Below are 144179 nucleotides of genomic sequence, written 5' to 3'. Positions count from 1 at the left end.
CATTATAATTATATTCATAGATCGACAAGAAACTTGTAATCGCTTACTTGAAACTCTTAACTAGTTCTTTGCAAGAATTTTCCTGATAAATGAAGATCAGGGCTCAAAGCATTAAAGCGATCTATCCAAAGTATAGAGAAGCGCGAAAGAGAAGAGAATTTATTCGGTGCAACACGCGATGCGCTGCAAAAATAGCGGAACGAGTTCTCGAAGTTCCTGGAACTGTCGAACTTGTATAACTTGGAAGCTCTTTTGTGTAACTTTGACGAATGCTGCTCGCGTGTAACACGCTTTTCGCGCCCGTCGCCTTTTTCCATCGAAAAATCACGCGCGCTCCCGCGCCCGCGTCACATCGGGCTGCGTTTGTTATCCGCGTTCGATGGCCGAACATCGACGAAAAAAATAAAAAGTACAGAATGGGTTTGACATCGTCGATTGGACGACGACGAAAATTCGTGAGTGATTTTCTTTTTTTTATGCGCAATCACCGAGAGAATAATCCTGCGAGTTTCGCGTTTCGCGACAGGTGAGTTTGGGCAAAAAAACTCATCGTCTCGCTTTCATTGTCTTTTCTGATTTATCGCGTCTTTAAAGTTTTCAGAAAAAAAATATAGGAAAGTTTCGTTACACTTTACGAAAATACTATAAATTTTTAAAATTTATTTTATGTGCAATTTATTTTATGAGAAATCGCGTTACACTACATTCGGGAATACGCTGTGAAACTAATTTTCTGTGCTGTGAATGTAATTTTAAAAGAATTTACGATCACCACTTGGTAGCATACAATCATATTGTACATTACCTTGTATTTATACGTATGACGACGATATCAATGTTTTATGATCATGATTAAACGAAAATTATTATGTTAGTAACGAAGAGGATCATCATTCTTCAGCCGATATTTTATCGCTGATTGACGATGATATCGTACTAATCTCTTTGCGCCGTCTTTAATGCCGACATTATTACATGCCTGATGGAGATTGGCAGAAACTGCAAAAGTCTTTTAAAGCTACCTCGGTAAAGTATTCCGTTCGTGTGCACTAACCCCGTTTTTAAGATCACCTCTTTGACAGTCCGTGACATTCTTCCTTCAACTTTAACGATTTCGCGACGACAGTTTCAGAATAAAATTGTACTTCCATGCATCGTGAATTATGTCGAACCGTGTGCTCATATCGATCGCAAAACTTTATTGTACATTTGCATTTTCACATTATATATAATAATATTTAATATTCGACAATTTAAAAATTTTTTAAGATTCAACTTTTATCTCATCGTTCATTGATTAAGGTACAAACTGAATATTCGCATTTAAACGAGAGTTCATGCTTTTTATTGTAGTGACCTTCGACAAATAAGAATTTTCTTTTTTCAGTAGCGCTAAAGCTAAGATAAAAAGAATTTTTAATGTATAAAATTAAAAAATTTCGAAGCGCTCAACTCGTAATGAGATTACGTGATACGCAGCCGTGCTACGATGGTGTATGACTCGTTATAACTAGCTCGCGGTTGGGCAAAAACGAATGAGAATCAGCTGCTAATTACGTGAAATGCGATTACCGCGAGATTAGCGCGACTGTGGCGAACCGCCGATACTTTCATCGCCGTTAATGAGCCTTTTTCTGTTTTTTTTTATCTCTTCTTCGACATCCGCTGCCATTCCGCTGATTTTCTCGATCGGTAAAACCAGGAAAATGTCACATCGCGAACCTTCCTCGTTCTCCCACCTTCATTAAAAGGTATTCAAAAGATGTTTTTACAATTCTGTGAGTTTATTTTACTTTTTTGATTTTTATTCTCGTTGCATTCTCTTCTCTTTTATTGGAAAAATTTATCTTATTTTATCCTATCGTTATCCAGTCGAGATCGATATTTCGTTGTAGTATATTTTACTTCTTATAAAATCTTACACATTATAATTTTCTTTTAAAGACAATGTTAATTGCTTAAATGTTCGTGCATTTTATTTCTGTAATAGCATTTTATTTTTAGAATTTCGATAATTGTTAAGTATTCGGAGTTCCTTCTCGATAAATTTTAAAGTTTCTAATAGTTTAAAAATTTTTGTATTAAATATAAAAATAGGAATTTAAAAATATGGTCAATTTTACATTAACGTTATAAAATTTGATATTGATTTTTGTACTTTAATTAGAATCGATTTGAGGTTTTTAATAATTTTCGGACGACTATTTGCTTTTCGAAGAATCAGTCGAGTTATTTTTCATCTATTTTTGTTCTACTAGATATATTCGGAATTTATACATTCTGAATATTTAATAGAATATAAATATATAATATATGAGTATAAATATGAAAATATAGAATATATATAAAAAAATATAATGAAATATAAAAGTACAATAATATATAAATACATAATATATAAAACAGTAGGAAAAAGAGTAGCAATTTTTAAGGTTAATTTTTTTATACCCTTGCATGTAAAGGAGATGTAACGAGTAATTTTTAAAAATTAACAAATATCTACCGATTCAACTATCGTCAATTGAGAATTAAAAATTTACAACAATTTTAAAATGTAAATTTATTAAATTTGTGGATTTTTTCTATTTTATACACTGTTTTGCAATAACGTTAAGAGAAACACGTTCTTAAGAAATAATGACCTTCAAACGTTCCTTTCGCGCTTTTATGTATTAGGGGTGACAATGATTAACGAGCATTGCGAGCAATATTAATTATTCGTCAGTTGCGTGATACGATGCTATTAAGTGATGAAGTACGAACGATGATGAAAATAAAGTAAATCTAATAATATCGCATATAACTAATTATCTGTTCAAGAACATTTGAAGCGTTATATATAATCTCATTATATCTTACAATTAGAAGTATATCTCTTTTAACATACCAAATTATTTTTTATAACTTGCAATAAATACCAATAAAATATAATAATGCATAAATAAAAATATAAATTGTTAATATATTTTAGAAAAAGTTTTTATTGTTGCAAATTTACTTTTTTATTTTTTATTTTATTTTATGTTCTGAAAATAATGTATATCATTAAAATTTAAAAAATTCTGTATATCAAGAATATCAATATATAATGCAATAATATAATACTTAATTACTTACTTTACATTAATTGCGTCATTAAAACGAACATTAGGGGAGGAGCGAGGGTAAATAATAATTGAAATTTTATTTGAAGATAAATATGAATAGTAAAAGTTATATGAATAGTAAATACTTCTTAATTAATTGTGATAGAAAGCAAAATATTGCTTTAATTATAGTATACTGAAAAGAAAAGTAATATAATATTATGTATTAAAAAAATATACATAATAATGTTTCGAAGCTAATTAAAGATAATGGAAAAGTAGAAGTCATTTGATTTTTGTCTCGTTTTATTTTCACTTACTTTCATTTAACAGTTTCAGCCTTTGATTAAATTGATTTGTATGGTTGTAAAATGTTCGATGCTCGTTTAAACTCATATACTCTTTTTTTACATATATAATCGTAATCAATATATTATGTTATATAATATTATAAATTTAGTTATTATATTCTGTTCCTTCAAAATTTGTGAAAGACATATTTGCAACAAAGATTTAAGGTAAACTGTTCTGTTATAATGCTAATTAGTGGTGTTGTAATTTACGTATAAAATAATACCGATTTATAACATTATTATTATTATTAAAGTCTGATAATTATAATAAACAGTCTAATTTTAATGCAACGATTGTATTCATTGACTTACGTGTTCCATGAATATTCTGATGGAACCTTACCTTCATAGCTATGAAGCAACTCAAAGGACTAGCTTATAGAGTTTGGACGGGAGGTAACTTTAACGGAACGTACTGACAAAACCACCGGGATATGTTGTAACACATTTAACGTATATATGTAATACACCCATCATCTCGCGCGATACATCGAAATGGTCTCTATAAAGTGCTTCTCACTGAGTATGTAACAAACTCCTTAAAGTCTTGTTATTATATTTAACTTGCGGTAAATATCGAGGATGTGAGCAAATCAAATGTGAAAGAGTCACGTAACATAAAATTAGCGAACTAAACTACTACAAAGTTTTCATACAAAGAAATTTGTAACCATATATTATATTATTTTTAAATCTTTGCAACAGAATTTTAGCAGATATAAAGAAATATTTTATTCTTAATATTTATTTAATATGTGAATAAAATTCAATGAGTTAAGTAATTATTCTTTAAAATGTTAACCATTTAGAGCACTGATGTAACTTTTTTTATATTTGTACGTTACAGATTAACATCGAAGGATCTGAGAGGAGGAGGAGGCCTGGCAGAGGCATCGGGCCTCAGCGGAACAACTTTGGGGTAAATATAATTTTTTATGTAAAATTATAGTCTTTCTCTCTCATTCAATTTTATTCCAATAAATTAAAAAATAAATAAATACAGAAGGAATTTGTATAAAATTTTATATGAATTCTTTTTGTAAAGGTACTTTTCGGATATGAACGTATTATTAAATATCAAATTGAAAGTGAAATTTTAAAAGTTTAATGTGCTCATCAAAATTAACTTTGAAACATTAATTATTTTGCACACAGTTTTGATTATCTCTTGTGTATTTGTGTGTTACAGTATCATCGCAGCTTCGTAGCAGAATAACTCCGCTCGTTGCGCATCAAGTCGGTGAGTCAAGAAACAATGTTTTTATTTTTGGTTTCAATGTTGTGCAAATGTTTTGTGGAAGGAAAAAGACACTGAAAAGAAAAGTTTAGTAATAGCTGCCAAATGTTGAATGGTGAAATAATGGCAATTAAATATTTCCTTAATATAATAAAAAATAATTTTACTCTTTTAAATATAATTTTGTAAATATTATTAAATTTGATAATACTTGCTAAATATTCATAAAAATAAAATTATTTTTGGTTATATTAGTCAAATATTTAATTGGCATTTCACTCAACATTTGGTAGCTATTACCAAACTTTTTTTTTTACTGTACATCTGTTATTTATAATATGTATTGTAGTAAAAATATTGCTGAAACTCTTTTCTTTTGATTTTATTCTAATTGTTGCAATTTATCAGAAGCTATTTGTAACTTCCATGAAATTGCTTGAAAAAAATTGTGATTTTTAAATCTCCATTCATGTCGACATGCCCACATTGATAAGTTTAAAAATTTTTTTAAATTTATTTTCATAAACAGATGAATTGTCATAGTGAATTCGAGTGTTTCCGTGGTTCTTTGGGATAAAGCTGATTGAATGTTTTAATCTTGGTCTCGACTAAGTTACAAGATGTAATGATAGCAGCACTCGAGCGCTAGTCTCCCAGACTCGAACGCGCAATCTACCGTAATCCTGTAACATTCGTGGAACCCGCGTATTCTGTATCGTATTACCTGCGGTCTTGAGATAAGGAGGGATTTCTTAAAGAAGAAATCAGCGCCGACTGCGAGGAGACCAATATTCGCATTGGCCTCACGTACTTTCTTCGAAAGAACAGCTTCCGTTCTTTTGCCACATACACCGCCATAACTCTTCGCCGCGAAAAAGCCTTAAGTACTGCGCCGCGCAATGTTTCTTTCGATATTTCGACCACCCTCGGTAACGAAATTATAGTACAGAGGATTTCCCGAGAAAGGGGTTTACGCGGTACTAGAGCGGAACTGATTTTGTGGCAAACCTGAGATAACTTTTCTCTCAACGAGCACCTTCTTCGAGATTATCAAAATTTGTAAAATTGTGAAATTAAAAAGTTCGGGAATCTTAAGACTTCAAATCAACTTTTATCAGTTTTGAGATTTATCTTATAATGCCAAATGATTTATGATATTAAATATATCAATTATTTAGGAATTCCTGTTGCAATCACTTTGTAACACTTTAATAACGTTTTGGAGATTATGTTTACAGCTGTGCATTATAGTGTAAATAACTTTACTCTTATAATTACACACACACACGCACATACACACACTCATATATGTATACACACATGAGATTGAATGAAAGTAACGAATGTCACAAGCATCATCTGGGATTTGTTGCATTTCCGTGTTTTCGCCCTGGGCTGTAGAGGAACAAGATTTTCTGGCTTTTTCGTTTTCCATTACGGCGTATTAACGACAAGAAATAACGTTAAAAGAAGATTACGTTTTTATATATATCTTTAATGCAATGAGCTCGCTTATAATTCTTTATAGTTGCAATTTAATAGTTCGTTATATAAATAGAAAAGTGATTAATGGTTATTAATCTCGGTTAAACCTTGAACAAAGTGAAAAAAGTTAGTATTATGATATTTCTGTTGAGATGAAAAATATCTTACACATTCTGTTTTATCTCTCTTTTTTCTTTTTTCTTCTGAAAAATTGATACTGTTGTGTACGCTGTACATGAATAAACAGTTTGTGCTACGTATATAACGTAGAAATATTATTGTATAATTATAATAAATGTTAATTTCAATAAATTTTTGTAAAATTGATAATTTATTTAATTTGAGATATTATTTTTAGCTTCAATTTATAATTGCATTGCAAATTCAATAACTCGTATTAGCGTATATGTAGTTTGTATAACTGAAAAATGCATTTAACAATTGATACAGAAATAATATTAAGCACCAAGATAATGGAATAAAAAACATGACAGAAAAAATATTAATTAAGAGAAGAAAAGAGAATATTGATTTAAATATAAATAAAAAAAACAATAATTTACATTTATAAATGACATATTTATTCCGTGTTTTTAAACAATTTTTACATACAATGTTTTAAGATTCTAATAAGGAGCAAAAATTTTGCACTTGTAGTTTAATTACTGCATAATTAATGCGAAAATACGGAGCTAGAAGTCTATGCTAAATTATTTAATTACGATGTATAATCAATCAACTCTTTCATTATCAATGACACCGCGTGTGGTTTGATGGTATGTTGGAAAGTAAAATGGATCGCGCCATATGTGACACGATCGCACTTTACATCGTAAATTTTCTTCATATGGTAATATGAGAAATTTCATTAAATTCTTAATGGACCCCACGTTTTTACCAGCCAATTGTCGACACGAGATACTTTTCTTTTTTATATATATTATTATTATTATTATCACTACAATGTCAATACAACAAAACTTTTCTGATTAAGAGAAAGTATTATTAAACCGATTTTGTAACCGAAAGTATTATTAAACCGGAATCTAGAGGTGCACTAGTGAGGACAAGCATTTGTAAATGTAAATAAATATTGACCAATAAATACAACAAAAATAGGATAAATATTTCTCTCTGTATATATATAGTTAAAAATTCAAACTTTTGTTTCTTACACTTTACACAAGAAAGTAATGTTCGGATTTCATAGAGTGAAAATTTTAATCTTGACCAAAAGCATTTCGGTACGGCAGTGTTTTGCTAGTTGCACATCGGGCAAAATCAGAGGAAGAGATATGATATGAGAGATACATTCATGTGAGTTGCCGCATTTTCTAATTTAAAATATATTCTCGTTTCTGCCTTCATTGGAAGCAGCTCCGTATCTCCGATATTATATAATCAACTCAATAGAAATAAAAAGAAAATAGTTATTTCTAAAGAAAACCAAATAAGATACAAGAGAAATTTTTAGCTTTTGAAACATGCTGTTTCTCAAAGTGGCAGCCAAGTAATATCTCTTTGATGTTTTTGATATGTATCTAGTAATATAGAACATATTAAATTAAAGTTTTGAAAATTGGAAATTTAATAAAAGCGTAAATATCTGTCTCCCTAAAGTTTAATTTAAATAATTTACGTGTCCTAGAAATCATTTGATATATCGCTAATTTGCCAGAAAAACATAACTAAAAAATTGTCATTTTTAAGTTTTTGCAAAAAAAAAAGAAATATAATGAGAATTTAAGAGACTAAATTAACACTTATATATTTAACGGATCATTTATTATATTTATTCCTTTATAGTTCTTACACAAAATTTTGATATAAAAATAATATTACAAAATTTTAATAATTAAAACATTCAAATTTTATTTTAAAACTTTATTTTTTTATTAATTATATCGTAGCAAATGAGCGATACATCGGGATATGTAAATTATGATTTTAATATAAAAAAATTAAACGATAAAAAGATAAAAATTAAATATAAGAAATAAATGAACTATTGAATTGTTTTTTTAAAATATTAAGAAATGGTAAAGGAATTTGTATCGGAACAAAGGTATCACAATATAAAACAATGTTACAATAACTGTTATAGTTACATCATATTATAGGCGCGTACGTAACATATGCATGTGACGCGCTAACTTTTTTTATAATAAAGCGTTTTATGAAACGTATGATCATCGATGCAATTTTTTTCGTTTACGTCAGCGTTCAAAACAGAAATCCCGCATCTACTTGCGCTACTAGCAAAGCCATATGATTTGGAAAAAATTTAAACGACGCCCTAACAATTTTTTTTAGAAATCACGTGCGATAATTTCCAGAAGCTTATTTTTATTATTGCGAAAGTGTTCTCAATTCTTTTTTTTATTTTCTGTTTATGAAAACCAAATCTCTTAATTAGTCTGTATAAAATTACTATAGTTAAAATGGTACGAATGTTATTAGATTCTAATTATTGTGTAGGTGTACATGTTGTTGTTAACATTGTTACATAATTTAATTAAATAAACTGATAATTGCATAATAATCATATGAACATAAACGTAATCGCAATGAAAGCGCTTATACTAGTAGTAATATATTATAAACAGTGGGTTTCAGTTATGTCTCATTTACACAAGGAAATTATCGGTTTCGCCCTTGTTTTAGACATGGTTATTCATACAGGGCTTAAAGGAATACGCGGCAGGAATGTTTAAAGGCAACGTGTACAAACATGTTATTCGGGCAAAAAGCAAGCTGAAAGCCCTCGCAGCTCGTAATTTCACGGGAATTACATTGCCGTGCGCGGAATTTTGCTTGCGATCCGTTATTGCAACGTGACGCGTTATGATATGCCGCGCGCTATAATAAACTTGACCGGCATAACGATCTTACTAACGTATTTTATCGCAACAATCCCCAGCCGGTTTGCCCGAGCGCGTGCATGATTTAGCGCGATCGGACTGCGCGCGGTCCCGATCCGCTTGTTTCCGCCCTGTGGAGAATGGCTTGCGAGTTTCCGTCACGATTAATCTCCTGCGGATGGTCGTCCGAATTAATCTGGGAAAATTAGTACCGCCGTAAGTAACTGCAGTTGCACGACGAAACCTGGCCATCGATTAGCCTAGATCGACTCACGCTTCACATTGCTAAGTGCACATTATCTATGTAATGTTAACGCCCTATGGTCCCAAAATCCGATTTTCCTCTAACCATGACGAAAAAAAATTTCCATTGGTCTAATGAAACACTTTGATACCTCTACCGCGTTTTTCTTTTTTTCTTTTTTTTTTGTATGCACATTATATCGACGTTTCTATAAAATAGCTCTGTAAAATACGGCTGTGACTCGTCATGTCGATAGATACACGAACGAATGGCCATTTATGTAAAAAAGGAACTAACGTAAGCGGAATTTCGGCGGCTTTGTGATCGCACGGATGATATATTCGTTTCACCCTCCTGCGTTCTACGCATATTACTCTTCTATCCACTTTTCGCACAGCTGCGTTCAAAGTAACACGGATGCTGGGCGAGGGAAATTCTTGCAAAAGGACTATCGCTCCTTTTGTAAGCAAGATATCCTCTTCTCTATATCTCTTTTCTGGGGAGGGGGTGCCTCCTTTACGTCGACCCTTCTCAATTTCACGACGACGGCCACTCCTATCCGTCCAATAGCATCGAAAGAAAAGAGGGAAACGTGCATTTTCGAGCGACTCGTCCGAGAACTCGGCATGATCGTCCAATCGTATTTCCGCGGCTATCTCTCTGGCCAGTAGCCAATTCTGCGACTTTCCCACGTTGTGGAACGGCCAGTTAAGAAGATCATCGCCATGGAATCGAGTTCCGTGGACCTTCCGGTCGAACGATTCCAGCCGCGATCACTTTTCAATAAGTTTCCATGCGAAAAAGTCCTCGAAGTGATTGCCATCGAGAATCATCGAGCGAACGTTTTGGCTAAACGTTTACGTAAAAAGTTTCCGATTTCATACGCAGACATTGTCAAGATCCTTAATAACTTCTAGATGCAAATATCTTCTGGACTATTTATGTGTCCTTTTAAATTCAAGCACCTTAATTAAGTTAATTAGGTTGCACGTGTGTCTCGGATTTGCACATGCTCCTTTCAGATCTGTTTAAATCCGATAATATGAATACTACAAATCAGATGTAAGAAGCGTAATACGCCGTTAATGGGGGATCTTGTAGCTTTTTAAATCTCGTAATTATGTCAATGGCCTTACCGTTCATTCTCGAACGTCTTAGAAAGAAAAAAAGGAGAAAAGAATGGAACGAAAGAAGCTGAAAGATCTTGCGCGTGTAATGGACGGTCGCATTTTTCTCGGATCTGTGCAAACTTTTTATCAAGTATTCTAATTATTAGAAGAATTAATTAGGGAATAAAGAAGGATTACGCGGCTAAAATCCGTTTCACAAAGCGATTTTAGAGAAAACAATTAACGTGATGTTCATTTTACTTGTTTATATTTTTAGTCGTATTGTGATTTTATATTGTTTTCCTTTGTGCTTCGTTCTTTATATACCTTTCCGGTTTACGCGCAACTGTCTATAAACTAGTCTAGTAGTCTAGGTCAGGCAAGCACACAAAAGTGCTTCCAACTTTGAAATTCAGCAGTTCGGTAACAAGTGTAGTTTAGTAGACAAATTTCAAGCTTATCTATACACACGTATGTCGCTAATTGCTAGGAAAACAATCGGTCGTTAGAGCGTCGCTCTCTAGATTGTTTGCGAAAAAGTTCTCAAAACGAGCGTTACGAAGTTTCCGAACTTCCCAACATATTGCAAAGCGGATCGAGCGGAGCTTTTCGCTTATCTACATTCCGACGCGCGGACATATCCATAGCGATGATCCTCGCTTAAGTGTCCATTCTATGGCGTGAAAAAGACGTAAAAATCTTGAGCTGTAATCCGCCTGGAAGTAGCAAAAGCCGCAAAACCCTCTTCAATTCCACATAACCCATTTTATTTCGGAATTTGTATAAGCAACTCACTGCTCAGTTCATGAATAGAAAATGAGAAAATAGTTTTCTCTTGAAAAGATTTTTTTTTCTATTTGTGATTGAATAAAATTTTCGAAAAGAGAAAATTTGTTGATTTATATATTAGATGTTTAGAAAGGTCGGAGTCAAACTCAAATAACGTGTTAATGAGGTCGAATAGGTGAAAAAAGTTTATATAAATTTATATTCAAAAATGCTTTATTGAAAAGTTATATAGTTTTAAAGGCTCGGGAAAAATTCGGTTTTTTTTTTATTTCAATTTTTCCGCGAATTTTTTCAGTTTTTTCCCCCAAGGATAAAAATTTATTGGAAAAATTCATGTGCGTTCGTAAAACGTTTACTTCTTTCCATAAAGAAAATAAATGCATACATTTAACTAAAGTTAAATAAAGTTAATGTTATGTTCTAGACGACATAAAAGTTTGAAAGATGTATAAAGACGTCCGAAAGACGTCTAAGGAATATTTTTATGACGTCTTTTGCATTTTTGTGCCGTCAGAGATGTTAAACAATAATATTGTCTTCGAAAATTACAATGAATATATTATAGATAAGTATATAATGTTATCGAAATATCTTAACTAAAAAGGGTGATTTTGATATAACACTTTTCAAAACTTAAAAATTATATTGCGGGCTAATATTTACTGCTGCCACGGAAAATTGTGACATTATTAATTTTACTTATTAACTTTTGATCATGCTTTTTCGTGACAGCAGTAAATATGAGTACGCTATAAAATTTAAAATTGAAAACTGTTGTATTATGGTCCTCACTAGTACCAAAGTCACTCTGTTTTACGGTATATGATTTTTTTTATCCTCACCACACTTATTTTTGAATCTGTAGCTCGCGACATGAGACGCTTCGAAAATGGAAAAGAAAAAATAAAAATTCTAACGAAAACAAGATTATATAACTTTCTGGATCAACTTAATATGAAGAACATTAAAAATTAGGTAATTTACAGATGAAAATATTTCAAGATTTTTATCAATTGTTATAATAATTATAATGAATGTTTGAAACTTCTTTTTTTTTAAAAAATGCAGGCTTTTATTAAATTATTGTTGAACTTTTTCGAACATTTTTTGAACATTTATTATAATTATTATAACAATCGGTAGAAATCTATAAGATTCTAGATCGATAAGATCTAATAGAAGTTTATAAGTTGTACTTTTATTACTCAACCTCATTATACGTTTAACTCCGACTTTCTCGAATAGCCTATACATCAGATTTTCAGATTTAATAACTTTTTAATTTATTGTGATCTAAAACAACTCTAATAATTCGATGTATATTTACAAAATTCTGCAATATTTTTATTCAAGTGTCTCGCATTTAATATAAATGTAACAAATTATTTTATATCAAAATAAAATAATATTATATAATGTTGTTAGCATATCTAGCAAGTAATTTAATCCGAGACATTTTTGTAAATACATACGATGTTTTCCAAGACTACCAGATGTGTCGTGTAATTGCAATCTCAAATTAGAAATCGTTAAATCTGAAAGAAAAAGATGATTCATGTTGAAATGAAATATTCGGAGGCTATTTGCCCGTCTTCTAGGAAAAGATCAGATCCGAGAAATGATCTTTCTTTAACCACCAATTTTATGGCGTGGTGTGATATGGAGAACGTCGCGCCGTAGTTGTAAAAAGGATAACCTACGTAAAGAATCAAGAGGGAAGTCTGTGGAAATATGGCATGGATCAGACTATCGTAAAATGTGCCTATGGATATGCGACATGCGAAGTTCTCTCCGTTTGCTGTTAAAGCAGCCGACGTGCGCTTAGTTCGCGAAATTGCAAAAGTCAGCAGTATCTACGAGTTTTTATTATTCCGAGAAAGCAAAGGAGAAAGAGTGAGAGGAAAGGAGAGAGAGAGAGAGAGAGAGAGAGAGAGAGAGAGAGAGAGAAAACGAGTGATAAAATCTTGTGATAATCTGGAATAAAATATCTTTTGAACTCCATAAAGAAAGGAAAGGCAAAATAATTTTATATTTTTTGATATTTACAAAGATACATAACAATTTGATATCTTTTCAAATATGTGAAGTTTTTTAAATAAAAATAAGGAAAATGTTAGGACGACGAATGTTATCACATGGCTTTTTATTTCCGCGAAACGGGTATGAGGCTGTCGACATTCTTGATATCAGCGATAGGACATTCGAAATATCAGCACGAGAGGCTGTTGATGACTGCGCGCATCCCATTATTGAAAAGAAGTTCAAAGGTTTAGATTATTCTAACGTTATGTAATGACTATTTTATCATTTCAGACTATTTCAGGACACTCGATAGTTCTTTTAAATTTTAAATATATTTTGAACAACAATATAATTACAATGTTATTAGCATTATATTTTGAAAAGGTTTTTGCACATAAGTCTCGTTAAAATGTTAAGAATACATTTGTATGTTTAAAGTATTTTTCTTTATAAATTATTAATTATCATTTAATAATATAAATATATTCTTTTATTAATGATTTATAATGAACTTATAATGAATTTATAAGGAACTTATTTATTAAAAAAAATACTTTGACATTAAAAATTTAATAATTCTTGTTATACATTAATTTTCATATAATGCAATTGCAGAATTCTAAATCTGATTTATCATTTAAAATGAACAATTATCATATTATAATACAATCTCTTCTCTTTAGTGTCGATGTATGGAACATGTGTTGGTGTACTTGAAACAATGACGCTTGTAACTATTCTCTCAAGGATTCCCTTTAACTGCGGAGAAACTAGTATACCGTGATGATCTTCTTAACTGGCCATTCACTGGCTCGAAGAGGGCAATATGAATTCGAACGAGGTGCCGTATAGCTCTCGAACTCGTAATTCACAAGAACGAAGATGAGACTGACACAAACGCGTTTCCATCTAATTAAACTCCGTAAGAACCACACGTCCCGTTCATTTTCCTACTTTTAAAATTTCAAAACTTTTTCTACTTTAAAAATTTATAAATTAATAGGACATAGTTTAAAATTTAATCTTTTGATTATTTCTGTTATCATAAATTTGGTTTATACTCGTAATTTAAATTTATAATTGAAAAGTGTAAGATTATATTTTTTTAATTACCAAATTTTTAGATTGTTAAATTTTTAAGATCATTGTAGAATTGCACTTAATATCTAACAATAAGTCCATGGAAACAAAAAGATTTGGTACAAGAACTTTACTGATTTAACAGATTTATAGCCGTAATATACGAACAACCAATTTTCTGTGATAAAGTAGCAAAGTTTCATAGCTGAATAAGATTAGCGATAATAATTAATTGTTTATTATAACACAATAAATTTGTTAATACAATAAAACAATTTGTTGCGAAAATCAATTGAATATAACATATAAAGTGCATTAGTTTGATAGCATATACTTTTGCTGCTGTAATGAAGAAAACTTGTTACATTAATACTTTTTATTAAAGGAAAAAAATTTGTTCAATAAAGCGTACTGATAATTGTTTCAAGACGTAATTTCTTTGCTATCAAATGTCTTTAGTTATACATAGGTATTGAACTCGCGCAGTAAGCTATAGCTTTACGGAATTAACTAATCTATATTTTTCCATGAATTAAAATGTTAGATATGATATTAAATTCTTAAACTTTGGATAATTATGTACTATTCGAAATGTCAGTCCAATTACTTCTTAATTATTATTATCTCTTTGAAAATCCGAGCGGATTATGACATTCAATTTTGGATCATTGGAATGTGCATCATATCATTAGTTCCTTGCATCTCCTCGGAATATTACATTCTTGGCTTATCGATTTTCGGGAGTCTATATATCTATAGTTCTATTTGCAATATAGTCGTACCTTTGTGACGCTATTAATATTATGAATATTTAAAAAATATATTTAACGAAAATTTTCCACCAATGGTTTGCTGAATATTTAAAAATATTTTGAGGTTGAAAATTATTGTCTCGGATTCTTAGATACTTTAGCTTGGATGGCCTCGGGCGCCGAAACGCAGGGAAATATAAGGGCGTATCGTACATGAGGATGTTTCACAGTGCTTGACCGAGGGTCAACGTTGTTTTCGGAAGATTGAGAAGGGTCAGCGATGTTTGTACAGCAGAGATGAGAAAACGGCGTTCTCCTTGGTGGAGAACGTGGACGGAATTTCAGATGTGGACTTATTAATAATGACCTCGAAAGATAACGAGTCTTTTTAAATTCTCCTTTATAATCAAAAATTTATGAAGTATATGTCTATCAATGAAAATAAGAAATTCGCCCTTTTTCATTGAATAAATATATGATTATTTGTATGTGACATACAATATTAATTTTTATAAATTAAAATATGGTTTATTTTTATGTTAGAAATTTAGAATATTTTTTAAATTGTTTATTTTAACCTCAAAAACTAATTCTAAACGTTTTAATAACTTCATAATTGCGAATATTGATATCCTATATTCTCAATCAACTTTTGTCGAAAAGAATCGCCTTTAAGCATATAGTTTATGCTACATATGCTATAGAAATAAATGTGAGTTGAAAATATAGGCTATTATATTTCGTAACATTTATGATATTTATTAGCAGATATTATTCATTATTAATATTATCAAATATCTTAAAATAAATTATTATTAAATGTCAATATATTGATATCATTATTTTTAATACTTTGTTGACAAAGGAGTTAGTGTTACATATGTTTTTGCGGCTCATGTGTATCGTGTGTATCATGAAAATATTCAACTGTATAAATCTTGGTAAAAATATTGGGAGGGTGAAACAAATGAGATTTAAAATTTTATTTTTGATCAGGTGTAAAAGCTCCTATTAGAACGGATGTAATTTGTACTGAAGAGTTAATAAGACAGTAGACACTTCCTGTGATTGAAATATCAGCCAATTCCCTTCTTTCGTTCCAACGCATCGATCCTTTGATAAAGCCAATCTTGGAGGATATTCTTGGAAGAGTAGGGAAGGATATCGAGAGACTGCTTAATGAAACAGTGTCGCTCGTCGCTTTGTTATTTTTTAATTTATCTATGTGCTTAACTGTTAATTGTGATTGTATCCTTGAATACTTGAATTAATTACACCTGCAATTTTTGTATTGTGTTTAGTTGTTACAGTATTCAATTATTTGTGACTTTGGTTTAAAATTGTGTCTCGATTAATTTTTAGTTCTGTGTAATTTTTTTTTTGTGTGTAAAGAATTCATCACTTTAGGTTGAATTTCAAATAGAATTATTAGGATGATTTTTTTTGGCATTGTGGATGAGTTAAAGAAAGTATGTTCGAATTTAACTTGTATTTTTAAAAAGATTTGAGTGCTGCCGAATGGACGTCGAGATACAACGATACGTTAAACGATTTATAAACCGGAAAATGGTGACGCCATGCAGAATGGGCGATAAGATCAGGAAACTATCGATACTCGTTGAATTACATTCAACTAGTACCTCGCGGGAAACCAAATGGGTAAAAATTCGAGAGCGCTGTAGCAAAACTTGAGTGCGGTATAATCCACTTTTTTGCCGCCATTGTAAACCGTGGTGCGCAACCCGCCGACCGCGAGAGCGAACTCTTTTTTTCTAAATTACGGCTCGTGAAGTACGTGCTCGCGTTGCTCGTAAATCTGCTGGGTAGGTACATAGGGGAGGGCAGGAAAAATCCCGTCGCGGAGGAAAGAGGGAAATGCCGGAATGGAGTCCACGGCGGCCCTCAAAAGTTTTCCATACTCCGCGGCCCTTCGGAGGGTGCAATGCAAGGAAAATTGCGACGAGGTGAAACTCTATGAAGACGAGTATCGCGCGGTAGAGAAGTTTGAAAATAAAATGCATATTTAGAAGTTAACATACTCTTTCAATTGTGGAAAATGAAATTATGCGTATAACAGCAGTTGTGTAACATGTAGAATAATGAATTTCATTTTTATTATACGGAATATAAAGATTTAGAATTTTGTAAGAACATTTTTACAGTAAGAATCACCTGTGAGAATTTAACTTTTTTTTCTATATAATAAATGAAACTTTATAAAAGTAAAAAAATAAAAAAAAAGATTCCAAGTTTTGATATTCTAAAAATTGTGCAGATAATTGAGATTAAAATTTGAGAATATAAATTTAAAATTGATAAAATACATATAAGAATTCAAGAATTCAAAAACGTAATAATTTAAAAATTTAATCTAGTTCCGTTGCAAAAGCTGAAATCTAATGGCCTAATATTTTAATAAAATAATCGTTATATTGTATTACTCGTCCATTTTCCGGTTCATAAATCATTTAACACATTATACTTGTATTGTACTCGACATATCCACTCAGCAGCACTCGAGTCTTTTCAGAGATACAATTTAAATGGTAATGCACAGTGATAATAATAAAATAGATATTTTTGTTAAAAAAGTCAAACTTATTACAATAGTGATGAGGTCGGACTGAAGGGGTTAAGCGACTCGAAGACGTTCTTTCTGGTGCGTACATAGCGAAAAGAACTAAGAGAGCTACTATTCTCTCTTGGAGCACCGCAAGATGGAAAAACTTAGATTACAGCATTTATCTTCACCTCGTGGCTCGTCCTCTAGCTTTATCCGCGCACTTTCCTCACTTCTCTTTCGTATTCGGCACGCGTTCCGTTTTCGGATTGCACTCGACGACATACATTCGACTACCTTGCAAGTTCTTCAGACTATCAACTCTTCGATTCACTGGACACGGATTTCGTTGCGAAGGATTTCGTGGATATGACACGTATATAGGACTCGGGAAGAATTACGCGGCAAGTAATCCTGCTTGCACACTGACTGACTTCTGTCGAAAAGTCGAGAATTTTTTTATATGAGATGCTGGAGTTATAAGTTATGTTTCACTCTAATTGAGCAAGATTTTCAAATAATTCTATATAGACAAAATTGATGTAGGATCTTGTTTTAATCTATTGCGGCTTTTATTTTTGCAGTATAAAGTCTAATCAAAACAATGTTGAGAGACAAAAGTTGAAGAATCTGAAGGAGAATAAATCATATATAATAAAATTGATTTTCGAAAAAGTCAATTTTTCAAAGTTATATAAAAGTCATCTTTATTTTTTCAAGTGGAATTATATTACATATGATGTAATATTTTTATTATTCATCCAATTGTTGTGCTCGCTGATGACTTTTAAGCGTTTATTTATTTTTTGTACAAATAAGATTGAGGTTAACACTTTTGGAATTATATAATTTTTTTTATATATAATATGGTTTCTCTAATTATTCTGTTAATTATTTTATTTCATAAAATTCAAGTAATTTGTGTCGAAATATATCAGGATAAAATATTTTTTAAACTATTTAATTTTTTAAAAATTGATTTTATTTATTCTCCTTCACAGATCACATACTTTTATCTGAACATATTTTTTATTTATTTTTAAATTAATAAAATAAAATAGAACTGCGTACATAAGAATTTTTTTGTTAAAAACGAGGTCAAGTAACAATTTAAAAAAAAATTGGTTATATTTTTATGACAATTGTTCTTTTATAGGTTATTTATAATACACATTAAAATTAATTATTTTTAATACAAATATTGTGTTAATAACAAAGAACACACTTTTTACTAAAATTTTTTTTAGAAATATTTATGAATAATTAACATATGCAATTAAAAAAGCTTCATTATTTTCTCTAAGTCCTAATCTAAAAAAATGCTTATGAGACCATTAATATAATTTTACACAACGATTTTTCATTGTCTAAAACATCTGGACTGATGATTCCTCTTTCGAGTGACGCTATTGCAGTAATTTATTTTTTTCATCAAAAATATGTGGTATATGTATTCCACAATCTTTTTTTTTTTTAATTTTTCCGCGAATCTTTCACAGTGAAAAATAGAGCGTATTCGTCAACATTCATTTCTGCGACCATGTAAATTTACCATAACGGGTGCAGGGCGTTCAGAGACGTATATGGTACAAAAAAAAAAATACTCATTGTAAACTTCAACGTGGAAAGTTCGCATAGAAAGTTCGTTCACGCAATGCTAACCGGCCGCGTGTACTCGAATGCAGCGCATTGAAATATTTTTAACGCACCTGGTGCCGTGACCGCTGCTAGAGAGAGATCTCCGTCATTTATTGTTAAAATGTAAATGACGCGAATCGTCAAAGCACTCGATATAATTTCGTTTTTCCGTAGCCAGGCGCATTGACGTATTTAAATCCGTGATCTTATTTACCGCTCGAAAGGGACTGTCGCATGCATCGATAAAACTCGAGTGCATCTGCGGCATTGCAACGAGCTCACCCGTACATATGTGCACGCGAGGGAAACTGTCGTTGAGCATTTGCCGTTATGTGCTATAAAATCATGGAAAAAATGGGCTCCGAGGCCGCCAGGGAAACAACTCCGAGCTTCACTTGTCGAGCTGTTCTTGCCATGTACTCCGTTAATCTTGTCAGCGCAATCCCATCCGTTTCATTCGCATACGATCTAATCTCTGTACCATCAATCTGACAATTTAATTTTTAACGACCGCACGTACGTGACATCTTTAGACGTGACATTTTCTTCAGCATATTTATTCCGACCTTTTCGATGTCTGATGTTAAGAAAATGGTGTTCCAATTTTTAAGAATTATATGCTAGCAATATTGTCTATATACTATCTAAATTTTATCTTTGCTGTACATTCAGTGTACTGCAAAAATTAGAAATTAATTTTGAAAATTTCAGATAATTATAACTTTAATTATTTGTTTTAATTTTATGAAATATACTAATTTACTTTTTCAACCGTTACATTAAGGAGGTACAGGACGTTTTTCAAAACATTAAGAAAATAATGAAAAAAAGGATAGATTATTTTATATTGCATTTGAAAGTAGTAAGAAAATTTTGACGGTGATTTTCTATTTGGATAAAAAATTATTTCGATAAGAAATAGACACGTGCTCTTTAAATTATTGATTTGAAATAATAATTTTTTGTAAATATATCTCATGAGAACAAAATAAAAAAAATGAATTTTTTTCTTGTAAAAATTTTTATCAAAAATTTAAAGATATTAATTTTTGCGGTACAAGTTTATTCATAAAAAACAGCTGGATGCACTTTATTCAAATGCAATCCATATCGAATGCAGTTTGCTTTCGAGTCCGGGCAATATTTCGAGGAGATTTGATACAAGTAATGGCAAGTTGGCTAACGCCATTTCGGATTTCGAAGACGCCGTGCGGAAACTTAGTGCTGGTAATGAAGCTTCGTAGATCCCGCGAGAGTTTCTAAAGCCTGACCAAGACGTATTAATGCGAGAGAACTTCAACTTCAACCTGAACACTGTACTCGCCACTTGCGTAGTAACAGGTCGAGGCAACTTATATCGACCCATAATTACTATAATACGTTGGTAAACACGCGAGCTAATGATTACTGACGAAAGATCGTAGAAATATTAACTTAATAATGGAAAAATGTATTGTACTTGCTTTCATTTCTTATTATTTCTTATTACACAGACGCTAGTTTTATATTGTGTTACTTCTAGGTTTACCTTTGTGCGGGCGAAAATTTTTACGATTTTATAAAGAAATACTGTTTTAAAGATAACATAAAATAGTAATAATGTAAAAGGAAATAAAAATGTAAAAACAGATGGAAATGTGGAAAAGTAGAATTTTTTCAAGAGAGATCGCGCATTGGAATCATATTCTAAAAATATCAAAATATAAGACCAAATGTCATGAATAACATTTATATTGACGTAATATTTTTAAAGTAAAATCGTAAATTACAAATAGTACAAATCGAAATTTACAGTTTCCATGTATTTCAATTTTTTTTAAACCAATGATATTTAAACTATTTATGAATTGAATGTGAAAATATGTAAACTATCATATAACATCATATATCTATTGCGGTGATTATGGTGTAAGAGTTACGCTTTCGCAAAAATATCCGTTCTAATCCAACGAGAATATTTTAGATCTTTAACTGATCGTCTCTCGGAAGACAATGGCAAATCACTGAAAATATTTTTGTCAAGATAGTTACTACATATCAAATAGAAATGATGATCTTTAGGATCGTGAAGGACCGAATTAAGAGGGTGATTTGTCTATTTATTTATTTATTTTTTTTAGATTTTATGTCGCAACATTATCTCATAAAATTATCTAACTTTAATATATTTATGTTACATATAAATAAATAAATAAGCTATTAATATTACATCGCAAATAATTTTCTGGCTTCTACGTATACGCGAAGCATAACTTTGACTTTCAATGCAATCGCACAGATCTACTGATTCTGTGCAATGTATATGTAATATATGCCGGTATCTTCCTTTATTCGCACGTTGCATCGTTACGGGCTGTCAGTGGTGGCATTTACGCTACTTGACTGTGCGCTGCATACAGTAGGAGATGGGAAGCCAAGAGTTACTTGCGAAAGCGACTCGAAGGAAGCCGTAGGGCGAAAGGACGCTGCACGCGGGGAATCGGAAGGTTGTGGGCGGGTCGACCGTAAAAGAGCGATTTTACGAGCACTTAGACTAAACGACGAAGCGCGATTTCGCGTATGATACGTAGTCGAGGAGATGCGTTACATATCGCACATATCGCACATATCGCAAACATTGTAACGCGATCGGCAAAATAACACGGTAAAATACGAATTCTCCGCTTTGCGGAGAGTGAAAAGTTAGCGAGCATTGACTGCGGAATCGTTTATAAAAAACAATTTCAGCATCTATAAAAATAAATAGAATAAATTGAAAAATGAAGAGAAAGAGAGAGAAAGAATAGTCTGATATAAAAAAGTCCAAAATCTAAATGCGACGATTTAAATATTTAAAAATACGAATGTGGCATTCTCCTATTTAAAAAAAATCGAAAGTTTAAAGTAGAAATAATTATTATATATTTGCAAACTATTGTCGGTATATGTACATTGCAAAATTTTAATCAAGCATTTACAAGAAAACAGAAATACTACAGAAAGAGAGCATTCGCGTATATAGCAACATAATATTGCATAGCAGCATAATGTACAATGCCACATTATATTACAATTTAAATAATTTGCATCGGCTCAAGTGAAAGCGGGAAAAACAAAAGACGGAGGAACACGAGAACATGGCCTTTCAATCTTGTGGCCGTTATTGCGGAACTTGTTTGAAGCTCTTACTTGAATTTACGAGGCAAAGCTCAGCTTCGAAAATGCGGCGTCTTAGTTCCTGCACTTTTCTCCTTGTATTTCCGCACTCGTGCTACATCCTTCGCGAGTATCTTCTAAAAAGGACGACCGTCTGTTCTCTACTATACGGCAAATCTTATCCAAGCTTTACTTCCACTGTGCGTTTCGCGATTTCAAATTTTTTTTTATCCGCTTATCATTTACCTGTGTTTTCTTTCCATTAGATTACCTGTCGACTTTTATTTGAGAAATCGACTTTACGAATAGGTTTCCGCTATACTTTTTATCTCCGCTGCACTTCCCCGTTTTAAACTAAATCTTTTCATATCTCGTTCCTGGTTTTATTTTGAGAGCAGTATTGCATATTGTTACGTGAATATTGCGGTCTTGTTACCGCTATTCAATTTCACACTTGTGAACAACACTAAATTAGGTTGGACATTTGCATTTTTGAATGGGATCTTTTAAAGCTTAGTTTTTAAATGTGTGTTGATTCTTTAAATATTAGAACTTAAAAACATTTATTGTATTTGAACATTTTTGAATACCTGATCCTTCCACTTTATTTTGAAGTATTTAGATTTTGCACTTTTTATATTTTTACAAATAGTCGTTTATTAAAGTTACGACAGCTTTTGAAATACTTTTTTTTTTTAGTTCTAATAAAATGTGTCAACAATTTGTCTTAAGAAACAGAAGTGTACATTGAGACGAGAGAAACGGCAAAAGTTACGTTGGTGTTTATGAATCAAGGTTTTCCCTCGCGGGAATCTCAAGCACAAGTTTACAAAGCGCAATCAACTGTTACTACATCCGATTACAAACCACGTTAAAGTACGAACATTAAAGATGTCGATGTTTACTCCACAAAAGTGGAGCGAAACAAAATTTATATTCTGCTAAAAAAAAAAAATATTGCAACGAGCGAAGGAAAACATACAAGTGTCATCCATTAAAGGCCATTTGTCGAGAAATGGTTGTGGTTTTTTAAAAAGAGATTTACATCTCGCAGTTACGTATAAAGTTTCTAAATTGCATAGAAATTAATTGCTGCAGATACGTACGTACTAATTTATTTCATATTTCACGTTTTTCGCGTAATAACATAAATCACTTGACGGCGTGCAAACAGTAGCAGGGACGTTATTTAAACGAGAGAAGAGAGAGAGAGAGAGAGAGAGAGACTTATTGTTAGTTATAAGTATATTTTCGCATTAAATAATTCCATATATTTTACATTCTGCATTAAGGGAGACGAGAAAAGATTTCATCAGCCGGATATCGTAGATGTTTTGTATACCGCCTTTCTGTAGTGGGTGTCACGTGTGTGTGTGTGTAGGTATGTGCAATAATATCAGTGGTACGGCAACATTATGCAACGGCGAAAGAGATTATTCCGCATACGCGCGTAAAATCATTTTGCAGATAGCTGTAATACAAGGAAGAAATAATTATGTTGAGCCTACCACACGCGCGCGCGCGGTTATTAACGTGTGTGCGTGTTTTTCCCCGTGAGGAAAGGGGCGGGAAAAAAAAAACGCCCTGAATCTAATTTCTCTCGCTACATTGTCCAACGCGAGGCAAAATTAAATTCTCCCGTTTTAAGAGCACGCGTTATGTACACCTCTGCTCTTCGCTCGTGTTTTCGCAATTACGACGGTATACGCGAGTAAATTAAATGTAACAATCATAAACGTGCCGTATCGTTTCCAATCTTTTATTGCAACATAATTTTTTATATAATCCGATTAATTCACTTTTTATCGAGCTCGCGATAGATTTAAAAATAAATAAGATAAATGAATTGCCCGTGCGAATATCTGTTGATTCGCGTAAAATAAATATTTTGTTCCGATTTTCATTCGAGAAATTAGAAATAATTAATAAGAAAAGTATTAAAAATGAAATATTTGTGATATTGTCGAAAATTTAGCGTCGACACTGTCGGTCCAATATTGAAATCGACAATTTGAAATTTATGAAATTTGAATTACATACTTTATCAATTTTTAATTAAAGAGATCATTAAGAATTACTGAAAGGAAGTAGAGGCAGCGGCGATTTCGGAGGTACTTCGATACTTTATATTTGCTTAAGCAATATAGGGGCAAGAGTGGACTTTGCTCCGTTTTACATAGTTTCTTCTCGCACGATTACATCTGACTTTCTCCTGCGCGAGTAGTGACTAGACATTCCGGCAAGAAGTGTTCCTAACGTCCCCTTCTGAAGACAACTGTGCTCTACCTCTAAGAACCTTTTTCCATTCTACGTTCCCCGTACTCGTGACTGCGCTTCAGTTATCTTCTCGAAAGAGGCGACTCCTGCTTCCCATTTTTGTTTCGAATTTGTACTCGTATTCGTACCCTTCGCTCGAGAATAGCGAGCATACGTTCCGCTTTGGATTGCTACGGAAGTGACTTCCGCATCTTGCGAAGACTCGAATTGATTCCGATTGAAAATTCATTGCTACACTGAGGGAAAATTTACTGAATTTTGATAAATATTTATTTAAATAATATTAATGAAATATTCACTAAATATAAATATATATTTAATACAAAAACCCACTAATTTTTTCTTATTTACTTTAATAAATGTTTATTAAAATTTAGGAATTTTTTCTCTCAAGTGTAGCTTCGCCAAAATTATAATTGTAATTGTATAGATCCATTTACGACAAATTTTATGTGAAACGACACGTTTTTTACTCGGTGCACAATTTGACAGAAATTAAAGTTAAAGCTAATTATTAAATTCTTTAGACAAGCGCGATGATTAGCATATCAGGGCAAGATTAAACACCGTTGTTTAATCTTCAGCTGTACAGTCCTCTGTTTTTCAAACCGTACACTCGTTATTATTCCTACAAATGGATTCCTGTGACGGTAATCCCCTTCGCTTGTTGACACGTGAGGCGGAAATGAGCCGAACAAATCGCACCGACGTGCCAAGGCTGAACAATTAATCTGATAACGGCGGCACTTTCACGGGAGAATGGCGCGGATCTTAATAAAATCGTGAGAGATAGCCGAGACGAGAACGAGGAAGGTGAGGTAAGGGTACTTGAAAGCGCGAAAGGAAAGGGAAAGAAATAGGAGAATGGATAGATAGATGGTAGTTGTCGAATCTGAGACAGTCTCCTTGAAACAGTTTCCTTGAGCAAATAACAATTGCTGAAATAACATCGTCGACATTAGACGAAGGAAACCTGACACTTCATTGGTAGTAGAATGATTAAAGAATCGTATCGTGTGATATAAATAATAAGCGAATGCAAGTATCGAATCCGGTGTTATACAGAATGCAAAGCTAAAGGAAAGTGCACTTTATTTTTATATCGGATGAAGGACGAAGCTTAAGTAAGACAAATTCGTACTCTATATCCTTTAGCTATTTCTTACGTAAGTTCGTCTTCCGGAGCGATATCAAATCGGTTAAAGCTTGTAAATGATTGATGGAGTTCTGATGAAGTGTAGAGACACTTTCTTACATATTATAGTAGAAGAAAATTCTGGGTTGCATTTTGTACAAGATACGAGGGAGGAAGGGACGGACAAGAGGGCGAGGAGACTTTTGAAATTGCAGAACGTAAAGCAAGATCTCGGTGGTACGAGATTTTCATTTTAAATTCAGTCTGTCGTCGAGCGCAGGTTATTCCTGGTTTACGAGTACTTCGTCAGCTGGCCGCTTGGCACCGGTCATGTTTTAACGAATTAAGGGGAAGAGCGCTGAAATCCGCGGCGAAGCGCTATTCCGCGGCCCGAAGTAAGTCCATCAAGCCGGATATTACTGGAGCTCGCGATTAATCCCGGTTTATCGTGCGACAATGCACAGCGCGCGCTGTTGTTCATTAACAGGCGTTGCCTGTCAGCCTTGAAAAAGATTTTTAGAGATATAACGTGAAATACCGCAAAATACTCGGTCACATTTATACGGGACTGTTTATGGCGCGACAACGAATCCGTTATTGAATTCACGGGCCGTTTTATTTACAGGTCTCTCTGTATTTTTAGTATCTTTTTCAAAGATACGCAAGAATAAAAAGGAAATAAACAATTTGAGTGTGTATTTTAATTATATTCTGAGTTGGGCTTTCTGAAAATAACACTTTATCGTTATTTAGAAAATAATGATCCCTTTTTTTCGTTATTTTTTCACAAAATTTTGATAACCTTTTTTGGAGAGTGACATCAAATTGTTTACGTCGCTATTTGACGAGTTCAATACGAAATCTGTAGTAGGTTTGCTTAATCGCAATATGGTCCATTGTACATGTAGAAAATAATAATAATAATGTAATGACATTACCGTTACAGGCGAAAGAGCTAATCATCCAAAGAAGTAACGGTAATGGTAGCAAAGCGCTACTTTCCAATCCTGATTAATTAAAAAGGTTTTTAGTATTGAGAATGCTGTTCTAATTCTCTTAATTAATTAATTTAAATATTTTAACTTCACTATAATTTTATCCTCTTTTATAATCTTAATTATATGAATTAATTATATCAGATTCGATCAGACGTAGAAGAATCTATTGATTAAGAAATTTAAAGAATATTATTTAAATTTTTAATATTATAACATTTAAATTATTTTACATGTTGCATCGTATATGTATTATAAAGAAAACCATAAAAATGATAAGTAATGAAAAAATTATAGAAACACTTGCGCAAATAAAAGAGTGTCATCAATTAGAATCAGCGAAAAAACCTCTACAGGTGGATTTTTACCAAATGAAATTTTAGCTTACACACACACACACACACACACACACACACACACAGAGGATTGATCACGTTTCATACGTATATAATCTTTTTTTCTATCAATGCAATACTGGCAAAAAAAATTCTTGTTACTACATTGACAGAGGAAAAATTATACATGTATGAAATGTGGAAAGTTACTCGTGAAATTACATTATCGATCCCCCGAGCTTTAATTGGAAGCACATTGGGAAATTGCAAGTTTAAGATTGTGTAAAGAGATAAGGTTATTTATACATTTTTACTGATTATCGATTAGAATACTGATCACACTGACGAGATTAAGGTTAAATCATGCATTATTAAACGAACGAAGTCATGTTGTTCTATTGAAAGGAAAGTGCACGAATTCTGATACGCTACCTGTGTCTTTCGAGATCTCTTTCCCCAGTTCACGAGTATCTCCATGTCAGATGGACGAAATACTATCGTTTCAAAGTTACGTGATTCAAAGATCAAGCTTCTTGAATTCACGTTTTTTTTTTTGTTCGGAGTATCCTCCGCGAAGATTTATGATGCGTAAAATTTCATTTTATTGAATAAAAAAAAGAGCATAACTGTATCCTTTCCCTCCGTTCGCCTTGTATTTCTGGCACGCGTCTTTACCATGGTTGTTATACGGGAACAGATAAATCGTTAACCTTAAGTTAATTAACTATTTGCGAGCCGCGACGTGACGGGAATTGCACCGTGCGACTGCCGCAGGTTTTATGCCGCTCACCCGTTATACGGCGAGTACATGGGACGCGCACGTAGAGCAACGAATTCGAACGAATAAACCGTCGTTGATTACGTTGTCACTGAAGGCTGCTTAAAACATAATTTATTGTTCTGATGAACGCTAATGCTACGAAATTGCAAATGAGCCGGCTTATTACAAGTTCATTACATGCATTATTTAATGATTGTATTATTATCTGTATCACGCACTTTATAACACGCTTTCGCCGCATAAAAAATCGATAAACGCTTACTAATATAGTACACCGTCGTTGGATATTTATATTACATGACGCGCTGCATTTTTAACGCTCTATCGTAATGCATCAATGAATTATTCGACACAGGTGCCAGCTTGACGTAGTTTACCGGAATAATCGATCGTATGTCTCGGATATGACAGATCGAAATGTACACTGCTCGTCAATTTCGCACGATTGAAACAGATTGAGAGGGGCGATTGTAATTTATTTGTCTAAAAAAAAAAAAATAATAATAAAAAACACGCTAGACCGATTGAAAAAAAGCGAACGTTCGAGTTTTATCAAACCGGGCGACGAGATTGTTCGCGTTTTAACGGATTGTTTCACGCGATTTGCACTTTTTATATCAACAATTCAAGGATTGCGCGCATGAAGTTATCTTTAATCGGAAAATCGGCAACAATTCGAAAGATAAAAGCATTTGAAGATCAAAACATTTCTAGCTTTAAATTTATACGTGTCCAAAAAAAAAGGATTAAAAGATCGAAATATTTCAGTTCGTAAAACAACGAATATTCTCTCCGACGGTTTTAAGCTCATCGTTTTTTTTTTGCCTCTTTCGTCTCGAAAACGTTGCTGGAGCACCGGCATTGTCTTTCCGCGTCTATACGCTCTACGCCCTTGCAGCTGTCGCATCCCGCGCATTATCACATCAATATTGTATTTCGCGAACTGTATTAATTTCATCGTAATAACGAACACGGGTCTTCCGAACGGCCCGTATATAATTACCGTCATTTGTAACTCAAGGATGATATATTTCGGCGCGTCCTAGAAACACAGTTCGCGCAAACAGGCGCGCGTTCGCGAGTGCGCCGCCGCCGTCGCGCCACGCCGCGCCGCGCGCGCCGCGCCGCGCCGCGTCGGTGCGACAGCGTAAAATGTATGGACCGCCGTTAATTCGCGGTAATTGGAAATTATTATATGACGCGAGAAAGCGCCGTTTGTCTTCGTTCGCGTGCTGAAGCGGCGCGTGCTGAAACGTTGCCAGCAACCGTGTCGGAACGATCGTCGGGATCAACCGCAATCATCATCGACCAATCCGTCCGAGTTCCACTGAAACGCCTGCACTTTGGACGCCCTCGTGGATCCCGCCATTCTCTTGAGTCTCGTTTGTACGATCCCGAGTGCAGAGCTTATCGTTATCTCGATCTGTATCGCATTCCTCAAGATCTAGGATACACTTGATTTAACGGTGCGGTGTAATAATTGCCTCGCTAAGTACGTGTGAAAACATTGCGTTCGCGAAGAAGATTTAGATAACAGCCGCTAGACGATCGCGTTAAGATTGCGGACGAAGCAACTGTGGATCATAAAGAAAACTTTTAAAAGAGGAAAATCTCTTAAAAAATTTAGGAAAATAAGTTACATCGAGTTTACACGTGTACGGAACCACAATGAAATGACGAGTCATGGAAATAGTATTTTTTGCTTTTTTTTATGACAAAAGCTCGTGGAAAAAAATTAATCTGCTTTATCTAGCTGGTTTTCAAATTGGTTTTGTATAGTCGCGGCGTATGTACAGCTTGAATCCCTCGAGGCGTTTCTCTTCGTTACTTATTCCCTTATTTCCTTATATGTTAAACAAGCGAACCTGAAACCCTTGCTTTCATGCAAAGTTCCACCTCGCTAATGTAAGTTTGGCTTCTCGTAATTACTTGCTGTTCATTAACATTTGAGCGATGTTAGATAATTGTTACACGGTTCCTCACTCTTATAAAAAGAGCAAACAAATAATCTCCGCGCAGTCGATTTCGCCTCTTTATTGGCCACGTGTAAACCGAGCTTTACCCAACGTGCGTCAGCCGTTAACGAGCTGTCGAGCTGCGTTAGTTCGGAAATTTACGACGCGAATGCTCGTCGATTCCGCTCGTTGATCTCGCATAGCCTCTCCTCGCCCTGCGAGCTACATCGCCTTTGGACGCATTTTCCAGCCACCAAGCCGGCTGATAAACGGTGAAACATCTTCAACGTTCTTTTGCGGCGGACTGCCAGTTTTTCGCAGAAGGATGTACTTATGTGATATTTCGAAAAAAGCTGAACGATCTCGGTTGTTATTTCTAGGAACGTCGTAAATATTCTACAATGTCACAAATATACTGCAATATCGCAGACGTTTCTATAAAAAGTAAGCTTGCGAGTTTATTAATTTATTGACGTTATCTAATATCTAAGTAATAATGTTATTTAGATGTGACAGAACAACAAAGTCACGATTAATAGAATTTTGAGTTTCTATTAACTCTATTCAGGGATCTATTTGAAAATAATTTATTAAACAACTAAAATATTTAGTCCAATCAATTAAACATTGGGTTGATTCGACAATTATTCAATTGCACAAAAAAAATATAATTTATTCGTGTCAACTAATATTTAAATTTTTTAACCGACAATTAATTAAATCAACTCAATATTTAATTGCACGTGTCGGACTAAATATTTTAGTTTCTTAATAAATTTTTTTTCTCAATTTACGCAATATTGTATTTAAAAGTTCTTCCTCTGATATTTGATGACTTTGTTAATATAAGCTTTCTTTTCTGTAAAATGTTTCATAAAAATTTTTTGGAGCTTTTTTTTATTATATTTCCGTGCAGCATAGAATACAATATCTAGAATATTTCAGCAATATTATAGAAACGTCATAAAGTTGCAGCAATATTGCTACAATGTTCTGTGCTGTATGGATTGACTTCAATGATGTGATCGTATAATAAATTCAAACAAAAAAGTTTTAAAAATATAAATTTGATAAAATTTTAACAACAGCATAAAATTACGTATAAATGACGCTAATTCAATAAAAATCGCTCTATATGTTATTAGTTATTAATTCCAAAATCCCGCGATGACAAACAATTTTGATGATCGCGAGAGGGTAAAATTTAATGCTCGTCTTAAATGGTGCATCATAGACGTGCTCCGTTTTCACTTACGCGCGAGAATCAACGACCTGACGAAAGAATAATTTAATGTTCGACGAATATTTCCGCGCGCACGGAATTATTCCGCACTTTCGTAACGACCTTTGTAATTAGCCACCGCCACAAATTGCTCGAACCGCTTTCTCTCTCTCTCTCTCTCTCTCTCTCTCTACTGCTCTTCGTCGTAAAGCAACCCCTTACGGCATAGTGCAACTACCGCGAATCTCACGTAACATCCTTGCTGAGCAGGATGTTGTACAAATCCTGGCAAGCATGATGGCCCACGCCGGCGTTGTTTCTCTCGCAGCTTGTTCGAGATTAAAAATACCAAGCCAGCGTTCTTACGTCTCTAAAGGTTGGTTACTACCAGTCCGTATACGAGCGAAGGCAAGATGAAAAATCGATTAGCTGCGCAGTTTTAATTTAGTTAGGCTATTTTTCCTTATCTCAAATTTTATTAAAGCTCTTTGTCCGAGATTTTGATTTAAAACTCGAGAGAAATCTCAAATTATTTCTATTCCTGACATTTTTCACCCTTCCTAATGAATACACATGACGTGTTTGATATGAAACTAATGAAACTTTAATATCTATTTATTTTAAAGTTTTTAAATTATTTAAACTACTTGAGAGAGATATATTCTTCTTTTTAATGTAATAACGAAAATATCTCAGTCTTATTCTTCTTGAAGAATAACATTCTGAGATTGAAAGTTTATTATTCCTCTCTTTACTCTGCGTTTTTTAACTGTACACTTCGGGCCTGTCTCGAGAGCCACAAGAACAAGATGCCGATTTGAAAACCGCGACGCATCGTAAATAAGATTCACACTCGTACAATAATAAACACACCCTCACATAAATAAAGATCCGAGAGTCGCATTATTTATCTGATATTACGTACGGGGCATGGTACATATGTAAGCGCATATAAATGCGGACATTATCCGGCTGTCAGTTTCAGCTGCTTACTGAGACTGCTAAGGAGAGTTGTAGATGATAAAACGAAAGAAACTGCCGCACGAAACAAACAAGCTGGTACACCAGCTCTCGTTCTTCCATTTCCTTACGTTGCCGTTACGCTTTCTGTAATACGTGCAAGAATTTCGAAGGAATCTCTTGCGATGCCCTATATCTTGGTCCGACTTGCAACGACGCATATCTACTAGTCGCACTGAATACTATTGACCGTCGTTTGTTTCGGAATAAAGAATTACTCGACCGAAAGTAGAAATATAAATAAAACGAAATTAAATTAACGGCCTGTCGCTGTTTCCTCGATTCACGGCTACAACCCTTAGTTAAATAAATGGTTGAATAAATAGATAAAAACTTTAGACAATTTTTCTATATCGCGCCACCGTACGACTATCATGTTTTTTAATAATGAACGTAAAGTCATAAATTATAAAAAAAAAATTGTTTTTATGTTTCATATTTTAGACAGAAAGTTTAAATTCTTGCAATTTAATTGTCATGTGATATTATACAGATATCGAGATAAATTATGCTAATCTGGCGAAAAAATCTTTTTATTAAAAATGGTACAGTTAATTCCACGTGCCGTATTAAAAATCGAGATATATTATACCGAGAACGTAAAAGGAACATTATTAATCGTTCTCAGTTCCATTTGGAGTTCAACAGTTTTATCAGGGAAAAATTAACGACGGGAGATAGAAAAAAAAAAGAAATTCACTTATTCGCGAGCGAAAAAAAGATTAGAGGAGAGCCCGGAAAACCGGTCGTACACGCTTCCGCACATTTTCTTCTTTCTTTTCTTTTTTTCATAATGGACATCCGCCTTTTCGAAAGGGGAGAGAAAAGATACGTAAAATGATTTGTGAGTTGGTTCTATATTTAAAAAATGTCAGTCAGTATGTAGCAATTCGACCGATGCACGATATAAATCTCTCTCAATCTGAATTTTTATTTTATATTTTGTTATACCACAAAGTAATTTATTCGAAATATAAATAAGTATACAATATGTTGTTAATGAAATTAATGAAAAGAATTTTTTATACAAATTTATTAAAGTAGTGTTTTGATGAATGAGAACAATGTTAAATTAATCAATTATTTAAATAGCAATCGTTGAAAATGAGAGTGTCTGTAAAGCAGCGTATTAGCAAACATATCCCGAATTGATGAGAATGACGTTTCTGCTTCTCCCTCTAATTAGTGCGAATTATTCAGTTTCAAAATTCGATAAAATGACATCAGTTACGATAAAACACCGGCGACTCGTTACTCTTGGGATATATAACCTACATAGTTACGTGACAACACATTTTCCTGATAATCACGGCAATTAAACGCGGACCGTGAAATTTTGTGGTCACGTGATCAAAAAGTCCCTAATGACGTTTCAAGCTGCCAGCGAAATAAAAGGCTGATATTTAAAAAATAGCACGTTGATATCGAGTTTCGTAATCATTTAACACTTTTAGATTTTATGAACGTGTCGTGTACAAAAATTGCGGAATAATTAATTTCTTATTAATATTAAATAAGTGGTGAAAATATAACTAAATTATTAATTTGCCATAATTTGTGTAAAGTGCTTTGTTTTTGTGTAATTAAAAAATTTATCGCACGTGGTTTTATTTAAAAATGAGAATTTTCTAATAAATTTTATTGTGTCGAATTATCAAAAATAATTTCAAAATTATAGCGAGTTCTATTATTCTCAATATTCATTTTAATAGCATTTGTATTAGACAAAATTAAATTTACAATGTAATTAATTAAGCTCCATGAAACTCATTACGGGAGGTATAATGTATAATATTAGATGAGATTTTGTGCTATTGTAATTTATTAATATCCATTATCATTTCTCTAACCATCATAAAATCACAGCCTGCAATATCTGGCATCTAGTTTCTCTGTAGAATTTAATATTGCCTAATAATTACAATAAAGTTTATAAGAAAGCTTGTTGTAATTTATTAATGTTTTGCTACGTTGTTTAATAATATAAAATAGAATTTTATATAATATATCATGACAGTGGCTGTTAATTAAAAATGAACCCAAAGAGAATGCAGGAGAATTAAAAAATTAATTAACAAATTTTAATTATTTAATGTAACTTATTAAAAATGAACGAATAAAAGATATTTTTTATAATTTAGCGAAAAACTTATTAAAAAAAAATATGAAGAAAATAAATACAATTTGTACAACGACCAAAGTCTCGCCAGGAATAAAATGTTTTTTACTAATAAGATTTAAATTTCAAAATTCAATGTATCGAGAATTTTTTAATTTAAATAAATTTTGTAATACTATTTTAAAGTTTTATTTATTGTAAAAAACGTTGATTCTTTAAATTTTTTGAAGATTGTATCTAGATTATTTTTACATTTCTTAAAGTTTCTTAAGTACATCGAAATGAATCAATAAAACTTGATAATAGAAAGAAATAGCCGTAACCGATTTTAATAATATAGTCCCTTGTCATATGCAGAAACTTTTTTTATGCAGTTCTTTTATCGAGAGAAAAATACTGCGTTCTTCCTTAATTGAACTATGTTTTTGTACGATACAAATTGTAGAATGGCCATTGCTGAACACGATCTGATTTGCCTTCTCGAAAAAGTGCTGTGAGCGGGTAAATCGAGCGAAAGCGTTAAAGCTCCGCGAAAGCTCTGATAATTTACGCGAAGCGGCACTTAATGAATAAAAGAAAGAAACGCTCGAGGAAAAGAAACGCGCAGCAGGTCTGGCCTTTTACTTAGCTCGAGAAAATGTCTGAAAGCTTCATAATAACGAATGACAACGGATAAATTAGCATGAAAAGAAAACGTGTTGCTCTTCAGCTATTGTCGTGATATGAAAATTTTATAATTATATCTCAGGAATTGAAAAAGCACGTTTTGAAAAATTTGAATAATTGTATTAATATTATTTTTCTTTTTTTACAAAAATTGTACACTTTTTTTTATAATTGCGTACATAAAAATTTATATTTATTCATTAAAGAGATGACAGAAATCGTTCAAATGCCGATTATTATACTGATTTAATAGTTATCTAATCCTACGTTTCACATATATAATTTTCTCTATTTATAATAAAGTTCGCGCAGTAACATATTCCATAATATAGTCCAATTAGAGATAGAACAATGTGTTAAAAGGGTTCGTTCGTTAAACAACCGCAAAACGTTCTCCATTGTCCGCGTCTCTAATATACGAGTCCAAAAAGTAGCCGCAGGTGTCAAGAAAATTTCTCGCGATTTAGCGCCAGTACCGACCTAATTTTCGGCAAAATCCGACAATTTGCAACTTGCCGCGTCACGCGAGTCCCGGAGAACTTTCGCGGTTCGAAGTCGACCTCGCGCTTCCGTAAACGAAGCAGCTCCGAGCTTTTTACTCAAAGACGTCGCGTCGACTTTCCAACAACATCAGTCAATGCCGCTCGTCACTGTCGACTGTCGTTGTATGGCAGTTTTCATCGTCGTGAAATATTGCCACGCGATGCGCAGACATATTGGCGGTCACGCGCGCCCCTAACTCGCCATGACAGGCACTATTCATAGATGCAAGAGCAATTGAAAGCCGAGCTCCAAGAGACGGAAACTAGATAAGAAATTATAAAATGCGAGGAGATCCAATTGTGAGAATTATATATAAAGGAACTAAAGAATATCTTAAGATACTTATATCATAAGATACAGGCGAAGGTACAAGAGAAGACAAGATGGAGAAGCTAAGTGCCAAGCATCCTCGAATCCGAATGGCTCCAAGTTTTAAGGATCTAACACGCAAGGATTTAAAGTTAAGAACTCCAGCTACTCCAGCTGGCATCCAGCAGTCTGAAGGGATCTCGATTTTTTGGGCTGCAGGATCAAAGAAACTTTCCTACGTTTTGCAGATCCGACTACCTACATCTTCAAATTTATAACACTTCTTTACCGCATACCCCCGTATAACGGGACGGGTAGAAAAAAAAGAGGAACGAGGAAGACTACATCTCATCTTTCCGCTGCGCTTAGCATTTTTATCGCTTCTTTTCGCCGTGGAGGAATTTGCCGTATCCGGAAAACGAGTTCGCCGCTCCCAAGTTGGCTATCGCGCAACAACCTACCATCTTCCGTTATATTCAAAAGATTCAGATTCCCCTCATTCCCTGGGCATCAATATGTTCGTGGGAATTTGCGCTCAACTCCACGGTAGCCTTTGCACGTCATAAACAATTTTTCGTGTAGCGTTTGAGATTACAAAATTTAACTCGCAAAAGTTCCCGTAATGTGAAAATCTAATAATGCAGGGTACGTTAAAATGAAAAAATTCCACGTCTCGCAATAATATAAAAATTTATACTTTCTTATTAGTCTTTTAACGCATGAATGCTCGTTGAGAAGATAAACAGTAAAGACTTTTGTATTATTTTGCATAGAAACTTTACGTCGCGCTGCATTTCTTTTTACACACTCTTTTCATATTTTTACCTGTCAGATTTATTTTCAAAGAGCGTATTTATATAATTCGGGATTTTTACATGACACTTTTAAAAATTCGAGTTTTCAGACGCTCATTTTTAGACGCTCATTTTTAGACGCTCTCTACCTCGAAATACTGAATCATAATTACGAGCATGGGAAAGCTTTCTTTCTCGCGCGATATCCATCCACCAAAGAGCTGCTACTTTACGCTCGGTCGGGCGAAATGGCTTAAATAATTTACCCGCGAACGTCGATACGTGCGCGGCTTTCGCTCTCGAACTCATCGATGTTACGCTGATTTACGCCCCGGGCAGATTCACGCTGACTGCGCGTTTCCGCGCGCTGCGCCGCTGCGAGAAACTTACCTTGTGCCGCGCATCCCACGGTGAGCAAAGCGGCTCTGTATGGTCCAGGCGCACCGACTCGGAAGCTTGCGTCAGCTTCGTCCTCTACCGTTTAGTTTCCGGTTCCGTTTGTCGGCGCGCAAGATATTACTTCGACGAAATGTTGAAAATATCGAGACTGTCCTTACCCACCCTCACCCCCCCTCCCCCTCCTCTTCATGTTCTCTCGACGAAAAACCGCCCGATCGTGGATAGTGGCAATTTTAGTTCTTAATGCTCACGCTGCCGCCACAGCTACGGCTATCTATATCTTTTTCCGATATTGCTATTTTTTGAAGTACATAATCACACGCGCGCGCACGCATACTTTGCGTGCGCGGCACTCTTGTGTGATAAATTATGCAAAACTTTATTCGCATGCTACGCAGAGATAAGACTTTGCACTCTTCTGCGAAGATAGCTCCGGATTTTATGTCGCAGAAATCAGTCATTACTCTGCTATGTGCTTTTATTTTATATTAGTATTTATATTGTGATTTCACTTTTTACTTTTAACGAAATCATTCTGAGTTCAATCAATTTGTCAATGCTGTGAGTAACGCAGCAATATATTACAACCTACGTAAAATGATTGCTCTTTCTTTCTCTCTCTGTAAAGAGTATTAAAAAGGTTTAGTAGTTATATCGTGATATATAAGTATAGAGGGATAGCAAAGGACAGAGTGTACCAAAATACAAGTACTTGGCTCTTATATTTTTTGTTCAACTTAATTATCGTACCCATGAAAGGCTATACATTCCATTTTTATACACGGCAAAAATGCAAAAGGGTTTCCAAAAGTTTTTTCAAATATAAAAAACAAATATTTTGTTTTTTTTTTAAATTTTTTATATTAGTTGACAGTATAAAGTTTTCATTGGTATAGCTTATTTATCTTAAACACAGTAAATAATAAATCGATAAATTGAGTTTTCGATAGGTGCGGTATATATCTATACCGGAGTTATACCCTATTCTCTATTGATGTATAGAAATTGTATTTTGTAGCGAGTCTTTGTCAATGATTTATAAATTTAAGACGATATAGATCCTCAGAGATCTGCAGAACTGAAACCTTTAATAGATTCCTGAAAGCGAGAATAAAATTGTACAATGGATAAGAAGAATGTTTGCACGCAATTTGCTTTGGAATAAGTTTGTCAAAAAAAAAAAAAAAGATTGGCACGTGTATTAATTCTTATTGTATAATACAAATGAAAACTATGTATTTTAAATTACAAAATACTCGCGATAATATTTTTCTGTAGCGTATAATAATATTTGAAACCGAGATGAGAAGTGGGCAGATATTTCTTTTTTGTAACTATATGGTGTGTAAGAGAGAGAACCAGAGAGACATGAACGAATTCTAACATCATAAATGTACCAAACTGGGGATCTCTTTCGAAATTTCACTTTATTCTATCTGTAAACGGACTCTGATAAATGCACTCCTACAGCAGTCAGAAATAAGAACAAAATTGCTTGTGTGGGCTATCGATCTGATGCTCGAGATGCCCGGGTATTCGATAAAATTTAACGTCCCAGTTTCTCTCAAGGAATTCAATTAACATAACAAATCGGGTCACGCCAAGCGCAATTGCGTGAAATTTCAAATAATTGCGTACTCTCCACTCCGATCAATTATTTACGACGGTGTAAACATTTGCATATGTAAACATTGAAAGCGCACATTGTAAAGAAAATACGGTTTGTGTAATATTTGGATATGGAATAATTGAATTATCTACGTTATGCAATACGAAATCAGAAACATTGTACCGTGAAAGGTATTATCTTCATTTATTAATGAAGCGCGGAATGTTCTCTTGCTATTAATGTGAACTCCAACGAAATGCAGCTTGTTATCAATGTTGACCCGCTGTAATAAATAGAAATCAAGAAGTGTAGCTTCTATCTGTGATTTAAATATTGATATTAATTTTATTGCCGAGAAAATAAATTGAGTTTGGCAATAAAAAAAAACCAAATAAAAAAAATATTTGTTTGTTGTTTACACGAAAAGAAAAGCTTTTGTTGAAATATTTAAAAAATTCAACTAAATACACATCTCAAAATAATTTTTTTATCAGATCGAAATAATGTAGGACGCTCAAGCTGGAATACTAAAATATTTTCAGCATTGCTTAAGCATCCTAAATAATTTCGACAGTTTAATAATGGAATTATTTTCAGATTTATCTAACTAAATTGTTAGATAGTTCCAGCGAACCGTTCTTTCCATGCGCAATTAAGATTTGAATCATTTATGATAAAATGACATAACGCCGGAGTAATTACCTATTACGGATATCATGCTGTGTTAAAATTGACTTATTATTAGAAATAGATTGCCGAAAATTCTTTGATTTTGATAAATAGCGAAATCACAATTCGATTTTTGCTAATAGATCGATTTTTCGATGCATACTTTCAGAATTCAATGTAGTGTAGGAATTTCGTTAGATTTCTAAGTAATTAGAACTGAACTGAACATGGCTACTTTACAGTCTAATTACTGGCTATCAATCAACTAATGATAGCGCCCCGAGTATAGTTAATGTGTTCATAAATCAACCCTCTACTACACTTGCGAAGCCACTGCAAATTACATACACTGAATCACGTGTGTCACGAACCTATTATGTTGTTTAATATAATACCAAGATTCGGGATAATCGAAATTCTTTTATCACAAGTTTCACAATAATTAAAATCTTTTCTCTGTCATCCACGTTTCAATTTGTTCTAAAGAATGTTTTAATTTTTATCTAATAGAGAGGTCAATCCTTCCAACGTATCTTGATAAACTCTTAAATAAAATAAAAGATGATAAAATCTTAAATAAAATTACTTATTGAATTTGAAAATCAAAATTTATCTAATATTTGCGTTATGGAACATTTAATTTGCTATGATATAGTTTGTGATGTTTAGTAAACCTTGATCAACGTATAATATCGACGTCGGAGTAACTTATTTTTATTTTACATCAATTTCCTGTGTTTATCAGTGCTTATCAAAAAAACACTTGATTCGATATTGTTACTTAACGACAAAAATACATATGACGGCAATAATTAGGCATGCAAGATACTTGGCGGATAAATTATTCCTTGAACTCGTGAAGCAATTAGAAATAAAACTCGCCAGCTTCCTGCTCTTTTATACTTTTTTACGTTATACCCGCGGCACTTTTCGTCTCCCCGGGCACTCTTGCACCCTAGAATTCAAAGGACTGCAAAAAGGATTAAATTCAGCGAACGAATCTTCCGCTCCGACTGGCCGATTGCACAATCGCCCTTCTCTCGTAGAAACCCTCGAAAGGCGTACGGAAGGAAATTGCTCGTTCGCGACAATACGATCGCCAATCTTTGACGAAAGCGCGTGGCGGCATTATCGGCGACGGAATAGCGCTGCCATTCGGCCCTGTCGACTTTCCGACGGGTACCGTTCAAAGGAATCCGTGTCGACGGGCCTCCTCGGCTTTGCCCAAGTCGTCAGCCCACGGACAAATCGGCCCAATTCCGCGACGAACGGGTATTATTCCGCTTGGCGGGGCCAGCTACGGCCAAATCGATTTTCGTTCGCGCTCTTTCGTACTATGCCGAAAATTAATAGCTGTATCGTTTTGAACTTCCGATTTCAACAGTTCCGATTTCAACAGTTCAAGAGATTTACAAAATAATGTATTATTTGATGTCCGATGCTAATCCTTAAAAAGATCTATTTATTTGAAAACGTTTCTTTTTATTCTTTTTATTCTATTTCTTCTAAATTATAAATTATTTAAATTTGAATCCAGCGTCTATTATAATTATGTTGACGTTGTTAAATTTGGATATAATGTTAGACTTTGAAATACGAGGGGTGAAAAAGGCTAAACGGTAATTACTAAGGCACGCAAAAGATTACCAATCGTTATATTTACGTTTCGGCAGCGAAAGGATTAACGGCCCAAATCGATATATTAGCGATTTGGCAAATAAGAAAATATCAACGCAGTTCACTTCATTTGAAAGTCCGGCGAAGTTCGTAGTCGTGCCATTTTGTCGGTTCCCGGGTACGGTTTGAAAAGCATTCCTAAGCCCTTTGAAGCAAAAAGACTATGCACTCGGTTCGCCGCTAACTCGAATTCACCGACTGCACATTCCTCTTGGCCTAGGGGATGATTTCCTTCCCTCTCCACCTTTAAAGCTTTCATCGATTTATTCACCACATAATTCCGCTTAATCCTTCGATTTTCTGATAACAAATAAATATTACAGCACGATATTACATAACGCATCGTAATCGACCAACACGCTCCATTCTCCTGATTGAGAATACAATTACGCCCTGTCAAATTTTAACAATATACGTTAATTAGGCATTAAAAAGTCGCTTCAATTTTCTCAGCATTGCTTGTACATTGCCAAGAATTTCCCGTGCAAAATTAATTAAAATAAATAAATTTTATTATTTTTATATATATATATATATATATATTATATTATTTTTATATATATATATATATATATATTACAGTTGTAACTTATGTAAATGATGATAAAATAAATATCGGGGAATTGTGACTATTTGAATATGATTATAAGTAAATAACGAAAGCCAGGGAATTGTAATATTTACAGGATATATTTATTTTGTAAGTGGACAAAAAGTATTACAGTTTAAACATTTTATTTGGAGCTGTATCGTTACACATTCACTGTTATATCTCTTTAGCGAACTCCTTAATTATCGACAATCAAGTGCCTAACATTATCGTCAATCACGCTCGCCATTTATCACACATGCTGTTTCCTCCATATTATTGATTATGTATCTTATGTTTATAACGATTTATTTTTAACTCTTTACCGCATCATTGCGGTATATATTTTTCACAACATCAATTTTTTCAATTTTTATAAAAATAACGTCAACAATTTTTCGTAAACCGTACGAGAAGCACTATATTAAACATAGAACTTTTTACAAAAATCAAATAGATGTCATTTATACAAAATATGTGCAATATTACTTTTTTAGAAAAACGTACTTTTTTTTTATTCGATAAAAATTCTTCCCATTTTTGTTGCCATAAATTTTTATTTACTCATAACTCGGCCGTGCGAAAATTCTCGTTTTACGTAATAAACGTACCGTGTTGTTATAGATAATGTTGATAATGTACCTTTGTCGCGCGATATGTACCTTTATAAATCTCATCGCGAGAAAAGAGAATTGGGTCTCTAGAATGCACCGCGTGTTTTGTTCAGCCAAAATATATTCTTAATTGTAAGAGAAATTATGCGGTAAAGAGTTAACTTTACAATTCCGACCTGCTTTCATCCGATATCGCGCTGCGCGATGTTGTTAAATCTAAGATAAAAATAACCGTTATCGTTATTGTTAATTGCTAACAAAGTGAAGTTTCCATCGTTACATCACGACAAAAAACATCGACACACCGTCTTCTCGAAGCTTAGTTTAATTTTTACATTGTTCTTCTTAATATTTAGCTAAAATTAGAAGTGCGTCTATCGTCTAATAATTGTCAGTTTCGATATGTTATCCACCAGATTTATTTACAATTTTTATGATGTTTAAAAGTTATCGTTTTAGGCAAGAAAGAAATACGAGGAACGTATGTCAAGGTTTTACGATTAGACAAAATAAAATACGCTCAAATTAGGTTACTGTGTTATCTGCTTAAACGAAAGTTTTCCAATTCAATTAATTTGATTCAAAATAACTTACACTGTTGTAAATATTTATAAAATCAAAAGTATAATGTGCAAGCAATTGTATTAAACTAATAAAATTGGTTATATTTTTTATGCTTTGTGCGTTTGTGCAAATAAGAATACAAAAAAATATGAACTGAATTACGAACAAATATAGAACGTTAATCTTTATTATTATTATTTTTTTTTTAATACACACATGACTGAAACTACATAAAGAGAACAATTTTGCTGAAATGCACAGCCTTGAAAATAATTATGTTGAAGCATTTAAAAAATTTTATCGGATGTTTAACTTGGTTGCTAGAATGTCAAAATTGTTTACAGCGTTATTACCAAGCTTGGGCGTACACATCCTACAAAATTATTTTAATGACTCAACGTAAAATTATTTTCTAAACTGTATCTAGCCAAATTTTTAGATGCCGCAGTAAAATTGTTCTTTCTGTGTACATTCCTCCGAATAAAACACAGAAATGTTATAACGAATTAAAAAAATTATACTCACTTGTAAGTATTAAAAAAATTATAAAAGGATAGCAGCTCGGAATTACTTTGTAGATGCATAATATAACTAAAAATTCTATTTTTACAAAGAGCAAGCAGATTAAAGAGTTACTGATAAAAAGCTAAGAGTATATAAAAAAATTTTTAAACCCAGTCCTGGAATTTTTTGTTTTCCCGCGGATATACGTGCGTGCATATTAATTATGAGATTCTCAAAACGTGAGATGTATAAACGTAAGATATAATACATTTTAATCTCGATGCCAAAACGACGCGCTCACTTGAAAAATTTCTCCATTTCTTTTCAAGCTTCTCTGTATGATTTTTATATTACTGCAAGAATCAGGTGCTAGAAACAAGTTAAATATTAAATTAAATATTGAAAAATTGTACGCTTGATATTTTTTTACAAACGTATTGGTTACTTTGCGTAGAATTTTGTGGAGAATGCGGTTTTGCTGAAATCATAAAAGATGGACGCGAGTTTTGCACTGGTAATTCGTGAAGTTTTAAAGGATTCTGAACACTCGAGGATTGTAAAATTTAGCGTCCTAGAATTTGAGGATTATATTACAACGAGAAACACATTTTGGAATCTCTGGGATCTGGAATCGAAAGATTATGTGCAGTTCGTAACGCTCAGATTTGTTGCGGCACAGAATCTATTGATCTATTAGACTTTGGGCAATCTCTAGAATTCGCGAAATCTAGGCCCCAGAGATTCAGATAGCACACAAATTCCACAATCACTTCATCTACCGTATTTCCATATTATCCCGTTTACTCGCTTGCTCTCTCTCTCTCTCTCTCTCTCTCTCTCTCTCTCTCTCTCTCTCTCTCTCTCTCTCGATGCCCTAGCTCGAAACGTCGCGAGTGTTCCTTCAGCTCTCATCACTAAACAAACGAGCTCATCAATAAAACAACACGATCCCCCGTTAAACGATCCGTCGTCGTTTAGTCGTCGTCACACCCACCAGGTTTGAGTTTAGTTTTGCAGGGCGATTAAATTATTCATGCAACATGATGGACCCAAACGCGGAAGTCAAGAAGTCCTCCTACCCTTCGTGATGGTAGTAAATCTTGTCCTTGCAGTTGCATGTGGCGCCACAGAATTTCCGGCGTTCGCGGCCCTCCTCGGTGTCCGTCTCGCAGACCCACGAGCCAAACGTCCTGACCAGCTCGGCGCAATTCGACCAGAGATCGGTATGGTAGCAGGCGTTCGTGCAGAGTGCGTCCTGCGTGCAGTGGTCCTTGCACATGCTGCACGGCTTTCCGGCCACGTAGGGCAGGCCCAGGCGACCTTTGTAATTCCCGCTAACGAGGCAAAAACACATCGACTGTTAGACAATATCGATTTTATGGACGATCGCGCAACAATCCAAAACGGCAAGAAACGTGAAAAATAGAGCGTAACATTTTTTCATCGCGATTGAAATATCGTTAGATTGCAGCACATTTGGCATTCCAGCTGCTTTAATAAAAAAAAGAAAGAAAAATTTAAATTTTATCACGCGACAAGAATAAATTTTATATTGACGACACTAATTTAGCATTCATTTCGACTTGTAACGCGAAAAAGTTCCATTTCCTTTTTTCCCTTTGCGTCAAAGTAGTTCGCGGTGCGTGTTGGATTGTTACGAGATCTCCTTATCGCTTTTGGTTTCTAACTTGTACAGTTTTGTACATTGAATACCGTTTTATCTGAAGAGTTTTTCTAACCGAAATTAATTTCAAATAAATAAATGTCACATGCCAATTCAAGTTAATTTTAAAGCTTATTACCATAAATATAATATTACAAATGATTGACGTATGAGATATAATCCACATATTTTTTTTTAATATACAGCACGATGCAAAGAATTTTATATTTGTTTCGAAAAAATGTGAATCTGAATCTACACGGAAAGAACGATTTTGTTGAAGTGTTTAAATATTTAGCTGAATACAGAGCTGAAAATAATTGTACTGTATCATCAGAATGATTGCGACGAATGTTCAAACATGACGAGCAACGTTGCAAAAACTTTCGACATTCTAGCAATTTAGCTTAAAAGTCCAATACAATTATTTTTAAACTGTATCCAACCACACTTTTAGATACTTTAATAAAACTGTTCTTTCCGTGTTGTCTTATTCACTAATATTTCATTTATTTTATGCTTTTGGTGAGACAATACAATTATTTTTAGCTCTGTATTCAACTAAATATTTAGATACTTTACTCGGTTGCAATATTTACTGTAGATATTATAAGTATACATGTTGTCCAAGTTACACGAGGGAGGAAGAGCAAAGGAACATACTGAAAGGTGTCGTTCAGTATATATCTAAAGCCGGCGCTTCTATTAAACCTGAACTCGACAAATTCGAGAAGAGTCATCAGCTGTCTTTGGAAGTAAGAGTTAGAAGATTCTAACACGCGCGCGTTTGCCTTGTAAAGATCGAAACAGTAATTATACACAGAGAGTTTGAACCAAGAGAGTTTGCTTTAACGCTAAATTTCTCGGATTAAATTTCTTATTTCATAGCAACAAGTATCCTCGTGATAATTATGTTTCAAGATAAGCTCAAAATAAAACTCTTGGGGAATTGATGGGGTATCGTTTGTTTCATAATTTATTCCCAATTAAAGATTACGTAGAGAACTGATTGCTTTAGGAAAATTTTATTCCCAATTAAAAATACCTTTGATCGTCAGTTGAATAGATGTCTCGGTATTGCTCTCGTTCTTTTCGTAAAATAGCTTCGAAGATTTGCGACTTAAAATAAATGCCCCCGATTTTGCATAATAGTGTAAATACTTTAGGCAGTATCCAAATCCATTAGCCACGCGCATTAACGAAAAGCCGTGGAAGGACCGTCGAGCAATTTGCAAATGGGCCACCAAATTTACATTCAAAGTATTTTTCGGTACGAATCGCGCGTCTTAAGCGATCGCGCGAGAATTTCCGCCTCTAAGGGCTGTTAACCCGGGTTGTTGTATATCCACGAAATTAATTACGAGATAGAGCCGGTGTGGAAGAACAGCAAGATAAAAGGAAGGATAAGATGGCCCACCACCACGTGACACGGTTTATTTATTCAGGACTCGGGGCCACTGATGGCGGCCATGCAACCGCGCCGGCTACCTACGCTTTTCGCGTAAAATAGGTCAGGCGTCAAATACACTGCTGGAGAATGTGCGCTGCTTAACAAGAAGTACAGATCGACATATAAAACGGCATATTAAATGAGCTTAAAAGCCGCTCGTCCTGAAATTCCGTTTCATCTGAAACGTTAGGAAGTTTTTCTGATCAAAATTAATTTCGAATTTCGCAATGAATTAACCAGCACAATTCGCACAGCTAATTTTGCAGCTTATTACAAAGTACGCTCGATATACGAGGTATAATATTCTATTATGTGGTATTAAAAGTGCAATTTACGATTAAAGTAAAAAAACAAGATTTTTTATACTTGTTTCGAAAATGTGAATCTGAACGTACCTAGTTTTTATTTGTCGAGTTTTCTGTGCCGCAGAAAAGCTAATACTAATACATATGACGACCGCATATGCGTTTGCCTGTTAGTATCTCGTCTTGTAACATGAATATATGAAGCTGCGGTGAACTCGTCGCCGATCGCATTAGAACGGATCTCGCGGAAAATTTATCGGGTCTGCGTATTGCAGGGGAGATCGATATGAGGAATATATAGCGTCGCGATTTCTAGGAATCCTTAGTTCAGAATTGGGTCGCCGGCATTTTTGTATGGATTGCAGGAACGATAAATTGCAAGACCGAAGACCGAAGCGAATTCTAATTGCGTGAGTCGCTCGCGCATGAAATGTCGCAGGGAAAATCATTTATTTATTGTCACTCACTTGGACAGCTTACTCGGAAATGCAAAGGTAGTAACGTGATTCCCCCCCTCTTTTTTCGCATTAATATATAATCAGTTCTTTCTGCTCTAGTGAATTAATGTTGCATAATGTTGATAAAAATTGTTATTTATTTTTAAAACAATATGCAAATGCATAAATAATTAAATTAAAGGTCATCCCAGTTATAACTTTTTGAAAAGTATTGTTATTTGACCAGTAAAAGTGTGAATAAAATAAAAGATTGCGTAAACAATATCAGTTTTTAACGTTATTTTTATTTAAAAATAAGGGAACGCAAAATTTTTATCTTTATTTTAATACAATCATTTTTTTTGTTCTCTTAAGAAAGTGTGAACATTCACTTTTATTTTAAATTAATTTTAATGTTTCTATTGGTACTCTCCTTTAATTCTCGATATTATAAATAGTTCTTTCTTATGAACAGGATATGTATTGACATTTTTTTTATCAACCAACTCTTATCTCTCTCGTTCTTATTGATATTTCTCGTCAATTATTAAATTTAAAGAAATCGAGCAAAATTGTTTTTTACCAGAGAACTCTTGAAGAAAATTTTTATGCACAGATCGTACGTCGTACGTTTTGCATTGAGCATTCTACATATGCGTGTGTGTGTGTATATATATATATATATATATATATATATATATATATATATATATATATATATATATATTTATATATATATTTTATCCGGTAGTCGCGTACAACGAAAACCATAAGTATACTGAGAAAGTGTGCCATACTGGTGACAAAGAGAGCCGTCTAAGTGCCACAATGGGCATGACAAAGACGAACGAGCTATAACTCGCTCTGACGTTGCATATATTCCGCACCGGTGTCACCATTTTCCTTGTTTTCCTTGCTTACCTCGTTCCTCCTGTTCTCCCCCGAGCGGGTTATGTCGCTTACATACAGTGTATAAATATAGGATTTACATATTTCAGCGCGTCTAGGGAAAGCTTACGTGCCAGTCTCACGCGAGTTTGAGTGCAACATCGGTTATTTTTGGTTCGTGAAAAGAGAGCTGGGCAATAATCAAGTCCCATGTATGGATGGTCTGAGCGAAAGACCGCATCTTCGACAAATCGTATGAAAACAATATGAATCGTTGTCGTTCATAGGAAAGGATGTTTATTTGGTCGAAATAGAGTTAGCATCGGATTCGGTATAATTAGAGACTGTAAGATATCATTTGAAACGATACCGAGCTTCTCAACATCAAAATTGACTGAAAAAAAAAACAAATTTGAATATTGAGGTTACAAACACCCTATTTTTGGAAATATCAAGTTAAAAATTCAAAGTCCTCTAAATCGCAGTAACATAAACCAAATTATCCGAAGATGCTGAAATTTCTTATAATATTAACTTATATAAACTTTTATAATATTTCTTAGTTTCGTAGTTAAATTAAAATCATCAGATAAAGACTCCTATCTTTTTTTACCGAGGGACTACGTAATATTTGGCCTCGACCAAATAAACCCTTTTTGAAAAATAAAAAATTTCAAGAAATAATTCAGTAATATCAGTAAATTATCATTAGAAACAGAGTCATCTGATAGAGACTGTTAATAAAGCGCGCATAATGGAATATTATATGTTATAAATTAAAATTAGAATTTAAAAATTATTTTTTAAAGTTCTTTTCGTTCGACAATAAATCACGTTTATCTCTACGATGGAAATTATTTAGCATGAGAAATTAACGTCGAAAGTTACATTGTGGATTGCTCTATATGAATCACGAAAGAAATTGTTCGGTAATTTTTACCGAAACTGACGAAACAGTGAATATCTCGGAAACTAGGGCCGGTATTCATAGTCGATTCTTATTTCAAGATTGTCTTAAGCAACGTCTTAAGATGCTAATACGGCTCTCTGATTGGTTGATGGCATCTTAAGGTGATACTTAACGATCTTAAATAGAATCGACTATGAATACCAGCCTAGAATCGACTAAGTGGGCCCTTTTCTATAACAATGGAGTGTAGTTTAGAATTATTGAATTCGCTAAACCATTGTACCGCGGAAACTCGTAATATTTGAGACGCTGAGGTCACTGCATTCTGAGTGGTTAATGTCGTTTTCCATTCAGGAAGAACTGACAGCACGTTTTCTTAAATAACATTCTTCTTAGCTGCTTACGCAGTATCTATAGTTGGCTTTAGAAAAAAAAGAACACTAAAGAAAAGAGAATTTTCCAATACCGGAATAACAAGTATCTTCCGTATCTCTTCCAAAGCAACAAATATCTTCCACAAATATGCTTTATCAATTCCGTTACTACGTATTCCTCGTGATACATTCTTCTCTTTTCAATATTTTACTAATTTACGAATTTTCATTGATGTAAAAGTTAATTTCTTTTCTCCGAGAGAAGCGTTTCTAGTAGATTTATATATGATACAAAGCTCAAGTTCTCGTAATCTTTGTCCTCTTCAAATGTGATCTATCAGTGTTAACGCAAAGAGCGAAGTGTTTGCGAAATTTAATCGAGCTTCTCTCCCCTTTTGGTTAATCCTCCCTTTTCCTCTTACTTACTTTTCTTGTATTAATGATTTAACAATCTGCTTTGACCTTCTCCCATTCAACGTGCAGATGTCGATTTAACTAAGATCCGCTTTGACGATGCCGCGCACGCTACTTTCGCCAAGTTTACGGTTAACCGTTTCAATCCGCATTTCCCTCCAGCAAATTATTGCGTCAATTCCATGCTAATGAACTAAGTTCCAGCCGTGGCCCAATTGCAATTGCTGTTGCAGAAACAACCGTGTATCATAACAGTCACGGCAAACGGCGTGTAACCTCGACGAAAATAATTACACCGCAGTTACTACCCTATCGATATAATTTGTGCATTTGTGTAACTTGGTTGGTTACACGTATCCTGTTGCATTGATGCAACAAAAAATATATACATACTACTTTCATTTCGGCAACAAAATACCAATAATGCCCGAGAGTCATGCTCCTATTGCGATCATGTTGATGAAAATTTAGATCCGATCGATGTGCTGCCTCGCGTAATACACGTGTAGCAATATACAACTCACGAAAGATAAATTCAAGATCTCTCTCGAGATGAAAAGAAGAAGAAAAAAGCATATCCGGAAACGCGTTTCTCTTTTTCATTCGCGAAGAACGCGTTCGATACAACGCGTTCTGAAAGTTCTTTTATACGAGACGCAAGACGATGAAACTAAATCCGCTTAACCGAACTCGCTATTGAGACGGTTCTTGGATTGTTCAACGGTATACCTACCTCGGAGCATAGTTGCAAACGTACATGTAGAAATCCTTGCCGAGCGGACCCTTGCCGCCGGTGCAATGGCTCACCCCGCATCCGACCAGATGTGTCGTCGCCCACACCACCTGCGTGTAATGGCCGATCTCGAGGATCTCATTCGTCGTATTGGGCCCGTACTTGAAGTCCTTGTACTCCATGTACCACATTCTGATGGGGAAGTTCCTGCAACATTCCGACAAATGATTCGGCGGGAGTGATCTCGATTTGTGGTCGTGGCGAATTGTCCACGTGCAACGTAAAGCATTCGCGTCCGGTAATGTTTGTGAAGCCCCTGGCCTCTACGGCCAGCGAAACCTACGCTGCCGCCAGTCCATCGTCGACTGTTTGTCTACGTAATCTAATTTCAGCTTTGTTGACTGAAGAATTAATTACTATTAACAATATCCCCTTTCAGCGGCGCCAAGCTAAATTTCCCGATGCCTCTCAGTGTAATCAGCTCTTTTGAAATCGTTTCGCGAGCGCACATCGGAATTACGTAATTAAAACGTAAAACTCGAGATCCTTATCGCAGCGGCGAGATTAATAATCATCCCGTATGATATCCTTTCGAGAAGTTATCTTTGATATGTAAATAATAAAGCCGATAGCAAAGTAATTAACGGTGCGTCCACGGCAGACGGACCGCCGCATATTTTCATGATATATAAAGTCTAGCGCGCGTGCATGGAGTATATTTGTACATATATACCGATTGCAACGCGAACTCGCTAACTAGAAGTAAACAAGATTAAATAATATCTCACCAGAGTGTACGACCCGTACTGATGAATATGTTTTGTCCACTCTGTCCAAAGCCGTCCAGGTAAAGGCCGGTCGCATTGTCGTGCACTAAACCGAGGCAGCGATCTGCCCACCTCTGTGCTGCCTTTGCTAAACCCGAATGCCATTTCTAAAACAAAGTAAGACGCCCAGAATTATCAGATCTGACGCTTCGCCATAGAGAGTGTTTCGCAAAATTGCGAATTACGAGTATTGAGAGGTCTGAAATATGAAATATATTTTTACTATTATATATTTGTTAAATAATTGTAAAATTATGGAGAAAATTTAGTTTCTTTTGCGAACTAAGAGCTTCGAGAAATCAAATACATAACAAAATTTTAAATAACTTTCACAGTTACAAATAAACTGGAAACTAAAAGTTAGCAAAGTGGAAAAATATATAATACACATAATAATACACATAATATTTTTTTATTCAAAATAAGATGACTGTAGATTGATCAAAAGAATCCTAATTAAAAGGCGCTGCGCGTATATTTAGCGAAAGCTTAAAATTTGATTAAATACGTATAATACAAAACTAACGTTTACGAGTGTAATAAGTTTTCTCGCGTCTGCGTGCACACGTAAACTCGCGGCAAAAGTTTCTTGACTTTTCTGTGGCTCCTTAATTGGTCGTTATATGCAAATGTTGGGCTTTCAAAGCCATAATGTTCGCCCCGTAAAGGCGAATCTCGCGTTCTCAGAAGTTTCTCGGAGGAAGATGTTGCGCTTCCTTTTTTTCTTCTCTCTTGCTATTTCTCATATTTTCCTTTATTTTTCCCGAGCTCGATACCAAATTACAATTGCGCGTAATTAATTTTCTGTAATGAACCACACTTTGTGATCGCTATATAACTGTACATAACTTGATTATAAAAAAAAGGGTCAAAAATTATCCGCGTGCTCCGATATTACATTCTACGAGCCTACGTTAAGAAAGTCGGTACCCAAGTCCTAGAGCAAGGTTCCTTAATCAGAGGCGCTTCTTGATTTATGCATCTCAAGGAGACTGCTTTCTTGCTTGTATAAAGTTGACTCTGAATTCTAAGTACCAGGTGCAATATCCTCCGTAGCGCACAACATGCTTTAAAATTGCATTTTTAATTATTTACTCGTCGCGCGATATATCACGATATATTAACATTATATGTTACAGATCAAGATTTATGTATTTATATTATCATAATATCACTTCTCTTCCCTTTGCACTCTTTCTCTTTCATGATTTATACATACAACATAATACAGTATATTTTATGAATGGGAGCAGTGAGAATTATTTATTCGTGGGGCATTAGAAAATTAGAAAGCATAAAATATTATTCTGATTATTTTCTATTACAAATTCATGTTGAAATATTAAAATCATAAATGTTTAAAAACTCGATTAGAAGATGATTTTCTTCATGAAATTGTAATAGCGATACCATTGTTATAATTGATAATTTGTTGGATGAGAGATTTAATGTCTCGTCGGCCCTATTCGCGATATTACCTAGATTCGACACGTTGACTCTGCTGAATCGATAAGACTCCCGATACCGGTCATTCTCTCTTTGAGAAACTGCATCGAGTTTCGAGAAACCTCAGATAACAGTCGCATCTACGACGTAACTCCCGCCGAAAGTAGCTTTTACGGTGACGTCGCTGGTAGTTTCCGTGGGAAAAGAATTTAAGTGGGAAGTCGTGTAACTTATAACCAAGCTTGAGATTGGCGGTGTGAAGGAAACGACGAGTAAACGCGTGGCGAGGAGCGACCCAGAGATGGTATGGCCACGTAGACACCTGGCCGCGTCCACAAATATACCGGATTTTCCGGGAAGATATTTTACCAGGTGTGAGAGATGACTTCAAATACTCGAAAACTTGTGCAATTATAACAAGAGGAATTTAATTTTGTAAAATTAAATTTACTTGTCAATATTATAATTATGTATACATATACATTTGACACTCCTTACTCGCGCGCAATTGTGTATCCAAAAATGTATGGGATATATTTTAGAAGAAAAATTAAAATTCTAATAATCACAAAATACAATGCAATCGCTTGCATAAGTAATGATTTATATCCATAAGTATTTATTTATTTATTTATTATTAACTTTATTGATATGCAAATAACAGATGAAGTGTAAATACAAGTTTAAATACAATAAATAGAAGAGACGAAGCATCTCAAGAGATGAGGCATCAGCATAATTCTGCTTTGAAGCCTGAGTCTATATATATTAAACAAAAAATACAGATAAAAATAATTACAAACGTATATAGACGTGAAAAACTGGAGAATACGTTTTATAATAGAAAAATAAAAAATAACATAATAACAATAGCATAATGTAATAATAGCATAGATATTTATGTTAATACTAAAAAAAGGAATATAAAATGTAATTGATAAATGCAATTATTAGCGTAGTGAATTATGAAGTGAATTATGAAGTTACAAGAAAATGAAATAACCTAACATAGCAATGTTACAAGAGTTTAAAGAGATAAACATAAAAAATAAAAAAAATTATTTGTTAACAAAAGTATTAAAGCTAAATAATAAATTTATTAAATTAAAAAAAAAATGTTTTGAGAGCCATTCGCTATTATTCTTGCGGAATTGAAATTTGGCGGAATGGAAAAGAAAAATAAATAGTCGATATAATAGTAACTCAAGATTGCTATGAGAAACATGAAATTGAGAGATCGCTGATCTAAAAACAGAGAATATTGAAATATCTATCGCGAATAAAGAAATATGGTTATGGATATGTCAATCGCGAATAATAAATCCGCAAACAAAGAACGTCAAACTATAACATATTGTTACTAATGTTAGATTAAAAAATAAAATAAAAATTATAAAAATTTAATAATCGTACCATTTTATTCCAATCGCTGTCGTATTATTTTATTTCAATTTCCTCTTTACATAATCTCGATTTTATTCTTATATTTGCTTTGTTTTCTTTTATAAGGAAAGGCGATTGAATTAATCTACATTTCGATTTGTTTGGGTTAAACTAGCAACCGCGGTGGATATCGCCTTCCCTTCTGAAATACCTCCTGCGCTGTATCGCCGTGAGAAACAACGGGAAGTGAGTGATATATAGTACACATACATGTTTATATATAGATCGGATAATAACGTCGATACAGGCGGAAATTGAAATCTTGCACCGTACTCGACGGCGAACCTCGAAAATTCAGTTTTCTGATCAAGTAAACCGCTTCGTAAGGTAAATCTTTCCGATAAAGCCCGCTATTTTGTATGCACAGCGCGTTTAACATCTTAATATGAAGCACTTATTGAGTAATAGAAATATATTCGCAAGAATGAATTTACAATTAGGTTTAGGTAAAATATATGCATATATATGTATGTGCGCACATATCTATGTATAATTGTTTAATTAAGTAAAAGATAATTGTTTACAGCAGAAATAATTATATTTTTGTTGGTCTTTTCATAATGATTTCTATCATAAATTTATACTTTATTCAATTGAAATTGTTTACGGTTAAATAATCTGTTACCGTTATTTAATTATCCATTATTTCTAAAATAACAGCGCGCATCTTGTTATCGTTGCTTTATTATCCAAATAGAAGAAAGGCACGTGTTACATACAATAATTGCTATAGCATTTACATTCGGTATTTCTGATAATTTTCCAGAGAAATGCGGAAAATCGCGAAACGAGCGGATAACGAGCGCTTTCGCCGTTTAATTTTAATCAGTCCAATTAACGGCATGTTGTCTACTGCAAAGTTGCCAAAAACTCAAATTAAATGCGCATTGTGCACGAAAGTTGAATTACCGTTGTATTTATTGTGCCATTTCTATTGCGTTTTCAGAAGAGTGCCTCCTCACTCGTTAATTATTTCTGTAAATGTTACTTGTACGAATTTTACGAATAATAAGTCGGCTAATACCAATGTAGATTAACTTTGAGCGCAGTTTAATTTACTTTTCATTTTTTTCTAGTAAATTAGAAAAGGATAAAGACTACGTTATAAACCGAGATTAAAATTAATTTACATTGGTAAAAATAAACATAAATCTGTGTTTTCTAATTCACATTACAACGTGATGTGTATTATGTATCATTGAAATATTATATGAATTCAAATCTTTGAAGGATTATCATACAATTTAAGTTTGCGGACGGACTTCTTGTAAAAATAAATTTGAATTGCTACAATATTTTTAAATTAATCAAGAAGTGCCTTTTGTTACGAATTTGTTACTATATATAATATTTTTTTCCAAACATGACATACAGGAAAATAATAATGTATTCCTAATATTTTAATAATAATTTAATAACTTATTTAAAATATACATAAATATCTATTAATATTATTGTAGAAAAATAGAGAAAAAGTGTCTGCAATATTTTATATTTCATCACAAATTTTTTAATTACATATTAAATTATTTCAAACTATGTACAGTTTTCGGTATATTAAAGCATCATAATTAATCAAATTTAAACGAAATAATTTATTGATATTGATATCGAGACTATAGTGCAGTCGAAAAGCTATTTTTATTTCTATAAGGAAAGAGAAATACGCGAACCAAAGAGTTTGGAAAGACTCCATTTTGAAAAGTGACAACGTATTGTCGAAGGAACACCGAAAGATGAGAATCTGGGAAAATCGATAGAATTTCAAAGCGAGCGTCATTGCTATTATTCGAACGGGCTGCGAAACCGCTCGCTCACATTATTCACGAATTCTGCGCGAAGGAATCTTGGATCTTAGTGAAGCTGATATATTTAAAAATTTAGATGCTCAAAATATTTCAAATTTAATAGTAGTCTGATTACAACAAAATTGTGTTTAATATACATTCACGTCAGAACATTTAAAGGAATGCTAAAAACGTCGCATTTCTGGCAACACTAGTTTCTATCTGCGCAATGCTGGAAATTTTACAGACCAACAATAAAAGTAACTCCTCAAATCGTTACCGTTACCGACGAAATGTAATTGCTTTGCAAATAAGGAAATGTAACGTCGTCATATCCATTTATTTTTATTTTTAATGAAAAAAGTGATTGTAACGGTAACGACGTTACAAATAACGCGTTACCTTCCAATTTTGGTTAAAACTAGACTTCTTTGAAAAGAGAAGCGAAAAATTTCTTTCTAAATAAAACGCAAAGTATATTAAAGTCCATGGTGATACTTTAGACTCGATTTTGCTAAAACTTATTTTATTGATAGGATGAACTTTTTGCGCAAACCTAATAAACAATCTGCAGGAATGGTGGTTAAATCATAAATCTTTTATTTTATGACTCTTTCCAAGTAATCGTTAGGGAAGCATATAAATTCGTTTTAAAGTAAAAATTTGGTGCATTTGTCACAGAGAGAGAGAGATCATAAAACTATCTTATATCACGCCTTGATAAAATTCCCAAGTGCTGTTCGTGAAATAACAAAAATATACCGTCACGAGTAGATGCAATACAATTACAAGTGTATCAAAGCTCCCGTATCGACTGTCGATCGCTGTAACGCGAGAACGACAACGGACAAAAAGCAAACGTTTGTGAAATATCGTGATGAACTGCCGATGAAATTTATAGAAAGGTGGTTATCGCGCTCGGCGAAAGTTCCTGTAAACGTCCCGATGAAGCGCGTAACGTTTACTTCCGCTCGGCAAAACCAATTTTACTTTGAAGTTTGAGTCACACGGACAGGCGTCGATCAACGGAAATAGGATATATCGATTTCGTGTCTCGCTGGAATACTTGTATTTGTACTTCTACCGCCGCAGAAGACGTTCACATAAGGTTTTCCCTTCATAAAGCGTTTATCGCTCGATCCCGCAACGAGGGATCACCGTCAAGTGACGTCTTCGTGGATCTGTTTCTGACAAATGACTTCTTGTTCAATATATTTGTACGTGTCAAATAAACTCGGAAATTTTTAACACAAAAACACTCGTGTAATTAGAAAAGCGCGATTTAACTGACAAGTTAATAATTTATTTATTATCGCATGATTAAATATTTTGAAAGCAATTGTAGACGTGATGTATAAAATAACTTGTTGCCAGCGCATAATAAAGTTTTAATGATATAGCCTTCGATAATGAAGGAGTCAATTCTTCAAAATAGAATTGTGATTAGTAATTGTCACGCAGTATTTCGAAAAGTCTTCCGGAAGTTTATTGAACCGAACAGGATTTTTCTCTTATTAGATGAGAATAAGAACGGGGTACTCACCATGATGAGCATGTTGGCGGCAGTTGGCTTGACCTGCGTGCGAAAGTAATTGTGGGTGTCCACGATCTTTTGCCGTACCTTGCTGTTAGTGGTCGTTATTGAACTGACAGAGACTCTGTCGCCGTACAGTCGTGGCGCTGAAAAACAAAAAGGAGATATATTTCCTTTCAATCGACATCTGTCATAGGCAGAGGCCTGAGTCCGGCTGACAGTTCTGCGACTACTCATTTCCTTTTTACGGAAAGCGAATGAAAAATCTCGGGGCCAGATCTTGACCAAATCTTATCTCGAAGAACGGAGCGTATTTAATTTGCTTTCCCGGAAAAGATGTGTCCATCAGGACATAAAGAAATATGAAAATAAGAAAATAAAAAGGACAGAGGAAAAGGTGGTATTATGGCATCTTTTACATTTTGTACAATAACTTTAGCAAGACTCAATATTTTAAAACTGAACATAGTCTACTTAAATTTTTGTGTTAAATTAACACAATATAAATATGTTAGAAAATAACAGAAATATTATGTACAAAATTAATATAAAAAATGTAACGCTTTGATACAATTTGGAAACAAATTGTGGAAGCATGTTTCTTCAGTAAAATTAACATTTATGATATGTTGACACGTATATTTTATTTATCTTAGAAAATTAATGTTTCAAAATTAGAATATATTTTTATGTTATTCATTTATTTGCTTATAAATTGTATTATCTTGACGTTAAGAAATGTTGTATATCAATTTAATACAAAATATTTATATAACACATGATGTTAAAAATTCTCAACACAAAAATTTTAATAAGGATCGTTTATAAGATAAATACAAAATGTTTTTATACTGTATATACACTAGCAGAACTTATATAATAATCATAAACTTATCGAAAGACTATTTCGTTAAAAAAATTGAAAAAAGAGGTTATATTAAGCCTTGTTGAGGCGTCAGCACGTTTGTGGCTGCATTAGTAAAATCCCACGCTATTGTTTAATTTTGCATAACTCGAAATGTGTACAGAATAAATTGAATGATATTAAATATGAATAAATGCTAAATATATGTGGATATGATAATACAAATCCAACTTTAAAAAGAAACGAGAAAGCATGTTCAACTTTAAAATGTTTACTTTGAAAACATTTTGAAAAAGTAAAAATACTTTATAACAAATGTCATATTGGTATATTAGCATCACTTCATAACGGCGAGCTACATCGTGACGTAAAATTTTGATTATTTTAAAAATTATGCAAATATTCAACTGAAAAATGAAAATGCTTTCAGACTGTGCTCTTACGACCATCAAATGTCACGATATTTTTTTTAGTTATTATTGAAGATATTTCATTGTTTCCACTTTGTATCGTCATTTAGAAATAACAATATTTTTATCTAGTTTTCATCATCCAGATTGTTAGAAAAATTGAAAATCTATCGTAAAATAATTTTTAGCAATATCGTGTATATATTTGACCAATCACGGATATCTTTCGAGATCGGCTTACCGTAACGCGGAGAAACAAGCAATGGCGGTTTTCTTCAATTACGATGTGAAGTGATTCTCCTCGTCTCGATCAAAATCGACTTTCCGCCTGCTTGCAATGTATCGAGTAGCTTTCCGATGCTTTCGGGAATCGTACAGGAATGTTCGTGATAGGATAACGGTGAAAACGGGAGCATTTTGATTGAATATCTTTTTGGATAGTTATCTGATAGGTTCTTTAATGTTCTTGTATACAAAAGCTTATCTCGTGAAATCTCTCGCGAACGTTTCTCAAATGAGCATTGAAAATGCGCAACAACGGCCAAGTCAATGATTATAATGAATAAAAAAAATAATTTATGAGAAAGAAAAAAAACAGAAAGTTATTCTCTTTGCGTGAATTCTTTTAAAGCGATTTATTTTAGGAAAAATATTTTCCTGCTATAACTGCTCGTGAGAGAAAACTACTTATTAAAAGCTTATTACTTACTGGGCTTGCTTCTGTGGATTCTTCGTGGGACAGCAGCTGGCAGCGCCAGAGCCACTAAGACAATTATCCAAAGCCACCTCATTGTTTCTGTATATGAGCTGAAACATAAAATGAAACCGTTTATATTTCAAGCGTTCTTGTTGTCAAGTTTCTTATTCTATTAATGTACAAGGCGATGAAAAATTACAAACTTTGAGATCGCATTGAATATTCAAAAATGAGTGGAAAGTTGGGACTTGGAAACTGTAGGACATCTTCTTTCGTGCATTACATTACGAGCAATTGAAATTATGTGATTGGCCTTTCGTAAATCGATTCGTTTGCCCTTATTATCTATTCGTTCTTTAACTTTACTTAAACAACTTTACTCTTAACGTAACCGCTTAATCCTCAAGATAATCAATGTTGAAAATTAAAAAAAAACGAGGGATTGAGCTCCATCTAATGCCTTGTTGAAGGAAAATCGACTTCGAATCGGCCAAAGAAACTGCAAACGAAGTTCGTACGTAGTTTTTTATCTTCGTACATACAATTGTATCTCGATCAATCTTTTTCTCCCTGCTCTTGTTAGTCATTCGGTCGTCGAACTTTTCCAGCACAGTGCGCACACACACACACACACACACACACACACACACACACACACACACACACACAGAGAGAGAGAGAGAGAGAGAGCACATGTGCGCAGTCTCAGCTGAGCGACACGACATTTGCACCTGTGTGCGGCTCATTAATCACCATTCGCCTCGTCAACGGCAAATTTCATTATTTCTCGCCCGCGAAACTGTGTCCACAGGCGTAGCGTTATCAACCCCGCTATCAAGCCTGACAACGCCGCCACTATCATCAATAGCACAGCACCCTTCGCGGTGGTAAACGTCAAAGGCAAATGGCACGTACGAAGACAGATTACGTTGAACGGCATTCACGCAATAGCTCGCCAAACGAACAAAATCTCTCGATTTTTTTTTCCCACATCGTTCCACTAGGCAACAATAAAATACTCTCATTGAGACCCGTATAATGTTTCCAATTCCCTCGATTTAACCGAGAAATTTGGAAGGTAAAAATTGCGTTTTTCAATTTGAAATATTGATTTGAAATTGCCAAAAAAATACATCGTTAAATTATTTTTGATCAGCTGGCATATAAGTAAAAACCCATAGAAATTATTAAATGACAGTTATCCATATTTTAGCACTCTTTAATTGATCTCGAGTGATTGACATTATTTAAGTTCATAAATTTAATTCTTGTGGCTATGGATGCTTCAATTATCGGGACGCATATTAAATGTAAAAAGTATTTTCAAATGTACATTAAGATAAATTTTTATTTTTAGAATCCATTTAATTATCGTCTCAAATATTTAATGCGTATATTCGTTATATGCATAAAAATCAGAAAAAAATGAGTCTGTACAGTCGAACAATATTATGTTCTCTTGAATACGTTCTCTTTAATACGAGCCTCTTTGGACGGCGAGACCAAAGCTCATCTTCTTCGTCTGTTCTATCTACTGCGAAGACTTTGAGGACTTCGAAGTATCAAAGGAATGCAAAAAGGTTCGACCAAGCTGAACGACATCAAAGGCACATTTTGTTTCCTCAGTTCTGCGCACATTCTTATGTCCGCCACTTTTCATTTTCCCTTTTAGAATATCCTCCGTCTTCCGGACGAAAGATATTCCGATTCCTCCGTTTTCCGCCGCGCCGCCGCCCCTTTTCTCCCTCGCAGTCGGGGCATATGCAAAATAGTTTAAGACAGATGATACATATGGATGCCTCTTGGCACGCTTCTCGCGTTGATTAGATTTTGATCGTTCAATCCTGAAATCGACAAACGTGAAGCACACCCGCTTGTCCAATTTCACTTGTAATCAAGAAACAAGAATTAATAACGAGAGTTCCTAAAATTTTCTTTGATTAAATATTTTCATATTTTATTACATAATGTCACACGTTTTATATGCCTTTAATATTTTAACAGATTCATTTAATTTGAAAAGCACGATATTATATCAATTTGCATTTTATATTGTATCATTTTATCAATATTACATTAAAAGATTTATTACACGCAGAGTGTATAAACATGCAATCGATGGTATCTTTCAAATATATGATCCGCATTTCGTATCCGCACATGACTGAATAAAGACAAACTTTACGAATATCCAGTGCATTAATATCTGAAGTTCTCGTCGAAAGTACTCGTGGTTTCTCGGGGCTCCAGGGAAACGCTAATGCGAACTCGCCGAACATTCGGAATTTCGTACAGGCTGTTGCTATTTGCTTCGACATACTAAGCATATGGCGTGCGGATGTCCGAGTCGTAATAACTATTCGCGCTTTGTTGACCCCGTTGGCCAGATGCGCATGTTTGAGGAGCGGCAAAACAAAGCGAACAGAATTTCGCGAATTCGGGAATCTCACGGAAGCGACGACGATTTTGTCGTCCGTGATAATTTTTATCACCGTTGCCTTTTAACTTGCAAACTGTCACTTTATAAAAGTTTTACCTTTCATTTTTTTTTTAAATTCTTCCGTTTTACATCAATTTTTTATTTAACGAGTCTCTCTGAGAGAATCTCAGACGTCTTCTGTGTTATCACGGGAATTATATTTTCTAAATAGGTAGTATAAAAGAAAAGAATTCTTATCAACTTTTTTTTTACGACCTGTCATTTTTATGCTTCGGTCGAAAGTGCATTCTGCATGCGAAAGCACGAAATAAAAGTTAAATGAGCTGAAGAGGTTGTAAAAAGCACAAACATTTTTATACGAGCTTATAATTAAAATCATTTAATTATTCAGCTGTCGCAGTTAATACAAATCTCTAATCAGAGACACAACAAAATTGCATAAATAACTTTCGAACTTATTATTGTGTAAAGTTTGAAACTTGTAAGGCTTATCTGCGCCTTGGCATTATTTCAAAATTGTACATATGTGACAGAGGACAAATTCTCTCCTTTGTCAATTCGCAGTGCTCACGACTCACCTCCGAGAGTTAAAACGATATGGTGATGCCGTAGTACTACCACATGTTCCACATTTATTACACGTTTGATGTGCATCACGCTGTAGACAGATACGGTTTATTCTAATGCGAGTGAGGTACGGCTTTTATATAAGCGCAGCGCTAGTGGTAGAAGCGAAGTGAGGTCAGCCGTGTCCGACCACAATCGTCGTTTTCACTGAAGCCATTCACTTAAAATATATTGCTGCTTAATCTACCAGTGCTCTCGATTTTTTTTTTCTCTCATTGTCTATTTCACGCGATCCATTTCAATTTATTAGAGTTTAAATTTAAACAATAGTAAGCAATAAAGGGAGAATAATAATAAGTGAAAAGATAGAGGCTCACGTATAATATTGCTGTGGCTCAGAATTAAAGTTAATTTCTCTACGTTTTTTTCGATTTGTAGTAAATGATGGAAAATTAATGAAGCCCGTTGAAGCCACAAGGGACACTTCTTTTGTCGAATGAGTTGATTATTGCTAGATTCATTACACTCCACGCTACGTAGGGAATAAAGGAGCTGACGCTCCTTTCATCAAGAGTCAAAAGCGGCAGTTCGTCAATAATTCAGGGGAAATTTCCAACCGGGATAAGCCCGACGGCGACCGCATTTAATTTGCGACAAAGTCCGTGGTCGACGGAGTACCGTGAGACGGCGATGTGCGCGCGTTACCGCGTGAAACATGCAACGCGTAATATCGGCCGCGTGTAAATTGCTCATAAATATTTTCACTTAATTTCGCGAATCAAGAGTGCGTCACGCGGATAACAACGGGGCTCCGTCAGGCTTCTCGGTAACGCCCGTTCATAATTAAAATCATAATTGCGAAGTAGCCAGCCGACTGCGCGATAACCGTAGCTTCTCGTTTTGGGACAACGCGGCTCCGGATTTAAGACCGTGCAATGATTTATTATACCGCGCAACGCGACAATTCTCGATGTTTATCTTGTAAATAAAAAGCAATCTATCAACGCAAAAAAAAAACAATTTGATATGCAATCAGTGACGATATACCAATTATTCGTATTTTTATCAACGTAAATACAGAAGAAATTTTTTAATATAAGCAATTTGAATTAATTAATTAATTAATTAATATATTTAGAAACTTGGAAACAGATATATTTTAACGCCGTAGACATAATTAATTTTAAAATATATTAAAATATTTTTATGTGAAAAAAATTGTAACTAAAAAATTATAAAGAGTTAATTAAAATTAAAAAAGAGTTTTTTAAACTTGTTAAAATAATTATGTTCGCAGTCTGTCAAATTGTGAATTAATAACTATCATTTTTTTCTTTTCTTATAATTTCGGTAAAAGTTATTGACTGCGTACTGGTTGGCTAAATCTTACTTTATCAATATTTTATTTTTATTAAAATTAAGCAACATTTAGTAAAAATAATATGAAATAAATAAAAGATTTAATAAGTTTTATCTTGTCTTATGCGTGCTAAAAACACTCGAAAAAAAATCAAATATAACTAAGTTAATTTTTTATCGATTTATAGTTGTTAATATAATGATGCTATTTTATATTGAATTTTTACATTTTCGTAAAAAAAAATTTATTATTGAATATTTTACATTAAATGTACCTATATATTTATAATTATAGATTAAATTGATATTTTTATGAAATCTATTAAATTTTTTTAATTTTTTAAATCACACACAAAAATTGTTGCAATAAATTATTAATGTAAGCCTGGTAAATGATAATAGTAATAATAATATGAGTAATTAATTTTATTTTAAATATTACTCAACGATTCCTTACATTTTTAATTATTTTAATTCTTAAATTGGATACTTTCAAATGCGATAGAATTTAAGACATCCAAGATACGATCTAGGCGATCAATTAATTAAATCGTACTTTTTGCAGCACATTGCTAAAAGATTTACAACAAATTAATATATTATTGGTGAATGATGAAGCATTGTAGTAATAGATAGTGAAACATCAAGCTACAATTTCCAATGTTCATTTGCATGCATATCAATATTAAAAAGAAAATATAATAAAAAAATCAATTAAGTGATACGCAATTTTCCCCTATATTTTTGAAATGCGATAAAGCGACAGTTTATTACAGCTGTAACATCGTTATCGTGTAACGTTAGAGTTCATGGAAGATTATCTAAATGTTGCTATAATTCGATTATGTCGTTTGCTTCCTTCATTGCAGCAGCACAAAAGTCGAATTACAAGGCCGCGGACGATCTCTTTGACTCACCCCGTCGTGGTCGGAAACGGAAAACTTTATCGATAGTTTCGCATTCCCCGCCATTAAACGCGGCTTTCGCATTCAATTGAATCCCGAAGTATCTCGCTAATGGGTACACCCGGGCTTTTGTGCGTTAAACTCCGAATGAATCGTCACCGCATTGCCGCCGCGACATCCCAACTAACGAACGGAGGCATAAATCGAGCGTTATTTCACGGCGCACATGCATGCGCATTATATTTTTTTAATTAAAAAAACATGGAAATAACAACGCGCGCAATCCGGCCTGCAATTTGAGGTAGCAAAGCTACAAAGAGCCGCCGATTACGAAGTATCGTGTAGCACATATATTGAAATATCATTCCGACGTTGAATATCGAAATTTCAGAACCATTTTTCATCTCGTGGATTATTTTTTTGTCGAAGGCTCAAATGAAAACGGTTTGTTTTAAACATGTTGCCTATTTGGCGAAACATTGTGAAAATATTATATTGAAATTACAATAAAAGTTACAAAGCGTAATGCGAGAAAAATATCAGTTATTCAACGTTCTTCGCAATGTGCATACACATTTCTTTTACGGCATTTCTTTTACGAGCAATCTCTTTCTTTCTCTTATACTTTTCGATATCGCAAATTACTAGATTATTGTTCGCATTTTTTATACTATATCTGCAACTCAATTACAATCTGTAAATTAAAAATCTTTGAAACTGTAAATTAACATATCACAGATTAAACTTGCGGCTTGAATCGTGAAGAAAATTCAGTTTGAAATTTTTTCGAGAGTACAGCTCTGCTATTGATCACATTCTATGCTGGATGCCATATATGTACAGCATTTTATATTCGGTATTATATTCGCGCATATTTTCCAACGATTTCCGACTTGGAAGTCAACGAAGTAAATTGCAAATTTCCATTGTGTCGTGGAACACGGTGATCAAACAGCCGATGGTGCACATTCGACGGGAGTGCTCGCTGGGAACGTTTTCTAGAAGTACTCTCTCGTGCATATTCATGGTGGTTGGCTGAACACTCGATCGATTGCCAATAGACACCACGGACCAATATGGGAGCTAATTCCGTGAAAACGTTAGCCACGCGAGGTGGTCGGTACAAAGACGGATAAAACTAACTACAAAATAATGGAAATTGAACGTAACAAATTAAATGCTTTGCGAGCAAACTAAATCTATTAAATATACGTCAAGCAAAAGTTGATCGTAATTTAGGTCATGATGTCATGCATATTGTATTATCCACGTGTTACGCGAATTATGAACTCGTGTCCATTTCTACGACTAATGTATTGTTAAAACAAAAGTTTGTAGCGGCACATGTGTAATTGAGTAAATTTATGTATAAATATCCAATCACTATCTTTCACCGAATTTCACTTGAAAAAAGTTCCGAACTTTTGTTCCAATTCGATAATAGATTAGTTTGCTCTCGGTTTCTCATATGTTTGTTCTCTTTTTCTAGCTATAAAAAAGACAAAGAGCAAGTTAGATTAGCGAGATTAAAGTTAATTTACATCGATAGAAGTAGATGTTAGTCTCTTAAGTATTCCTGAACTTCTGAAATATTGATATTACAATTACGAGATACAATACGGACAGAAACAGATTGAAACAGAAATTTGGAAACGGCATAAATCATTGGAAAGCTAATAACGTTCGATCAAGAAACTAGAATTGTAAAATAAATTGTTCTGATAAGTTTTCGTTTTCACACACAGAAAAGAAAATTTTTCGCTTTATGTAAGCAAATTATGTCTGTTTAAGATTATAAATTCTTCCAAGAAGATTTTATATTCTTGCTTATATGAAACAATAAATCGTTGATTTGATACTAAATTTTTTTCTGTGCAGCTGTGTTTTGTCGTCTGTCGCGATTTTCTGTAAAGTTATGGACGTTATTTTAAAAAATAAACAAATAAAATAAATTTCAGATGGACCGTGGCGATGGCGCATAATGATTTTTCTCTTTTTCTGAGCGTAACTGTGCAGCGTTTTGTTTTCCTTAATGTGACACGAGTACGTGCCAAGTGTGGATGTTGGATAATGATTTTTGCACGAACTCCACGCGACACAATGCGCCCTTGTGCTCAGATGCAATGTTTTCCTGTTGCATAAAGTGGATCCGGGCGGAAGTGCGACGCGAACACCTCCCTTATGTATATGCATTGCGGTTGGACGCTCGTTTGGTTGTCAATATCAGTGTCAACCGACTGTCCAGATTGTAACGGTCGCTCCTCCAACATTCAAGAGCAAGCAAACGGACGCGTTACGATGACACACACATGTTGCTCAAGGTTGACGATTTTGTATTTGCATTGTAATGCGCATCTGCAATGCATATCGTCGATCCGCTTGAGCCTCGGTGATTTCGCACCGTAAGTAAGAAATGAATAAAGTGTGCGTTATCAGAAGAATATTTCCAACTTTTAATACGCTGAGAGCGTCCTACTTTCTAGGCTAACGCAGGCACGATACATCGGGCATAAATTGCGAGGCAAAACAGCCTTTCAGAAATTAACATCTCCCTGAGAAACTAAGAAATAATAAAATCCGTACCTAACCAAGAGAATAGGAGGAAACGTGGAGTTTTCGTTGCACCAGTCTGCTTTTATTTTCCGCTTTTGCAATCACGAAGCAAATGAAAACTCGGCTTTCTCAACTGGGGGATAAAGACGCGCCGATGCCAGTAAATATGTACGCGAACTTCCTAAGGTAAAAGGGAGTCGCGGGGGTTAAGCTTTTCCCATCCTCCCGCGTCTCCGCCCGAATTAATGGGCGCTCGCTACAGCGGGCGCATTTACTCGATATTTTACTCGTGCCCTAGCGCATTGGAAAAAGTTTAACGGCGGCGTTTTTCCACTACGACAAAAAGGAGCGGCCATCAACGGTTGTTCCCTCCAACGGTTGCTGCCGCCGCCGCCGCCACCCTTCGTTGTCTGTTGCCTGACAACCCCTACACTTGCAACCCTTTCTACAGCGAAAAATTCTCGCCACCTCACTGAAGGGTGAAATCGGAACGATCGGTGGCCGTGCGAAAGGAGGACAATTTGCCTCGTGATTGCAACCATCCGCCGCACTTATTCTTCATAGCTGCTAGAGTATCCTCATGATTTTCGGGGAAGTATTTTTGGCAAGTGCGACGTTAAAAACAACGCAAAATTATTTTTTACCCGACTTTTTGTAAATGTCAAATGTGAAAATGTAAAACATTCGTACGCTACAAAAGCGGTATAAATTAAAAAAGAAAAACAAAAATTCACGAATTTTTACGAATTAATAATCTTGAGAGACAAAAAAATAATAATACACGTTTTATTATTTTAATTTAATGTGCTTGTCAGACTTTATTGCGATGTAATTTTGACTTAGTCACTGACATATTTCACGTTGAATATCAAGTATAATGAAAAGCATTAAAAAAACCGAAATTTGACCCACTTTTTGTTAAAATCAACTGCAAGTTCGTACGTAATATATTCGGTACATTAATTTAGTGCAACGCGCAGCGCAAACAAGCGGGGAGAGGGGGGGTGTTAAAGACGCGAGAGAAATATCCGTGTCAGCTGACGATGCCGACACTTGAACGGTGTTTCGCTACCCGTGCATGCAGAATCGCTGTTGTACTCGGATATACCCCCATAAGCCCCATATACAATCTCGAATCCCCCAGGTTCACCGCAGCAGCGCGGTAAATGGCCTGAAGCATCGTTCGCCCCTGAACTGCGATCGGGAAAGATAGAGAGAGATAGAGAAAGGGAGGAAGGTGTAGAGCGAAACGTGTGCGCAATGTCAAGATCTTCCGGAGCAAGATTCCGGCTAGCAAGACTGGAATTACATCGTATTTACAGCGGATGTCGTTGGCGAAACATAGGCTTATCGTAGATCCCCGTAGGAATATAGAGCCAAACTTTTCGTTCAAGATCTTCTCGATACGTCACGTGCGAGTCGAACACCTGTCCGTTGACGCAGTCATCAGTAGGCTCCTTCCACCCCCTTCCCTCTTCCCTTCTCTCGCTCCACCAAGGACGAGAAGTCACGTTTCTCGACGAGAAACTAACGTTTCCCTTGTAGAACGCAGCCGCGCGCTCGCTCCGTTCGCGCATTGTAGCATGTACCGGTGCAATTTGCCATTCAACCTAGAATCCGTGTTTGCCAAATAGTTCGTCCCGACCGTACGTGTGCGGCTGCACCTGCAGCCCCAAGATTGGCGACGTGTGCAATTCCATCAGTGATCGGCAACATCCGAAAGCGCGCGGCATCCAACACGCCTTCCCTTCGTTGTTCTCGCAAGCAAACTCGTGCTCGTCTCGCGGGCTTAATGGGCAACGGATCGTAGAACGAGTGGAAAGGAGTCAACAATCCGTTCGCGTAATTGGGTAACTCGAGAGCGTTCGTGTAGAATGGGGTTTCCGCCCGATATGCTGATCTGCCCTCTTGGATATACTCGGTAATGTTTAAGATGGGTATCAAGGACTCTGAAATTTTTGCATTTTGCATGTAGATCTAAAGTTTCTTGGACTTCGGTGAGATTCCTGATACCGAGATCCTGGAATCCCCAAGTTTGCAATTTAGAATCATATAGAGTAACCAAGATTTTTTTTCCGCGAGATTAGAACGACAGAGAAGAGAATTAGGCCATCTGGCATGAAAAGAGAACAAAATTAAGAAACTAATAAAGTTGTTTTTTTTTTTCATTTTTTTAATATCAAGTCGATAAATCTTGATATTAGTATCTTAACTAATTTGTTATTAATTATTCACTAAGTGTATCATACAGAAAATATGAGTGTCTTTTGCGTATAAAGTTTATTAAAAGCTACGCTACAACAACATTGGTAAATATTAACAATGATTATTTGCTCTTTATTCTTTATTTTAATTATTTATTTAAATTTAAATAAACATAAGAACAAATAAATTTTTGCTTGTAGAACTGTATGATCTTACGCTTAAAAGGAAGAGATTTTGAAAAATTTAATTTTACTTTATTTAATGTACGAATAAAATTCTATAAGCGAAATAATTATTTTTTAAAATATTAATTATTTTGAGTGCTGCTATAATTTTTTTTTTTTTACTTTTATGTTACAGATTGAAACGCAAGATCTAAGAGAAGACTGAGCGTAACTCCACTCGTTGCACGGGTCGGTGAGTCAAAAAACAATTCTTATTTTCTTATTCTAATGCTTAAATCCTGCGCAGGACAAAAAAGGACACTGAAAGAAAAGAATTTGGTAATAGCTAATTTGGATGAAATAAATTGAAATAATTTTATGTATATTTGATTAATATAATAAAAAAATAATGTTACTTTTCAAAATTTTTTTAAACATTACTAATAAATTATATAAGGTTATTGCTAAATGTTTAGAAAAGTAAAATTATTCTTAGTCATATTAAATGTTAAATTGGCATTATTTCACTCAACATTTTGCAGCTACATATTACTAAACTCTTTTCTTCAGTGAACCCGAACAATTTCGAAGAGGAAACCGAGTATCCAATCGCGCACGATTGGTTCCCGGGAGTGCCGTGTAAAGTACACTGAAAATAAAGTCTGGTAATAACTACCAAATGTATAGCGAAATAGTATTAAATATTTGGTCAACGTAACCAAAAATAATTTTACTTTTCTAAATATTTAATAATAAAGTACACCAGATTTGGTGATACTTACTAAACATTAGAAAAATGAAATTATTTTTGGACATAAAGACAAAATATTTAATTGATACTCTTTCACTATATATTTGAAAGCTTTTGATACCAGACTTTTTTTTAGTGTATCTTCGCGCAATCGTAACCGTATTTTCGCGAGTGAGTGAGTGCAAATTCTGTTGATGATCATGATCTAAAAAGAGAATGAGGCCTGCGATGAAATTTTGAGGTGAGTTCAAATACATACAACATATACACACTGAAAAGAAAGTCTGGTAATAACTACCAAATTTACAGTGAAATAGTATCAATTAAATATTTTGTCAATATCATTTAAAAAAATAAAATAATTTTATTTTTCTAAATGTTTCGTAAGTATTACCAAATCTGATATACTTTATTACTAAATATTTAGAAAAGTAAAATTATTTTTGGTTATAATGACCAAATATTTAATTGATAATATTTTATTATACAATACACGTGGTAGTTATTACCAGTTTTTTTTTTTAATATAGGGTTTATAACACATCTAGCTTATCTAACCACTGGATATCGTATGTTACAGATATTCCTGAAGATGAAAAGCGAGAAGAGGACAACACCTATCGTCGCCGACTTATAAAATAAACGAATCGCAGCCGGTTCGTCGCGTCGCGTGTTTTTTGCAAGAGTGTCGTGTAAAAATACTGGACTATTAAACTTTTTATAACTCTTATTCGATAGAATTCGCGTGAAAGACTTTTATAGATAATTAGGCCACGCGCGCAAAAGTATATTATTCGCGGGTGTTTCGCGAGTGCAACAAGAGGAGCAAACTCAAGCTGAGAGGAGGAGGAAGCCTGGGAGAGGTATCGAGCCCCAGCGGAGCAACCTTGGGGTAAATGTAATTCTTTATTTATATCAATTTAATAATCTTTTTCTGTTTTATTTTATCTTATTGCAATAAATTAAAAAAAGATACTTAAAGAAAGAAAATTTATATAAAATTTTATACACAGAGAAAAGTTATGTTTAAATTGATGAAATTGTTTCTTAATTTTTGAGTTTAAGTTGAAGTGAAAATATCTTTGAGGAAAATAAAAATTTATTTGATTTCAAAAAATGACGCTATCAATCTTTCTTAAAGTAAATAAATTATTTGTTCAAATTATTTGATTAATTTAAACAACTAATTGTTTAATTCAAAGACTGTACTGATAGAAATGTAAGAAATAATTTAGTTCTGGTTTTTGAAAATATATTTTTTTTATTTAAAAAAATATTTGTTGTGCACAGCCAAACCATTTCTTTAATTCTAATAAAAGGAACAGTCAAAAAATATCTTTGAGTCAAAGAAATTTTTCTTTAACAGTATAGTAACGTACAAATTTCTTTGATACAAACAAATATTTTTTTACTCAAAGAAACCTTTCTCTAGGCGTATAAGAATTAACTTTTAAAATAATTGATTATTTTGAGCGTAGTTATAATTTTGTAATCTTACGTTTGTGTGTTACAGTAATCACCGCAGCTTCGTAGCTGATAACTCCGCTCGTTGCGCATCGGGTTGGTGAGTCAGATCAATTTTCTTATTATATTTTTTATATACTTTGCAAGTGTCCTGCGCAGGATTAATTAATATTTTAAGTGGGCGCTCTGAATGATATATGACTTCAACAAATAAAATGAACAAAAGGCGAAAGACATTTAAATATTGCCAAGTGATTGTAAATACAAAATAATAAGTCTTAAAAATTCATATTGTGTAGAGATTTGATATATTTATGGAGTGTAACACAATAGTGTGTAACACAATAGTCAATTATGCGAAAAATTTAAAAAAGAAAAGAAAAATATTTCACTTTTACCACTGTCGTAACAGCGAAATATTCGTATTCAAAAGATATTGGTTTTATCAGTTTTATTTGATACTTTTCCAATATAATTGTGTTCCTCTAAGGTCAGGTGATTGATATCATTTCGAATCGATCGGCATCTTATTTCCAATTTCCGGGCAAAGTGCTGTGAATCTATCGTAAAAGCCTTCATACACTGTGTCTCTTTTTTTCAATAATTTTACCCGAACGGATTCTATACAAATTGACCTAAATTCGCAACATAGTTATTCACTTTCGAGCTCTGTCAAAAAATCATGTGTATAGACTAATAGCGAAGTATTCCAAAAAAAAGAATCGCATTATGTAAGAACGTCAGAGACAAAGTTTCGGATTTCGGGCGTGTGATGCAAGTCGCTTCGATGGGTATCTCATTGGAAAAGGAACAGCTCTCGTAACTGTAAATGAGTTGAATCGAGTGAGTGCAGGGCGAGGAGGAGGGGAAAGAAGAGTTTGTAGTAGAAGGAAAAATAGCGGACAAAGTTTTAAGTAGTTTCCAAAGTTTTGCAATCGATACTGTCACCAGCAATGGCCGGATAAATTCACCTCGAATCGTTTTCGTAAACCCAGGTCCGCGATTTATCAGGATCGCTCGCGCAACAACAGTACCGATAGGCTATCGAATTAGCTCGACGATTTCCGGGAGCATCGAAAGTCTCAGTTTTCTCCAATAGGCTCACAGTCGACAGAAGAAGAGAGTAGTCTCTGTAGCGCGAAATATAACTGTCTGAAAGGTAATTGTAAGAGGATACTTCAGTCTAGATGGCGAAAAAGAGCAAAAATTTTTGGAAATTAAAAAAAAAATGCTGCACATATTTTTCCTCGCTTTTACACGTCTACTTATATGTACAAATTTTAATGTTAAATTTTACGTAAACGTATAAACAAACATTTTTTTAAGTTGACTGACATTGTTTCTTGAAAACTGTTAACTTTAACTTCATGTAAAATATGTCTGTTTATTGCCTGAAGATTATTGCGATATCTATAATTCAATTGATTTTGTTTAAAAAATTAATTTTTGAAAAGCACGCCATTTTTTTAATTTGCACTGTTTTTTTATTAATAACAGACATGTCTTTTACGTACATGAAAAGTTGAAATCCATGGTTTTTGACAAATCGTGTTGGTTAACTTGAAAAAATTTATTTTGAAACTCACGTAACATAAAAATTGATAAACACGTAAATAGATATGTCAGAATTTGTAAATGTTCGCTAAATACGTAAATGTATAAAAGTGTAGAACGACATGTGCATCAGTTTTTTTTTTAATTTTCAAAAATAGGCACTCTTTCGCGTTCTACATGGAAAGAATGATTTTGTTAAAGTATCTAAATATTTAGTTGGATACAGATCTGAAAATAAATTCTATTGGACCATCAAATTAATTGTGATGGATGTTCAAGCATGATGAGCAATTCTGCAAAAAATTTTCACATTCTAACAATACAGTTTAAGAATCCAACATAATTACTTTGATGACTCCTAACAAAATTATTTTCAGATTTATATCAAACTAAATTTTTAGATATTTTAGCAAAACCGTTCTTTCCGTTTAGACTAGAATACTCCGTTAACGTTCGTTTTAAATCTAATGTCCAATAAGACATCATTCAGCATATCACTAAATCAAATAAAAGTGTAACACGAAATAATCGTTTACATCGCCACTTGTACCGATCAAATTAATATTGACATTTCGATGATTGAACTACTTGTTGATGTGGTTGTCGATATCTAATGCTTAAAGAAAACGAGCAATATCCGGAACGCCATGTACGTTATAAATGTGAATGGGGATATAAAATGATAACGTGTGATATAAATTTTAAAAAATCCCGGTAAAAAACCAATCGCGTGCGGCGAAACAGTATCCCGTGATTTTCTTCACGAGGTGGCCGCGGGCCAAATTTTCCAATTTCGTCCCTTAATCGAGCGTCGGGTGCGAGCACCGTTTATTCCGGTATTTATTCGTCAATATCGCGCGAGCCGCGTATATCGCTCGCCCGTATTGCACCCAAGAGATTAAAATTGCGATGTATTACTCCGGTCGAAAACGGGCTGGCAGAGAGTGCGCCCGGAACGCCGCGAATGCAGCCCGCGTTTTGAATGTTAGCGCTACCTTCCATCCGCGCAACCATTGTGATTTATGACCCGTGTAATGCAAATCGCAAATTTACCTCAAAACCAAGACTATATATTATGAAATGGTTTGCCTTTGAGCATAAATATGTTTCGAAATTTTTATATGCCAAAATTTGTCAGACAAGTTTCTCCTCACGTACGCGAACCCTCGTCGCTGTGACATCAATTTCATATCCCTTGCCACATTCGTGATTTCTTCTAACAAGTAGTTGTGAATTTTGTCATCGCATAAAAAAAATTTTTTTTTTATAGACTGAAATTTTAGTTCGGTCAATCTAGATTAAACAGCAGGATGTTCGATATAGACGAGTCAATATTTTTTCACAATTTGAATTTTGTACGAAATGTTGATTTTCTATGCTAATAAAAATTAACTAGTGAGTTTCGCTTCGCACATTCGCTCATCAAGACAGTTTCTAATCGAAAAAACTGATCGATTTTTTTCATCACGGAAAAATCATTTTGGACAGATTGAAATTTTAATAGAGCTTTTTACGTGAGATATTATGGATGGCCTACTTCGTACTACGCATTTTGCAAAACTGAATCTTTTATAACGCATACTAGTTATCTAATGAATTTCACTTCACATACGGAAAGTTGGTTTCGTCCAACTGGAATTTTAATCGAACACTTACATTAAATATTTGAACAGTACGCGTTTTGACAAAAACTCTCTTTTCAGATTTGAGTTTTTCCTCACGGGTGAAAGTTATCTAGCGAATTTTATCCGACGAACGAAAGTTTCTGCAGTCTGATACGTATTTTAGCCAAGCCACATTTGCATTGAATGTTGAAATGGGTGGTCTTGTACCGAGAAAATCTTCCTTTAGGTCGGATCTTTATAGCCGGAAAACCTCTGTCATTCACAAAGTTTTATGGGGCTGAATTACAATCTGTTTTTATCTTAGCTATAGTTTTCATCCTCTTTTATATAACCATAGTTTTGAAAAGTGTTCTCGCCAGTTTTAATAATATAACATGTTTATAGTTTCGCGCTACTAAACATATTTTATGATACATATTTTATACGCGCGTGAATATAGTACATAAAAAATTTATTACGGAACTAGGATAAATATGCACATAAAAATATATAACTGTAATATTTTAAATAATTAGATTAATATACACGTAAAATTCTAATTTAAAAGCTTCACATCTTCTTTTTTTTTCTATATCAAAAAAGGGGCAAAGTCATAAACTTTTGATATTTTTTTCCATAATATTCTTGCCATGTAATGGCTGCTTTTATCTTTTATTTAATGTGAAGTTAACATATAAATTTGCGTGCCTCACTACTGTGTAATCGCAGCACGAATCAATAGCACGTACATACTTTCGAGAGTAAGAATACTATACTATGCGATAGGTGCACCGGGGGAAAATCGCTGGTGCTTGTTTGTCACAAACGTAGCTAGACTGTAGATTCTGATTTATTTGCAAAACGGCAGTAACGCCCAAGGGTTGCTTGGATGGACACAAAGGGACAATATTATACGAAAGCACTATCCCAGTGTACGCCGGAGTTAGCCATTTTTACAGCACGCTGCACGGAGCTTTTATTTCTGCACTATTTTATGTAGCTTGAGGGAGATTTTTTTTATTTGCTTAAGATTTATACGCCAATTTTTATCATGCGCATTCTACGTTTTCAATTCTAATACATATAATTAATCTGAACGTGAACAAAATTTGAAGCGCCTCACTCTGTCTTTCTATTTAACTTAAATCTTCGTTGTCTGATAACACGAAAAAATTGTAAGCACGTTGAAAACGGTAGTGCGCAATAGTTTGTTTTTGCCATCATTTTCGCTAAAAATCCGGCGACTAAAGGGACATAGAGGTAAATTTAGAAGTTTGCGCGTAACGCAGAAAGTTAGAGAGAATTATTCTACGGAAAATTCGACGCGACAAATGGAGAGTTTTGCACTGTTTCATAATTCCGCGAATGAAGGGTGAAACTATCCGCTGCGCTTGCATGCTGTCGCGGCGCGGTTGCATTCTTTCGTAATTAAATAAAACCGTTCTGGGGTAGGCAAGAATTTCACGCGATCGATACCTGTCGTCGTTGGGGACGAAAAAAAAGAGAGAGAAAAAGAGAGAGAGAGAGAAAGAGAGAGAGAGAGACAGTACGCGCGGTGACGCGCACGAGATTCACCACTTCATTTCTTTTTTTTTTCGCTGGCGCTGTTTTTAATTTGTCCTAATTAACGCGCAATTAGGCGTTGCGTCACGTAGCAGTAAGTCGACGAGCGGTAGCTTTATCCGGAAATTTCTTTCTCAACCGCGCGCTGTAAACTCGATTCTTCCGTATGCCTTTTTTAATTAAAACTATCCGCCCGTGCGCATCAGCCGCACCCCCCGCCGTAGCATTAAGGGGATATTTTTATCCTGATGCATCTCCCCTTCCCTCCCCCCTTCTTTCCTGAAGCAGCATGCGAAAAGTCGGATGCAGCCGCGTCGAAGCGTTCTCGCGGCGCGTGAGAGTATGCCAGCCATTATTTCACTTTAAATCCAACAGGATTTTCCATTTTTCCCGACGGCGCTAGCCGCCTAACGCGTACTCCGTACTCTCCCTGAGACTGCAAGTTATTACTGCCCGGAGCGTGCTTTATTTCCATTATTATTTGCTCGGCGAGTTTTCGAGCGCGAGCAAGGCGCTTGACGTCATTCGAAAGCTCATTATAATAATATCGGCCTAGCATTTACATTGAAATGATAATTTGCATTCGCACCGCCGTGCCGTCGCTCGACAAGCTACACCCTTTGTCCATCCTTGGTCCCTATCACTTTGTCTATCATCGTTCTTTAATCCGCGAATAAAATAGACACGCTCGAGCGAAATTAAGAAAAAGTTGCTGAATGCGTTTTACATTTTACTTCATATAAGCAACATTTATTGACGAAAGTAAAAAGTAAATAAGAAATAAATAATATATATAATAATTATGCAATTTTATTTTGAATTGTTCTATAAAAAGTGATTTATTGCAGAACATTTATTGTACATAGAGAAAAAGCTTTCATTGAAATTAGTATTCCTATTTATTTGATAAATAAATAAATAGAAAGTTGTTACATTGAAACAACATATGCTTACACAAAACATTATTTGTTTGAATAAAAATATTGTTTTATTCAAAGAATATCTACTAACGGAAATAACACTATTATTAATCGTATTTAGTGATTCAAATATTGGTTTGTTTGGACTTTCCAAATAAGTTTATCTGGATACAGAAAAATTTATTAAGTTTGAAGAAATAGTTTTTTTTTTGTGTATGTACACATTAACAATTACAAAAATTAAATCGATATTTTTATAAACTCTATCAAGTTTCGTGTGTGTGAAGCTGGCACATCATGGAAAATCACTAAACATTGACAGTTCTGGGTTTATTTTCAATAGTTCTACAGTTTCTGATAGATAAAACAAATAGTTCTGGTCTTTAAAGCAAAAAAAACGCATAGGACAAAGTGAGGTGCCAGGTTCACGCACCCTATGTTAAACGCTGGAAATCTTTCTAGAACTCATCTAAAACTATAGATCTTTTAAAATCCTACAAGAATTGGGTCTGGAAAATGACGCAGGACAAACTGAGGTGCTGCGTGAACCTGGCACCTCACTTTGTCCTATGCGTTTTTTTTTCGCTTTAAAGGCCAGAACTATTTGTTTTATCTATCAGGAACTGTAGAACTATTGAAAATAAACCCAGAACTGTCAATGTTTAGTGATTTTCCACCAAATGATGTGCCAGCTTCACACACACTCAAGTTTTCTAATTAATACCACTACAAATTTTACTATAAAGAAATATCAAGAGAGGGTAAGATCGATAAGTGATAATAGTTAATTTTTATGAATAAAAATATATATTAATTATAAAAATAGTAACTAGTAATTTCTATGAATAAAAATATATCAATAATAAAAATTAATTCAAGCTAGTTTTATTTTGCTGTTTTTACCTTTTTATTATAATTATTTATTAATAATTGAATTTTTGATCATTTTCTTGATAAATTATTGATAAAATAAATATTAGTTTATTTTTTTAATATTTTTAATTACTTTAATTCATAAATTCAATATTTTCCAAAACGGTACGACTTAAGAGATCACAATTACGCTTCTAAATTCACTTCACAGCGTGTTACAGAAGAGCTTATAATGAATTAATTTGTTATTACTGAAAGATTCATGTAATAATAAAAGTCCGAAACATCGAGCTACAAAATTTCAAACTTTAATTTGCATTCAAATGCGCAATATAATAAAAAAATGTTTGAGTATGTATGTGGCAGTTCTCCCTTATTCGTTTTCTTACATAACGATTATTATTATTATTATTATATTATCTAGCTTTGCATATCTCTCGTTCTTTTTAAAATATTACGTTGTTAAAGGAGAGATACATTTAAAAAACGCGTAAAAATACTTATTACGCAAAATGATAAAGTATCACGACTAGTGAGTTCACTAGTATTATCTGCATGATAACAAGCTTCGTGTAACAACGCGCATCCGTGCCTTGTCGGGTTTTACCTTCGGTATTCACTGGTATTCGCTAGCCGGCACGTTATCTTACATTTGCGATAGCGCTTAGAAATGCCGCGTCCCGGGAGGAGACGCATGTCTCCGTCTACGGCACGTTTCCAGCTTCGTTTCAGGACGACGACGTGATTTTTCGCGACGCGACCGTTCACGGATTACTACGATTCGGTACGCGCAACTTTCCCGTCGTCACGGAATTAATGCACCCGGCGACAGCTGCTTTGACAGTCGTTATTGAAATTCCATCGATAGTGAGAAAATTTTAATAACATCCCCGTCGTTTCTGCAGAACGACGGAAAAGCCAGGAATGGGAGAACGGGCTGTAAGTGAAGATTATATCAGAGGATGTAGATCAGAGAGAGGAAAAATATGATTTAGCACGTACGTTTACAAAAACTTTTTTCCCACTGATAAAGCACATATTTATCGAATCTTTTGTTCCGTTTTTATCTGTCTCTATTGAAAATATTGAAAATAAATTATAGATAAGATTGTAAAAGATTTGTGTAATACATTTCCTTAAAAAATGTAGATCTCTTTGAATTAAAATTTAGCTTTCTCTAAAAAAAAATTATTAGAATCACAGTTGAGTGTTAAGGATGTATAAGGACGTTTCTCAAAATATTAAGAAAATTATGAAAAAATTACAAATTGTTTTATGTTGCATTTGAAAGTAGTAGAAAAAATTTGACGACATTTTTCTATCTGGATAAAAAATAAGCTTTAATAAAAATATAATTAACAATGAAATAATGAAAAAAATCTGAATTTTTTTTATTTAAATACTTTAAACGTTAAAGATAATTTTATGTACCATTGCGATGCATAGATCAGTGTAAAATAAACAAAATTTATTTATTTACAAAATTAACTAAATAGACAATCACGATAAAACTTTGTATAAATCATCTTGTATACTTAAAATACACAAAAAATTGAAATCTTTTTTAATGTTAAAAAATAATTTAATTTTTGGTAACAAATAAAGTGAATAAACTATATAAATATAATCTTACAACTTTCATACGTATATAGTTTATTTGAAGTTAATATTAAACACATTTTCAATTTTATGTACTTTGCAGGAACTGCATGTCCGATACATCCTTAATGTGAAGTAACTGCTTCTATATTTAGCGCGTTCATAGCTGCGCGAGACTGTAGCAAGAATAAACTGTCGCTACAAACACGAACAATTCTAATTACGGCCTCTTAAGAGGGAAATCACGCAGCTCCCGTAAATAGAAGCGCCGCGTCACTGATCGCGGAATTAATTGTTCCCCTCGAGAATTTGATCGGCAATAATTAAATCTCGCGCACTGTTTATAAAGTTTCTGGGGCGGAAACGCGCGTTTTTCTCACTCGGGACCCACTCGCCTCCTTTATTTCGTTCTGCGTAAACGATTCGCCATTCGTTGCACGGCTAATGACTTCTCGCAAAACCGTCGAGTAAATCACATTCGCGCAAAATGAGAAAAATGTACCCCGCGTAAAGTACACAGGCGGTATACTATAAATCTTTGGTTTCGCAGCTCCTTCATTCCACGGATCCTTGGTTCCTAGCTGTAGTCCTTGCTTTCATAAATCCTGGGAACATCGGGGATACTGTGTTTCGGGAATCCTTAATTCCACGGTGCCTTGATTTCACAAATTCTCAGCTCCATAAATCAATACCCCTTCCGTAGATTTTTTTTATTGCGTACACAGAGATGCCGCAAACGATGAAAATCTAGCGAAACTTATTCAAACACAAGAGAGATTTCCTCCTCGACCATTCGACAAATTGTGAAATAAAAAAAATTTCTTTTTTCCTCCCATTCTCTCTTTAATAATAATTGGACAAATATAACGTTCTTAATTATTCGTTCGGGCGATGCGCGCAGCATTCGTGAATGAGATGCTACTAGTCCGTGGGAGAGAATCAATAGACATTGTAAAAAATTTCAACGCACTTGAAAGTATCCCACAATCGTCGCGAATGATAGCACCTATAGTCGGCGGTTCCATTCAACTCGCACGAGCGAGCCGGGGAGTTCTTTGGATCGGCGACGTCTACCTTTCACGAGAATGGCGCGGTGAGATGGGGGGGGGGGGGGGCGAGCTTTGAACTCTTATCAAAAGTGCATTTCAGCGCAAGCGACGAACGGGAATGTCCGGAGTTTTGAATGCAATGCGACAACGAGATTACAATGGAGCTCGCGGCTCGCGACATATTCAAAGTGTCGCATTTATACAAACTTATCAGTACACAATCCCCGTGCACTCTACGGACGAATAATAAAAGACAGCATGGAAAAGCGGTGTCGCGCGGTGATTTTCACGCGGGAGATAACACGAGTTTTATTGTCGTGGAAAATCGGAAAAGTTAAACGTTTGAAAAACGTGATGGAAGTCAAGATTACGGCTATCTCTCTTTTATCGAACACTCGCTACGCGTACACGCAAATAAAGTGTGCTCGTAAACGACCGACTGTTTGTTTTTCTTATCGGGGAAAATGTTTTTGTATATTATTTAGAAAGCAATGTATATTTTCCAAGATGATGCTGACGTTGGTAAAGTGTAAAACGAAATTTTATTACTTTTTTTAAAAATTACATGCAAATTTAATTCATCTAATTTAAATATTCTTTAATACTTATTCTTAATTAACTCAAACGAGCTAGCCGGTGCAAACTATGTGATTCTCAAAAACGAAAGAAAAAAAAAAAGAAATAGTTGAATGAAAATCGTATCTACGAGAAAGAAAAGCAATAAGTAGTTACTTAAAACGTGTAACACATTTCTGATAACATTAAATCTCCCTTGATCGCTTATAAGATTGCTTATTCAATAATGTTTAATTAACAAACATTGACGGATAGTAATATACACTCATAATTACTTTACGAGGGCATGGGTACTCATGTTCCACAGTTTATATATGCATGTACAGTACATACGTGCATATAACTAGAAGGTTAAACAGACAAGCTGCTTCCAGCCTCATCGTCGACTAAGTGCTATTGTTCTTCCCGCATGATCCTAAACGAGCTGCCCATTGTCTAGCCTGAATTTGGTAAATTAACGCCGGCGTTTGCGGTTATCCGACTACGAAAACACAAACCAAGAAGAAGCATTAGAACACAATGGAGAGGTGAATGTAGGTTGTGTCAAGTAGATAGTTGCAGCGATCATTCACCGTTATTTGAAAATTGTTTGACTAATTTGGGTCTGTCCGAGCAAAAATCTCGTTCGTTCTCGTTAGACATTTTACAATTTTAGAACTTTTGGATATCTCGTCGATTAAATATCGGATAGAAAGTTTCTCGAAATAAAGTCTCTTTGCAATTAGCATAAAAAACATCATGCAAAATCTGTCAAAGGAGTCGAATTTTTATCAAAGAGATCGACGAAGCGCAAGAGTTTTTGAGACGTCGTCAAGGGGTGAAGTCGAAAAGTTCGGGAACTTCTCTCTCTCTTTCTCGGAGATGAACTAACCCATGCAAATGCCTCTAGATGGAAGCATCTCGATTCTTCTCTCTGACAAGCAAAATCCATGCCGTAACTTGCCACCTTGTGAAAGCAGGAGCAGATTAGTTTTCATCGAATGACCGTCTCCTCTTGGGGCGAAACTTTTCGTTCCCTTTTTCTCCCTCTCTCTCTCTCTCTCTATTTTTTTTCGGGCGATCACGACGGTCTTCCCAACGGATCGAGAAACTGTCGTTTCGCAGTTTTGGCACGTCGGTCGGCCGCGACGCTGGTCCAGCAACCATCTAGCCAACCAAGATCCCCGGGAAATCCCCAACCCTCCGGCTCTTCGGTAGTGCCGCGAGAACCGCGAGACATGTTGGCGGAAGAAACCGTATCCGGGGAAGAGCCGACCGGGCATGAAGCGCGCTCTGATTGCACAAAGAGGCGGCGAAAAGGGAACGCGATTGATTGCCACGATTGTGGCGGCTCTTGGGATCCTCCTTCCCGATTTACTCCAGAAACACAATGCGCCATCCTTCGATACGATACGACTTATTTCGCCCTGTTTGCCTTCTCGCGAAAAGTCTCGATGATCGCGAGTTCTCTAAAAGCCCATTAACTGCCTCGCCGTCGGCGCCTAGCACAGACTAATCGAATTACGCTTAGTGTCCGGAATATTCATCACTCGTGACTCATTTCAACGTAGAAAAGTCTTAATATTTACGGGCTAACGAAAAGGATATTTCTCGAGTCTTTTGGGTGGCCAAATGTCGATAATTCGGGTCACGTACGCGTTAAACGTAGTTTTCGCGAGAACTGAATCGTTTCTCGTCGATTTCTCGAGTATTAGATTACTCTACATGGAGCGATGCGCATCTTGAAGGATAACTTTATTTGATAATTAACTGGAAATGAAGAAATTAGTACGTATTGAGCGCATGTTGGAAATGGAGTTTTAGTGCAGTGACACGTAAACTACAGATTGCTATCGATAAGTGTAAGAAACTATTGTAATTAACGTCGTTCACAATGTGTATTTATACTACCGTCGGAAAATGTAGGACTAAGTATTTACACGTTACTATTTTAAAGCGCTGAAAAGAAGATTTTGATAATAATAATTAAACTTTGATGAAATAATTTTTAATAAATATTTGATTAACATAACCAAATGTTTAATAATGTTTATTAATTACATTAATAGTAATGAAACATAGTAATAAGACATAGTAATCGGTTACTAAACGATTATTAAACGGTCACTAGATATTATTAGATGGTCTAATAATGTTGACTGTATATTTCATTGAAACTATTTCACCAAAGCTTGATAACTATTATCTAAACTTGATTATTATTATCAAACTCTTTTTTCACAAAACTGGATTAATATTATCGAAAACGATCCGATTTCGCTTATTGGATTTTGTGTTGGTTATATTTTTTATTGTGAGAATTATTTAACGTTGATAATATCAAAATTTTATAAATAGAATCCGATTGTCTTGAACCATATTAACTCCTTCTAAAAGTAATAACATGAATTTTGAATTCTAAACTTTATAACGGTAATAATAGCAAAAATTCCGTGATATGAACGGAAATTAAATTACTTGTACACGTTCGTTACGTCTGCGTTACGATTTACCGATATATTTAACGTTGATATGAATCTAAATGAACAAAACATGATCGTTTTAAACAATATTAACCCATTTTCAAAGTGGTGACATATAGATTCTTAGTCTCAAACGTTCTAGGAGTAATAACAAAAATAACGTGTTGCTGTGAAATTGAATCAATTGTACACGTTTATCGCGTATGTTGCTGTAGCTGTAATTTTACCGATATATTTAAGGAACACCTGGAAGAAAGATTTATAGAAATGTAATTCAAATAGCATACGCGCGCGTATGCGAGAGTGGACGCAGTTGGCAGTTCACTCACGCAGAAGCAATTCATAAGCAGCGTCTTAGGATTGCGGAATCCGTTGCGATTACGCTTGGTACGACGAAGAAAAGAAGTAATCCGATTGATTGCCACGATTGCAGTAGCGCTCGTGCGCCGTCTCCTGCTATCGAAGAATACAATTGGCTTGAGTGCTCTTGGCTTGAGAAATCAGGTCAGATAAGTGCAGCCAATCATTAAGCGGATTCGTAAGTCCCGTCGGATTGTTGTTATCTCTATTCTCGTCGATTCGTCGTTATCGTTGCGTTAGGCGGATCACTGGATACATCGAGAGTGATTTTAGGCGACGGTCTCGCGTCGCGTTTTTCCCTTTCCTGCCATTTTTTTTCATGAAAACAATATCTCCCGCTCCCATTGGGTCAACAATACTGCAGCGTTTTCGAAAGCTGCGCGCGAATAGAATAGGAGAACGATAGAAAGGTATAGTTCAAAACGTTCTTCTTTAGCTACATAAAAAAAGAACTGATAAAACTCTTTTGTCATTTAGTCTACGATTTTCGGTATTGATCAATTGGATTCAACGAGACAAACATGACATAATTATTTGCTGGTTCAGCAACTGAAGCTTTTAACGAAACGTTCTATTAAAGACTACAACTACAATTTACGAAAGGAAGAAGGTTGTTCTGTTTTGTGTTCTCAAAGATGATCTTTAGAAAACCTTTTTATACGCGCGTTCGCCAATTATGAAATCGTTATACGGTCGATGTTCCTGTCATGGGGATGTGAAATTAATCAGGGGATGAAAGATGGCTCGATAACATAACGTGTACTGCCTCATTACGGCTCCAGTGTTCATTCTCCTCGGCCACGAATTATCTCTCCGAGCTGCCATCAGTCCCAAGGCATCATAAACGACCCGCACATCATAAATCTCAGAAGATATTGTCGTAGTTACATCCACGGGAACGATATATCGCTGGCGATTATTACGATAGTGGCAACTCGTCGATAAGCGCGTTTCGTCGCTCTCTCGCAGGGCATCGATCTCGTACCGACGTTTTAACGGATCGCCCGCTAAACACGGATAGAGCGTGCCGGCTGAATCGTGACAATCGCAGCAATTTTGCGTTTGATGTGTGTGCGTACAATCGTGACACGGTCCATTTGCGCGTATTTACGACCACCTAGCGCTCTGACTCGGTTAATTAGCCGTACGCGCACGCGGCGCAGATGCGTTCGCGACGACATCTGCGGCTGTTCTCGTCGGAAGATCAATTAGACGTCGTTGCACGCCTCGTCGTTTCGACAGATTGATCCGCCTCTTTAAGACGTCCCTTTTACGGTGGCATCGCGAGTCGACGCGCGTCCCAGGTTTCCATTAACTGCGACGTGTTACATCGCTTTTTCCAGATCAGACAAGCTGGAAATGCAGCGCGATAAAGAAACGCGGACAGAACAATTTTGCTAAAGTACAGATCTGAAAATAATCATGTTGAACTATCGAAAAAAGTTCGAAAATTGTATCGGCTGTTTAACTTGCTTGCTGGAATGTCAAAACTGTTTGATGCAACATTATTACGTGTTTGAGCGTTCTACATAATTCTTTTCATGGTTTAACATAAAATTATCTAGCTAAATTTTTAGGTGCTTTTAATAAAATTGTTCTTTCCGTGAACGTATTCGTGATTGCCTCTGTACAAATCGATAGAGAAACAAATGCTATAGTTGTTCAAATCCCTAAAATTCTAAAGTCATTACGGCGATGCTCTCGTACATGCCTTCACCCCGTTATCGTATTTGCGAAAAACTACTTAAAGGAGATAAATTATTTTCTCGCCGCCGTAATTGCCATCGTAACATGGCGCGATAACACCGTAACACGTCCCCGTAACTCCTTCGTCAGACACAATATGGACACTGGAAGCGCCAAAATCCACGGCAGTATAATCCACGGGGTCTTAAACTAAATCCGGGCCTTGTGTCGAAAAGGAAGGAAAGCAGGTGGAAATCCAACGTCGAGGGGGTGAAGAAGGAGGAGGGAAGGCGGGCGTCTTCGCTCGCGTCGGCAGGCGGCCAACATGCAAATCCTTTAGGATGGCCCGGGAGGGGAATTTCGATGGTGGAAGGGTTTTCGGTTTATCCATATTAATGCTTCTAATTAAGCCTGAGACAGCACTTGGCGCGAGCGGGATCTATAAGCGGATGCAAACAGGAAAACACGTGTAGCGAGGCACGTAGCAACGCGCGGTGCAGCGCGAACGAATGGCAGGAACGATATATTGATTTCGATTTGTGTCTGTTTGTGCATTTGAATATGCGAACGGTCGAATCCGGGAAACTTAGCTCAAGCGTCGAGATGTGAAGTACCGAAAGCTACGAGCTGGCAACGGATGGTGCCAGCGTCCCAGTAGATTTGCGAAATCGGCTAATTTACGGGAATAAGCCGCGATAGAGGAAAAGGATCTTGCTCTGAGAACCGTGCTCTCCAAATTGCGTGACGAGGCTGGGGAGGAAATTAAATTTATGCCGGAGAAATCGGGGGAGATAAATTACGTATAACACATATTGTTACATCTTATCATATGATTTGTACCAAATTTGGAAACATTACTTTACAAAAGTAACGCGTTACCACATTATTGTTACTTTTTGTAAAAAACAACTTGTTGTTATTCGTTGGTAATTTTAAAAAATAACGCATTGTTACCATTACTTAGGAAGTAACGATTCGTTACTTTTTTCACGAAATCTTTATTATATCATATATATATTTTTTTTTAGAGTGACATCTAATTGTCTACATTGCTGTTTAACGAGTTTAATACAAAATTGATAGTAATTTTGATTACATACGCATATATTTCGTATATAATTCAGTATTGAGCGACATTACAGACAAAAAAAGTGACGAGTGTTATCCAAAAGTAGGAACGATGATAGCGTTACGAGTAACGCGTTACTTCCCAACCCGAATTTATATATGCAATTAGCGTACGCGTGTATCGCCACGTGGCGCAATATTTCTCAGCGATGAGGGGCCGCGGAAAGATAAGAACAATTCGTCCGCGCAAACTGCGACGGAACCATTCCCTCCATGTTTCGCGCGGATGTAATATCCTTTGCGCTCTTGTCGCATATCCGTAACACGTGTCGACGCCGCGAAAGCATAGGATTCATGCAAATCTCGAGATTACTTGCACAACTAGTACACGCTAGAAATACTAGTACACTTCCGTTTCTCGTATTTTAACTTTAGGAAGATACGAGAACCCTCCGCGGACGTATTGCAGTAGCACGCTGTAGTCTTAAATCTCCGAGGAGACGAAAGGATGGAATATCGCTTTATACCGTGTTTGTTCATTGGACATGCCCGCGCGATATTGTGAAGCTAGACGTATAGCAGCAGGCTCCCTGCAGCGTGCCGAATCCTTTGATTAACTACCATTTGTTATTCTGTCAGCGAATCATTCGTAAGCACAAGAGAAATAATTGATCTAAATTTCGTTTTCTGTGACAAGAAATTATCATTTTTATGAAAACATAATTATATTATACGATTATTAATTTATTATTAAATTCGATATAAATCTCATTCTTCGTAGAGATGACTTTTCTCTAAAATGGCGCAAATAAATTTCTCGCTGAGATTACGCTGGGATATAAATTTTTTCGAAAGTTTGCATTAAATTTCAATTAAACAATAAGCTTGTACAGGTAAAGATTAAATTGGGCATAAATCAGAAAGTATTTGCCAAGTTTAAATCCGTTATAAATGGGAAAGCACACTTCTTGCGGGATCCGGCTATACGTAAGAACAAGTTAGACGGACAAATGTGCTCGGTGTACGAGACCAGCTGCGATTTTATTTCAGAAAAACATCGCGGGGGTGGTCAGGAATCTCTTTTAATTACGGCCAATCCGATATGAAGCAAAAATGGCAGGGTGCTATCGATTCCGCGGCCGCCTCTCGGCGGAGTTGAAATCTCAAGAAATTAAAAGTAGAATTAGTTCTCTCATTTTCTTCGCCCCTCCGGCGCCCCGCGCCCCATCTCTTCCACCTTCCCGCGATATATCCGCCGTCGTCGACGAATTCGATGTTGCAACACGAACGAATTAGACGTAATGGAATAGGGGAAAATTAAAAGGAACGCGTGTAAGTGTAGCACGGCCGTTCGTCCGCGTCGGCTGCCTTCGCAAACAATTATTTATCGGCTTTACGAAAAACGAAGCGGATAAGCTTTAATTAAAGACGCGTGTACACGGCTGAGCTGAAGAGCCACATTTCAAGGACCATGAGTGCTCTTACGGTCCCTTAACATTTATCTGCCGCAGCTTTAATTATCGGCCTTCGCCGTTTACGTGAATTGTTTGACTCGCGAAGAAGAGGGTGATTAACGAGTATAGACGGTTACCGTGAGCTCGCACAAAAAAATCGCTTCCCGGTTTTTTTCACGAGACCCCAGGCGGAAGCACCGCGTTGCACGCTAGATACAAGATCCGCGGATAATTTGCACCTCGTACGTAACCGTCATTTTCTCTCGAAGGCCAAACCAGCGATGGCGAGTTGTATGTAAATGCGATATTAAATCTTGGATTTCTTTATGGAACTGAGTTCTCAACGGGCAGTTATGTAATTTTGTAGCACTTATTATGTGCAGTGTCCGTAGAACAATTTTACAAGTCAGAAACCGTGGATTAAGACATGAGGTTAACACCAAGGATGATTGCCGGGCTTATCGCTATTTTTCAACGAGAAGGCTGCGATCTTTCGTAATAAATGTTGTAGCTTTACGGAGATTTACGCAGCCGCGCTTTCTTGCTCATTCGCAATTCGATATGAGATATGCAAAAATACGTGCATCTCACACCATTATCATAAATGTTTTTATGGCTATTTCTCAAGGGGTATTTTCTCTTGTAAGCAAGGGTGACGTTTCGTATAAAATTTTATTCAAAAGTGAAGAACGTCGAGAACTTTCTTTGATGGTTTTATCATCCTATGTTCCTTTAATATTTCTCTCGCAATTCTTTTAATTAATCTCTTGTGTTTCTTAACTCTCAATAGTTTGAAATTAATACTCCAACTTTAATAGATTTTAAGATTTTTAGATTCTGCAAACGCCCGAGGGATTTAAGAGTCTATGCGTTTTATCCCATTAGAATATCTCTTCTTAGTTTCGAAAAGCTTTTGTGAGTAAATTTTTGAAAAAATTTGACGAACAAAAAATAAAATCAATTGTTTCTTCACGAGAACTTTAAATTGCTCTAATTTATTTTTGTTTAATAGAACTTTAAGATATATTAAAAATTACAAGAAATTACAAGAACGATAATCACAAATACATTTGCGTAAAAATTGTCAAATCGAATCTGTCCCTAAAATAGTTCCCGATCGATATAGTCTTGTATATATAAACATAATTTTAGCTATTGTCGACAATGCATTCGCTGATGAATTATCGCGACAATTGCATTCTCGACCACTACATGCAATGACAATTACGATAACAATAACACGGTCGGCAATACTTGTTTCATCTTTGACGAAAGCACGATATTTCGCGATTAGTTCCGCGTTAATATAATACACGCTTTTGTTTATCAGATTCCATTACAGCCGCAGTTCCATTAACTAAAATGAAACAAAGGATTACTTCGGGACCTAATTAACTCCTTGCGTGCGCCGTAACGGTGGTTGCCCTCCTCCGACCCTTCTTCAACTTCTGATCGCAACGAACGCGAAAGGAGGTCCACGCGAAACGAAATTTTGCGAGGTGGAATTTTCGGAATGTTGCTTTGTCGACAAGTTTCCCGAATCACGCGGCTCCTTCAACAAAGATTTCGCATTCTTGTAACTGACGTAAGCAGGCGTAGAATAATGAAGGTAGCGCCGAAATATTCTACGCATGTGGGCTTGAGTTGAGCGCGGCAGCGTGGAAGATACTTCGTTGCCTTAATATTAACTTCCTAAGATGCTTGCAAAACGTCGATATAATCACAAACTCAAGAGAGTCTGTATTGAATAATAATATTAAGCTATCTGAACCATATAATAATACAATCTATGCTTAAATGCTTTAAATTCCAGATTTGTATCTTTCTTAGAAATATTTCTTAGAAATTATAATCAAAATCTCTCTCTTTCTTTCTCTCTCTCTCTAAATTAAAAGAAAAAGCTATTTTTATTATTTTTTTTTCTTTATGTTAATAATTTTGCATTCATCGTTTGATTCTTTTAATTAATAATTTATATCTATCTACAACGGTTTACAATCGCAAGATATTTAAAATTCCATGCTTTCAATAAAAACGTTTTAACGCGAACTAGTGCATAAATTATTTCTCCACAGTAGAATGGCGATGTGTAATTGAAATAAAGTTCGAATAATTATAATCTTTTTATCATTATATCGCATCATTTAATTTCTGCCACGGGCGTTTACTGCTTTTGAAAAATTCGATGCAATTCCGCGCGCGAAACTAGTCGGGCGTCCACATCGGGGCAGAAGTGGAGTTAACTAATCGCGGGCTCAAATTAACTCATTATTCTCGAGTTTAATTTCCGCGGCGTGCCTCATTTTGGTAGAATGAGAGGGCACGAAATAAACTCCGGATATCACACAGCAAAACACGAAGCTTCGCAAGCCTCGACGAGTGTGCAATATCACGACTGAAAACAGAACCGTACAGATGTTTTCCCTCATAAACTATTCGCGAAATAATTCTCAATTTGCGAGAAAGTATAATTGACAACTCTCCACGAAGGGAGTTTTATACATAATTTTTTTCATATGAAGTTAATTGGGACATTTAAATCAAAATTTTCACAAACATTCATATCTTATGTTGGATATACATGTGTAAAACGGCCAAAAAATTTCCGCTTATGGAGAGAGTTTTTGTAGAACAAATGTTATACGTACAATACGTTAAAACGTCTCATCATCTTTCTGCAGTAATGACATATATATATATATATAATTTAGATATAGATGAATGTTTTTGAACAATAATAAATGATACCTAAATAATTGAAAATTATTCGTAATGTCAAATTATGATTCAAAAGTACCTTATTTAATAACATTACTCGTGCATCTCGTATCGTAAACACACGATAATAAAGCGGATTATATCTAATTACGAATACTAATTTTTAGAGTGCTTCTCGATTCCTTAGAATTGCAATGTAAAATTCAATTAATTTTTTTTTATAACAATGTGGAGTAATTACAATGCGTACGTGCGTTCCTCTCGTGTTTAGATCTTTCATGTATACGGTGGATTTATATACGTGAAACGCGCTACAAAAATTGCTGGAAAGCGCATTGCACGTAATGCAAAATAAATATTACTTTATAGCAGGTTACCCGGCTAGTTTTACCGAATAAATAAACGTAATAATTCACGTGAAATTCTCTACCTATGCAAAAACCGCCAACGCGCGAATACGTTTATGACAACGAAATAACAATCGGGATAATGGTGCTTACGCGAATGTAATTGAAAATTTTACATGAGTTCGCAAAATTCTTTGTTATACATTGACGTCGTTTCCTAGCAACGAATGCTTAGCAAACATTAATTTATCATGTTTCGGCGATGCAGCCAACCGTATTTTCATAAATTAATCACTTTACCGAAAGAGATAGCTGGTTTATTAAAATTACAGATGCTTAATTAGATAGCGTAGTAATTTTTATGTAATTATACATAATAAATTAATGAATTCGAGTCGTTTAGTGTTTAGTAACAAAAAATTTTGAAATTTGAAAGACATCTCTATGTAGGTAAACTGGTTTATGTTAATATTATTAACCTATTCTTCAAATATTGGGTATTAATATTGGATAATAAAATTGTTTCAAGGCAACATCGCAAACAAAATATTAAAATTAATTTTATATATACGTGTATGTATGTAATGTGTCGCAGTAAATTGTAAAATTATTGTCACAACTCACTTGAAAATAATTCGCGAATAACGTTTGCATAATTAAATTTCCTATTTACAATCAGAAAAAGAAAATTACACGCTTTATAATCAAGAGGTGCTTTTGTGTGACATGTAGTCGCACGTAATGGATTTATTAATTCCAACTCTCGATCTTTATGCAAACGGAGTATGCAAACAGGGGGGAGGGACAGATAAACGCGGCTACTAAACCAGAAATATTTCCCTCTATTCTAACGCGTATAGGTAAACAAATTGCATTCTGCCCCGTTTAAACTTTTCCACCACGACGATATCGCATTTTCCTGAGAACAACGGGCAAATAAAACACCAGCTGCTGAATCGGTAGTTTTTATGCCGTATTGCGGGATGAAAATGTTCCTGCTTTTCCGAGTCGCGCGGTATTTTGAGGATTTCAAAAGCTTTCCGGAGATTCTTGAAAATATTATTCCTCGGAGCTTCCCCCAGTGAAAGATGAAAGCCGTGAATATATGAAAAAATATTTAAAAACATTTCGGAAATATATTTGTAATACTGAAATGAGCAAAAATTTTTTTATTACGATCAACGTTTCCATTCGGTACGATGGAAAAAGTGAATATGTGCGATAGAGGTAACAAGAATTATATGAGAATTATTTATTTAATCCTCTCTTTTTCACTGAGACGGAAATATCTTTTAAAATAATATATCATTATAATTATATATAATTTTATACCATCAAATTTTTATGAGTATAATTAGAGTTTTAAAAAGCTGTTTTTTTTTTAACAATTAAATTCAATGATACAGCTATGAAAGAATAACCAAAAATGAAAATATATTCAAGCTGTTAACGTCATCCGTGCTAAATATTATTAATATTTCATTATTTTATATTATTATATTTTACATTTATTATTTTTAATAAAATGTAAAATGTATCTCTTTCTCTCTCTCTCTTTCTCTTTCTCTGCCAAATGTTAAAGCCGGTTTAAGCTTGCGCGGTGAATAATCGCAGATGAGAAATTGCACGAAAGGCAAAGTTTCTCGGACTGCACGCTTCATTGACTAGGGACAGACCATAGACTGTCCGAAACTGTTACGACCGATAAGAGACGCACAATGCAACGGTAAATTACGCGCGAAAGCGCCCACCGTAGAAACTTTGCCGCAACGACTCCAACTTATCTCTGTGCCTTCCACGCTCGTAAACGTAAATGCGAATGTAAAGAATCGGCGAGGTCGAGCCGCGAGATATGCGACGGCAGATGCGCGTTAATGTCGCAGCTAACCCGAAGAAGAAGTAACGCCGCAATTCTTTCTAGCACACTCGGGCAAAGCCAACAAAACCAAGAGAAGGAAGATTCTCATAACCGATTATGGGAATACAATATGTACAAATTTAATTATGAAAGTGATGTCAATTGAATTTCTGCCACTGGTATTTCGTAATTTTGACATTGTTGAATATTATGTTCTTTTTTTCTTAAAAAAAAAACTCAAACTTGAATTTGTGCCCAATTGATACTGAAATATACGGGAAAATACAGCTACAAAGTATTAGATAAAGTGGGAATAGTAATTAATTTTATTTCCTTTCTTTCTTATAAAAATAAAGGTCTTCAAAACTTTACATCGTTGTTAAAATTTTTGTGTTATATTTTTAACATATCCAAGAGTTAATTTAACATAACGTAATTACGTTACTTGAACATTTTGTATTAAATTGATATTTGACATTTCTTACGATTAAAATGACACAATTTATGAGCGAATAAAAAAAATAAAAACATAAAAATAGTGTAGTTTTAAATCCTAAAGTCCAAGAAATGCATAAAATGTACGTGTTAACATTGTAAATGTTAATTTTACTGAAAAAAAATATGTTTCCACATTTCATTTCTAAATATTTCATTTTTGTGTCGAAGTATTACATTTTTTGTGTTAATTTTTTACATAATATTTATGTTACTTTCCAGCATATTTATCTTGTGTTAAATTAATATAAAAATTTTAATGAACCGTTCGGTACATGCGATATATATTGAATTCAACACAAATTCTTCAACTGTGAATGTAATATAACAACACGTTCACAATTATAAAAGATGAAGATTAATAGAAAAATGCACAGGTCGCTATTCTTTGTTATTTTTCGTCGCGCTCTTTGTTATTTTTCCATTTTAGTCGTCTCGAATTTCCATCGAAAGACGGTCGGTTTCTAATTATGAAAATCGGGTTACGCGGCGTTGTCATGTACTCTCAATTACAATCAACGGAGACATTTCGCGAGGGCGGTTTATTAATTCGCAAGCTCGACGGAAACGATGATGTTGAATGTGTTTGTCGAGTATCTTACGCGATTAGAGAGCTACTTATGTACAAGTGAATGGAAAATGTGTATAAACAGCTATCGCCATGTCGTTGAAGAATATTTACGCAGCTCGACTCACCTCGCGGCGGCGGAAAGCGTGTAACTCGCAGCTCGAATCCAAGAGGAATGGGGGAGCGTGAAGAGTCGCGCTGATTAATTAGCGCTAATTATACGGCAGCTCTAAGATAATTAGCGATGCTTAACCCCGTTGACTCGTCCGATCTCATCGCAAACGTTCCGTCGCGCATAAAATGAACCGCACATACGAGACACAGGCACATAAGCACTGAAGATCAAATCCCTTGTCCGCAGTTAATTTAACAGCCGATGGCAGCGGCAAATTCACGAGATTCGCCTATCTCTCAATTTTATATCATAGTTTATTGTTTATTATTTATACGCGCGGGTATCACTCGTACGCGTTGATTAACGCCGCGTTGAACAACGATGTTATTTGCCGTTGTTATTTCGCTTCTAGAGTTGTTTGACTATACTGTTGCCGTTGTCGCTGTTGATATTTTGTATCAAATGAAGCACCAGGAAACGAGTCGCAACATAGTTCCTCCCATCGATATTTTTATTTTTGCGACGAAAAGTAAATCACGTTTGAACCCCACCGTTTGCCTCGCACTCACGAGATTGTCTTCGCGGAAGCACATTCGAAGTGAAGTTATGTGATCGCTGAACTTCCCGCACTCTCAGTATTGTCAATATAGGTCAGTCGTTGTCTCTCGACCTTTTCGAATCCTAAGTTGCGGTCGTTATCCCCTTACAATTCTTAGAATCTCTAAAAATTTGAAAAGTTCGAAAATAAAACTGATAAGATAATTATCGAAAGAATTTTTACAAAATCCAATCGTGTGCACCTCGCATCAGTTAATTAGAATATTTAAATAATTAATGAGAAAGTAAACCCAATAATAAATTGTGTAACAATTGGAAAGATTGAACAATTAACGCGAAAATAAATTTGATTAGCGGGGTGTAATGAATGAATGGACCAATCGATGGTGGGAAATAAATGTGCTCGCGGGTGCGGGCATAATTCAAATGTCTAAGGAGACAAATCCGATCTCATCCGTGTTCGTTTAAGCATCTCTAAATTTCGCACTGTTAACTCGAACAATGATAAAACAGGAGAGCGGAGAGAAAATTTAAATTAAGAGAACTAAACGAACGAAAAACGAACGGCTAAACGGCGCGAGCCGCCCCGCTGCGCGCATTGACAATCTCGAATAATTAACGCGCGGAAAATCGTATTTAATTAACACGGAAATTAACACGGAAACAACCTGGGCGACTCTTCGAGCGCCGTCGCGCGTAAGAAGATAACCCGTCTTTTTCAAGGGACGCTCGAAATTCCGCGGAGACCAGCAGCACGGGCACGATCGTCACACGATTCTGTCGCAGCGCGCATATTCGATTCTCAGTGAGCGAGTCGCGTTTTGAACGACGCTCCACGTTTCTCGAGATCGGTATCGCCGAAGGTGAAACTCCTCGCGCTCTTGTCTCTATCGAGCGTCGTCCCGTTCATGTCCCGTTCTTCGAGGGATCGTCGAGGGGCATGTTTCGATCGACTCTCCCTCGATCGTCGCCGAGTCGTAAACACGCACCGTCGCGATCACCGCGATCACATCGTTCACCGGCCGATCAAATGGGCGATCTATCAATCGTTCACTATTCACACGAGCTCCCGACGACTCGGTGCTCTTCAGGGATCCTGATCGAAAAGACGGAAGACGGAGGAGACGACGTGTCGGTCGGTCGTCTCGGAGTAGTCGCGTGGATCGATCGCGAGCTAGGCGAGGGAAGAAGGAATCGGACTTTATGACAGCGGCGCGACGACAGGTGAGCCGAGTGCCATGCTCGATGAGGAACGAGCGGATGGTTCTTGCGCAAACCGTACGACGATACTGCGGCCGACGGCGCGCTACTACCGCGTTGGGAACCTGTCCCAGAGTGTTCCGTACCGCGGCGCGCGGCTCTCTGCGTGCTAACTGGCGCAAGCTCTTCCGAAGCCGGGGACGGGACGGGACGGGACGGGACGTGTGTCTGGAGCGGCGGCGGAACCACCGCGAGCGCGCGGTGGCGGAAACTCGCGCAGAGAGGAAGCTCGATTATTCGGAAAGGGGCACGCGGATCGCGCGCGCGCCGCGCGCGCCGCGCCGCGCCGCGCCGTGATACACGGGGGATAAAGCGATGACCGAAAATTCGTGCGCTGATTCCGCGATATTGCTGCAGCTGGTTCAGCGTGCCGGATATTAGCCAGCTTCTCCCGCGAGTAATGCACAGCGATGCGTTTGCTGCATAAATTATTAATGACGAACGCGATATCTTCAAACGATCCCTACAGTTTGCGCCTCTACCGGTTATTTCGAGTAATTTTTTATGTGGAACGCCAGTGATTCTCTTCTACATCGAGCGTACAGTTTTCTAAATTTAATCCGCCAGTTTTTGATAATACAGCTTCTTTTTATAAACATTTGTTTATAAAATTTTCTTATCCAAATTCATTATCGCTCGTTATTTTCGGAATAGAAATACTTGGAAATTTATGAAACGGTAATAAATAAAGCCGGAAACAGAATATCTGTTTTTTTTTCTTTTTTTTTATTTAAAGAGAGAAGAGTTTTATAAATTATTACATGAAGCGGAAATAATATATGGTACGAATTGACGAAGATACTTTGCATATATCGATCAATAATTAACCAAAAAATAAATAACCAGAAAAAATATTCTTGCATCTGAAATTTGTTAACAGATCGAGATACAATATTGACATTGTGCGATATTTAAGTCAGTATTAAAATATTGAAAATTTATTGCAGACCGTCGTTGATGAATAAAAAATAATATTAATAACTAATTTATAAAAATATGAAAAATGAATAAGACGTCTGTTCGTTCCCTGATAAAATAGTGCAATGTTTTTACATTTTATCTCTGTCGAAGACTTCAACTACGAAATCGAATCGGAAAAGCATCTACTGTTTTATGATGGATGAAAATATAAAGGTGACATCAGCGACTTCGTTCATTTTAAGTTATTTTATCCACCTTGAACGCACAAAATATAATGATCGTATATAGATTTTTTTTTATTAAAGCAGTAACTATAAGTGATAATGATACAAAGGCTTTGAAAGATAAGAATTAATTCTAGTTAATTCAATGTCGCGGGCTAATTCAAAAGGTTAAAGCGCTAAATTGTGAAACGCGATAGATAAATTTGAAATCTACTCCATAATCCGTGCCAATTCACAATTTTAGGACGCCGTGCAACGCGAATACGTCAGCAGAGCGCCGCAGCGCTTTAATAATAGGACGTGTCTACGGTGGCAGTCTTGTTCGTAATAACTTTAGATCGCAATTTACTATTTTTATAGTCCAGTCCGGGTGTAGTTTTATAGCCCGTGAAAATGAGAGGATATCGATATGTGCGACGTGGAAATATCGATATCATCCCGTGACTGCGATTAATGCCCTTGTCAAACTTTATTTACGCGAGTGACAGGTCGCGCACAGCCGAAAGGAAAATGTTTATGATGCGCGAATGCATTAAGCGCGAAACGCCAATCCCGTGATATGCGTCCGCATAAACCCGCATTTGTCCCGAATCGATCGATAGCCCAGTGTCTCTCGGTCGTGTAGAGAAAACGCCAATGGGGAGAGCGTTCTTTCACTCTCGAGCAAATCAAACAGATAAGTTTGTTTATCCGGGTGGCAAGGGGCGAGGGGGGGAAAGGAGGGGAAACGAGAAGTTTCCTTAAGCACACGGTGCAATTTATACTTACCTACTTGCAAAGTGACCTGTGGGACCTTAAGAACAGTGGCATTCTGCGACGGTAGTATCTCTCGGTAAATTCGAGCGCGTTTTGTTGCCGAAAGTCCGAAACGAGGTTTCCCCGCGCTGTTTGTAATTTCTTCGAACAATACACATATCCGTTCCCGAAGTAAGAGACGCGTTAATTTTTGGCGTAAAAATATCTGTGCCGACGGTAAGCGAAAGTACGAGAACGCGAAGAACGAATGCATAAATAAATAAATAGAGAATCTGGAAGGTTCAACGTAGCGAAAAGCTAAATTTGTTCTCTGTGACAAAGGGAGAGCTGTAGTGCCGGAGTTTCCTCTTCATCTTGGTTAATAAAGGCAACATTTCCGGAACGCGTGTCAGAAAAAGGGCTAATCAAGTATTCTCTCTTTCTCCCTTAGTCTCTGTGTCTTTCTCTTTCTCTCTCCCTCTCTCTCTTTTTGCAAAACGCGCTCGTGCATATGCATCACCCGGCGTGCGCCGTGCGCATCTTTATTCCCGTATACAATGTGCACGGTGTACGCGCGTGATACATTTTTTTTAGGGCACCGCGAGAGCGAAAAAGAAAGAGAGAAAGGAGGCTTAATAAAGAAATCTCAGTTCCGCGAGAGCTTGCGCACCGGGATACCGGAAGCGAGGTAGCAACCTAATTATAACAAAAACTTCCAGCCGCTCATTACCGGCTAAATACGTTTTCTCGTGCGCATGTTGGAGCGACGCATGTTGGAACGTACGTAGGTCCGGAAAGTCGCACACAGGATTTACAGGTATAATATTGTCGGTGCGGAAACGTGGCTGCGCGTCGCGCAGTCACCAGAAGGAGAGAGCAAGATATTTTAAATATTCTCTAGATTTGAAAATATGAAAAAATGTGCGGAACGTTATTTGGATGGTCACTAAAACACTTTTTTCGCTGTCGTAAATGTGATAAAAATGATTTTATGTTTCAAAGATTCTCTCTCTTCATTATAAATTTTCCGAGTTCAAAAGTTCAAAGGTTAGACTTTTCCATGATAATATTATGACATTATATAATCCACAATATCAGCTGGATGTTACGGCAAATCACAAAGAATGGAGAGATACGTGATTTTATTCAAGAAAAACATTAATAATCTTAACAATATTGAAAAAAATTATCTTTGACAGAAGAAATTTATACTTATTATACTCCTTTATCGAATGCACACAGTACGTTCTACATACTTTTTGTTATTTTTGAATTAAAAGAGATGAAAATGTAGGTATTTACGTATTCTGCTTTTGATGATTCTGCGTTGCGCATTTTTATTTTGCAACAATAATTTACGTTTCCAACATTTCCTTATATTAAAATATTTTGATCATTAATTAATGTATCAATAAGATACATTAATTAATTGCGGTTTACTTGAAATTTACAAATAAGTTACTATGTATTAAAAATAACGATTGCAGCAGCAACAAACAGGACTGTGACGAAAGTTTGAAGCGAGGAGAAAAATATAAGCGAAAGAGGAGACAGAATTTTTTCTAAAAAGAAATCGACTCTAAGGAAATCTTCATTAGAAAATGTACTGTTAAAAGGAAAGGCAATTATCTCGGAGCATCTAGTATAATTATTTCGCTATTTAACTATTTCTGCGCAGTTTCCAGAATAACAACATAGACGTGAAGATAAATAAAATCTGAAATTTATATCTAAATACATGTAAATTCTATTTCAATCTAAATTCGTCCTACACGTTACGCACGAATTACACATTTCGATTGTTCGGCTGTCGCACGAGGACGAAAATTCCGAAAATCGTGTCGACGAAATCATTCTCGTGAAAAATACGAAGTTTCGCAATCGAGCAACTTGTTACAAAATAATTGGAGCATCGAATTTACTAAAAATTGTCCCGTGCCGCTTACTGTTGCGCGTAAGGAGAACATATATATATTTTTGTTAACTCGGTTATTTCCACCTCAGTGGCAGGAAGCATCGGAAAAATATGCGCCGCGCGAGTATTCAACGTAATAGTTATTATTCGCGTGTACTCAGTGGAAGTCACAATAATCAAATTGCAATTAAGTTGCAGATTAAAAATCTCTAATGATCATCTTGAATTCGCATAACGGGTTTTCTGCAAATATCCACTTATTATTGGATGGATACAATATTAAGATCTCGTTGCACGAGCATCGTTTCTCCATGGTAATCAGCATATATAAATCATGCGCGCATTAATGCACATAATTAATAAGATTTGTTCACATTTTTCCGTATGTAAATATTGCGGTTGAGCGATGCACGGTGGATATTCTCAGGCATTCGCAATACTGCGGTTCGTGTAAACGATTCTGAGACGTTACAAAGTTGCAAATCAGTTTTTCTATGAAGATAAGCTAATTTTATCGTAATAAAATTGAAGAAGAAGAATCGCACGTGCCGCTGCTCGCAAGAAATTTGTGAGCTGCGAAAGGTTAATCAAATGCCGGCGGTGATCGGTCTAATTAGGATCGCCACGAGCGAGCACTCGCGTTTTCGCCGGGACAGTTCGCCTCATCGGAGTTTTGTTGGGAACTGTATCAAACGGTTTTGCCAATCCTCGCCGCACGCTCTTCGCCCATGATTTTACCTGGCGAAACGCTCGGGTAGCATGTTACATGAACATGTTTCGTATACTACTGTTATACGCTTACACACAGGAAGTTTTTGCATAGCATACGGTGCCCTCGCACCCTTACGTGTCCTTGTCGCGCGCCGAACCTCGTTAAAACCGTTCCCGGGCTCTCGTATGGCGCTGGTTCACCCATTCACTGCCTCATTCCCCGTTATAACCGGAATCGACAATACGTTTCCCAATTTTTTTATCAACCCTTTTTTTGTCAATTTCGTTGGAAAGATTTGTTGCGCGTAGGAGGACGCTATTAATCTCCGTAGGTAGAAGAAATATTCGTTGCGTTACAATTAATCGGTATTTTTCTATTTGCTCTCGCCTACGCACACATCGGCTACGGCATATTATACGTATTTGCGGAAATTAATTTTCATTAGTTGTGGTTGTTAATTCATTCATTTATATACATGTTATTAATTTATTCATTTAGATGCGCGTTGATACACGTTTGTTTACCACTTTGTTTATTTAAATCCTTAGTTCGTATTCACGTTTGTTGCAACGTTTGCTCGTTACATTTATCAGTTCTGTGTTTTAAACGTTGCCTCAAATTTTAAACCTTGACATAAAATACAGACGTGGAATTTTACATTTGAATAAAGATCCATCATCGGAGAAATCATAATCTAAATTTTCTCTCGCCCGAGGATTAAAGAGCGTTGCAGAGACGTCGCAGAATAATATTTCCGAATTAAATATCTCGCCGTTTCAATATCGCTCCATTATAATATAAACTGCGTATAACTGGACGACCCGTCGAGAAAGTACGAATCACTCGCGGAATAATATTGTCGGATCGAGAACTCGCTGTTTGCAGTGCGCTCCATTAAAATACAAGTCGGGTATAATAAACAGTTGCGAGGGGAAAAATAGGTAAATCATAAATATCGCGAAATAATAATCTTATTATGTTTACGCATGTACGCGCGCGCGCGCGCGCGCGCCTGTTGACGGACTCATCAATTCCATATTGTCCTATTTCAATAACGTGGCATTAGGGGCACGGCGCAGTGCCGTTGGCAAAACTAAGAAACTCACCCTTTAAGCGTCGCTCTACCACCACTACCACCGCCGCCACAGCCGCTTCGATACTGCGAACCCAGATGCGACAAGCTGGTGCAACGTTTTTGCGCTACGCGAACTGCACGTTTGCGCTCGGCACCGCAACAATAAAAAGCCGCGGTGTACTGCGATCGATTCGCAACCGGCTTGTCTTTTATAGTCTTTGGGAGCGCCGTGGAGCCCTCCTATTGATGAAGAGTAATCAGTCTCGAAGGCTCGCGGTAATAATGTCTTCGTTAAAAGCCCGTTTGAGTCATCTCGGCTTGGTAGGAAAATGAAAATGCGCGGGGAGCGACAAGCCGCGGCTTGATTGAACGCAAACAATTCCGCATGACGATACACGCAACGATCGTTGCAGATTGTCGCGCGATCGCCGCGGCACGAGTGCGCCGAGCGAGTGATTAAATATGATTAAATATTATTATGCAACGCGAAGTTGTGTGGTAGCTTGAACTTACACACTGGAAATAATAAATCGTCTTACATTTTTGCTTCTTGTTTTTCTTTGCATACGTAAAATATTATAATAAATAATTGCGCAGATTGTTTTACTGTTCCGTTTTTATTTTCCGTCATTTTACCGTTCTTTGACGGTAATTGTGTAGTAAAAATCAAGATCAGTCTTTTCTAAAAATTTTTCGAAGAGATGGTTAATGACAAGGACGATTTATCTACACAAAGATGAAAAGTACATAATCGTAAAATGTGCTGCACGCGGAAGGAATGATTCTGCCGAAGGACAAATCTAAAAATAATTCCATTAAACTATTGAACAAATTATATTGGACATTTAAGCCAGTCGCTCGAACGTCAAAACTTTTTTCAATAGTATTATCGTAATTGGTTTATTTACAGCAAAATGAAAAGTACATAATCGTAAAATATACAAGCGGAAAGAATTTATATTTTATTGCATATTTAAGCCAGTTGCTAGAATGTCAAAACTTTTCGCAACAGTATTATCATAGTTGAGCGTCCTAACATAATCATTTTGATAGTGCAACATAAAATTACTTTTTAATATGTATTTAATTAAATTTTTAGTTCTTTTTTGACACAGTAAAATTGTTCTCGCGCAGATAAACTCGTTATAGAAAAGTGAATTGCTTTTTATCCGTATCACGTGCACAGACACCTCAGAATAACAGAATCCTTAAGTTTAAAATATCGATATTACATTTCATGTGTATCAATTAGTCGATAAATTGCCGCTCGTTTTTTTGCCAATGTATTTATTTATTCGCGTCATATAAGCGCGAGCGATTCTGCGAACGTTTTATACAGAGAAATAACTTCCATTAAAAAAAAAAAAATGCACGCTAGAGAAACGTCGGTGCGATATAAATTTTATTACGGACCGCGGCGTGTGCAACAAGCATGTGTTATTCGAGTATTACTCGAGCATCTCGCGTGTTAAACGCGCTCACATTAAAGTATCGCGCGCGAGTGTAGGTAATAAAACGTTAATTACCGGTGTAAAACGAATGTTACACCGCCGTCTGTTCGACTCGCGTTTCACCTACGGCTTATGAATATCCTTTGACCCGGTAAATCCCTGCCCTATCCCTTTTCGAGATTCCGAATTAAATGGACATTTAAACGCTATTTTCCCCCCGTCGATTATTAAAACGAGTCGTTCCGCATTACGGTGATGCGCTTAATTCGCTAAAAATTTCGTTATCCTCCCGTTCAATTTGCGAAATATGTAATCGAGATGGCTCGTTTCGCGATATGTAATTTATTACAGCCATCGATGTCATTTGCGTTTTCGCAATCGATCACCGACGGACGGAACCGTTCAACCGCTGGCAGAAAATTCACTAATTTCGCGTTTATGTACAATCGCCGCTGCTGATCGATAAAACTGCAATATGAAAATTACTATAAGAATCTTGTTATACTAAAATAAAACGCAGATGGAAGATGCCGATATGTCATGACACTCGTGACAAGCGCAAAACTCAGGCAAATACGATTCATTGGCTGAAGGCAATGGTATAAGCAGCTTTTCTCGTTTGGAGAAACGTAAGGAAAATTTATGGAAATAAGTGATGTGTAAAGCCCACTTATTTGAGTGTAGTTCATGAATGTATAAAGAGAGAGAGGGAGATCCATGATTTTCTATGTAATCCCAAATTGGTGCGAAACGAGAACTGTTACATATTTGATGACATCCATAATGTATAATTTATATGCTTCGAACCCATCGAACCTACGATGTGGCTTATAATTAATTTTGATGATTAATTTATCTTAATTATTGCTTATTAGTGTTGAATATTATTGATTTATTTTTATCGTATTTTCTTGACTGGGGATGACTTAAGTCGAAACGTAATGAATGTTATTTGAATTTTAGAATAGATTAGTATTGTGTTTCTGTTTTTTAATGCTTGTTTTCGATCTTTTGTATATTTCTTTTTTTTTTAATTATTTAGTGATTGATGAAAATCACACATATAATGTAAAAATCATAGATTTTCAATATTAACAGTGTTGTATATTGTAACACTGTTGTATATGCAACAGTTGTATATTGCAATCCCTATATATCGAATAAACAACAAGATAGGTACGATAAAAAGATGATGTAAATAATCCAGATTAATTACTGGAAAAAGTGTGCGTTGCATTACTAGATAGCGGCTACGTAAGACACAATTTTTCTATGTCTCATGACTAGACAGAAATAAAGTTTAATTTTTACTAAGATACTAGCTGAGAAGTATACTAAATAATATTATTTTGTTGATTAATTTACATGTCAAAACGTCGTATTCTTCGATTCTCTGTGACTCTCATCTAAGTTAGTATCAACTAGCTAACAGCATTACCAAAAGTAACAACTTTTCAACTCGAACTTCCGCCGGTCCTGATTGCAGCTGTTGAATTTCGACCGAGATGAGCTCTCGATTGATTCACTATCTTCATTTTATCACTTCGTGGATTATTGTATTGCCGGGTAGTTAGATTATCTGATTGAGCCAGAAGTCCTGTGTCGGTTTGAAACGATTCCCGTGTCGATGCACGGCGGACTAAGGTTCGACAGTTCCTACGGGATTGGTCACGAAATTCACTCCGAAGTTAAGATTAGTTAAGGATAGGGACTATCGGGAGAGTCGGACCGACTTCGTCCGGTTCACTGACCTCCATAATACTTCTTTTTGTTTTTCTTTTTACAATGCTTTGCACATCTGATAATTCACCGAGGTATAATTCACCCGATAACATCCTGCGAAACGAAGCATCGAAATCGGACGAAAACCAAAGATTTATAAAATTTCAGATGTTATCGTTAACATGAATTATTAAGAGAATCAAGAATTCGTGAGAGAAATGCTCGTGCAATCAAGGATAAGAAATTCGAAAAAGTCAAAGATCTAAGAAGTTAGACATCTGAAACGCACGAAAATGAAAGAAGGGCCTTATCAGTCAAAGTAGTTTCTTCGCGCTTAATAATAATTTCACGTGAATTATACAATTTCGAGCTCATGCGCGCCGATTATATTATTTGTTAATCTTGAAACTCAGTTCTGAAGCTCAAGCCGGAATAGATTAAAGCAATTTAATAATACTTTGATGCTACCGAGCATCTTACAACGCTATAAAAAATTTATTGCGAAGAATCACCTCAGCCATGATTCAAACCTGCATCTCCATGCATTCATCGGTCGATTTAACATTGATTTATTTAATCATGTTATGTGTTATTAATTGTAATTGCATTTGGATAAAGAAATTTTATAAATGTATCATTTAATATTAAATCATATTCCCTCATAATGTTATAAAATGTTAATGCCACTAATTTTAATTGAATATTCTAAATACTTGAATATTCTATGATACTTTTAGTTAATTCATAAATTTGTGAATTTACATGGAATATCTCACATACATTATTTTTTCATGATCATCATAATAAAAATTCTGCGAAAAAATTGAAAGCGTCAACGGGAGATTGCACTCAACACTGATAATTAATGAGTTCGATCGAGAGTGTGCGCGACGAAGAAAATGGCCTGCTCGCGGTGGCAAGTTTCCCGGGAGAAAATTTGAATCAACGGTTTTGACTCTAGTAATTTTCGCGATACCTCAGACATCTTGATCCCTGGCTGACTCGTGACGAGGCAGCGCGCAGCTTCTTTGACACTTTGCTCATATAAGTGACGAAGGTAAGTCTTTACGGTGTACGGGTGTGGAATCACGTACGTACGTAAGTGGGCGAAGTGCGCTCACGGGCAACCAAGACGGGACATGTAAATTGGCAACGTGAGCGTTACTTCCATCGTGGAGGCTGGGACGTGATACGTATGTAAATGTATTACATACTTACGCGTACGCGTCGATATACGTATATAGCGCTCCTCGTCGCAACCGCACTTCGTTTCAACGAGAGCTACCGCGGAAACAATTAGAGAGGACCGCGCTCGAGAAGATACGGAGACCGGTTGGTTCATGGAAAGAGTTAGATCTCTCTGTCTCTCTTTGTTTCTCTCTCTGGTTAAATACGCGATCAAATACGCCCTTTTCGCGCATTCAAAGATCTAATCCTTGTACTTGTGGAATTAACGTGCCGTTAATCTCAATAATGTCCTGTTTAAAAGATAATAAAGACGTATGAGATTTTAAATCGCGATTGTTCTTAAAGACTCATTTAGCTTTTATGATGAAGAGAAACCGCAGTTGCTGCCGAGACACCCTGTATAAGGGGGGCAAAAACGAGCAAAAGGAGAAAGGTCTTGGAGGAGAAATGGGATGGAGAGAAACGCGAAACGATATATAACTCATGTGCGAAACGAATAGTACCCTGAGAAATATTCCTTTTAACTGCGCAGAGTTATAGGAAATATTCCTCTTAACTATGCAACACTCGTGCGGCGTACCTAAAAGGTATAAAAATCAGTATTTCCGCCGCAAAATTGTGTCACCGCGATAAATGCGAGGTATATTATTTATGAGAGGGAGAATTTGTGTTGTGCGACATTAAAACGTACCCTCAGGGATTTGTATATTCATGAATAATAAATCGTAGATTTATAAATGACACAATAGACACATGGGCGCACAAATCTGTGAAATCTTTAGAGATCTATGGATAAAGGATCTGTGATCAATTGATATCTCATTGTCTTTGCTAAAGCAAAGTCAGCGTTCAATTGTTTAACACATGGATACAACAAAGTACAAGACGCTTATTTTGTACTTGAAGTATATAGAGCGACAATAATAGCAAACCTTATCTGAGTAATAAATATACGATAAAAATATAAATTTTATTTGAAAAATTTTGAATTTACTAAACAAAGAAAATAAATATATTTTATTATGATTAATTATCTATTAATAAATTATCTTTTATTACGACTATTTTATATCTTAAATTTAATATGATTATTTGTAAAACGAATTTGCGTCGATATTCCTAATGATTTCAAAGAAATTCATTCTATCACATTAAAAAATACGTTTCCAAGGAAAACAATTTTTAAGTTTTATATACACTTTTTCTTACATGTAGCATACGATAATTATAACTCTGTCAAATCGTCAAATATCGACGTAAACGTTCAAGTAATGTATTTAAGAAATTTCAAACATTAAAAATATATATTTAAAAGAAATTGATTTTTTTGACCTTTCAAACTTGGAACACTTTAAATGGCAAAACGTCAGTAGTATCTCCGCTACATCTTGCAATTACGTCAAAATTATCTGACAGTGACGCATATAGCGAAACGACGTTCGTGAAAATGTCAAATGACTGAAAATATTCCCGAGAAAGATGTGGAGAAAATAAGAGAGAGGCATTCTCGCGCGCGCGAGATCTGCATACATGTATACATATATTTATTTGTGTATACATAAAGTTTGTATGCGAGATAATTTGGAGTCTGCTCTTTCCTCGGTATCCTTGCTCCAGATAAGAGGTTTACGGCAACTATTCTGCCCTCTTGCTCCTTCCGACCCTTCTGCCTCTAGCGATACTCCTTCGGACTGCTCGCGCCGCGCGCCAAGATTTATGCACTCGCCACACGACCAAATGCACAATTATATCATCCTTCTCTTCATTAGCGCGCACCTCGTTGCTTACATTGCGCTTACGGGTACGAGCATGCTGAATCCTTCGGGGGTCGCACCGAATTGTAGAACGCATGTTACAAAGCTCTTTCTCAAGCTGTCTACGGTCTCGCTCAAACGCAACGATTTTTAATATTAACAGTTGTGCACGTACCATAAATTCTCGTCAAATTTTTTGATCGAAAAATATCTGCGAATTTTCTATTATAACGATTTTCGATAATTCCGTGGGAATATTTTTGTTAAAAGAGCACTCAGAAATTTCAATCCACATTTTTTTATAAAATTGATGATAATAAAGAAATTTCCCTACGCGGAACGCGCTCGGCTCGGTAGCGGGAAGATTTCTTTGTCGATACATGAATTACCTGCGCATTGCAGAGCAGCGGATATACTGTCAGACGCACAAAGAGATCGAACGAACACTAATTGCCTTCTACATTCAGTTATCTATCCTCCCTTGTTCAGCACTTTTCCGTTATGGCAAAAGAAACCATGATCGCGCGACTCTTCCGCTTTCCGCGGTAAAAGAACGATTTTAATTAAATCGCTTCCGTGCTCTCTCGATTCCAGGCGATCTCTGGCTTTCGGGAAATGCGTGACCAAATATTGTATAATCGGAGCTCGTTTGCTTGATTGGACGAGGAAGTTGGAGGTTTACGTTTCATTGTCCTCTGTGGATTCGTTAGAACGCTCGGGAAAGGAAAAGTTAGATTCTGTTTCTGATGAAAAATCGACGAATGCAAATATTGTACATTTTTTCATTTTGAAAAGTTATTGATACGCGTTATGGCACAAAAACAAGGAATTTTGTAGAATTTCGTCTGATTATCGGTGATTATCTGAGTTTAATCATTTAACGTTTGCATTATCTTTATTAATATTTATTAGTCATGTATGATATATGATAAGTAGGTAATTATTATTAATAGGATAGGTAATTATTACTGATACATTTACCTTTTGGATTACGTTGGAACAATTAATAATTCAAGTTTTGAATAATTAAATGAATTAGGCGAATCCATGGAATTATTAGAAATATTTTCGTACAATAAACAAATATTTAAAAAGAGCTTCATCAATCGTATTAAATATTTTTTATAATTGCCAGTAGATTGACATTAAATTAAAATATTTTTTGCTCTATCATTACATTACGCGCATTACTTCCCCGCTTATATTGCCCCACGTAATTAATCAATCATTCGAAAATTCACAATCGTGTTGCAAATATTTTATATTCTCGGCGGAAGATATTTCAAATTATGTGGCAGGATGTTTTGCGGCAGAATTTTTGTCAAACGTCAACGTTTTCCTATTCGATCGCTTCGTCTCTATCTATCTCATCCGGGGAAAAAAGAGGGAGCGAACGAGTTCTGAAATACGCGAAGGGGTGGAAAATACTTCGGTGCCCGTACAGTACGTGACTTATGGCGACCGTACGTATATCGTCAAGAACACCGCAGTTCCGGTGCCGTAGGAAGCGTCGAGTGTGGAATATAAACTTTAACGGATGGCTTCTTCCTCGTGTGCACCGCCACGGTCTGATCTAGAACGCCCGTCCTGTTCATACAGCACCCTCCAAGCCAGATACAGGGCATTTCACTTCGCGAAGTCAACGTCACTATGTATAATCCATCGGTGTACACCGCCTGCCTTTCCCCCTTCCCTTTCCAAAGCAGAAAATATATTAAACGCCGCTTAGAAATTCCGCGATGTGCTGTGGATAGAGTTATTTTTAAGACATGATCTATTTTCTGCGTGATGGAAAAAGGGTAGCGAAATGGCACGGTCGGAAAAAGATTTGTGCGTTAGCATTTTCGTTTTGATATATATTTAGATGAGAGAATAACTTGACGTATTGAATTTATATATATATATATATATATATATATATATATATATATATATATATCAGCAATTTTATTATTCGCATTGTTTTAATATTCACGTATGAATATATTTTTGTTCGTTTTGTATGCAAAAGAAAATTGTTTATCTGAATAAATTGAAATGTCATAGAATCATGAGTGCAGACGTGAATGTGGGCTGCACAAACGCGAGATATGAGGAAAAATATAAATAAAAAATATTCTAATATTTAAAGTTTTGATTTTAAGGTTGTCAAATGTAAATCATAAGTTACACAAATTCCAAATACTCTTTAACCTTGCGACTCATATTTTTCTTACGTTAACACTACTCTGTGTGAAAATTTATTCAAATAATTTTTTAAATACCTTTTTTTATCGATGTGTAACACTTTTATAAATGTTAGAACTAGTTTAAAAGTAATATAAAAAAATCTTATTAAATGTTATTTTAAGCTTTCATCGAAAGTTTAGTAACCGAAACTGTACTAAACTTGAATTTGCACTTGGGAGAAAATTCATTCACGGTAACATTCCAGGGTTAAATTACGTACGCGTGTACATTAATCAAAACTTATTTTTTAAATCAATATGCGAAATTGGACATATACGCTCTGATTCGGAGATATTAATCTTTGGGAATATTCCCACCTGAGTAACGGTATAAATTTCAGAACGAGTTATTTCGATATAGCAATTACTTGAACCGATTTTGCATGCTGACTTTGAAATTCAATATTTCGCACAGTTCCGCGATGCGGAGTTAACGAAAAAATGTATCGATAATACAGCAGAGTATTAAATTTGAATAGCATTTTTCAAAATGCAACACTTATTTCAAAACCTGATTGTAACTTGAATATTAAAATCTTGGATACTGATTCTTAACATAGGAAACTTCTGCTTGAAAATCCGCTTGAGAAGAAATTTAAAGAAACAGTGCTCGGCAACATGGAGAACAGTTGAAAACTACGCTGAGAAAATTTTATTTTATTCTCGTAATAAAATGCTATTTTTATGGAAAGCTTTTACATTAACTACTCAAGTTAAGTTTTTTTTTTACAGTTTTTTTCATGATTTTTTTTCTCGCAAGCTATTCGTCTCTCTGTATTATTCATTAACCGAGCGTAAATTTGATTTTCGCACTACGTTTTCTTAGAAGAGAACGAATAATTATCCGATGATCTCAATCTAGGCCACATTTTTTTTTTTTTTTTTTTATTTTATAATCGAATCTGTCGGAACAGAGGAAGAATCTGCAAGGCTCACTGTAAAACTAGAATTCAAATTGTCAGCTAAACTAGGTCGCCAAATATGTTTCTCGCTTTGAAGACGGTACTTTCCTTGCAAAAATTGCGAACTTTCCATTATGCGGAAGATCACATTTCTACCGTTCTGAGAATTTTACTTTGAATGGTTGTTTTTGCCAGAGGGGAGAGAACCTTCAATTTGTCACACAAGATCCGCGTCGAGCGTTCTCGTCTCGTCGAAATACTTCGCTATTCCTACCATCAATGGAACTGGGTTAGGAATTCACGAGAGTACCCGGAAGAATACTATGAGCGTGCTCGATATATACACACTCGCTTTACCGGCGCGGCGCGGCGCGGCGCGGCGCGGCGCAGCGCGGCGGTCAGAGGGTCAACAGCTAAGATAGGCGAAGTCGATTATCGCCGACACCCTCGTGGCACGTGGGAAATCGATACCTAATTATCGTTCGGTATTCTACGCGCGAGCTGCCGCGGGAATTTCCTTCGCTGTAGTAAACTCGACCTGTCCTGCGCCGCCTCTATGCGCTCCCGAGGGATTACAGGGCGAACTGGTTCACGAAGTTAAGCACAAAGTAAAGGATACGTGGTGCTCGGTATTTACGTAAGCAACGAAATTTACGGATCAAGGGGGTCTCGCAGAGAGGGAGCATTGTGTATCTGAAGGATTTATTCTCGTACGCATTTGCACTCAAATCTGCTTCGAGTAACGATTTAAAAAGATACGTACGTAAGAGCGAGGGAATTTTCTTTTTCGAAAAGTCTGGGCAACACTTTGTTCTCGTTTCTTTAAAATCACGTTTTTATTTTTAGGCAAATAGTTAATTCGCGATTGATCGCATTGTCCACAAATATAATGCCGCTCTGTAAAAGCTGCAGTAATGCGATTGATCAATAAATAAATTTTAAAAAAAAGCTATATTAAAATACACTAGTCGAGAGATTAAAAGGAATTGAAGATGGGATAGCTGTACTCGTGCTATAAACGTCAGTCCCTAATTTCCGTTCAAAACTATTAAATATTGTTTACGACTTATTTGTGATTCGTGCCATCATACAATCAGTTATTAAGGGATTGCAACACTTTTTGGACTTTTTACAACGGATTATGGAATGCAGGTTATGCCTGTAAAGCTCTTGAACGTAAATGGTTAAATCCATAAATAAGAACCATTTGTTCGGTAGTAGACTGCATTTTGAAACTTCGGGAAAAGTGTTGTCGCAACCTTTTAGTAATTAATAAGCAAAAAGATCAAATTTATATTTTTTTTTAATAAAAAAAACTTTTTTTCTATTTTCTCCATTTATAGATGCAAAATTACGCATATTTGTCTCACGAAACTTTGTATCTTCTCTAATTATCTTGCGTTAACTCTCGAATCCGACAAATCTATTTTCATCCGCTGCAACAGTGAAATTAAATGATATAAAGTGCATCAATTTCTTAAATGCAAGCTCGCGTTTCTCCATCCCGGAACTCTTCCCGAGAAGAAGCTCGTTCGTGTCGTTATTTACGAAGCCACTTTTGAAACGATTATCGGCTCGCTCTTTTGGGATACCGCCATTATCCTTTTCCGTCTTCGGCCTCGCCGCCACGGGACAGAGTCCGGTGGGCATTAGGACTTCACCCAACTCCCATCATTTCTGCTGAAACTGCACAAGTTCCGCGCCCTCTCCGACCGACCCCGGCAAGGAAAATTTCACATCCGGGACATCTGCCGCTGCTTTGCCTGACCGCCGTGCGCCGTTGCAATTAACTTTTAAGGCTGGCACCGCCTGCCCAACATGGGCGACGGAACCACGAGGCGTTTTGTACGCTGCTACCCCTTTGCATTCTTTGGTAAGCAATTCCGTGAAGGAAGCAAAAAAATATTTATATCAAGAGTTTCTAAAAAGAGATCGAGTTTCGGGAGTCGGGGATCTCCTTCGCCAAAAGGGAAAAACTGAAGCGAGATTTCGGAACGAAAAAAGAAGCTCAAAAAATTATCGCGTGTTAGAGTAACGCGAATCGATACTGCTAAGCAATCAATGCCGCGGCTATTACGAAGCTTCCGTGTGCTTCCGAACAAAAGTTTTGAAAAGACGATAGCGTCAACGTGCGAGTATTGGATTACAAAGAGCGGATGTAAAAAGACTGAAGGAGAAAGAACCGCGAAAAAAAAAGCTAAGGAGAAAACTCACTGTGTAACTCTACGTTGGAAGATAAAAGTTAACCGGTATCCACCGCGTAGTTGTTATTCTATCCCTGGGAAAAAAAAAAGAAGAATAACTCGGTGTCCCGGCGTGCTTGTTTCTAAAAGCGAGGGGCACTTCACAACGGCCCATTGAGACCGGTAGTTCTTCAAGGATTCCTTCACGAGTTTTACGCGCCATTTAATCGAGAGGGTTAGAAATAAATTGGGTACAGCGTAAGGACGCGTTTTCATCATTGGAAAGATCTCAGTCATAATCTGTGCGCAGCAACCAGCTGTTATAAATGACGTCTTCGTTATTACAACAGAATTCTTATTAACTGTAATAATAGTGCCTCTTAATCCTTAAGTAGGAGTATGGGATCAGAGCCATTTTGATCGCTAAAAGAAATGTAATGCATCTACTCGCTAACTTCTCACCTTTTATGTTTATTAATAATTTTAAGAAAATTTATTTGTTTTTTTTTATTTTTTGTAAAAGTAAGTTGATTATCAAACTCATATGTTTTTATTTTTAAATACTCTTAATTTACTTAAATGTTAAGAAAGAAGTTGGAGTCACTGCTGACCCTATGCGCCAATTTTTGTAATTTTGCTAATGCATTTACTTAAGGGTTAATGATACTTACAATTAATCAAAATTAGGATTGGCAGCAATTTTCTAAAAACTTAAAGTGCATCAAATATTAAAAAAAAAACCGACAAAAATAGATTATAAGAAATAGATTATAAGATTATAGGAACCAAAAGAAAAAAACCAATTATTTTATTAATATTTTATACATTTTTTTTATATAAAAATAATTAGCGCGAGATATTTCTAAAACTTGGTGAAAAATTTTTACTCCGCAATTTCTTCGATAAACACTTGGTCCGTGGGGCATCCTATGGAAGCGTCCTATGGAATCCTGCAAAAGAAAAAAATAGTAAATGAATCCATAGCTCAGGAGGTTAAAGCAGTGGTGTTGTAAACCGGGGGTCACAGACCGCAAATCTCTCTGGGGGGTAAAACTTTTTCAACTCCTCTACCCTGTCGCGCTTTTTTCACATCCTTGCAATGCCGTCGACGTTAATCCACGAGTTACTTAACCCTTGGAGGGACGTTTGCCTTATTGACAAAAATTTCACGAGAAAGTCGTGAAGCTGAGTGCTATTTCGCGAGTTTCACGAACTCCTGTCGAACTGCCCGAGTCCATTTTATCGGATCCTAAATGATGATAATTTTTTTTTCTCGATCGTTAAATGTGTACGAAGCAAAATAGATCAGCTTACTTCGTGTGATTACGTTTGAAATATCGTAAATAATAATGAAAAGAAGAATGAATTCTACAGAAAAATTTTAATTCGGTAAATACAAAAATATACGGCGTAAAATTATGTAGGGCACCCATAAATCACAAATTGTAGAAACGCTAGTCCCTTGATCACGCAGGCTATATGAGAGGAACAATGGTATAAATCATCCGAATATTTAGAAATCACGTGAGAAAAATTTACATTTACCGCAGATGATAAATATCATAAATTATCAATCCAATCTAATGTATAATCCTTTCAAACTATCATTGAATTATATTCAATCAGAAATGACATAGATATTATTCTGCAATTTTCATCTCTAATTGGAAAACTGAAATTATAGAAAAGTTATAAATTCAATCACGAATTATCAATCTAATCTTATGTATAATCCTTTCAAAGTATCATTGAATTATATTTAATTAGAAATGACACAGATATTATTTTTAACTTTCATCTCATTGTCAGATTGAAAAACTGAAAACATAAAAAAGCTATACGCACATATTATTAAAATAAAGTAAATAATATATTTAACATTTTCTTTCTGTCCGTATTGTGTTACAAATATCGTAAGTGTGCCAGTTTCTTTTAATAATTAAATAAAATATTCAACATTTTGTAACGTTGAAAAGTATTTGAAGCACTTCACACGTTAATATTCTTTTCCGATTGTTTTACAAAAGAAAGAATTTTTTAAATGAATAAAGGTAGACTTCGCTCCGCCTTCGAGTCGTTTCCAACGAAGTAAATAGAATATAATTTAACGTAATGTTTCTCGCGCGCGTTACGTTCTCGAATCCAAGACAAATTGAAGTGCGGAAATGAAGTACGCCTCAGCCTCGGTCATTAAACCGTGTTGCAACGAGTTAACTGCTGCAGGAATGAAACCCTCTTTGACGCTTATTCCTCGGTTATAAACGATATCGCATATATCGAAACTCGCTGCAATTTCCTGTCGCGTATCAGTAACAACGCTGCGCGAGAGCCTTTATATTCGCCTGCAAACTGGGCCAAGAAGGCAAACGCATCCTCGCCCAACCACATTACGTTACTTCGTGTCAAAGTAATCTATAGGACAGAACTTTGTTCCCCCAATTCGGTATTCCTTTGATAATACAAGGTGTCCCAACAGACGGGACATAACAGAAAATAAATGAAATTTATCATAAGAAAAAACTTGAAAGTCGATTTTTTACAATAGAATTTAATTTCTTAATGTTATTTTTAATTGGTCATTATTAATCATATTAATAATTGCTTGAAATAATAAGAAAGTATAACTGTATATTTGGACAATAGCACTTGCTTTCTTCATTTGTCTTTCTCAACGAAAAGTTAAATTATTAATTTCTGAATTGTAGTATTTTTTTTATTAATTTTTTATAAGATGTCATGTAATTTATATTTTATGTAACATAACAATGCTATAAAAAATTTACATATGTTGTTAAAAATATAAAAGAAACATACGATCTATTTAAAACAAAATTCTTATCACAAAACATATTTAAAATTTTGTTAAAAGTATCCATTTCTCTTGATACTTTGAATTTTTATTATCAACTCATTTGCTAAATAATTTAAATTTGTAATTTTCGAGCTAAAATAGAGTTAAACACGCAATAAAGTATTATTACATTCCTAGTTGTCCATTTTACGAAGAGTAGTGAAAAAAAATTGCTTAGCCTGCGCGTGTGTGCGAGTCCAACTTTTCTACCCATTTTTCTCACATTTAATTACGCGCACGCGTACATGCGGGTAAATGTATATATACTGTCGACAGAATTATTTGACGACCGAGAGACGTAGCTACGAGAGTAGGAACGACGTCGACGAGGAAGTGGAAAAATGCGGGCAGTCGGATATGTAGGGCCATGCCTCGGGAAACCAAATGTTTGCGGACAAATCGTCGTCGTTTTCGACGAGGAAAATCAACAAACGCTCCCTCGTTCGGTCCTAATGCACCGCCCGGAATGAAAATCGTTCCGCACGCGTGGACTCTCGATCCCGATTCAGAGGATTTTGGATACCCTGTTTCGCCTTCTCGAAAGGCAAAACCGGGAAAACTTTGTACGAAAAAACAAGGCCGCTTTCATCGATTCGCGAAATTTCGCCAAGTTTTATGTTCCGGGATCTAGGCCGCGGGATTTAGTAACGCGAGCCTGTCTTGCAAAATGCAAAGCTATCGAGAACATCTTTTCCATTACGAATTCTCGTGTGAGTTTAGGATCGATTCTTTAAACAAAATGAAGAAAAAGAACGGAGAGATAACAAAACTTTTTTAATATAAAAAGTTAAATATTTTCTCTCTTTTACTCAAATCGGATCTTTATATAGGTATCATCTTCACAATCAAATCTTTGGTAGGGGAGGAATAGAAGCGCGAGCTGGACGACTGTAAGTCTAAATTTTCCACGCGACATTAAATGGGACGATCTTCATTTGAAATTATCTTCAATCTAAGATGTGACAAGGAAATTGAAGAACAAGGTTGATACCAAGATTGTAAGAATGAATTAATTGTTAGCAGCTGGCATAGTTTCAGGAAGGATCTTAAACGCAATACGTGTATAAAAATTGTAAAAATAAATGCTAAATCAAAACGAATTTTGAAAACTTACTTTAAAAGCAGATTTTTAATTGTGAAGAAGATACATGTAATACAAACTTAATTTGAGACAGCAAGAGAAAAGGTATATTTTATAATTTTTTTAATTAAAGAAATTTTGTTAACTTTTCCATTTCTCCTTCTCTCTCTCTCTCTCTCTCTCTCTCTCTCTCTCTCTCTATCCCTCTTTATTATTTTCTTCTCATTGATTTGACATTTATTACATTTCATTTTAAAATTAAATTATACTATTTTATACTTTTTACTTTAAAAGTATAATTGCATATTATTATTGTAAATGTAATTGTACGGCAAAAATGTAATAATTTCAGGTATTTTGTTTGAAGAGTTAAAATATTAATATTTTCGTGCATGACAAATCTGACAGGTATCGTGCGGTTTATTCAGATTATTCAATCTACTCTGGGGTAGAGAAAAAGGATCGTGAATTGTTACTGCAGTTACCTTTGTCTGACACTTCTTCTCTTTATCCTTGATTTGTATTCTGCGACTGCTTATTTACATTCTGCGTTAAGATATTCTGCAACTTCGTATTTGAAATTAAAGTGGGACACCGACGAACTGTTTGCTTTGCGCTAATTAAATGTTAACAAAACAGGAATATATATATATGTCTTAAATGCTCAAAGCTTTTTTCGCAAATCAAGAAAAATATTGTCGAATTTAAAGTTGTATTACATTTCCACTGTTATATTTGTTTCTTTTTTCTTTTTTTAAGTATGAGTTTTTATCATTTTAATTCCAGCGTGTTCTCCATTTTCTTTTAGATCAATAAAACGTGCTTTTGGGAAAAATTTTAGTTATATTTAATATTTAAAGCCTCTGATTCATCATTGCAGCCACATCAGTACGACGTCGGAAATATAAAATGATTTATTTTCTTGCACTATATACGTCGAAATAAATACTATTTTCGCATGCCACGCTCGTATTTGGCTTGTGCACTCTCTTTTCGATCCGCGCGAACATTAATAGATAGCTATAAATCTTAATCATCTGTCAGAAAAACCAGTTTCATATAGAAACGTAGAACACATGTAAATTAAATTATTCGATCATTTATTACTGGAAGAGAATCGTGGACGGAAACTTCGATATATTTTACCAATTTGTTTGATCGAGCACGAATATAGCTGCAGCGTATGAAACAAGATAATTTATTTCAATGTGTGTGGTGTATATAAGAAAAGGATTCGTGTAATTTCCCGATTCTGACATTCAACGTAGCTGTATAGCAAAGAAGGTCGGAAATGTATATTTAAAAATGTATCGTCCGATACTTGTTTCAATTTCTCGTTTTTCATTTGCTCAAACGGTATAAATTTCTTAAAAAGTTATATTTGATGCTTTCGGATGTACAAGAGAAGAAATGGAGAACAAAAGTACCATAATTTTTACTATAATTAATAGTTATTTCTGATTTTAACAAATACAGTTGTTTTAATCAAATTATAGCTATTAATTACTATTAGTATTATTATCACATACATAGTAAGTGAATGTTAAAAAATAGTTATATTCACTATAATTGAAATTGCATTTGCCACATAAAAATAATTGGTTTTTTTTACCAATTTTAATTTGATATTTTACTATACTAATATTTAAAATTAACGTAATTTATAATATAATTTTGTCATGGTTGGTAAAACTATAAACATAATAATTGCTAGCATTATACTAGTAAAAAAACTATACAAATGGAGCACGTTACCATAATAGTATTTTACTGTTCAATTATAGTCACAAGCACGAAATGCTGTTCTCTTAAGAGTAACGATAAGAAAGATATAGATCCATATATTCAGAACGCGTTATAAAGATGTAGCGCGCTTTTTCGTCATTCTATCTTTATTGCTCATTAGATCCAAACGAGGGTAGAACGGCAAAAAAGAGCACCGCTTAACATCTTTACGACGGCGTTTTAAATACGGGTGATACTCTTCAAAATTCATGAAGAACTTTGAGGTCAAAATATTTTTAGAGGAAAAGAACTCTGAAGTTTTTTCGCCGCATATTCTCTCTCGCAAAAAAAAAAGGTAGGATATATCTCATCGCAGGACATTTCCGTTTCGTCTTATGGCGAATAAATTGTGCCGTCGATACTGGCAAGGCGGATATCCGGTATCGCATCGGCTCACCCGGTACACACTTGGCAGGCTTATGGGCTTTCCAATTTCGCTCCTCGCCGAATGCGTTCCATACGGCGGCGCGCGATAGCTATTGCGGGAGCTCTACGTGCACGCCCGTTGAAATTTTTCCGAGACGGCGTTTCGGAGGCCATTATGGCTTTCCCATTTCTTGAATGATATCCCGGACGAAAGCGCAATAGCGCGAGAGGATGGGCTAACGCTAGAAATGGAAAAATAATTGGCCGGATGCATACGCCAGTCCGGACGCATTTCAGGAATATATCACGGAGACCGAAAGAACCACATTGTACCGCTAGCGCAGTTTATTCCGCCTTTAGTTTATTTGCGGTCAACTCCGCCGTATGTAAAAGTTCCCAGATTTGGCCAGAGAAACAAAATCTTTAGTTCCTAGTGTTATAGCCAAATTAAATAAGTAGTTGTTAAAAATCTACAATTAATTCCATAAAGTAGCTTAATTTGCGTCATTTCTACACTGTAAAAAAAGTTACATAAAATTACGTATTATGTGTAAAAATTATACAATTTATAGTGGGAATATATAAAATTTTGTATTTTTATTTTAATTGTGCAAATATATTAGATATCTAATATATTTCCGTTTAATCTTTATATTAGACGGAAAACTGCAATGATAACAGTATCTTTTATTGTTTTTATGTAAATCTACAAATTTTTGTAATGTTATTTAATAATAATATCAAACACATATTATATTTTTGTATTTATATTTTTTCGATAACGTAGCTTAAGAAAAGTTGCACATAATTTGTTTGCGAATTATTACATAAATATGCAATTTAATATTAATTATAAATTTCCTTTGGAAATTATTTAATTATTATAAACAAGAATAATTTTATTTGCGAGTTGTAACTTTTTACTTTTATATGAATATATACTTTTAATAATAGGTCTCAGAATTAAATGTAATTTTTTTACAGCATACGATATTTTATTCTGTGACGTACAAATTAATTAATAAAAAAAATTTGTTGAAAAGGAGAACAAAAGCATGCGCGCGGTAAAGGCTTTCACAAACTTTTGCCGCGAGGATTTCACATAAATATCAGGATCCGAAACAATATCACGTTGTATTACCGTTTATTGAGTCTTGACCGGAAGGCACTCAAGGCGCTTGGTTACCACAATGGCTCAATGCTAAATTGAGAAAGTTCTGGAAAGTTTAATATCCCATATACTCCACAGGGCCAGTCAACAATAATAATTCTCTTTACGTCTACAGGATGTACCAAAACTCGCGTATTTCCTTTTAAATTATAAATAAATTGGCAAACTCGCAGTTGCGGTTATTCTTGGCAAGATATGATTAATCAATCATTATTAATCGCAAGCATCTGACATTTGTGATATTTAATGCTTCAATCAGGATTCTGTTAAAGCTCGCCTGAATTAATTAAATAAAATTTAATTTATAAAATTTAATTCATAAAATTTAATTAAATAAAATTTAATTAATTCAGGAATTAATTAAATTTTATTTAAAAAATAACATTCTGTCATCTATTTACATTTTGTCTCAAGTTTATTTGGTTTGTTAGTTGTCTTTTTTATTGTTAAATAATTGCAACATTGGAAGTCCTATCTTATATTTACATTAAAGAATAATAAACTCCAAATTAATCGAAGAATTTGCAGTGAAATTTTCTGAAAAAAGAAAACTGAAAAAGTACTGACGTAAAAACTTAATAAAGCAACTGAAAGAAAAAAAAGAATTTTTGTGATTTTTGTTATCAAGGTGATTTAATTAATCAATCGTCATATCAATCGCTATTTTCTTATATTAAGTACGAAATATCGTAGTATTATATTTAAGGTTTCAATTAAAATTCTGTTAAAACTCGCTTGTGGACTTAAAATTAATTTAAATACTAACACTTTATCATCTATTTTTACTTTATCTAAAAGTTTAACCAACTCATAAATTTTTATTATAAACTAATTGCAAAATCGGAAGTTCTATAATATTTTCATTAAGGAATAATAAACTCTCAAATTGATCAAAGGACTTGCATAGAGGAATTTGTAACTATAAAAGAGGCGCAACAACCTCTGATACACTCTGTATATTATGTATACTAAAACACTGCGACGCAAACGATGTAGGGAAGCAAAGGGTACGGGGGCAAAGTTTCTTAATAAACGTTGACGTCGACACCGCGTGGCAATTCCTTAAGTCGATACAGAAACCCGCTTTTATGAACTGACTAACGGATTAGAAACGAATTCGCCTTTAATTAAGCTCCGCAGAAATACGTTAATCGCGTTAAAAATAAAGTCTAATTATGTTAAAGAACCTAGAATCTTATATTGGTAATTTTAATACTGAAAGAGACGTCGTGTAATTTCCTTCATTGAAGCCGAAGAATGGAAAGCTTTATTAAAATATTACATTTCCAACGGCTCATCAGAGTGTAAAAGTCAATTAATCGTGTTAACCAATCCAGTATAAAAAGATGTACGTTATTAATATGTTAATATAGTAACGCATCTTCGAGTTCTAATATGACTAATGAAACGTACTAAGGCGAATAATCGAATGAGTCATCGTATCGTGATGTCAACTTAGTGCACTGTCATTAATGTCGTGTTATCTTTTTAAATAAATGTTTGCGATTGCGTGCTTACACGTGCTTACAGTTTTATCTTAAGTTTCTTTTTAAATGAAATAATACATACATAGTTAAAGTATTCTACATATTGTAGAACTATATTTATGCATATATACGTACGTGAATATACATATTACGTGATAAAATTAATAAATATTTTATGTAAGCACATTGATATGCACGTAATATAAAAATTAATGTTGTTATAAATATTTTGTTGGTAGATTATACAGAAAAAAAATGAAAAAAAAACTTGCCCCCAGAGAGATTTGAACTCTCGACCCCTGGTTTACAAGACCAGTGCTCTAACCCCTGAGCTATGGAGGCTTTCGACTGACTGTGCTTCCAACATGCTGAAAAGGCTTAGGACATAAGTCATATTTAATACATAAAGTCAAAACGTTATTTTAATTACAACGGAACTCCCTTTTTTTTATTTTACAAAATAACATTGCCAATTTAAAAAAAATATGAAAGATTCTCGTCCAAAAAATGTAAAAATATTTAAAACGGACTTGTTAAATACATTTGTTGAATATATTTTTGTATTATCAAATTTTAATTTTTGACGTTTTTTTAATTTTTGTTAATATAAACAAAGGCATAATATTATATTAAAGCATAGCATTATATCAATTTTTTTTTTAAATTGTTATATAAGTTTGTTTCAAATGGATTCCAGGAATTCGAACAAAAGAGAAAAGTAAAATACCAGATTGCCTGTTTTGCATCGAATAAAATTGTTCATTTAAAAAAATCATATCGCATAGGATTTCTACTTTACAATACAGTGGCACTACCCCAGTTTTTCCGAGTCAAAAGAATTCGCTAATATATTTCTCAGTTTCTTTGAACCTTTCCGTGCTACGGCTAAATATAAAATATTTATTTTAATATTGCATATTTATAAGAAAATACTCGCACATATGCCGCCGCCATGAATTTGCGTGTTGACGTTCCGTCCATTTATTTCGCATTCAACGAAAACTCAACTTTTCGTCGAAATCGCAAATCCTCTAAGACGTCACATTTTGCTAAAACCGCACGCACATTTATTTACATTATTTCCAAATTTTCCAATTTATTAAATGTTTAGCCTTTTGTCTTTTAATTATAATTATTTATGTACGACAATCCAATGAATTTAAAACTCCAAGAAGAACTCTAAGCAGAACGATGTTTTAGATATATTACAATACAAAATATTTCCTTGATTGTTTAGGTATTATTAACATTTTTTTTAAATAAAATCTATGTTTTATGTTTAATGGTATATTTGTTTTCATTATTTAATAATGTAGTTTATAAAAACAAAAGTTAATTATATAGGATGTGTTGATCTTAAGACGACCTTAAAAAAAATCACATTTAAATATGATTTTTATAAGTTTAAAGCCATTTTAAGGTCAACATATAATTGAATTTGTTTTTTACAAATTACGTTAGTGGAAATATGTCATTTAAACAAATATTGATGCTTTCAAAATCTCGCAAAATAATGAGCGTGGAAAAAATACTGATTGTCAAAATATTTGCCCTTTTTGAAACAAACAATTTTATCCTTGGATATTTTTTGTGTGATTAAAAACAATAGATATTCTAAAAAAAAGATACAGGAAACACAATGAATGTAATCGCAGCAAGCATATTAAATATAAAATATAAAAAACGCTATCTACACGCAAGTTTGGTAAACGCAAAAAGATGAGCGTGTTTTGCATCAACATTGATGATGACAAACAAGGCGCGATGTAAAATGCGCTCGTGAAAAGCGCCTTCCATCGTTTTCCGCCAAATAAGCTACGAAATGTGGCGGAGGAAGTCGATGAAGGACAGCCCGTCGTAATGCAGCCGGTTCTATGTGCGCATCCACTGTACCTTTCGTATACCTTGGGAAAGTGCATCCTTGAGTGCGTTCGCCGTGTGCGACAAAGTCCGCTTGCGCGCTTGTAGTCGTAAAATCGCTACGTCGCGTCGCCTGTCTCTTAAGCTTACTGACTTCGCGATGTCCGTGTAAACTTTTAAGGGTAAAATGAGACTAAAGTAAAATTTTACGCCGACGTCGCCCGAATAAAGTTCAGCTCGTACGAAAGCATCTTTATTGCTACTATTATTATTGAACGCAACGAATTGGACATGATTTACGCAAACTTAACGTTATCGCGAAGCGTTGTTCGATCAAAATCGACGGTACATCTTACAGATCGCCCTTCGCCAGTTTCTTCAGAAGTGGAGAGTCTTCAATAAAAAAAAAAGAAGAAGAAAAAAAAAGAAGAAAGAAACTGCACAGTTTTGCAACGTAATTTTTTACGACACTGTAACTTTCTACAGCGCTGGAACGATCGTTCGGGGGCATCCTCCCTGCGAAAAAAAAAAAAAAATGCGAAATAGAAAATTATTCGATAATAACGGCTATAAGTTGGCCGTTTCGGAATTAAAAACTTTAGCCGCCGGAAATTAAGGCGGGAGGGAAGAAACTAACGAACTACGCTCAAGGAACTGATTAAGTTCCGACAGGGCTAATTAGAAGCGGGTCCGTGCCATTCGTCGACTCACGAAAATCATTCTGATTTGATTAAGAGTAATATAGCAGAGGGGTCCAACGTCAACGCGGAGCGGCGCGCGCGTACAAAAGCGCGCGATCATTTCGAGTTTATACATCCACGTTTCCACGGAGGAAAATAAATAAAGGCGAAACGAATGCTCTTAGCCGAAGGTGGAAGCGGAAGCATTTGTTTGCTTCGCGTTATAAAGCACGTCGTACGTTTCCGTTTGAGTAATCCTCCGTTTTTGCTGCAGAAGCAATTGCTTTGCTTTTCAAGCACGCTCGAGCGTCTGCAGACGTCTTTTGTCGTCCCTGTCACGTCTAGGCTAACGTAATCTGGTTATCGTTAACATACTTATCGCAGCAATTGATCTCTCAAACTCGTAATATATAATTATGAGATCGAGAGACGCGCGCATGTTACGAGATAAGTAGAAAGAGAGATGTGTATTCGAAGTACGTCAGAGGAAACCACTCAATTTAATATCGAGGTATTTACTTTCACGTGTATCGGATACGGGTATGTGTATGTACATCATTCATCTCCAACGTTATTACAACTTCTTAGTGACGGAAACAAATAATCTTGGATGTATGCAAATCCCTCTTATTAAAATTTATTCCTTAATATTTGTTTTATGGTAATACTTAGTAATTTCCGTTATTAATATTTATCGAATGAGCACGAAGAAAATGTGAATACTTTCAATGTTTATTTTTTTTTTTTCTTTTCATTTGCCTTTATTAACCAATTCGTTACGATCAACGCTGGCTGCGTCGCACTTGATGCTAATTGAGCAACGTTATTTAAATCTGCGGGAGCAATTTTGGCTGAAGCGCGGGAAAGGGAGAGTGAAGAATTCACTTTTTACGATGCAACTTTTTTTATCCTTTTGAACGAGAGGAATGCAAGAGCATTCCCTTGCATTCTTCGCTCGACCTCCTGGAGCGTCGGCTATCAAAATTCTAGAAGTCCTCGCCAAGTACGTCCAACATTGTTCGAACGATTGTCTTACAGAACAATCGTGCCGATCCGTTCCGCCCTGCTGGCGCTGCTGCACGCCAATTATCTGTTATTGTCGATATTAAATGTCGCTTCTCGCGCGATGGTTCAATTAGAAACATCGGCGTAATCAATGTTTATAGTCGCGCGACGCGAGCGCGCGAACGATCCGCGATGATTACAAAGATGCAAAGATGCAATTTTCTACTCTTGCGGGGAAATTAGCATCGCGTAACGGGCGCAACGAGCGTAGAGCAATCAAGGACGTGGCATTTGCACACAAAATGCAAATACGATTTTGTTGTCGATACGTTACTCGCCATTGCGCGACACGCGAGGTCGGCGAAAAAAAAATCTATCAGGATGTAACGGGGCATGATAAACGTCTTTGATAATGAACGAACGGAGGTCTTATCCTCGCGTTACGAAACGTACGAGGGAGATACGTAATCGCCCCTCGCTCGAACGCGAAACACGTGCGTGCGAGGGGCGATTACGTATCTCAAAAATCATTTGGTTCATTCAAGCCGATATACGCTCGTGCTTTAAATCGCAAAATGATCGCAAGGGCAAACGCGATCAGTGGCACACGGTCCCGTATATATTACAACTTCTATATGCCGTTGAGTTAAATAACATTTTGTTGTTTTTAACTTCTATGTGTGTTGAAGTTCATTATTTTAACACAAAATATGTTAAAGAATAAATTAAAGGAATCTCATCTAATCAACTCACTTTTGTAGTTAAATTGCTTAATTTTAGTGTAAGTAGTGCCCATATTAAAGTATGCACCAAATAAGAAATTAAATTTGAGTCAAATTTTTTACAGTTAACTTATTTAAACTTGCTCTGGTTTAAATTGACGGCATATTAAAAATAGAAGCACCGACGACCAAGAATGATTTTAAAAATAGTTCAAACTGAGTAGAATTCGATACTGCGAATTTAACTGTGTAAATTGCACAAAGTACCTCATTTTATTTTTGACAGGTAAATGTATATTACGAAAAATATAGAACAATGTTACAGAATTTACTAGGTGCATACTTTAATATGGGCTTACTTACTCTAAAATTAAGCAATTTAACCACAGAAATGGGTTGATTAAATGAGATTCTTTTAATTTATTCTTTAACATATTTTGTGTTAAAATAATAAGTTTCAACGCACATAGAAGTTAAAAATAATAAAAGTTGCACGACTTAAAAAGGGACAAATAATAGTAAAATTAGTTTCTTCGAGAAAACTGATTTAAAAAAAAAAAAAAGATACGTAATTACATATTGCAAATAGCATAATTTTCTTCAAGAGCCATGTGTTTTCTTTTTCTCATCTTGAATTGATTCTTCTTATTATTCTGTGCATAAAAGTGTTATACAATTGTTAAAAATCGAACAGTTTGCAAGATACTTGAAATAGTGCCAGAATAAAGTATAAAATATCTCATAAATTATTGATTTTTCAACAGTTCTATTTTAATATTTATCCAGACTTGTTTCTAAGCCCTACTTAATACTATATCCAGAATAATATCAGAGAATTATATTATGTGAAAAATATCACGTAATTCCCCCTCCCCCTTTTTTATGGCGATGACCTGCATATGATCTTAAAAAAATTAATTATTATTTACAAATTAATTTTACCGTCAATTATCTCCTTTCAAACCGTACAACTTTTGTCTGAAACGTTTAACCGTATTTTCCAACATTTGACTGTCAAAAATAAAACAAAACATGTATATAAAGTGTGTATAAAGTAAACAAAATGTATATAAAGTGTCTGGTTTCAAAATGACGCGTTTTAATAACAGATTCTTTTGTGTAAATATTTCTCAGACAGATACATGGAAACCTGAATGTTGCGTATCTCGAAAGTTATTCAAGCGAATGTATGCTCTTTTTTTCACATTACGCATTTAATTATTTATCATGAATTGCGAGTGCGATCAATGGCACATGTAAATATATTATCTCGCGCGCTTTTATTGGAAATACCGTTACAATACGTGGAAATTTGTACGTAAGATGCCCTCATTTTATTATGTACCTATTTTAATATCTTATTAGTAGTTTTTGTCTAGGTTTTTTTTTTCATATTTCTCTGACAGACGTGTCATGAATAGCTTTTAAAATCGGGGACAATTGAGAATAAAGACACTCTCGCTGAATCAAAAAAGAAGTCAGAAAATAGAAATGAATAACATGATTGCTCGTCGATAATCAAGATGAGTTGGACTACTTAACAAGATTTTAATTTCAAAACCAATTACATATTACATACACTTGTACTTATCGACAAACTGAAAGAGTGCAGGAAAAAATCAAAGAGATCTTCACCGAGCTTATAACAAAACACAATCGATCACCACGATATAAAAAAAAGGGTTGTTGTTCAATCGAGTAGTATTGAGAACAATAAAACCGCACTAAAAACACCTACCACGAGTTGCTTCGACGATAGTCGTATCGGATGATTCAGGTTGACGACACATATCGATCCGGAATCAAAAGTTTACATTATCCAGCTCGCGCGTGAGTCTCAGGGTGACCTCCAGGGTGGAGGTGTCGTTGTGCCACTTGGCGGAGGAGGCGTTGGGATCCACCGGATGCGGCGTCGGTAGGTGCAGCCGATATCTGGCGGAATCGCAACTGGTTTTATGCGTCGAGCAGATTTACGGCCTCGTAAAATTGTCAAAGAAGAACGCGCGCCCGCGCGCGCACTCCCATCGGAGTCAAACGGTGACTCCGATGGTGGGCGAGCTTCGCTCTCCTTCCGTCACGCGGGTCACGCCGATAAATTCCCGGTCGTGGGTCGCCTCACCTTGGGCTGCGCACGTCGATCGCCTCGGATTCCACGGAGAGCTCCACTTTTTCCCGCGTTTCCTCGGGCAATTTCACCAGCACCGACAGCCACTCGCAGGACGCCGTGCTCGGCGTTTTAAAGCCAATCTAAATAACAATTCGTCGGTCTTCAAGGCCACGATTCACACGTAACGTGTCGGGCGAAAATTCTTTTTCGGCGTTCCGCAAAGTCACCGAGAGAGAATAGTCGAGAGGTTCTAAACGCGATGGATTCGCCTTAAAACTCGACTCTGTTGCTTCATCGCGCTACGGATTTTCATTCAGGTCTACTGAAAAACTCTATATATTTTTATATTAAAGTACAATCCAAAAATATATTTTTATTTTTCGTAAATTAAGTCAATGTCTTATTGTTTCATTTCTTTACGTTCCTCATTAGTCGTTAGTGGCTTTGAACTTGCAGTACAAAAATGCATAAATCTTTATCATCTGTATCATCAAAAAAAGTATAGATTATTTTATTTAACTTGAACGGTAAATATCTTCGAACTTTCTAAAAGATAGAAAAATATTACATTGAGATAAAAGTTATTAACTTGATTAAATTTTTTCAGTTCAAGTATTTACGTATCTGACTTAAATGCATAAAATAGTTCAACTTTAGTTTAAACATTCTGCATATATATTTAACTAAAATACGTAAATACTTGAAGCGAAGAAATTTAATCAAGTTGAAGAATTTAGTCAAGAAAACGACTTTTTCCTCAGTTTATCAAGAAAAGCAATTTATTCAATTTATTTTTTTCTTTTATGTGTTTAACGTTAAACACATAAATACTTGAACTGAAGAAATTCAATCCAAGTTGAAAAATTCAGTCAAATGAACAACTTTTTTCTCAGTGCATCAAGAAAAGTCCGAATATAATGAATACATATTGAATTTTTATTTTAACTTGATATATTCTTGATTGAAACATTAAATTACTACGAATGACTTACTAGGAAATTATTAGAAATAAATTACTAAGAAATTTATTCAAAATATATTTTGAATAAAAAATCTTATGATAGATTTGCGTTTAGATCAACTTGTGAAATATTCGAAATAAGTAATATTTATTTAATTCAAGTATATATTTTTTCTATGTGTGATACTCAGAAATTTATTCATAAATATTATATCCCTTAAGAAAAAGTACTTCAATAAACTGATTAGCTGTATCAATAATTGATACTGCTAACATTATCAGTTACTGATATCAGTAATCAGTTTATTGAAACACTTTGTTTTTCTTTCAAGGATTGTTTCAAGTAAATGATAAGTGCATTTCAAGATTGTCAAGAAAACATGCTTTGCAAAGAAAAAAAAAACAAAAAATTCAAATAATCGCTTTTTTAGCACGGGAATAATTTTTTTTCTGTGTACATATATACATAGAATTTAAAATCGAATGATCAGTTATTTAACGTATTCAATCTACGATAAGGATATTTTTCGAAGTACAACGTGTACGAAACGCTCAATGTTGTACTCAAATCCCTTCGTTGTAGGAGGAAAAGAGACTTACTCCCAGATAAACGTCCTCCGCCGTGACTGCCTGCTTAAACTTCATCTCGTATTCGGGCGCCTTTCTAGGGTCGTAATCCTGCAAGCTCCGGATGTCGACCGTTTCCGAAGGATGCCAAATATCGTCACCCGCGCCCTGGAGGGACGCATGAGGTCCCGCACGTTCCTGGGACGATTCGACGCTTGGAGCGCCGATGTCAGCCGGTCCTTTGCAGCAAATATTTCATTTGCGATCTATTAATCTGGCTCATTTCCTTCTCCCGCTCGACTAATGACTAATAACGTTTCGTTGTCCCGAGAATAAACGCGCGATAACATCGAGCGCCACCCGAAGGCGGCGCGTAAGCTGTTTAACGGTAATTTAAAAACGGATGTGTAACGATGATTTATAATTAACGCACGTTGCACGTCGCGACTGCAAATTGAGGATTACGCGAGTCCTATTAGAATTAATGATTGACGCGCAAACATAACTTGCAACGGGTTGCTTCGCTGGCCGCTGCGTCGAATCATTTATGAAGCGTTACGTCGATAATATTACCGGTTTATGAAGAGGAAATCAAAATATGCGTATAAAACTTGCGGCATGTTACGTCCAATTCACAATTAGCGCTACTACAATCTGCGATGCAGCGAGGGGAAGGGAGGGGAAAAATGCAATCCTGCGCTATCTACTTAAAATATCTACTCAAGATAGAGGCGTTATGAATAATTCTCCTTCCTTTATTATTGTTTTTTTTTTATGTTTTGGCTTTACGCTATCAGCTTATCGAAATTTAAAAACTACAAGCCTCTTGGATTTAAAAACACCAGAATTTTAGCTCTAAAGCCAATTGCAAAAAAAAACAATGAAAAATTTGATTCATGCAGCAAAAATGATCGTATTTTGCTTCAGTTTTAGGTAAATAACTTTCAAACGAGTGGATCCAAATAAATTAATCACATTGTGCTAAAGTTTTTAACAAGAATCGGTTTTAATATAAATACAAAGTATTGTTCTTCTATTTATTATTTTAAACGCGGTTTACATAGGAATTAAGAGCAAACAAAAAACTAATTATAAACTGACAAGAGCATTGTGCTTCATCAAATTTAACACGAATACTGAAGCGCGTTAATAGAACAGTCTGTGAGAGATATATTTATATTTTTACGTAGCGCTTTGAAAAAATACAAAATAAATAGCCGGCTCGCGAGCGTACGTACACGGAAATACGTGAAGGAAGAAGACGCGTGCGCGTATGGGAGCTGTTGCGTTTGTTTGCCAATTAATTGCGTTCTTCGACCGGTTAAATAATATCCTGAACAATACATCGAATTAAACGTAGCGATAGAACGCGAGATTTTCAGTCCGGTAGCATCAGCACCGGGCTGGAAATTGCACAGGTGAAGTTATAGTCGGCGCGCGGCGGTGGCGGCGGCACCGATTGTTTTAATAGCAACAATTTTGCTGGATGTGTACGGGTGTATCTCCATAATTAATCAGTTGTAGTAAGCGTAAACTCACCCAACTTCCTCGCGCCCGCCTGCGGTAGATCATCCTCAATGTCGGAGTCGTCCTTCGGCGGGCAGATTAAATTTTGGAGCGCCTCTAAATCCCCCGGACGGAAACAGCCGTCCATCGCGAATATTATACACGCGCGAGAGACAGCGAGAAGAGAGAGAGAGAGAGAGAGAGAGAGAGAGAGAGATGAGCTCTCCTCGCTGCCGTCTCTCCACGTCTCTCTGAAGCTGCAGCTGCAAACGCACAGGCTGCACAGCCCGCAACAACAAATTGACGTCGCCATGGCGACGAACCCGCGGTTACCCGATAAGGCGGCCTGATTCGAAATTGACTCGGTCGAAAAATTCCACGCTTGACATCACGCGCGGCGCGAAACTATTTATTTATTAAATTGAATATGCAACAGCCGGCCCTCGATCGGAGAACAATTTCAATCGCGTGTCATGGAGACAGAAATAAAAAATTGTCAAACGTACTACGGCTACGTTGATTTTTTTTTTTTTAATTTAATTTAAACTTTAATCACTTTTATTTGCGTATATACAAAACTGATAATAGCAATATAGTTAAATTCTCAATTTAGCGTTACTATAGTACGTAATGTGTATGGAAAGCGGACATGCGTGCACGCGGAAGGTAAAGCAAGACTGCTGCGGATGTAAAATTTAAAAAAAAATGACACTTATAACGTAAAATTGATAAGATAAGTGAAATAAGTAAATGAAACGCGAAACAATCTTATATTTAAACTCGTCTTAAGTGTGGTTTCAAGATGCTATCTAGTTAATGTAAAACAGCATTTCAAAATTGTACTTTGAACCTTTGAATCTTAAATATAAATAAGGTTGTAGTATAAATACCGTCATCTTCATTGTTTTATCATTGTAGATTAACTTTGATCTTGATTTAATTTACTCTTTATCTTTTTCTAACTCTTAGAATCAAAAGAAGATCGATAGAAATAAACACACGAGGTAATTTGATTTTAATTGTAAATTCCAAGTAATTCGTCGATTAATTTGTTGGTGTAATATTTATGCTTTGTCAACATCTGGAGTTATTAATTTTTTGTTGTTTGATACATGAGAAGAAAGATTAGATCAGAGACATAAAATGTAAAATAAAAATTTTGCCGTGAGTAATTCTTCCGGAAATTAATCACCGATTAAATTAATTAGTTCGAGCAAAGTCGCTTATTTAATCAGGCTTCTCCTAATTAAATTTTATGGTGAGCTTCTTATAAAAATAAAAGTCTTTTAAAAGCCTTTAACGAAAAAAAAAGAGAAAATAGTCGAAATATAAAATATATAAATAGAAAATTTAAATTGAATTATTTAGCGTAAAGGAGGGCAAACGCACACACTTGGAATCCTCTTTGAAATTCGAATAAAAATCAAAATAAAAATTGATCGGAAAAAGGATCTATTTCATGTGAAAGATACCTTCATTAAAATGCACGCATTCAATCTTATATTCAAAAGCGTCTGAAATATGATATATAGAACGTCATACGTTAATCTCGTGGACTGAATAATCTCGAAGATTTTAAACAATTTTACATTGAAAAAAAAAATGCCGTAATATAAATTGAAACGTAGCTTGATTCAATTAAACATTGAATCACGAGCTATCACAAATATTAAACAGTTGATTCATCTAAATTTTATTCTCTCATTCATTCATCTATGTTTGTTATTTTATTACTCCGGTTTATCGTTTTTATTTTTAATCTTTTGTTTCATTAACTTTCATTTCATTACTGTTATTGAATTAATCAGATATTTCCGATACTAGACTGATGTTGATTCAACAGCATTTTATTCGCCGTGTATAATTACGAGATCGCGATCGGCTTTTAACTCGTCTTTAATCTCATTTAAAGATCTGTTCGTATCGATCGCAAATGTGAGAACAATTCGAAATGCGGCTTCCTGCGGAAATTCCGTTCCGATCCACCGCGATTGCTGGCAACGGGACTTTACGAGACGCACCTCAGTCGAGGAATTTGAAATAGTCTCGCGTGCAGTCACCTGCAGTCTGACCAATGGAGCGGTGCCAGCGACGATCCTTTCTGTAATAGCACGGAGAGAAACCCTCCAAACGACTATCCCAGCCTTTTTCCTGTAACCGCAAAATGCCACCGCTCAACCGCTGAACGCACACGTACAATCTGCGTACTAATCTGCGTTCAGAAACATCACCCGAGTGATCTCAGATTATCATTTTATCCTTTCAATTCGGTGATCAATAAAGTATCTCTGATGTTTCTGAACACACAGCCCTGCACTGCGCTGCACATGTGGCGATAGCAAAGTTGGAAAGTAACTTTACTCGTAATGCCGTTATCGTTACTTTTTTCTGTCTACAACAACAGTAATGGTAACGTCGTTACATTTTTACGGTAATAAATTCAGTTGTTTACTTTTATCGTTATTTTCGTTTCTTTCTATCTTTGTACCAATTCAATGACTTCACTCATCTCTTCAGTGCGCAAACACGTATGTACAGTAATCGGCATGTCAGATCAAAGTTGCATTAAATGCAATCATACTATATTTTATTCATTTTTATATTTTATATATCTTATTTCAAATATTAAAAAATATTTTGGAAAATACTTTATATTTTAAACTGCATTTCTATATAATGTCATTGTCAGTACTGAAAGTCTATAGTAATATGTACATATATAGCGTGAATTACAGATTTTACATATTCCTTACTTATAAAAATTTATATAGTCTCCTAACATTATTTGTTTTCCAATTAACTTTATGTTTTTTATGTAATTTTATGTAATAATTTGGATCTGGTGATTCGATCGTTTATCCGTGTAATAAAAAGATAAACGAGAAAGATAAGAAGTATATAAATGATTTAGAATTGCGATGATAAGACGTGATGATAATAGTGTTTACACACTATTATGACATTGTTCCCGTATGTTTTGTGATTTTTGTAGATATATTTGGTCGTATGTAACGGGTATTATAGTCGGGTATCAAATAAATACGTATCAGTATTACGTAAACGGTATTCTATAGATTCTATTTCAAAGAAGACTCAGATTTAATCAGAAATAATAAAAATTTTGCTTCGTTCTTTTTACGTGTATTCTTATTTTATCAATGTTATTAGATATCTTTACAATCTTATATTCAATTACTTTTTTCTGTATTATATTATCCGATTTATAATAATTTACATTATTTGTATTATCTACATAAAAAAGATTCGTGTAAATATAACGTAAATAATTTATACTGAGAGAAATATTTAGTGAGATAGATGCACCAAACGTTTAATTAAATGGTGATCAAATGAATTTTATAGTTATAATTATTAAATATCTAATTATTTTGATCAAACAGTCTGTAGCCTTAACCAAACAATTGTTTTTATACAACTTACAACCAAATGGTTCGTTAAATGTAACTAACTTTTTGGTACCGAGTAATTACAAAGTTCATTTGATCACTATTTAACTATAAACGTTTAATTAATATTTCTCTCATGCTTATTTCCATCAATGTAGATTAAGTCGATCTCAGTTCAACTTATTCCTTATCTTTTTCCAATTCTTAGAACTAAAGAAAGCTAAAGAATAAGTTAAACTAAATTCAAAGTTAATCTGCGTTCATAGAAATAGGCAGTGTAGACGTAATCTTAAAATGTATGACATAATTATGTGTCACTTCCGTCACTTCTAAGTATAGACGCGAACCATATCCATTTTGCGAAACACGATTTTATCAGCAGGGTCGCAAAAATGAATTTCACTATAGTTGCATGTGCGAATATGGACGCTGATGGCGGTAGTGTACGGAGATCTCTAAAGTCACTAGATCGTGAGAAAGAGAGAGACGACCGTTCGGAGACAAAGTTGCCAACTCGAGCCCGCAACAACATCTCGTCCATAGCAAAACCCCAAAAGGAACCACTAGTAGTAGCGCTAGTCGTTCATAGAAAAAATTTTACTGTGGAGGGGATGGTTGTTGCGACTTTGAGTTGACAACGGTGCTGTTAAGGTTCTCTCCGGTGACAATTTGCCAATATGGACGTGATGAACGAGAAGATATCGAAAAAGTAAGTAAAATCGAACGCGCGACGTCGGACGAGATTACTGTGTCCGTAGAATATCCGTTTGTCCGGTTCGCCGTGATGCTTTTTGCTGGATCGCTCGCAACGCGCGACTTTTTTCCTCATGGGTGACATAACCTAAAAAGGAAAAAAGTTCGACATGCGGCTTGGCGCCACGCGGTCTTATGTGTTGCCTTTTCTCGTAGATAACGATATCTCGTAGAAAGATCTAAGCGCGTCACATGGTTTAAAGTCTAATCTCGAGACGGTAGCTCGACGCAGCGATCATGCTCGGTACGTTAAACAGTGCTCGCGTTATTATTACGCCGGTAGTGCGAACCTGGCTGGCGAGTTACGGAACGAAGTTGCGTCAGACGTCTCCGCGTCAGTTTGCCACGAAGTGCGTAAATGGATCATTCGATACACGATACAATAATGTTCGATCCTGAGAGAAACGGGCTGAGACAGTATCCTGATTGCAGCGAGTTGAAAAGGCGGCTCAAAGCTGAGCAGAAGGCCAAGGAGAAAGCTGAGAAGGAGACCAAGGCACTCGCAGCAGCGCCTCAGTCCTCTGAGAAAAAGGATGTCAAGGAAGAAGAAATTAGCCCAAATGTAAATTTCAGAGTCTTATAAATTAGAAATTTATACATATATATATATATATATATATATATATATATATATATATATATATATATATATATCAGGACAAACTCATTCTTATTTTATCAAAAGCTTGCAAAGAGTGAACATTCTTCGATTTTATGGATAAATAATTGCCTTTGCTTAAATTTTATATGATTCAACAACTGTTTTCAGTTTTCAATATATCTTCCAAATTCTTGATTGCCATCTATTAGGTTCATTTTTTTTCCACATCCTGGAACTGAACTTCTTACATGGTTTGTCTTTTCTTTTTCTCTTCAATATGAAATGAGATATGGAACAAGAACAAGCTTGTATAATACAAGATTAATCTTATTAAATCTTAAGCTAATTTCAGAAAGCTCTATTATTAATTTTATTACATGTATTTACAGGAATATTTTAAGCTTAGGTCAAATTTGGTTAGTCAACTGAAAGCTATCAATGATAATCCTTACCCACACAAGTTTCACGTGTCGATCTCCCTTGAGGACTTCATCGATAAATTTAGAGATATCGTGAAGGATGGTGAAACACTCGAGAACGAGGTACATAGTATCGCAGGACGTGTCCACTCCATTCGAGGATCTGGTGCTAAACTGATCTTTTATGATCTTCGTGGAGAAGGTGTCAAGGTGCAAGTGATGGCCAACGCGAGGTTGTACGAAAGCGAGGATAAATTTGTAGCAGATACCGCGAAGATTAAGAGAGGCGACATCATAGGCATCGTCGGCAAACCCGCGAAAAGTAAAAAGGGCGAATTCTCGATCATACCACGCTCTGTTACCCTTCTGAGCCCATGTTTACACATGTTGCCACATCTCTACTTTGGTCTGAAGGACAAAGTAAGAAATAAATTCACCAAAAAATGTGATTTTGGATTAAATGGATACTAGAATCGTTGTACAAGGTGAGCCAAAAGTATCAGACCGATAAAATATTTTGAAAACAAGACATATTTTTTTACATAATATGATTCTTTTAATTACACGGAGACATTTTTTTCTCAAATGTTTTCAAGATATTTTAACGATCTGGTACTTTTTGCTCACTCTGTATAATAATTCCATAATTCAATACAACATTCAATGTTATAAAATTACATTATGTGAACATGTACAAATTGTGATAAATGTTTTGGTGCACAACCAGGAAACGAGATTTCGTCAGCGGTATCTAGACCTTATATTGAATGATAAGGTTCGACAAATCTTTCATATACGCGCAAAGATAATTGCTTACATGCGCAAGTTTCTTGATAATATGGGCTTTCTAGAAGTTGAGACTCCTATGATGAATATGATCGCTGGAGGTGCGATCGCCAAACCTTTCGTTACACACCATAACGAACTCAATATGGATTTGTACATGAGAATCGCTCCGGAGTTGTATCACAAGGTATCAGATTATTCTTTCTTTCCATCGAGTGTAAAATAAATCTATTTTTAGAATAAAAAAAAGTAAAGTACAACGATACTGTAAATATTTAATAGATGTTAGTCGTCGGTGGGATCGATAGAGTATATGAGATTGGTAGGCAATTCAGGAATGAAGGCATCGATTTGACTCACAATCCCGAGTTCACTACCTGTGAATTTTATATGGCATATGCCGATTACAATGACCTAATGGAGATCACAGAGAGTATGGTGTCCGGCATGGTGAAGGCGATACACGGAACTTACAAGATAGAGTATCATCCGGACGGACCGGAAGGCAAGGCATACGAGATCGATTTCACGCCGCCTTTTAGGCGCATATCGATGATGAAAACGTTAGAAGAGGTTGTGCAAGTCAAACTGCCCGACGCCGATCAGCTTAATACACCAACGGCAAATAAGTTTCTTAGTGATCTTTGCGAGAAGCACGAAATCGAATGTCCTCCCCCTAGGACATCGGCGAGGTTATTAGATAAGGTAAGACATAGGTCAAATAACGACTTCTGAACTTAACATTTTTAAGTCTAGTAATTTTAATATTCTGTGCATAGCTGAAGATATAAGAAAAAAAAAATACTAGAAATATATATTAAGACATTTATATCTCCCACATACAATAATATTGGTTACTCTAAATCGGAATAGCTTGTTGGAGAGTTCATCGAGGATACATGTATCAATCCCACCTACATCATTGATCATCCTCAAGTAATGTCTCCATTGGCAAAATGGCATCGATCCGAAAAAGGCCTTACTGAACGATTTGAGTTATTTGTTATGAAAAAAGAAATTTGTAATGCGTACACTGAATTAAATGATCCAATCATTCAGAGAGAAAGGTACATTAAAAAATTTAATTTTTGTTAAAAGTTTGTGCCACTATCAGTACGTTTTGAGAGATAAAAATCATTTATTTAAATTATTCAGTTTTATGAACGTTTTAAAAATTTGATTATTTCAAAAATGTGCATATAGGTTCGAACAGCAGGCAAAGGATAAAGCAGCTGGTGATGAGGAAGCACAATTGGTTGATGAAAATTTCTGCACAGCTTTGGAATATGGTTTACCGCCAACGGCTGGTTGGGGAATGGGTATTGACCGATTAACAATGTTCCTCACCGACTCTAATAATATTAAAGTCAGTATATAAATTAATACTTTTAAATATTAATATTTCATTAAGCATTTGAAAAGGAAAATCGAGATTTTGTGAAATTAATTAATAATAAAATATATATAAAGAAAATTGTAAGAAAAATTACAGATATCATTAAAAAATACATTTTTTTATTATTACAGGAAGTATTGTTCTTCCCTCAAATGAAGCCAGATGATCCAAATAAAAACAAGGAAGTAACTGAAGATGACAAAGCGTCAAATGATAGTGCGGAAAAATAAAGTTGAAGTTATTTAAAGAAAAATATATACAACTAAATGATTTGGAAAACACTTAGAAATTTTTTATTGGCGTATAAAGTTATCTTGAATTGATAATTGGCTTCGTATAAAAAAGTATTTTTTTTTTATTTTAATTAAATTAAATTAAAATAATTAAAGTTTATAAATAATGTTTCTTATACATAATGTATTTATTTGATACCCGACTACAACATCCATTACATATAATCAAATATATTTTACAAAAATCACAAAAACAAGAACAATGTCATTATATATATATATATATAAGAGTATCCCTTAATGTGTCTTATCACCGTAATTATAAATCATTTATATTTATCTTTCTCATTTATCATTTTATTATATGGATAAACGATCAAATCACAAGATGGTCCAAATTATTGTTAAGAGACTATATAAATTTTTATAAATTAAGGAACACTCTTGTACTCGGCATTTAAGACTCCAAGATGCTTTACTGAATCGCTTCACAATACGAATTACTAAGCTACATAGTTGAAGAGCCTGTTCGAAAAGTTAAAGACCAAAGTTAATTCTCATGAGTTAAAATGATAAAGAAGTATCCTCACACACACACAGTCTTATCCTTTCTCAAATCAAATCACATCGTTAATTTATTCCACTGTCCGAGTACAGTTTTGAAAAACGCAATCTCAGACATTTCTCGTATGTGTACATTTGATAACCGCTTGAGTCAAAACGTGACTGTTATAACAATGAACACGAAATAGTATACTCAATAAGAGAATAACATATACTTCAATCTCTTTGAACAAGCCAAAGAACATCGAATCTTAATAATAAGTATTAGCATATTTGCTGGCAGCATGTTTATATTGTCTGATATTTATTTGAAAAATAAATATAATTCTATATAAATTTAATTACTGTAACAACACAAGGGCTCTATCAACTCGCATGTAACCCGCCGAAGTATTTATAATAACCTGTACTAATACATTTGAGTAAATATATCTAAACGTCCATACAGTCCACATTCTCGACTCACGTCTAACGCTAAATATAACTTGAAGCCCATTTAATATAGGAAGATCACACACAATAGTGCATGATATGCTAACCGTTTACATAATCTATCAAATACCAAGTTTTGATATGATACTAAAACATACTTTTGTAATATATAAAACTTCAAGATATAATTATATTTATTAAATGTGATAAAAATATACCACATGAATCTACAGCAAATCTATTATTTTAGTAGAATTTATATAGAACTTTCAGTCATGTTTAGCTCTAAATGTGCACTCAATGTGCCACAACTCAGTAAACTAATTGAAATGAACAAGAAAATATTGGTTTACTGATGATTCATTGATATGTATTTTATATTTTTAACTAACTAATGACTGTAAAAAAGAATTCCTAAAATGTGTGTAACTATTAACATTACATCTGTCCAATAATATATTTTATTATATTTTCATTATGCATTTAGTGTAACTTATTGTGTATATTATTTAGTGTAACTGATTATTAATTTATAAAAAATTTATTACATGCATTTTACATTTAGTTCTTTAACAGTCTCTACACACATTTGAAGAATTTCATTTATAAACATTTTATGATTAGTAGTCATCACAATAATGTAAAGTTTAGAAATACAATTCTCATTGGAAGCTTAAATATTCTTCACTGGCAGCTTTATCAATATTTGACTGTATATTTATCGATAATATTATTTTATACTACTTGAAAATTTATATTAAATTTTTCACGTGAAATAAATTAATTTTATTGACTGGGCAAAAACATGTTTGTAAATTGAAACATGCTTAATTCATCTCAATTAATACATTGATCAGTAAGAAAAGTTGAAGACTGTTGTAATGAAATAGAAATAAATTCTAAAGCAGACCTTTATCAACTCTCCTCATCTTGAACATGTTTTGTAACAGAATTGTAATGAGCACCTAACTCGTACATATGACGATGATAAGTCAGTATCACCTTTTTGCCATTACTGTCATCTCCAATGATGTAGGGAGCCCCCACAGCTTGTATAACTTCGATTGGACATTTTAGTATACGTGATAGAACTTGTAGCTATAATAAAAAAATGTTATATAAAAAAACGTTAATACTTCATAAGCCAGAAAAAAATTATTGGAAAATTTATTAAATCTTAGAGCTTTGACAGAATGATTTATAACTTCAAGACATTGTTTAAATCTTAGGAACATACAATTGTCGTAGGAACATACAATAGTCATCCATAACTGTCTTGTATCTCAAACCTTATGATAAAAACAAAGATTTAAGTTATAAAAATATATTATCTTAAAATTATGAGTTAATTGTTCTGCTAAAAACCATAGCCACTAGATGTAGCTTGCAAGGATACAACATTTATTTACCTCAACAGCACCACCCCAAGCACTTGTCTCAGCTACGTCGTTGCAGTACTTTTCATACTCCTCGGGAGTCAATACATCATCAGAATCAGGATTGGAGAGAAATGGCAAGAAGTCATTCATGTTTTCTCTCAAATAGTCAGCAGTCTTTGTTCTGAGATCGTGCAGGCTAAGAGGCGTCTCTCCATTTATTTTAAGCTGATGTGCCACGGCATTATATAAACTAAAAACAAATTCAAGCTTTCACATATCTCTCATTCTCTGCAACATAACTTCAAAAAAAAAAAAGTTTTCCAGTTTTACCAGTGGCCGTCGCTAGGAATTTCGTAGATCATCAAGTCTCGCTCAGAAAGGATCTTCTTTATGGCTTCTATCTCAACATTCCTTTTGCCAAAAACGTTAAGAGCTTCCTGCTCAATGATCCGCTGATTGCGCTCCTTCTCCGCGATCGCTTTCTTCTCTCGTCTCTTCTGCGCTTTGGAAACCCTGTGTGACGACTGATCTGAGCAATTGTCTGTACTAACTTCTTCGCTCGCTTCCGCGGGCTCCGTCTGCTTGTCGTTCAATGTAACATGAGCAAGTCGCCATGTGTTCACCTCCTCCACTTGGCGTTTCTCCAAGTTCTCCTCTAAGCGCCCTATTTCTTCCGTAATCTCTTTCTTTTTTTTCTTGTCACCTTTACAGATGGATTTCTTCAGGATCTGTATTTGCGCTACGATTAAGAAAGATTGAGCATTAGTCGTCCACATTGCGCGAGAACTTTAACCTCAAACATCGAAAAACCAAAGTTATAAAAAAACGATTCAAAAACGAAGCTCGAGAAAATTTTTGTTATCAATCTGAATACCTTGCAATTCTTTGCGTTCCTTCTTGTGCTTTTGCATCAGCTCTTCCTCTGTTAACGCCGCCTCTGCCATCGTAATTTAAATATAACCTCTACGGCCTGCCGTGAGCAAAATTCTGATCGCAAGAACACGTTCACACGTACCACGTTGTTGCTGAGTCGCGTTTCGTCATTCGCTAGAATACAGGCAGAAGCGAAGAGGGAACGTGCCACATGACAAAAATCAACGTGTGTTAACCAATAGTCGTTGTACGTCAGCGATCTTGCAGGGATGATGCGTCATGAATGAATGGCCTAATTTACACCGAACCACGAGCTCTTGATAGTCTTGATACGCGTACTAACAACCAGTACTAACTCGTAACCATGGTATAATGAAATTGAAAAGTTACCCTCATGAAAAAAATTCTACGCAAATTTAAGAATGCTACAAAATTGTATATATTTACATTACATTAAATAGAATGTCGTAATTTTTTGAACTTACATTACTAAAAACAGTTATGATATCAAATAAATTTAATATTTTAGTAAATTAAGTTTATGAAATAACAAAGAAATATTTTTGCATGGAAATGTATTTTTTATTTTACATGCCTCCAGATAAATGAGTGAGGGTGCGCTTACATGAGATTGACGGAACTGTGGAACGTTTGTGATTGGTAGCGACTTTGTTCCGTCGATTCCGCCGTTTTCTTTTTCAGTTTTCAGCGGAATAACTTTTGCGCATGTATTCGTTTTTCACGTGTTGTCAGGAAGAAAAACAAAATATTTAATTAATTAATTAATTATTTATTAATTTTACTAATTCATCAAATAATTATCATTACGATATCGATTTCATGCTATCTCTTGATGCTAAAAACCGCAGTGTTATGTGTAGTCAAGTTTCAGGCGAAATGGGATCACGAATTATTTTGTTCTTTGATAATAACAGGTTCGACTAATTTTAGTAAAATCAAATAATTGAGGTGGCAATCTAAAGTAATCAATATATTTTTCTTCAGCTTGAGCCTGCATTTTCTTCGCAAAATTTGCACTTGCTCCTTGCAATAATCTTTCTGCGTCGGGAACTCGGGATATGAGGCAGCGGAGAAGATGCAAAACACGATTAAACGCGACACAACTTCGCACAATACATCGCATTCGACTGACGACGAATGTTGGCACGAACGCCCGACAATTTACTTCACTTCCGACACTCCACGAAACTCTCGAAACACTCGCTCGTGTCAAAGACTCGTACGGGACGACGAGGATGCGAGTTGAAATGCGCCGCGACGCTTCCCCCTTCCCCTCCGCCTCTAATCGACATACCGACCGATTATGGCTGGCACTACGTAGCAGCGGCGGTAGCGGCGCGCAGCGCGCAGGCGCCAGTCACGTGGTGAGTCATACGTCACGCCACTACGCAGTACGCAGTGCCAGCAGTCGGTCGGTTAGGGAGCACGGCGAAAGGTCGCGGTGCGTCGCATTTCAACTCGTATCCTCGTCATCCCGTACGAGTGTTTGATGGGAGCGAGTGTTTCGAGAGTGTCGTGGACAGCCGAAAGTGAAGTGTCGGCCTTCGTACCGACATCCGTCGTGTCGCGTTCAATCGTGTTTCGCAGCTTCTCCGTTGCCTCTTATTCCGAGTTTCCGACACGCGCGTAAGCACCAGAGGGTTTCGAGAGTTCCGAAAACAAAGGCTCGCGCGTTCGTGCCGAGTATGAATCAAGACGAATCGTCGTGAAGAGAATCTTGGATCCTTCGTGTCGCTCAGACGACAATAATC

The 144179-nt window shown here is 35.1% G+C and overlaps 4 protein-coding genes and 1 non-coding gene across 11 annotated transcripts; 1 reads left to right on the top strand and 4 right to left on the bottom strand.

Annotated features, from left to right (window-relative positions):
- Positions 1–41527: 41527 nt before the first annotated feature.
- Positions 41528–102180, bottom strand: LOC105197582 (cysteine-rich secretory protein 1). 6 transcript variants are annotated; one of them, XM_011164034.3, is made up of 7 exons: positions 96428–96521; positions 94601–95308; positions 59323–59420; positions 57348–57484; positions 51090–51235; positions 50302–50508; positions 41528–44461 (listed from the first exon to the last, which is right to left on the bottom strand). In XM_011164034.3, exons 3-7 carry the CDS (start codon positions 59402–59404, stop codon positions 44203–44205), a joined length of 831 nt encoding a protein of 276 aa, XP_011162336.1. In that variant the 5' UTR covers positions 59405–59420; positions 94601–95308; positions 96428–96521; the 3' UTR covers positions 41528–44202. The 6 variants fall into 6 exon arrangements, with proteins under 6 accessions (XP_011162336.1, XP_011162333.1, XP_011162334.1 ...); XM_011164031.3 differs by having other exon boundaries at positions 95814–96485; XM_011164032.3 differs by having other exon boundaries at positions 96135–96485.
- Positions 102181–114152: 11972 nt separating this feature from the next.
- Positions 114153–132337, bottom strand: LOC105197581 (dynein assembly factor 6, axonemal). Its single transcript, XM_039453207.1, has 5 exons — positions 131598–132337; positions 130092–130297; positions 128543–128670; positions 128162–128355; positions 114153–114365 (listed from the first exon to the last, which is right to left on the bottom strand). The coding sequence occupies exons 1-4, from the start codon at positions 131875–131877 to the stop codon at positions 128226–128228; spliced, it is 744 nt and encodes a 247-aa protein (XP_039309141.1). The 5' UTR covers positions 131878–132337; the 3' UTR covers positions 114153–114365; positions 128162–128225.
- Trnat-ugu lies at positions 122426–122498 on the bottom strand. The gene has a single exon. It is a non-coding gene; the product is annotated as a tRNA-Thr (tRNA).
- Positions 132338–135498: 3161 nt separating the features above from the next.
- LOC105197579 (lysine--tRNA ligase) lies at positions 135499–139337 on the top strand. 2 transcript variants are annotated; one of them, XM_039451432.1, is made up of 9 exons: positions 135608–135680; positions 135881–136074; positions 136157–136286; positions 136715–137164; positions 137472–137717; positions 137813–138235; positions 138404–138597; positions 138734–138896; positions 139058–139337. In XM_039451432.1, the coding sequence occupies exons 2-9, from the start codon at positions 135962–135964 to the stop codon at positions 139154–139156; spliced, it is 1818 nt and encodes a 605-aa protein (XP_039307366.1). In that variant the 5' UTR covers positions 135608–135680; positions 135881–135961; the 3' UTR covers positions 139157–139337. The 2 variants fall into 2 exon arrangements, with proteins under 2 accessions (XP_011162331.1, XP_039307366.1); XM_011164029.3 differs by lacking the exon at positions 135881–136074 and having other exon boundaries at positions 135499–135680.
- Positions 139329–143692, bottom strand: LOC105197578 (deubiquitinase OTUD6B). Its single transcript, XM_011164027.3, has 4 exons — positions 142409–143692; positions 141865–142273; positions 141565–141784; positions 139329–141253 (listed from the first exon to the last, which is right to left on the bottom strand). The coding sequence occupies exons 1-4, from the start codon at positions 142476–142478 to the stop codon at positions 141071–141073; spliced, it is 882 nt and encodes a 293-aa protein (XP_011162329.1). The 5' UTR covers positions 142479–143692; the 3' UTR covers positions 139329–141070.
- Between the last annotated feature and the right edge of the window lie 487 nt (positions 143693–144179).

This window comes from Solenopsis invicta, chromosome 1 (assembly GCF_016802725.1).
Source record: "Solenopsis invicta isolate M01_SB chromosome 1, UNIL_Sinv_3.0, whole genome shotgun sequence".
NCBI lineage: Eukaryota > Metazoa > Arthropoda > Insecta > Hymenoptera > Formicidae > Solenopsis > Solenopsis invicta.
Note: the sequence above shows the minus strand (reverse complement) of the source record. Positions and strands in the feature narration are given on the sequence as shown.

Coding starts and splice junctions, on each gene's coding strand:
- LOC105197582 (XM_011164035.3), bottom strand. CDS start 59,404: ATGAGGTGGCTTTGGATAATTGTCTTAGTGGCTCTGGCGCTGCCAGCT. Junction 57,485..59,322: donor AATCCACAGAAGCAAGCCCA/GTAAGTAATAAG, acceptor TTTGTTTTTCAG/CGCCACGACTGTACGGCGAC. Junction 50,509..51,089: donor AGTACGGGTCGTACACTCTG/GTGAGATATTAT, acceptor GGAATGTTGCAG/GAACTTCCCCATCAGAATGT.
- LOC105197581 (XM_039453207.1), bottom strand. CDS start 131,877: ATGGCGACGTCAATTTGTTGTTGCGGGCTGTGCAGCCTGTGCGTTTGC. Junction 128,671..130,091: donor CGGAGGACGTTTATCTGGGA/GTAAGTCTCTTT, acceptor ATTGTTATTTAG/ATTGGCTTTAAAACGCCGAG. Junction 128,356..128,542: donor ATCGACGTGCGCAGCCCAAG/GTGAGGCGACCC, acceptor CGATTCCGCCAG/ATATCGGCTGCACCTACCGA.
- LOC105197578 (XM_011164027.3), bottom strand. CDS start 142,478: ATGGCAGAGGCGGCGTTAACAGAGGAAGAGCTGATGCAAAAGCACAAG. Junction 141,785..141,864: donor ATTCCTAGCGACGGCCACTG/GTAAAACTGGAA, acceptor ATTTGTTTTTAG/TTTATATAATGCCGTGGCAC. Junction 141,254..141,564: donor CTTGGGGTGGTGCTGTTGAG/GTAAATAAATGT, acceptor TTTTTATTATAG/CTACAAGTTCTATCACGTAT.
- LOC105197579 (XM_039451432.1), top strand. CDS start 135,962: ATGCTCGGTACGTTAAACAGTGCTCGCGTTATTATTACGCCGGTAGTG. Junction 136,075..136,156: donor CCGCGTCAGTTTGCCACGAA/GTGCGTAAATGG, acceptor TCCTGATTGCAG/CGAGTTGAAAAGGCGGCTCA. Junction 138,598..138,733: donor CCAATCATTCAGAGAGAAAG/GTACATTAAAAA, acceptor ATGTGCATATAG/GTTCGAACAGCAGGCAAAGG.